Source organism: Dermacentor albipictus, chromosome 1 (genome assembly GCF_038994185.2).
Source record: "Dermacentor albipictus isolate Rhodes 1998 colony chromosome 1, USDA_Dalb.pri_finalv2, whole genome shotgun sequence".
In the NCBI taxonomy this organism is placed as follows: domain Eukaryota; kingdom Metazoa; phylum Arthropoda; class Arachnida; order Ixodida; family Ixodidae; genus Dermacentor; species Dermacentor albipictus.
The window spans coordinates 399,411,770-399,513,277 of record NC_091821.1 but is presented as its reverse complement, the minus strand read 5'-3'; the positions used below and the strand labels follow the sequence as shown (position 1 = coordinate 399,513,277).

The following is a 101,508-nucleotide window of genomic DNA, read 5'->3' as shown; positions in this document are numbered from 1 at the left end:
ATTTCAATATAACGAAACTTTAATATAACGAAGAAAATTGCTGGTTTTACCGACTTCATTGTATCGAGGTTTAACTGTAATATATTGGCCTCGGCAGGTCACTAGAAATGTTGCCCTGAACTTTGTACTTGAATAGAAAAAACATTAATACGTAAACTTGTCATTCTAATTTGACTGCAAAGTTAATTGCACACATCCAGATGTAAAGAGGACTTTATATAACTATATAAAACCAACAGAACCTTTGCCCTACACCTTCTCGCCTTTACTTATAATCAAAGATAATTTTATGGATCAAAATGTAGCTCTTGTAGATATATGCACACGGGTTTGTCGACAGGAATGGCAGGATGTGATGGGTGGGCAAGATTGGAGGTTTGGAAGCAATTGATAATTATGGGTGACAGTGAGAAGGCAGATTGTGTGTGTGTGTGTGTGGTCAGATTCTTCCTCATTTGATGAATAATAAACCTGAAACATTTGCCACAGGGAGCATTGCTGAATTAGCACCATCCACACATAGTAATGGGCTCTGACCACACTGTAAATGACAATGCATTGTGTAGCGTGTATAAATGCCATTCATCAGAGAAAACTTCACTTTGGCAATGGCAATTGCACCTCGTTTGCTCTCAAAATCAGAGTTGCATAGCTTCTCACTAAAGGAGTACTGGCATGAGAGTTCCAACATTTTCTTTTTTGCTGTAAATGAAGCTCCTCAACATTGAAACCCCAGAAAAAAACACTGGCAGGCCTCGCATTGTCCTAAATAATTTACTATAAATAGCTTTTAGTTTCGATTTCATTTCTCAGGAGGAGTATTTGTCATGATGCAGGAGGTGGTCACGTAGGAGTGAAATATTATGACATTTTGGCACTCGCTCCGGCTTGCTTGACCATCTGCAGTGCTGCTGCTCTTTGCACGACCCAATGCAGAGGCATAAGGTCTATTAGATTCAGCCAAGTTTCTCTGCACCTTCTGCACCTATTCTCGGTGCATTGCACCAAGGCCTTCGATTCTCCGAGGTGCAGCGGTGCACCCTGCACTCCTGTGCTCGATTGAGTGGGGTGCAAGGCAAGGCTCCGCCACAGTGCACTGCACCCTTGAACCTTGCAGCGAGTGGGCGCAGCCCGTCACACCATAACTGGCACCCCCTGCACCTTTTTGTTTGCGATGCTATGCGCCTTGTTCTGAATCGAACAAACCTATAGCGAACAGCCAAGCGAGCCGGAGCGAGGTGTATCTCGAGGTGTATCTGTCACGAGTAGAGACCGAATGCTTAGGCACTAAAGCTGTCATTTAAGACATATATAGGTGCCAAATACTGTCCTATAGGTCTGTATAGGCTCAATTGTTTAGAACTGGTGTGCATTTGAAGGTAAATTATGATTTTCTATGTAACACAGCCCACCAAACCCCTGTTTTGTGAAATATATTTTATTTTCCAGTTGAAATGAGGCGAGTTGCGTAGGTTATATGATTTATCTGACACTTAATGCGACTAGATGCCATGAGAAAAGTTGTAAAAAAAAATGACGAACAAGGCCTTTTTTTGTATGCCGAAAAGAAAAGCTCAACATCCGTCGTGGTTAGCGGCATATACATGTACTTTGGAAAGTTCGACGATTAAGTGCACTTTACAATTTCAAGATGTTGACCAGTCAGAAGCTTGACAGTTCTTACAGTACCGAAAGCATGGTAGTTTTGTTGGAGACAACTCTTTCAGAAGCAGGTTCAAAGGGAATGGTGGTGAACCTTTCCTGAATGTCCAAAATAGGCCCCACGTTCCAGGTCAGCACACTTGAGCGTTTAAGTTCCTCAATGATGCCGGCTAAAAACTTGAAGAGAGCACACAAGTATACTAAGTCACCTACAAATGTATTGTATGAGAAGAAAGGAAACCGAGAGCCCGATTTTTATTAGTTGTATGATAAGTGTATTGTTGCATAGATTAGTTTGAGCCTTTCTCATAATGATTCTCTCATCTTCCGCAAAGCTATTAATAATAGCCTTTACACTGCAAAAGTGTTTGTAATATTTGTCTTCAGCGAAGTTCCTCAAAGGGTTATAAGATTTGAAACAAGCTGAGGCTAGGACACAACATAGTAATAGGCATCTTTAGGCTGTGAAAAATTCAACATAAGCATAAACATAGAAATAGGCATTTATAGATACAATAAAGGTGCCAATAAAATGTTTGTAAAAAAGATGCATAGTTTGCGCTTATATTTTATATAGGCCGGATAAGAAATTCAGAAAAAGAATGTGCATTATACCTATAGTAGTTCCGGTCTCTAGTTGTGCGACATACACCTCTTGGAGCACAAAACCAAAACTGGTTCGTAGAAAAGCTATCATAGTCAATTATTTAGGGTACTCTGAGGTTCACTAGTAGTATTTCGGGTTTCAAGCTGAAAATCTTCATTTATCGCAAAAAAAAATGAAGGAAGTAAAATTTTATGTCAGCATTCCTCTAGTGGACCATGTAGCTGTGGGAACAAAATTGTGCAAAACTGAAGCACGCATATAAAACCCATGTGTCCTATTCTAAATTAAATCTGACACATGTCACATTGTTCCATATGGCAACAAACGCTAGTTGTGGTATTGGCATTCTTATGATTGTGTTTGGGAAGTCCCGGAGCGTATTTCACATTGAACCATCATTTCCCACAATGTCACCGGGACATGCATAGCCTTCCCTAACTTTATTCAAAATCCATTATTTTTGGACCTCCTTCTTCTGTTATATATCACACGCTGTAACTGGCATCGCCTGCCACATTGAAGATGTAATGTAGATGTCTCAAGTCTTGTGATGCTAGTCACAGTGGCAAGAAAAGATGATATTGCAAATGGACATCCATCTGCTCATGGACTGTCACGGGGTGCCATTTGCTTGAAAGGTGCACGCAGTGGAGAGCTTGATGAGACGTGCGTGTGCTTGTTAAGGCCACACCACTAAGTGTTTCTCGTAGCAGGTAACGTGCAGCACTTTTCCAGTTCCGCTGCAGCTGCGGCCACGATGTTTTTGGAAAAATGGAACAGTCATGTTCATTTTACAGCTTGTGCCCGCATAGGCATGCTGCAATCATGGGGGTACTGTTGATGCTCAGGATTTGACCTGCGAAGACAGGATACAAGGTCTTTATTCAGCTGGTGGCAACAGACAGTGCAAGACCAGCCGACTTTTACTTAATGTAGTTGATTTTATTACCATGATTAGCCCTCGTTTCTCTTAAATTCTGCACGGGAGCAGTAAACAAATTTGATGCCTTAAAAGTGCCGAAAATATAAAGAATGTGTTGACCAAACATTTTCCTTCCTAACAGCAGTCATTAGGGTCATGAAAGTGCTCTATGAATATGCAGATTCCTTGCAACATCACGCATGCAGTTTTGGCATGCCATAAAGAACAAATGTATAATGTTATAATATATTGTCAAAGCATAGAGATATTGCAGGCTTTCTCAGAGCCTTGGGGGAAAAAAGAATAAAACATAACCTCATGGAAACAACTTTATTCAGTTTTTTTGAACATGTTTTGAAACTTTTAAAATGCAGCTTGTGCCCTAAAACAAATACTTAAAATTTTGAATAACTAAACCTAGCTAATGAGATAACTAACTGTACCTCAAAAAATACCGTCATCTCAATAACCTAAGATAACTACAAAGAGTGTGCTGTTGGTCTCATTCATCTAAGGTGCACCAATCTTGTATAACCCTTGTATAAAAAATATATACTACATGTACATATCAAAGACACAAATACAGGACCCAGAGAGGAGATACAGTCAGGCATCTTTGACCTTGTTTGACCTTCTTTTGAGCAGCAGGGTAAGCTTTCCAGGAGTGGAACTGCGTACCTGCTTTTCTTGTACTGCATTCATTTACACCAGAAGCTCATAAAAAGAGACAGAGAGAGACACTGACCATTATTATTTTTTTCTATTTTGTTAGTGTTCTCGACAGAGGAACACTCAAATAATAAAAAGTGACTACACAGTAGAACTCTGTGGACGTTCTTTGCGCAATGTGGCACACCAAAATGTAAAATAGTCTTATAATTATGAAATAATACTTCTCCTCAGCAAACTCACTTGCGCCTCTGAAGATGCACAGCTTGTCTCAGAATTGACCTAGAATAATGAAATTTGGTACAAGTCATCTTAGAACAGATATATAGGCCCATCTTGGATGTTTCATTGTAATCTAGCAAGTGTTTGAAAAGTTTATTGTATTGGGTAGCATTCCATTAAAAAAAAACAAAGCTTCTGTCCTGAACCACATGACTTGTTTCCATGCCTAAGCCTGTACACCTGCATGCTCCAGAGAGTAAAAAACCTGTCACCACTATAGAAGCACACCCTCACCTGTGGCTGTTTGGCCTCCTGTCTTTGCAATATTTGGTTCTTCTGCTCGTCACTGAACTTGAGCACAGCTGCAATGACTTTGGACAGCGTCTGCAATAAGAACAAGCCATTCATATCCAAACAAAGCACACGAGTGCCAGTGAATCTGGTCAGTTTGGCCACTCCATCCCTGTCAGGTACTTTTTACTATCACAACCGTTCAGTCAAGCAAGTTTGAAAGTAATTCAACTTGCAGCTGCACAGAGCACACAAGTGTTAGCAATGTACCTGCATGCTGCTAATAATCCCAAGCTCTGTCTGCTGTGCAGGGCAACCAGAAAGCAAACTGTTGCGAACTAGGCCACATTTTAGTTTTTGAGCTACTAATCCATTCCTGACCCTGTCATTGTCTGGCTGTTTATCACCAAAGAAAGTGAGTGCTTTAACTGGTGCTTTCGTACAGTCACTTTTTGGTGCAAGACCTCTTGCTCACATTTTTAACTAATATTAAAGATTTTGGTATGTAGTAATTAAGTAGACATCATACTCACTTTTAGATAATTGGAACTGCTAAATCTGAATTCAGTACTAAATAAAATTTCACTATTTGCACACACTTTGTGAGACCAAAATAACTTACCATTGTCTCTTTTCCCATCATGTACTCAAACAGGATGTTCCGCAAGTACTACAAAGAGAAAACAAAGCAAAACAAAGAAGTGCAACTAAGTGAACTGTTCTCCTTGAAAACATAGTTCTGCTAGCCTTTTCCAAGACATACCTCATATTCTGTGGGCTCGGGGAGCTGCACGGGGTTCTTGCCAGTATGGTTTGTTGCATTGTTGTTTTGCTGGGCACGCAAAATGCAGCGCAGGTCGTTGATTTCGTCCCTGTGTGAAAGCAAATGCTCACTTAGTGATAGGCAGCAAGTAATGATACCCCAGTCATATGGGGCAGTGACCACGTTCAATCACGACCAAAAGTGACTATGTGGCATCAGTATTACCATAATTTTTCATTTATTCATTTATTTATTCAAAAATACCCCTAAAGGCCCTCATTACGAGGGTATTAAATGGGGGGGGGGGGGAGGAATCACAGGCACTGGTCATAGATTATACATCATACTAAAAACAAGAGAATATAACAAAAGTAAGAGGCTTTCAAGAGACTTTCTGTGACTATCACTGTACTTTTATTCAAACAGTGCACAGTATGGCTGCAAGCATGTGGGGTTATGCTAAAGGGAGTGGAAAGTGCAAGAGCAGAAACAGTGCTCATGTAAAAGGACACTCTGGCTATGGATGAACTTCGATTTCGTTATTCAACTACATCTAAAATGCAGATATGCCCTCACTAGATAACTGCTTAACTAATTTGAGTAAAGCTTGTATTTGAAAGAGGAAGCAAAGTTGTACTGATTGTAGAAAGCAGAACTTGTATTTATTTCCAAAGACCATTTTAAAACACCGAAGCACGAAGTTTGTAACTCCACATTTTTAGGTCAAAAATAGATACATCAAAATTCTGCAAACTGCATCTTCAGATCGTCTAAAGAAGGACAAATATGGTGTACTAGTTTACAGCCTACATGAAAGTGGTACAACAACAACAAAAAAAAAAGAAAAAAAAAACAGTATGCTGGCTGTGTTCCATGGCAATGAAAGGGGATGAAAAAAACAACTTGCCACAGGTGGCGAACGATTCCCACTTCTGCGTAATGCGAAGACGTGGGATCGTTCCCCACCTGTGGCAAGTTGTTTTTTCACCCACTTACCATTAATTTATCATTTCTTTGATTCACTTAGTAAGTACAGGTAACTTCCCCTATGTTTTCCTTGGTGTCTTTGTTTGTTGGTTTTTCATAATATGAATAAAAATCGGGTGCATTGGTTAACCCCCTTTCTTCTCGTTCCTAAATATTAACAGCAATGTAATCCATTTCCAACCTGTGCAATATGAGAGATATGATCCCACGACACATTTACACCTGACTTCTGCACGTAGTAAGCCTTTGCTATCTCACATGCTTCTCTATCCTTATATTTAGATACAGTAGAACCTTGTTCATATGTTTTCGAAAAAGCTGCGAGAGAAAGCATACTAACCGGAAAAATGTACGATCCAAAGTAATAAAAAAAATTTTACATATTCAACTATTTTTGACATTTAGCTAATTCGAAGCGTTGCGCGCATAGTTGAGGCTTGAGGCGCAAAATCTCGTTTCCCAGGAATGTAGGAATCGTTAAAAAATTAGCGTAACTCTACTAGGTCATTTTTTAGTGTTCTCGATTGCCAACGTTGGTGCTGGGAAAACGTACGTAATGGGAACGTATCAACAAGGTTCTACTGTACTGCCTTGGTGTGCAAAGTTGTTACCTTGTTATCTTGTTTGGGGGGCTTTCATCATCATCATCATCAGCCTGGTTGCGCCCACTGCAGGGCAAAGGCCTCTCCCATGCTTCTCCAACAACCCCGGTCATGTACTAATTGTGGCCATGCTGTGCCTGCAAACTTCTTAATCTCATCCGCCCACCTAACTTTCTGCCGCCCCCTGCTACGCTTCCCTTCCCTTGGGATCCAGTCCGTAACCCTTAATGACCATCAGTTATCTTCCCTCCTCATTACATGTCCTGCCCATGCCCATTTCTTTTTCTTGATTTCAACTAAGATGTCATTAACTCGCATTTGTTCCCTCACCCAATCTGCTCTTTTCTTATCCCTTAACGTTACACCTATCATTCTTCTTTCCATAGCTCGTTGTGTCGTCCTCAATTTGAGTAGAACCCTTTTCGTAAGCCTCCAGGTTTCTGCCCCGTAGGTGAGTACTGGTAAGACACAGCTTTGCAAAAGTCCAATTAACAATTATTGGTATAATTCAGAATGTTGCATAATAGATCAATTTTGCCCGCTTTAGATGTCCCAATAGCAGCAGCTTACACTCCATATGAGACTAGGCACTGCAAAAAATATTGCGCTACTTACCGGTACCGGCCGAGCGTCAATTGGAGAGCTTCTATTCGCTCGTCAGCAGGACACTCACGAGGACCCCACTCTTCCTAGAGGCACCAATCAGGAAATTTGCAATCACCACAATGAATGTCAATGGCAGGGTTTATGAGTCATGCTAATGCATAAATGTGCACTGCGCTACACAAAAATTTTAAACAAAAATAAGAAATTACTGTCGGGTGCAGGCAAGCAGGCAGGCAGGCATGGGTTGGTAACTACAAACAGGCGAGCTCTTAACTTGAAGAACTAATATTTATAAAACAGCTCAGTGGTTGTGATGGTAGCACCACAGGTAGCGGTCGTCAAATCAGTTATCATGCCTAGGATGAACACTAAACTTCAAAGGCTCCAATTTGCTCAAGAATTAAGTTGAGCTAGATATCCTGATAAGCCAAACAGCTAGGGAACTTTTGTATAGTTTCCAAGAAATTTAGTGCATATCTATCAAGCTGAACTTCTTACAAGTAAAGAATGTACTCCATGTCCGCATTTTATGCACAGTCATTGGTTGTGCAGTAACACATGTGCACAGTTAGTTGCCCAGATTGCTAAACTGCTTGAACTGTCATAGTTCCACAAGTACAACCTTCAGATAAGAACAAATGAAAGAGGGGTGATGGTGAGATGAGAATTTTTTTTTTTCATGTGCAGCTTCACAGCACGCTACATCTGAAGGAAAATTTCATGTTGCCTTGAAGCAGCATCATGATTCAATATAGAACAGCAGTGAAAATGGCGATGAGTAAACCAAGCATACAAGATAAGACTGTCTTTTAATTAAGTGTTGTGTTGTGCTGGCAGTTCATGAAACTGGGTTGTTCTTTCATAAAGATTTGTAAGCTGTTTGACGCGGTTATTTCTGCAGGCCATACGAGACGAGAGTAGGGTGGTTTTATGAGCCAGTTGGTGCACGATGACAGTGTGGCGGTTCCAGCAGGTAGAAACACGAGAACATGGAAAAAAGAAACGCACGGGACAATGCTGGACCTACAATTCTGTCACTTGAGATTTCTTTCTTTTTCGCTTTTTCCATTTTTACAGATAGTAGTAATTGGGGCAGGAGCGTTTTAGGTGCATGCAGTGCACATGATACTATGGGAAAACCATCAGCTCACCTCGTCTGGCCATGCATCATCCCATCCACTACCGTGTGTGGCTGCAGGTGTGTCTGCCTCCGCATCAACCTTGTCTGTGTGGCCTGTTCAAAATATTCAGCAGAGTAAAATCCCATTTCTCTTACTTTTAGATGTGGCAATCACATTGTTAAACGGTTGCGTGGAGTGCACCAACACGAAGACTTGACACAGAATTTATAAAAACCAGCTTGAATTTCAATCTGTTGTTACTAAGAAAAACACTAAGAGCATGCAAAATGCTCCCCTTGTTCTACACTGTACAGGCATGCCTAGACCTACATGCTGTCTGTTAGGGCAATTGCATATGGAACAACTAGTATTGCCTAGAAAAGTAAAGCGCAGTTTTTTACACTAGGCCCTTTTTCTTTAGCAGACAGCTCTCAGGAAAGTCGAACTGCGATAAAGCTTTTCACGATATCTTTTAAATATAGTTTAATTGCCAAAAGTTCTTACCTAGTATCTCAGCACTATTATGCAGTTCAGGGAAACATAACCATACAATCTTGACATACTGTGCAACTAACAATTCCATCATTGCAACTTGCAATGACGGAAACAATGCTACTGCTCTGTGTTTTTAGCATTTTGATACGAAAATATTATATGTACAGCATTTTCGTCAAGTATTGGTAGTACAGTAGAACCTCGTTCATATGTTTTGGAAAAAAATTCAAGGAAAAACATAATGACCGGGAAGATATACAATCTGAAGTCACTAAAAAATTTGATTGAGTCAAGTGTTCATATCTACGTAAGGCAAAGTGTTACATGGATCATTTCACAAGGGATGCTGACAGGTTCCGATATTGTGGGGCCCGTGTGGTCTGAGACAAGCACTGCTATTTTTGCCGCTTCGGCAAGCTTTTTGTCTGCTTCGAGCGGGGCATTTCTGCGGGAAGTTTTGACGTGTCCACATGGCGCTACATCGTTGCGGCACAGGATGCCAATGCATGTCAAGCTAGTGGTGCCTGAGAAACTGGAAACACTGTCATTTTCCTATTGCATAGTGATTTAAAACAGCGGTGAGAAATTGATATAAAATTGAGCAGGTGGGTATGACGCTGGAATGCGATGCCTACGATTCCACCACCAGGGCAAAACATTACACAGCGCCACGCCCCATGTGCTGTGAAATAGATAATTGAAGATGCTTATCGCAATAGGGTTGGAAGCGACAGCTGTGAAAGCGATGTGCGACGACCCAGGAGAAAATTTGCTGGTACCATAATAAGAAATTTGTGTGCACCAGCTTGTTCACCTGAGATGGGCGGGTGAGTATTGCCGGGAAGATGATGTGGTGGGCGGCTACTGTTATCAATTGCGTGCGCCTTGCACTTTTTCTTGTTTACATGATGTCTAGCGGCCGGAAAACATATTAGAAATCCGCAGTTTGGCAATTTACTGAATGATGGTGCTGAACGTGTTTTGTGGGTATGTATGAACTGGTAAGACAGAAGTGCAACCGTATTTGGTCATTCTCTGTGTTCTCGATCGCAAATGGTAGCACTGGGAAATCGTACATAACAGGAAATTATCAACGAGATTCTGCTGTATAATCTACTAGGTGCCTGAAATTTGCCAAAGAGAAAGAAAAATTGAAATGTGCTTGATTGAATTTCTAATTGACAGATGTTTTTAAAAGCAACTACTAGAATCGGGATGCAGTCACCTTTACAATGTAAAGTTTAATCCTTAATGCTCATACCTTGCTGGCGAAGCAGCGCACTGACACGGACACGGCGAAGACACACAAGAATACATGACACTCACTGCCTGACACGACACTTGTGTGTCTTTGCCGTGTCCGTGTCAGTGCGCTGCTTCACCAGCAAGATATGATTATTAATCACCAACTAGCCCAACTTTCCACATTACTAATACTTAATGCAAGTGCTATAAATAAAAATATGTGCAGATGAGTAAACAGTGAACTGGGCTAACCTGATCCTTCAGACTTATGTGCTTGGTGCTGATGCCCATCACTCAGCTGACGTGCGGCCACCTGTCACAAATCAAGAAACGGCACATTGAGACAGCATGCCACTTTCAAACTAAAGACATGCTGAATGTATCCACAACCATTACAACTACAGACTAACATCTCCTAGACCGTTGTCAAGAAAGTTGTAAACAAACCATTTTTGTGCCACTGGCAAGTCGCTCTTGGAGAGTCTGCAACTGCTCTTCATAACTCTTGGCACGTGCCTCAGCTTCGTACTGGGATGGCAAAAGACACACCGACATTTATTGTGTGCTCTTGCGTACAGAAGCTGTTTTGTGCTATCTATGCAATAAGTGAGTGTGATGCAAACAGCAATGAGCTTGCTCTGAAAGCTGAACTCACTAGCTGCTTCCCAAGGCCATCTTGGACTTCCCGGAGAGATTCTTCCAATTGCCTGACACGTTCTTCCTGTTTATGTTCAGCTGACGATAGGCGCTGCTTCTGAAATGACAGACACACAAAGGTGATTAGCAGGCATTCCATCAGGAATGGTTTATAATGGATACGAAACAAGGCAGTAGAACAAGATTATTTAAGAATATCACCAAAAATTAAGTAAGCCAAGTGTTACAGTGTACACATCATTTGCTTATGCCTCACAGAAAAAAAAAATGATAGAAAAGCATCTGAATTTTTTATAATACTCGCCGCGAGATTGAGCAATGTGCCGCTTGGCAGGCACTAGCTGGATAGTGTGGATTGTAGTGTGCGTTGTCTGCTATGCCCAAAGTGTTTACATGTGAGCGTACAGCGTACAACATGCAGCTGTAAAGACCATTTCTTCAGTGGTTGTAGCACAGCTGTAAAAGCTGGTCTGCATTTTTTGACGATGTACAGAAGCATTTAGCCTTGCGTTGTCATCTATAACCAATCTTACCAATTTTATTGTTGCTTTGTGTTACAAGTAAACCACAGAGAGCATTTTCCTTCGTTTTAAGATATGTGAATGCCACACTTTAACAACCTGTCGCAATGTGTTGATCACTCTGCAATCTCTGTAACAACAAGCGACATCAAAGAGGTGGCGTGAATATCACTCGGCAGTAGAACGAAGAATTGTTAACAAGCACAAATGAATGTGTCATGCACATTACATTATGATAACTGAATCATTAAAATTGCTAATTTCATAACTCTTGCTTAGTGGTCAAGTGGCAGCCCGAAATGTTCTTTTAATGTGTGGTTATGATGCCACAAGGGCATGTTTTTCTTGCCTGCAGTGAGGATCACTGCAATACAGTGATCCTCACTGTGATCTATGAGTTGTGATATGGCTTATTGTCAAGCTATTATGATGTCTTTTATTTATTTATTTACTTAGTTTTAATTTTGCTTGAGTTGTACTCATTATGTCTATAATTTTGTATAATATGGTTAGTATGTAGTACTAGTATGCCTTACTTCATTGTTTTGTGGCACACATTCGATTATTCACTGTGCTGCCTGAACAGCCAACAAGCACGCTGTGCTTAGGTTGGACAGGAAATGAAAACCTATGTACCAAATGAAGATGAATAAAATTTTGATTTGATTTGATTTTAATTTGACCATGTGTGACAACAACCTCTAAATGCAGGATGTCATAACACTGAGTCGAAAAGCAGTTACTAATATTTCCTTTTGCTGTTCAGTGCAGAGTTCATAGCTGGAAAAAAAATAGCAACCATTATTAGCTGAAATAAAAAGTCCTAATGATTTCGGCCTCTCAAGTAATTACAGTTTGCATGAAACCATGCAAAGGCAGCTTTGTGCATAAATTACGTGTCTTTCGTGCTACTGCAATAAATATATTCTTGTCTGAAGCAACGTGGCGATCCTGTTAGTGTGCTGTCACTCACGGTGGTATAGCTTGTTTAATTGAGCTCATTAACAGCTTTTGTTTTGCTATGGAAAAAACAGAAAACAGAAAGGAAACAAAGATGTATGTCTAAAACTGATGTAACGTGCATATCACTTTGCAACTTTAACTTCGCTGTACAGAGATGCAGAATTTTTTATAAACAGTGCAAGTTTTGCAGACATGCAGTAATAATTAAGTTGCATAATTTTAGCAGAGCAGGTGGAATGTTAGCAAAGCATGCACAAATAGCTCCAAGGAAGTGCCAAAACACACATTGTTTGGCTGAGTGCCAGTCACCCGTTAAATGGCAGTTTGCACTTGTTTTCAAGTAGAAAGGAACTTCCAGCACATTTTATGCAGTAATGTGGCACTTGAGGGCGATGTATAATCAGTTCACTGCAGTCAGCGCATTTCATTACCATAAAATTAGTCTGAATAGTTCACAGCAAGGCGCTGCTGTCTACATTTCAATGCATGCCACTGACCGCCTATCCACGCCAACATGGTGATGTAGCTGCCACCTGTAGCTCAATCTCACAGCAAATAGGCAAAGTACTGCCTGCATAATGCACTACAAAATTTGTTAAATAATGCAGTGCCTGAAAGGTGCCCAAGTAATAGCAGCTTTAATGAAGCTGCAGTTAACAAATCCGATAATAATCAGATTTGTATGATAATTAGTGTGGTACATAGCCTCACTGTCACTAATAATTTACTAGAGAGACTTTTGTGGTTTAGTTTCTGTCCTGTTTTGCCATGTATTGCTGGCTTGTGGAATGCTTGTTGCTCAATGTGGTTGGCAATGACAATTAAAAATATTTAACCATTTTTTTAAGGCCTGCTTGTTATGGTATATGAAATATATTTATGAACAATACCTCTTGAAGAAGTGTAGTAAGCTTCTCTTTCAGCTGTGCAACAAAACTTGAACGCCGTTCTTCGTTGTCATTCTTGGGGCATGCGTGTGCCTGAAGCAATTCCTGCCGTGTGGAGACAACTTCTAACTCTCCCGCGTTTAATGCACCTTTCACGAGGTGCTCTCCTCCCAAGACAAGTTGTAGTCTGTCACCAAAGCCCTCATCTTCACCACAGAGCTCTAACACATCAGAATGTTGTTTTTCAGATGACCTCACTCCTTCGACGTCATTTTCGAGACCCTTAAAGCACTCCAGCAGCACATCCCGCTCTTGTTCAGCTTTCAACTTCAGCGACTCCAGTTCTTGCATCAACTGACACTCTTTCTGTCTGCTTTCTTCCAGCTGCGATATGCTCGCTTGCAGTTCCTCGCGCAGGTTCTCAGATTCGGAAGTCAGTCTTACAACTTCTGACTGCCTGTCTTCCACAAGTAACTTTGCTTCTTCAATATCCTTCTGAAGAACACTGCATCGATGTGAAAGCGCACTTTGCTCTTGTTCTATGTGCAGTTTCAGTTGCTGCACCTCATCGACCAGTTGTGATTCCCTTTGTCGGCTTTCATTGACATGTAACGAACTTGTTTGCAGCTCTCTTCGAAGGTCCTCAGCTTCAGCATTGAGTCTGGAAACTTCGGCCTGCTTCTCTTCAAGCAGAACCTTGACTTCTGTTACCTCATGTTCCAAAGCCTTCCGTGCATCTAGCAGTGCACTTTGGCCTTGTTCCGTTTGCGATTTCAGTGAGTTTAGTTCTTCGGCAAACTGCAACTCTCTTTCCTTGCTTTCCTCCAACTGAGATGAACTTTCTTGTAATTTTCTGCGCAGGTCCTCCAACTCAGAGCTCAGCTTAGCGACCTCTGAATTCCCATCTTCAGAAAGTAGCTTAAATCTTTCAACATCTTTCTCCAGTTCTCGGCACCGCTCTAGAGTAACAAACTGCTCTTGCTCCATTAGTGACTTCAAGCTCTTCACCTCTTGCATTAACTGGGATTCCCTCTTTTTGCTTTCCTCAAGTGTAGTTATGCTAGTTTGGAGATCTCTCTCCAGAACCTTAGCCTCAGTTTTCAGGTTGGTAATTTCGGATTGCCTCTGGTCTGACAATAGTGTGGCTTCTTGAGCATTCTTTTCTAGGTCTTTGCACCTCTCTAGAATGGCACTTTGGTCTTGTTCTGCTTGTGATTTGAGCAACTGCACCTCCTGTGCAAGCTGGGACTCCCTTTGCCTGGCCTCCTCAAGCTCTGATGAGTTGGCCTGCATTTCCTTGCGAAGGTCATCAGCTTCTGAAGCCAGAGTAGCCATTGCAGAGTTCCTATCGTTTGAAAGCTGCCTGGTTTCTTCAAGCTCTTTTTCTAGGTTCTGGCAACGTTCGAGAAGTGCGCTATGCTCTTGTTTCATTTGTGATTTTAGCAGATTCACCTCCTGCATTAACTGGGATTCTGTTTGCTTACTTTCCTCAAGTTGGAATGAGCTTGTCTGCAGTTCTTTGCAAAGGCTACCTACCTCACTAGTCAGTTTGGCCACCTCAGACTGCCTCTCCTCTGCCACTTGCCTGATTTTGTCAATCTCCTCCTCGAGTGCTCTGCACTGCTCAAAGAGCGTACTTTGGTTCAGCTCTGTCTGCGACTTAGACGACTGCAGCTCTTTCACCAGCTGTGCTTCCTTTTGTTTACTTTCCTCTAGCTGGGCTAAGCTCACCTGCAGTTTCTTATGAAGTGCTTCAACCTCTGAAGTCACCTTGGCTGCCTCAGATTGCTTATCTTCAGCCAGTTGCCTGGTTTCATCTATTTCCTTCTCTAGAGAACTGCATCGCTCGACGAGCATGCTTTGGTCTTCTTTTGCTTGTGATCTAAACAGCTCCATTTCTTGCGCTCGCTGCAATTCCCTTTCTCCCATTTTCTTCAGCTGCGCCACGTTCATTTCAAGTTCTTTCTGAAGGCTCTCAACATCAGAGGCCATTTTCACTGCCTCAGATTGCCTGTCCTCCGCAAGTTGCCTAGTTTCGTCAACCTCTTTTTCGAGAGCTCTGCATCGCTCGAGGAGTGTACTATGGTCTTGCTCTGTCTGTGATTTCGACAACTGCAGTTCTTGCATCAGTTGTGATTCCTTCAGTCTGCTTTGGTCTAAATGAACTAAGTGTGTATTCAATTCCTTCTGAAGGCTTTCAACTTCAGAGGTCAGTCTGGCCATCTCCAACTGCCTTTCTTCGGCCAGTTTTCTCGTTGCTTCACTATTCTCCTCGAGGCTCTTAACCTGTTGTTCAAGTATGCTCTGCTTCTGCTCCATCTGTGATTTCAAAGATTTAATCTCCTCTGTCATCTGGTGTTCCCTTTGCTTAGCTTCCTTGAGCTCTAACACATTTGTCTGCAGCTCCTTGCGCAGCTCTTCAGCCTCAGATGTGAGCCTGCCCAACTCAGAAAGCCGCTCTTCTGCAAGTAACCTGTGACTTTCCGCATCCTTCCTTAAGCCTTCACACTGATCCAGGAATGCACTTTGGTCATCAACCTGTGATTTCAAATATTGCACCTCTAGTATCAGCTGACATTCTTTCTGTTTGCTTTCCTCAAGCAGGGATAACTTCGTTCTCAGCTCTTCGCGAATGTCTTCGGCTTCAGAACTTAACCTGGATATCTCAGATTGTCTTTCTTGCTCCAGCCTTTTGCTTTCTTCAATATCGCTCTCCAACGCTTTACATCGTTCCACAAGTGCGACTTGGCCTTGCTCTGTTTGTGATTTCAACAATGTCAGCTCATCTACAAGCTGCAACTCTTTCTTTCTGGTTTCTTCCAGGTGGGCCGAAGTCCCTTGCAGTTCCTTACGAAGGTTTTCGGCCTCGGACCTTAATCTAGCAACTTCAGACTGCTTCTCTTCGGCAATCAACCTGCTCTCCTCAGCGCCTTTCTCTAACAGTTTGCATCGTTCCACGTGCGCACTCAGCTCCTGCTCAGTCTGCGACTTCAATAACTGAACTTCTTGGGTCAGCTGCAATTCTCTTTGCCGGCTTTCCTCAAGCTGCGACAAAGTCGACTGCAGCTCTTTATGAATGTCTTGGGTTTCAGAAGTCAGCCTGATAACTTCAGACTGCCTTTCTTCCGCCAGCTGTCTAATACTTTCAATTTCCTTTTCTAAAGCATCGCATTGCTCTTTGTGTGCTCTTTGGTCTTGCTCTGCTTGCGACTTCAATGACTGCAGTTCTTGCATCAGCTGATGCTCTCTTTGTCTACTTTCTTCAAGCTGGGATAAGTTATTCCTGCCTTCTTCAGTATGACTGTCCATGAGTCTTTTCAGTTCCTCACTGATGACCATTTTATCCTGTAAGAGAACAAACATCAAAGACCTGAATGTCAGTGTTTTTTTTTTATAGAAGTGTATGTGGCACTGCTAACAATACAATACAGGAAAACTTTGGATCAATGCTACATTGCTAATGCTAATGCCTATCTAAGCTGCTATCTTTCAAGAATTTCAATGTGTTTAATGAACTTTCATCTTTTGTTCACGAGAATGCTAAAAGCAGTTTGTGATGCTAAGACGACTATGCTAAGATGGCTATGTCACTATGTTGTTACCAACACACAACACATTTCATGTGCTAGTGTTGCACATAGACCATGCAAACAAGCAAGCATGTGCACAAGAAACATAGGAATACAGCCAATAGGTTGCAGTTTTTATCCAAGCTTGTCGACATTTTCAGCAAAAATGAAAGATTCAGATTTTTTTAATATGGCTCCGTCACACAGTATAGAATCTTGTCAGTTAGACTAACTGCATGCCAGCGAAATCGTTACATTCACTGCACTGCATTGCAACTCCATTGTATCTCGTATTACAGAAAGAAATGTCTCAGCAGCACATTCAGGAGTGCTAAGTGTAAGAACAATAAGTTTTACTGTATTTGATCGCATAATACACCCACACTTTCTTCCTAAATTTTTGCAGGATGTAGGTCTTCCACAAGCGGGGCTTAAAGCTACCTTCTGACACTGCGTGCTGCACTCATGACTGCTACACAGAATAGCCACCCACTGATGAAACATTAGGGAGAGCTTTCTTCAACAATACTGTTCACTGGTTTTGTTGGTCACTGTGGCTGCTTGTGTAGCAACATGTTGATACTTGTGCACACTGGCTTAACTTTTCTCCCAAATTTCCAAACCCCCCAAAAAGGGGTGAGGACATTACACAAAGGCATGCCTTGGACTAGACAAGTAAATGCGGTCTGTTAAGTCTGTCACAAGTTGTGACGAACTGACCAGGGAGCATGCACTGTTCCTGGATACTCACCTGCAGGGCCTGGTCAAGCTGTGCCTGCAGGTCATGGAATGTGCTTGTTTGTCTTTTCAGCTCTGCCTGCAGTCTGACCACTTCTTCATTAAGCTGCAACTGAACCTGCAAAAGTTCAGTTGTGTTTGGTGCTGCCTCCTACTGGCCTTTGCCACATTACGGAAAAACAGAGTTGGCTAGTGATACTTTCAAACTGAGAAGTGAACAAGGAATGTCCTTGTTCAGTCACTGTAGATCACTTAAAGCTCCCGTTTTCCTGTGTGCTTTTATTTTGTTTGGATTTAAAACTCAGACTAATTCATATTCTATGATTCAATTAAAGGAGCCTTGAAATTTCAATTGGTCTTCTATGTTAAGAACTTCAACACTACAGAAATCAAAAGGCAATTTCAGTTCATTCAAACTTTTCTCCTTTTTTTGTGCAAAACAGCAGGAAAACAATGTGGCTTCTCTGGCTAAACGTGGAGCTAGAAAAGACATCGAGAGAGCATGAAGGTATGCAAAATAAGGCTGTCACAGCAAATGTTTGTTAAAAATTTTATGAGTGAAACTGACAGCCAACTGGAGGAAACTGAACTTGAACTACAACTAGCCTTCACCACTGCTGATCAGCAGCTACACAATTTGTCCTTTGTGACCAAATGTATCTGGTGTTTAGTGGAAAGAATCATATTGTATATACTTGTGTAAAGGACGCACTTTTCTTTTTCTGGAATCATAGCTCAGTGTGGCCTTTACACAAATCAGGCCGATGCCAGCCTGCTAAAAAGGTTCGTACTGTTTCCGCAACTGTAGCAGAGGGTAATAGAGTAAATGACCTCAGATGCTGACTTATTGTCCCTTGCCAACACTAACCTAAACAGGGCTCCCTTCCCTTGAGGCTAAATGCCACCAATCTGACTGGAAACACTGCCAACACAATCGAGACGACGCGCCACACAAAGAAATAGCGGTATGGCACCGGTGGCCTGAGCAGCATCGACAGAAAAGCAACTAGCATTAGCTAGTAGCAATGGAACTAACTTCGCTTTCCGGCAGGACGTCTTGAATGTTTCCCAAAAATTTTGCCCTCCAAAGTGGGAGTGCTGCCCTTACAGGAGTATAAACGGTAACTACACATTTCTTTTGTGTACGTGCTTATAGGCTTGATCTGTGGCTTTAGCTATGTTATTGATATTTGGAATTTCCCTATTGACAATTATTATGTCTGCAATGATTAAAACACTGCCATTAACTCAACTGCTATCCAAACATTAATGCAATGTTGGTCAAGAAACACATTTGTGCGTTTTTGCAAATGTGACACACTGTGTGGCGAAATCAAAATGTAAGGGCAAACACAATGTTCCATTCTCATTTGGCTACGCATGAAGACAGGATATACGAAGCTCTATATAAGAACTACTCTCATAGTGTTGTCAGAAGAATGATTGGTAACTGCTTTGTGCCTTTATCACTGCACCATTCATTGCCATGACGAGGCAACATCTGGTTTCACATCAGTTCTTGCATATGAATGGCCAGGTGTATGAAAAACTCGGTGAGAACAAGAAATTTCCAGCATTAAAGAGGTAAAAGCCCCCAGAAGGAAACATGCATTGTTTGTGTCATAAGAAAGGAAAGCAGCTACCTACTGCAGTCGTGACAGGAGCTCACACTAAGCATTCCCATGTCGCTACACTATCAACCTTAAAAGTATATAAGTCCATAATAGGTCTATAAAACTCCTTATCTGTCCAAAGCACCCGAGAAAGCCAAACCTAAAACTGCCACACCACTGCAAGATTTCAAGTCTACTCCAATCATGGTAACAGTTGGCTGCACTTTTACGAAACAAGTGGCACATGAAATTTAGAAAGGGAGCACAGAAAATGTAGTTTCCAACATTTAACACATTTCAAGAGACACTTTTTATGCAGGCTAAAGTGGGAAAAAAATGGAAAAATAAAAGACGAAGGAAAGAAAGAAATGCGTTGATCAAAACCAGAGAAACAGTGGTGCCTGACCTGTGCTGCCCGTTCTTGCTCAGTGGTGAGCTCGGCCTTCAGCTGCTGCACGCTTTGCTCCAGGTTGTGCTTCACCTGAGGAAAGGTTTAGTAGTACTTTTGCTGCCATTTAAGAATGAGAATTACTCTGACAACTATTGGAAACATACTTTCCAATAGTTTAGAAAGAAAGTTTCCAATAGACTTAATGTTAATTTACTTTTCAGTGCCCCACCGAAGCACTCAATCGTTTGAAAACGCTCGAAAACGCTCAAAAGCCCTCCCCTGTCTGCACGACCAATCATAAAACTTGTTCCACTGACCGCGCACGCAAAGTTATATATCAGATACCACTGAGCTGTGGTAAAACATATACTGGACAAAATGACAAAGCTCGTCAGCGCTGCAGTAACGTAAAGAATGGATATGGAAGTAATGTAGTGGGAAATTGTAATAAGTGCGCACACACTCCCAAGTTTGGAAAGACAATGTTAATAGGGAAAGGCAAATAATAGAGGTATATCGTATTCAAAAGGATGGAGATAAATGTGTGAGCGCTCCCTTTATTTTATTAATTAAGCTCACCAGCTGGTAAGATTCGATGTCTCTCAGAAGGCCATCCCCCTGTCCAGTTCCAGCATCCTCTGTGCCCTCCTGTTCTTCTGACTCCTCAGTTATGGACTTTAGCTCCGATAGCTTTTTAGCCACTCGTCGGAGCTCATTCTCCTACACAAAAGGACCAACGGCATGTGGACATATCAAGATACCGCTATCCGCTCACATTCACCGACAAACTAGATTTCTTCAACTGCCGCAACACAATTATGCATACTTATAAGTACTTTCATTTTACTCCTATTAATGGTTTAACATTGCTTTCATTACCTTTAAGATTTTGTTAAATTTGAGAGTCTGCGATTACTTTTGTGATTTGGTACTGTGGCTGAGAACTCATTTTTTCACAGCAACTGCATGTCATACGAAAAGCTGAAAAAATAAAATAAAATAATAATAATATGTGTCCCCCATTATGTGGCGGTCAGCGTAAGCCAAGCCTTCATGTCCATCCCAGTGCCATGGCTTGCCAACATACCTTTGGGTGACACCCAGAGTGGTACGACACCTAGGGCAATGTTCACTGAACCGAATCGCTCTTAACAGCCTGATAAATGCAGCATCCAAACCAGTCAGATGTCTCTAAAAGCTTCACTTTATTTATCGCATGGAAGGAATGTGACCACCTGAATTACGACAATTTTGTTCACGGGTGCTACATTTTCTGTTTGCTACATTGTGAATTAAAAATCGAGCAAGATCTAGTACAACCTTGGAATTTTCTGTCGCCGTTATTCGTTAAGCTGGAGACCTATAATTTGCTTTTATCACAAAAACCAATGTGGTTTTATGGGACAGATAGTGGTGTTGCGGGTAAGTGTGAGCAGCTATGAAAAATCGGTCGGCTGCTTATATCCAAAACTTATTCTAGGAGCAGTGCAATAACTGTAAACACTTATTTGCGGCATGTTAGTTCAATCTTTCAATTGCTTTCAATGGGAATTCATGCCTTTGCGCACGCAAAGGGACAAAGCTCTGTGCATGCAACTGCATGATCAACAAAATCAGCTGGCTATTAATTACCAATGTTGTGCTTTTAGTTCCACGTTGTCAGCACTACAATAAACAACATTTTGCAGGTTTAACGTTGGATGTAACTTGCACAACGAATTTTGCAGCTTGCAAACACAGCCTTTACAACTTAGTGGCTAGACTTGGCTTGTCCTAGGGTTTTTGCGTGGCTGGCAACTACTAGAATGGCTAGGCTTCGCTAGTTTCGGTTTCAAGGAGGTGCTGGTGACATGGCTGGTGACCATACCAGCAATGTATCTAAACGAAATCATTTCTATTTGACTTGGTGGCCAAATTAGCGAATGGCCATGCAGTCGGAGTCTGAAGAATTGCATGATGTCCTGTAAGGTGCCCGAAATTTCAGTCGTCTTTATATGTTAAGTTTATGGGGCCAGCGGCAGTGCCAAGGATCTGTCTGAATAATCAAGCATGAGTGAATCATCGGTGTCCGAATTATCGGTAAGCGACTGTATCAAGGTTTAGCTGTAATTGGGGTATATTTGTATCAGATAGAAAAATGATGGTGCTCTTGCTTAAGTGCGCTAATCTGCACAAAATAAACATTTGCACTAGAATACAGTAACACAGGTGATTAAACTGCAATGACATTATCCATTATTCACTACTCTCACAACCAAGATGATAGGAAAACAAAAGCGATGAGCTAATTTTTGAAAGCAGGCCAGTTGACTGGACACAAGTACAGTAAGAGTGCAAAAACCAAAGACAGGAAAGCACTGCGCATCAGCATCATGTTTATTTAATTGCCTAGCTTTTGTTGTGCAAGGACTACCTGCCATCTAATATCAAGCCCAAGAATGCTCCTTTTCTAAAACGCACCTTTTCAGAAATCCGCATGTGGTATTCCTTCTCAGATGCTTCCAGCTTCTGAACCCAGTTGTGCTCGGCTGCTGCTATCTTCTTGTCACACTCTTGCTGCAGAGTAGAGATCAATCCACATTGGCAGCATCATCAGTTCGTACAACTTGCACACCAACCACTATGATATTTATAAAGAGCCTCCCTGTCGATGAAAATATAGGCTGCAACAGTAAAACTATGAGTGGCGCATAGAAAGTAAGTTCCAATTAATTCTTAAATGAGGCACAAACACCAGAAATAACAATGTTCATATATTGTCAGACAGAGTCATGCAAAGTATGTTTATTCAGATGCAAGCCATCCTTGTCAGCAACTTGTGGTAGCACATCACCAAGTTTTGTAGAATGGTGTCGTGGTAATCTGCTGGCGGTGACTGAAACCAGCTGGTCACTTGATGTTTGTGTCCCAATTTAAAAATAATTTGGAACTTACTTTCTGGATGACCCTCAATAACTAAGAAAGAAACATGCACCACAGAACAAGTGCTGGTTGCCAAATGTATTTTTATGCTATGAAATTCCAGCCTTTTATAATAAAGCATGTGTTTATTAATTTGTCAGTATTATGAACCAAAATGTTCAAACCTCAACACATCAGCCACTTATACTGCTAAATTATCTCTAGAGGAAATAATTCTTTAATGACACTTTTGCTGTTGCATTCAGGTATGTTTCAGTCTGTCTTCTTATCTGACATGGCCAAGTTGGTGCTGTTACAAGCATTTTACAGACAGTTTTGTTACAGACAGATACCTAAATCCCCCCCCCCCCCCCAAAAAAAAAAATTGTGGAATGAAACTGCTATATTATGCACAATCAATGAAAATCTGTAATGCATTTTTGAAATTCTCACAATTAATCCATATTTCACACCTTGCACTGAATTTTCCTGCTGCTCATTCACCTTCTTTCAGTGCATGATGTCCTGTAGACTTGAAGTGCTATCTTGTAACACTTCGAAAACCGAAGCCTTACAAAATCGCCGCTCTGTTGTGCAATATTTTTTCTTTTTTTTCTGGCAGCCGTCTCCTAAGCACACGAAAAAACCAGCTACCTACAATGTCATACTGTACTGGCTGACCTGTGTGGTGTCAGGTTTTGTAGCAGCGAAATTAAGCTTTCTGTAAAGCTTTTGGTAGTCCAACAATGCCTGAAAATCTGCATGTCAGTTTTTTTCAGACATAAAGAATGATGCCCTTTAGACCTCAAAATGTGATGAACCAGATAAACCAGATAAGCCCTTTAACAAACTATCTGATTCTGCATGCATGCAGCTTGCCTGCTTATTTAATGGACGGCTTGATTTCAATGCCAACAAGCCAAATTAGAAGAGCCGTCTAGGATCATCACTGCTTGTTTTGCAACACAGCCTTCCCAAAATCGCACATCAGCACATTTACAGCTTCACCTGCCTACCTTGAGGAGTCGGAAATCAGCCACCTTGGCGCGGGAGCGTTCTTCATCCAACGCTTTTTCCAGCAAAGCCAGCTGCTGTTGGTGCTGAGTTTTGATCTCGGACACTGCATGGCAATCACCAACAGCAGCGGTCACTGGCACTCACTGATAACAGCAACAAGTAATTTAAGCCGAGCCAAGTTACAAGCAGAGACAATTGGTGACAAAGAATGACTGGATAACGCACCATGTGGTTGTGTAGAGAAGTGGTTTAAAAAACTGCACCAAGGATGTGGAAATCCCATGCTATAAAAATTACAACTAATGCTCACTGACAAAACTTGTTGGCTGCTGTAAATGGTAACCTTGAGATCATTTCAGCACTCACACACACCACAGCCAGAAGTGGAACACACACTACTGTCAAATGAGCTTCTCTTGGGCTGAAAGAACACATTTTTATACCCAGATAAGCACAGTTAAAATTGAGGGTAATCAATGTGATTCATGCGACAGTAATGTGTTAGCATTCGTTTGCCCCCATTCTGTCCCTTTTGCATTTTGCCATTTCGTGTGGAATGACAATTAAAAACATCAACGTTCAAACAATGTTGTTCTTGAGACTCCGCAGTAAGCAACCGATGCCTTGCTTTGGCTGCTCTTGCCAAGCACTCTTGCTGCTCCTTCTCCATTTCAACTGCGCTCTGCTGGCAGCTTGTCTTCGCTACCCCTGCCAATGGCATTACCTTTGCTTGTCTATTTCGGCTGCAGGTCTTCATCGCATAGCCTCGGCATTCTTGCGTCAACACTCTTGTACAGAATTGCTTGTACCACTCGTAGAAGGTACCACTCGTACCACTCATAATCCATCGTTGCATTTAACTATACAGTACACAGAACACAAATGAAGCGACTACCAGGAGTGAAGTGGATTTGCCGACGACCTAGTGCCAACTGTGCAAAGCTGCATTTCAGCGCACTACGAGTGGTGCCTCCTCTCCTCTTTGATTACCTCCACGCAAGGTGATGCGGTGCTCGTCTGGGTCTATCGTATGATGCCTGCTTCCTCCTCTCCCCTCCCTGCTGCGCACTTCCTCTCGTGACGTCAGGTGCCTCCTCCTCTACCACCTGCATCGCCCTCCTTTCCGGTCCATTCCTCTCCCCTTTCTTGCTGTGCAAAAGCTGACAGATGGGTTTTCTTTCACATGAGCGCTCATTTGTAACACATTAAAACAAGGAAGAACTAGACCATGTATGAAGTGGTTGAAGTAACCCTAAAATTAGCAATGCTTGTGCACAAGATACATGGCCAAAGGTTTGAAAGTAACAATGTGATTTCATCATCTAAGAAAATGTGAAGTGGAAGCTGAGAAAAATCTCACTTTTCTCATGTGTTTCAACAGAAATTGTCTTTGGAAAGTGCCACCGCACCACGAATCGCAGAGCTATCCATTGATGCACTGCCACCATCTTGATGCAGTCATATAAACAGAAATCAGAGGTTCAGACAGCTGCAGTACCGTAATTTGCTATGCAAAATTAAATGCAAAAGGAGCGAGTGAAAAAAAGGAAGAACTTGCGCTGCGATTGGTTACTGCTGATACTTGTGCACAGGAAGCGCTCCACTGCGCACAGAAAGTGCTCCTACTGGCAGACGCAGATTTGAATGAATCACTGGCATATGTGTATTGTGCACATTTTGACAGCAGTGAGCGGTGAATGATGCAATGGTTGCACAAGAAAAAAAGAAGAAAGGAAAAAGGCCTATTTGCGTGTGTGTCTTGGCCACGCTGTAATGACATTCACAATTACTCACTCTGTTTTTGAAGCTGGTCTCGCTCGGCTGAGGCAGCATCAAGAGACTCGGATAGCTGGCGTGCCTGCTGCTCGAGCTCTTGCTGCTCCATGCGCCACTTGGCCTGCGCCTCTGCTTCATTTTCCTGCAAGGCACACAGTATGGGCGCATCACTTGACCAAGCAGGGTGCTGCGAGTGTCACGAGAACTTGATGAAACTGGAGCCTCAAATTTATTATCTTGCAAATGCTCTCTCTCTATCTCTATCATGGTTGCGTAGTAGGTCTACATGCAGCCTACATGTGACATTTTGAATCTCTCGAATAACTGACAGGTCGAAGAGCACCAGATCACCCGAATAAAAACTGAAGAGAAAATTTTCACAAAGCTGAATAAATATCTCAATACAGCTGACCATTTGAGAACATGCGACAATTACAAGCATGAACACAAACGTGATTTCCAAGGCCTTTGTTAGCTTTGCGCACATGCTTGGCAGAAAGCACAAACGTTCTGCAGTGGCCAGTGTAGACTATCTTCTGCTGCTAGTCAACAAACATTAATTGAAACTCTTTAGGGTAATTAATTTTTGGTTTGAATTGTTGGGAGTTCATATCATTTAAACTTAAAGAGGCCCTGAACCATTTTTTACCGAAGTGGAGAAAGGCATTAGAAGTGAAAAGAGGCAATTTCAGAAATACTTTGCCACAAAAAGTACTTCAATGCGTTCACCAGAAGCAGAGTTATTGGCAATCAAACACGGCCTCCGCTGTGCTCCCATTCTTTCTTCAATGCCTTGCACTGCAAAGGCTACGCCGCAGTGGGGCGTGCTCACAATGCTCCGCCTTCTAAATGTCACCGTGGCGCGCAGTTCAAATTTCATTTTGGTTGTTAACGTAGACACCACAACGTCCACCTCTGGTGCCTGTGACGCACTAAACATAAGCCAAACGCAGTTGTCCTCAGCGAGACGCAGTGCACTTAGCTAGTGGACTCATGGCTGCACCTCGAGGCGGCCGCGGTATCTGCGCCGTGTAGCTGACCACAGCTTGATGTCAGCTATCGGCCAATAGCAGCCATCTAAGGGAATGATGAAATAAAGCATCCAGAATAGAGTGAGGACAGGGCCTTCTGTTGAAAAGAGTGGGTGAGAGAAAGGTGACTTTGCGATCCGCTTGCAAGCTGCACGCACTCCGTACGACAGTAAAACTTGGCTGAGATGTTCACAGCAGGGTAGGCTACCCACGGATTATGTTATTTCGCCAAGCCCGAGAGGTGGCTCAGGGCCACTTTAACGTCCAACACAGAACTACTCAGTTGTTATGCTAAGCAACATATGCACCCAGTCGCATGAAAATTATAACATCCCTAACCTTTTTGTAAAAAATCAGGATCAGCTTCTAGTACTAGACAGGTGACCAAGACATGTATTTAAATATATAAAAAATCAAGTCAGGTTTGCAGCAACTTAATACTTCCATACAGTGATATTATGGCCGCTTAGTCACTGGCATTTCTTAGCGGCACTGACCAAGGCATAAAGCCTCTATAAATTGTAATGTGGTAACATTCTGATGTTTTATACCTGATGTGTATCACCTGATCAGCTATTTTTTCCATCATATTGCTCTGCCTTAACACCAAAAATTTCACTTAAAGAATCCAGTGGTTCCAGAATTAATTAAGATACAGTCGAACCTCAAAATAACAAACCTCAATTTAATGCAATGATCTAAGTAGCACATTTTTTTATTTCCATATCCCTGCGTCATTGAAAACCACATTTTTTTTAGCGAAGTTCTCGTGCATCGAATGCACATACCAGGAGCTTCCTTGATAGGCAGATAAAAATGAAGAGCTTCCTTGATAGGCAGATAAAAATGAAAACTTTAGGCAGGGCAAACAGTGCTTTACATGCACCCTTTAATGGACAAAACCACATCATTCATGAAAAGCAAGCGGCAGGTTTAGCAGATGGAGTTCTTCGCTTCCGCCTGAATTGGACTGAATTGCTCTTTAAGATCAAATAAATATTCCAGCATTCACAAATTCATTATTTCCCCGATTAGTATGTGTTGCCCACAAAGTGCCATCTGCCAGGAGTGTTCTCATTTTTATCTTCACTGCTGAAATATACAAATCTTGGTTGAATAAAACTCGCGATTTAACTAAGTTTGCAGCTACACGTAGGACTTTGCTATACCGAGGTTCGACTGTATCGAATTATCTTAGTTTTAATTATGACGAGTTGCCTAAACTGTGAGCGTGAAGGCAAGAGCCAGACCTACAAGTACACTAATGAATGACCCACACCTGCAGCTGCTGCAGCTGGCGCCCTTTCTCATCGAGTGCTCGGGCCAGAGCTTCCCTCTCCTGCATGAGCTGAGTGGACCGCTCACGGCTGTTCTGGATTGTATCTTTACATTTGGCCATCAGGGCTTCCAGGCGCTGAACCTGCATTGTACAAGCGGTGGACACCCATTGGCTGAACAAGGTCGTCCTGAAGCAGTGCTAAAATGGGCATCTATAAAAACTATGGCTACATGAAAACAGCACTAGGTTCTGGAAAGCCCTCACTATTTAGTAGAGCTTCCTTTTATTGCTGTATAACCAGACTGAATCGAACCACATGGATCCAGTGAGCCTTGTTTGGACATACAACTCATGTATTTTCCATATTAACTGTTTCAGGGTGCATAGACCCAGCGCACCATACAGTAAGAAACAAGAAAAATAAGGAGATGACATTACATCTTCCCACAATGCAAGCATGAATGCTGAGTTGTTGACAAGAACCTTTTCCCACAGATGCGTACAGTGGTATCAAATGGACTCAATATGTGACAATGCCAAATGTGTTTGTACAACAATTCCAGTATTTTCCAAATGGCTATATTTACAATGAGCACTGGCAGTGTAGTCACAATGGACACTTCACAGAATCACCAGGAGTGCTCAGCACATCGGGGGGGTCACTTTTCCATCTTGCAATGCCATGCCAAACTGACTGCAGAAGGCAAAGGCACCACAGCGTACAAAATGTGTCAACATCCCCACCGCTAATACTCCCTTCAAAGATCAAATGCCACTGTAACTTCTGCATTAATGGTTCAAAAATGATGCACATTGGTAGTATGATCCTTAACAACCCAACATTATGTGATCACCTGCATGCAAACGTAAACACGTAAGAAAACGTAGCCACCAGCCCTCTACCTTTTCTTTGTAGTGCGCCAACTCTTCATCCTGCACCGTGGAATCGCAAGGGGCACCGGGGATGGCATTGTTGGCTTTCAGCAGGGCCACCTTGGTCTCGAGCGTCTGGATGATGTGCTCTTTCTCCTCCAGCTGGCAGCGCAGGTTCTCTTCCAGGTGAGCTTTGGCCTGCTGCTCTAGCTGAGCCTGCTCTCGCAACTCCCCCATGCGGCGCAAGGCCTTGTCCTGGCTCTCGCTCAAGATGCGCTGCAATGGGCCCACACGTACTCACCCACACATACAAAATAAAATGCTTCATTTCTCGGGCAGCCTCTCCTGATAAGGCCACTACCTTGGGAGTGGCCACCCTGACAAATCTTGAGGGGCACCAATAAAGACAACTATCATTGAACCTCGATATAATGCACACAGATGCAATGAATTATTGGATATAACAAAGTGCATATATATATATGTATATAACATATGTATAAGTACATATATAACAATGTTTCTTGACAATATTAGTGTTAACGAATAGATGTCTATAATGAACATCAGATATAATGAAGGTATTTTCACATCAGATGAGAGTTCTTTATTACAAGCATCGACCATACTATCAGCATGAAGGGTGCTAGTATCTACTTTGCAGGCAAATAGTGGGCAACTGCAAGACAGCGAGAGGTGTCTGCCTAGACTATGTGTGTTGTCCAATTCTTATGAGCTAAAAGAGCCTCAAGCTCCTATTTCACATGATAATCGAACAGAACATCAGCACAAAGACAGCAAATGTTTCTGTAATTCAGAGAAACTATTAGGATCCTGGTTGTCAGTGTGATTTAAGTGGAGTAATACAGCACACAAGGTAGGCATCCTCTATTAGGCCTTTGCTATCATGACAAAGAATGTTTTATCCCACATGTGCAACGTCTGCAATTCAATAGTGGATGGTGAGTCATAAAATATAAACGAATAGAAAAAGTTTTTCATTGATATTGTACACAACAAAACTAAAACACGGTTTTAAGGCTAGCACACTTTGAAGCACATGTAGACAGTTGATATAAAGTGAACTGTCACCCATAAAAACAGCAGTTAGTCAGGATGGTTCCAAGTTACACTTCAATTTACTTATCACTTAACTTCAGTTGACTTTACATATCCCACTTTTACCACACTATGGCAATCCCTCACTGCTCAAGTTATTGCGCACTAAGGCACTTATAATGCTTGGAACCAAATGAACTGTACTGTAGAGGAATGCCCGTGCGGCAGCCAAGTCGCCAGTCGTCCGAGAGGCACGAGCTCGAGATTGCCTGGGCTGCTCTGGTTGAGACGCTGCCAACGCTGCCTGCTGCTCGCTTGTCCTGTCCTTTGTTTGCATTAGATTTTGGTGGAGGTGCTACAGTTTTCCCCAACCCTGAAATTACGCAACTGAACTCTGCTATCCATGCCTGATGGCGCCGGCCAGACATCCCCACCGGTCTCACAAGCCATCGTACATGCTGGTGCCCAGCGTCAGCGGCGTACCAATACAGAGAACCAATAATCAAACAGGTTCTCTCAGCCTCGCTTTCTGACATTATCCACAGAACTGCACTAAAAATCTGACGAGCAGGGTTTCAAGCACAGCGCTTGCAACTTCATAAACTTTCAGCTGCTGTCTGGAGGACATTTATCAGCAATCCCTTAGCAAGAAATTATGGCACATGGTATGACAGAAAAACCATAATACTCCTCTCAAGGCCGCAGCAGATTTTACAACTGGAGAATGGGCAATGTTTAAGCTTTAGAGATGACTGAGATGACTTGGAACGTACACTAAAGGAATTAATGAGAGTCCGGGGCGGCTGACGTGCCTCCGGGACATGCCGTGAAAGTGCATGGGAAACGCGAATACATGTTCTGTACTCTAAAATTGAGACGCTGGCTATTCACTGCTTGCTCACCCCTCCACATGCGCCTCAAGGGGCGAGCGGAAAACCAATAAATTCAGTTTCCTGGACCGTGCCACTGAAGTGGTCATTCTGAGTGACCTATTGCCCTTCTTGAAATACGCACGTGCTGACTTGATGTCGGTTGTCTGTTAAACATTCAAAAACTGGACCACAAGGAGGCTATTTAACTCGGCTCCCTAAATCTAAGCCCATGGGCGCACTTGCTTTGCGAATCCCACGCATATATTCTTTTTTGGAACTATTTTTTTTTTCCGCACCGTAGCTGGACCACAGAGTTGCCGGAACGGGCCGTGCCTTGTATATGTGTACTGTGACACTGTGTTTCTTTTCACAAGTTGCCGCTCTTCTGTCTTCCTTCTGGGCCCCTTCTCTATTGTGCCCCCCACCACCCGGTTCAACTTGCCCTCTCTCCCGCTACAACGGCAGCCCACGCACTGGTGCTGCGGAGCGACCGTTTTCTCCCTCCTTGCCTCGGGTGCACGGGAACCTAGCTGCCGCTACTTCCCGCCCCCCTCACTCTCCGACTTACGTCTCCCTCCTCTTGTGTGCTTCTTTCTCTTTCTTTCCTTTTTTTTTCTTTTCTTTCTTTTCCCTTTTTTTTTTCCTCACTGACCTCCTTACTCTACATACATGTGACTCCGCCTTCCTCTTGCCCTGCACAGCTGCCAAAGGCCGCTGTAAATCTGCCAAGGCGCCGAAAATCAATCACTGTCACAACTGTTCCTCTCGGTTTGATGTATGTAAGAACGACCGGGCACCCGGTCTGGTGTCTTCACTACCAGGGCCGAACTGCCATTTTTTTGTAAACCCTGATGAAGATCGGTCCACCGATCGAAACTGTCGAAATTAAATACTTGTTCTGTTTACCTTGTAGCACCACTCAAGTTCTATATATATACATACATTCCCACTAATCTATGCACACTTTCATATGTAAAACTAGTTCACAAGAAAGTCTAAGACAATATCCATGAGTGATGGCCACAAGAAGCCATAAAAACCTGCCTATGTAAAATTATATGTAAGAGAGTTCAAATAAGCCTTCATTTCATTCCTAACAAGCAATGGCTTGCTGCTATTTTTATGCAGTGTTGCTGCTTTCCTTACCATAAGCTGCGACAGCTAAAGAGAAAAGAGGCATGCAAGGCATCATTTCACTTTTGCAAAAGTGATCGACAAGCCAGGCTATACTACATATTTTTTTTAATTAAAAAGGTTGTTCAAGCCATTTTAGTAACTGGGTCACTATTCTGCTGCATTACGCAAAGAGTCACTTACCCTAATCTTTTCCTTCTCCGCATCCAAGGAACGGTACGCTTGCACTGCCTGCATGAATAACACCAGGTTTGGAATATTCATCTCGGGAGTCAACCAAAATGACAGAGCCTACCGAAAGCATTTGTATGTCAGTCTGATAGCCTTAAACAGCACACACTAGGTGAGCCATTGAAACACCACCTTTCCATGTGTCAAAAACACAATGGAAAAGAAATTATACTGTTAGTAGAGGTAGTCACTTTGTGCTGCTATAGTTTCCCAATGTGCAAGGATACTGCATTTTTTGTGACTTGCTCGGCCGTAAGAGCATACTAGAAAAAGAACTGAGACTGCATCATGGACCGCACGCTAGATGGGTAATATAATTTAGACATGTAACCTTCAATGTATTGTGATCTGCTATATGGTAGCAAACTTAGTGACTTGTCAAACACCACTGATTGCCTTCTCATACGATGAGGTTATTTGTTTTTGGGGTGATGAATGAAGGTGAACACCAACGTGGAATGGACTTGTCTCATAAGTGTGCTGTGTATTGGTTCCTTAACCATTTTATCACATTCTTTCCACTTGCCACGTACTGCTACGACAATATGTGTGTGCATACATTTATGCCCCATAATTGAGAAAAATAAACAGTTGCTTGTCGTGCCTCATCCCCATTTAAGCATGCTTTTTCTCCTGCATCTTTCTTGTTGTTCCAGTAGTGCAGTTTCGATCAACGAAATTTTTAGTCCTTGCCCAATATTTCAGTCTTTCCTTGAAAGTAATATCTAAAAAACTTAGCATGCTAAATGTTCTATTTAGTTGTAAATGAAGTATCATTCTTTGTTTATTACTAAATAATTGACAAACAAGTCCCAGCCAAATCCCACCAATCCATGGTGCTAAAACAAGGTTGTAGAGTGATCGCAAACTTACTTCAACTACCTTCTACTTCTGCTTTATTTTCTCAAACACCAAGCAAGTCTGCACTCTCATTAGAGTCACGAATTTGGTGTTTCAGAAAAGTGTTTCACAAACCTAACTTGACACTCTCTTTAATGTTGCTTTAAGGTGCCCAAAACTGTGATGCAAATAAAGGCACAGCTTCGTGGAACTTGCCTCCGAGTACTTGTTGCGGTACTTGCGGACGCGTGCACGAGCAGTTTGGAAGGCTGCCCAGAGCTCCTCTTTAGAGATATAATCAAGGCTGAGCTCCTCCGCCTCGCTTTCCGCATCTGAGGGGGCGACCAGGGCTGGACTGTTTTCGGGTGGCCGGTACAGCGGCAGCAGGTCCGTGCTGTTGCTCGCACCATCCTCCTGGGGTAAAGCAATCATGCTGTTTGTTAGCAATGTGCAGTCTTATCTCTGAGAAAGAGTGCTGGGCCTGCCTTTTAGCAAAAAGTGTCATGCTCAACGTAAGTAGATCAGGTGAAAACACACAGACATTCTACTGGCCTTATTTATACAGTGCGTGTAGTTGTGCACTGGAAAGCTCAGTTGGTAAAGCAGGAAAAAAAAATGACCACCATTCCACTCTGTGAAGATGGAATGGTAGCGAAAGCTGACGACAGTCAAAGCTCTCAAACGAAAAGCAAAGTGCTTTCGCTGCCATTCCATCTTCACAGAGTGGAATGGTTCTCATTTTTTGCGTTGCAAGTCTGGCGTTGTTACTCGTTTGGAGGTGCCCGGGCTTGCGATTGTAGTTTTCGTTCAGCATCGCGGGAACGTTCTTCATTGGTGGTTGTTTCGCGCCGGTGCCGTTTACATTCTCGTTGCTGTTCCTTCCGGTGCTCCTTGTATGCATGTTGTTCTTTGGGTGCACAAACTATACGTGTCTGCCCCATCGATAATGCAGCTGTTTTTAGCACCAATATCTCTCCTGCTTATGTACTGTGATAACCCTGATGTCAAGCTATTGTTGATGGTGAGCATGCTAATCTGTTCTGCATTTTGACATTTGCGCAGCTGCACTGCACCCGCACAGGTTTGTTAGAAATCGCTAAATCCGTTTTTGTTGCCGGTCACCAAAACAAAACTACGAAAGGTTTGTCATATACAGCTTTTGCTGTTAAAAAAAAGCATGAAGAAGTGCAAAATATAACGTCAAGTTGCCACAGTTCTGTTTTGGTTTTATAAGCGTCTAAGCATTTTGCTTGTGTAATATTATGTAGCATGCTCCATTTTGCCACTATTCATATGTTGCATGCTTCAGACACAACGTGAATCAAAATCATAGAATTTTGCAGTTCGAACATACATAGCACTCTTATAAAGGAGGAATGCCAAAAAGGCATAGCAGAGGACCAAAAGGGCATGTGAAACACCCCTATTTGCCTTTCTCAATTTTCTCAGTCCTCTATATGCTTCTGCTGACATATGAGCACTCAAAAGCACACAAAAGTGTCAGTGAAAATGGATGCCACTATTGATAGATTCTGTATACAGGAGAGCATGTTCACTGGGACAGCAGCAATAGTTGCATTTTTGTTTTTAAAGGAGCACGAAATGGCTGCACACAAATGGCTGAGTGTCAGTGAACGTTGCACATATAGCATGGAGCACACAGTCCAAAAGCTGGGTATGCTTGTAATAGCAAGAGATGACAGATAAAAACCATGGATGCTCTAGACATTGCACAACCCTGCTACAATGTTGCTAGATGAGTGATATTTATTCAGCATTCATGTGTAAGAATGCAAGTTTTCCCATAGTGGTAATTAGTCAGTCAAGAATCTTACCTCATTTGGTTGCTGGTCATCCTCTGTGATGCTAAAGGATGCCTCGCTGTTGCTGCCACTTTCTCCAGGGCCCACCTGCATGCATGCCCACACAAGATTAAAAACATCACAAACATAGCTGCATGGCAGGAGTGGTTCGTCTGGCAACTACACATCAGACACAAAGTGTCACGGCTCATATGATGCTTCTACTTGCAATTCAGGCAAACACAACAGGTCACTCACTGCTCGCAAATAGGGGCCAAGTAAAATCACTAGGTAGTTTTTCCCATGGCATTTCGATGGGCAGGAGTCAAAATGAAGGAAAGGTATGGCACACAGTACGCACTTCATTATTTCATAGGTTGCTTTCAACCAACCAACATTGCTGCCTGCCTATGGCATGCTAGAAATTGATGATATGCAAACTAGCACTGCCCTGAAATGTAGATCACTTGCTGGCTCACGCTTTATGCTAAAGCAAGTACTGCATGCAATACAATGTAGCAGTCCCTGGCGGATCCAGAGGGGGTGTGGAGCGCATTCATTTTTGTCATAGCATGAAAACACGGGATGTAAAGACAGAAAAGAAAGGACAGTGCTGACTATTGACTGAACTTTTATTGAAGAGAGGAAACTATGTATAGAGTGAAATACAATGGTGGTGATACACATATGCACAAAGTGTTTGTTTATCATCAGCAATTAACCATATATCAACTGACAGTACTAAGTATGCAGTATGTAGGCACAAGGTTGGGCTGCAGTGGTTGGCCTGACATCTTTGGGTTACGTGCTGCCAATGCTGTTGCGGCAGGTGGGGGACACAAGTGTGGCCAAACCTTGTAAGAGAGAGAGAAAGAACTTTATTGAGGAAAAAATTAATAGGGTTATGGGGGCCGGACGGTGAGCCATCAGTCCGGGACTTCAGTGGCCACAGCCACGCACCGGGCCTAGTTGAAGAGACTCAAATGAGTCTCCAGGTCAGTCTGGGCAATGATGGCTGCCCAAGGCTCCCTATTTTGTATAGGTCTGATAGCAGGATGACAAGGGAGATTGTAAAGGCCTATGAAATTGCAAAACTAGAGGAAAGGTGCATAAACAAGCCATCAGTGTCCCTATATGAAAAAGAGATATGATTCCTCGGTTTACCATTACAACTATTGCAGTGCATGTTTTGATCATGCCTTGGACACGTGTACGGTTCATCGACATGCACCACTGAATGTTTTTTATTGTTGTCTCGTTTGTTTCCACTCATTCAGTACATATTTATCGATGCTTGTGAAAATAAAATCTATAGCTGAAAGCTAGTGCTGTCTGTGTATCTGTTTCTACGTCCTTGTTCAGTCATGCTGACACATTCTATTATGGATTCAAACCAACTAGCCCACCAATGTGTTTTAATCCCTGAAAGAATTTTTCACTAATTGGTGTGAATTTTAATTTTGGGGCCATGATTTGCACTCTCATGTCACGTGGGGCAAAGACAGTCTTTCCCGCACCAGGGACATTGGTTGGCACATCTGTTAGCCAGACGGCATGCCACTGCACCAGATGGGGTAGGTGCTTGTATGGATTTTTCTGTATAGCCGAGCCTCCTCCACTGTTAGTTGCGAGTTTGGCGCAGTGAGTTCTTGGCGTAAACAATGTTGACATTCTAAAACATCAAGGTGTGCAGTCAATGGAGATGCACATGAATGTGAAAATATTTCAGGCTGGTAATGGGCACCATACAAATAAATTCTGCTTTCTGAAGTCAACTCGGATAGATATGATTCACCTAATGCAAGAGACTCACAGATGCATGGCAGCTAAGTTAACAAGTACAACTTGTTGGTGTACCATGGTGTGCCACTAGAAAATGGCATATTGAATACAATGAAATAAAAGAGAAAGAAAGAAAAAGAGTGTTTATCATAACTTTTTTTTTCGTGGATATGCTTTTAGAATGGATGTGGCCCAATTATTGCCATGGAAGCAGCACTAGCTTACTACATTGGGTAGGCGGCAGTAATGAATTGCTGATCAAATAACACAGTTGGATTAGCAACAATTACTACGTTTCAGAATTGGTAAATGAGCTCCATTAGCAACTGTTATGATATGAGACAGAGAGTTCCTATATATAACTTAATGACCACAACATTTTCTCTGTGAAAGGTTCTTCTGAAGTGCCCAGTGTCGGTCGATTGTTATACAAACTTGAGCCTTTTATGGGCGCTGATTTCGGGCCAAGCTCCGCAATCTTGGCCATGAACGTGGGGCCAGCGTTGCGCCAAATTTTTGTTTCATTCAGATAACGCCTGTTAATCGTCTTTCACAAGCCCAGTAGCAGCAAACTTTGACATGGTGGAAAATGTCAAGGCGAAAAATTATACAGAGGTGCTTGTAATCATAAACCGACAGGTGCGCAGCGGTAATGGAGCCAACACAACTACACAAACTTTCAACGCAGTGCAATACGCCTAACCGAGCCTACGGCTTTAGTTAAAACAGTTCACGTTAAAATGGACGTACAGGAACTAGTACTGACGCAGCATTCTGGCAATTAAGACAGCGAAGAACGCTCTGGCATGATGTGTGGATCGACGTTATCGGATGAAAGTAGTTGTACAGCAGACAGCAACTACTAGTATGAACCAAAAACTTTGACCTCACTTTTTTTTTACTAATGAGCGGAGCTAATCTCCGACCAAAACCCGCGGCCAACAAGAAAAAGAAGACAACCACGATAAGGATCGTTTCTGCTACCACCACCTCGGCATGATCGGGTGTGCCATGTCGGTGGGAGAGATTCGTGTTCACAGATGTCATCGTTCGCCGCGCTGTCCACGCGGCCGCGTGCGCGCGTGACGCTTTCGCCGCACGCTCAGTTCTTACAGGTGTCACACCAAACTCCTCTAATTTTCGAGAGGGCCATAGGAACGATGCGGCACTTAAGCACCGATAACTCGCGCGTAAACAAACTCACCTGTCCTGCTGGAAACTGCGGGAATCGTATGGGGGACTGCTTCACTTCTTCGACGATTTTTTCCTTCAGACGCTTGAACATTTCTGAGAGGCACCTCTAGGGGAATATAACGCCACGAAACATCGTCCATTTGACCCGAAACCCCCCCGCGACAGCAGTTCCGATTAGCCACACGCACTCACACGGCAACCTCCATACGCCAGCTGCCTTTAGCATGCCTGGCACGAACGCCACAGGAGCACGCCCACGACCTCAGTTTTGAATAATCAATATTACTGCGATTTTCACGCGTCTTATAATCGCACTTAATTAATACAGGTGGATCTCGCTCGATCTGACACTCGATACGAAAATCGCAATGAAATAAGCAATTAACCCATGCACTTCCGGTATATGTTGCTCTCTATTTGGAGACGTCCGGGAAATCATGGCGCTTGCGCGGTTGTGAACCTCGCTAAGATTGTTCAGCAGGGGTTCTTTACCACGTGTGGACATTGAGCTGTTGTGGCTGTGGTCGTGCGAGGACATCGCAATAATCTGTACCGTAGGATGCTGCCGTCCATATCAAGGTTCAAGAGGCATTAGCTGAGACTTCCAGTGAGTGCGCCCCTCTCGATTAAGTTCGCATCTCGATTTCCTTTCGCCCCCGCACTTGAGGCGACCGCAGCACGAGCCAGTGTCCACCACAGAGCGTGTTTCGAAGTGCTGGCTCTACCGGCGGATACGATGAGAATATGTGCCTTATTGCCCTCGTGCTAGTGGCACACCTATGCCGCCAAGTCGGCGAAGGAAAGACACCTGGGCAAGGTGTGGCTGTGTGACAGCAGCGGTGCAGTACTGCTGTGAGTACTATCTACCCACAAAACCTTTTCGACTCCTTCTCTAAACACTGGTCAGCATGCAAAGTACGAGTTCCAGAGATTTCCCATCTCGGCGAAACGCTTGTTTGTGGGTGCATTTGGCTTTAGTTTCGGCCACACGAACGTTTTTCCTCTGGACCCGAGTTCTTTTGGGGCGTGTAGGGTGCTGACAAGAGATAAGCAAATTAACCCATTCTGAGCAACCTGCTCAGACTCCTCGAAAAATTTCGTGGTGTCCCACGTGTATGTTAAAAATATTTCAACAAACGTGCATAGGTAAGCATTCAAACTAAGCACCAATTGCAAGCCTTGGAAGTACTGGCACCATGAATAATTCACGCAGCTCATGATCGCGATCACCTCTGTGATCGATTAGGTCGATGTTTAATGTATCACTAGTTAAAGCTTATTCCTGTGTCATGGTTTACAAAATCCTTATTCTTATAGCAGTTATTCGTAAGCGCTTTGTAGGAAGTGTCTGCTTTAGAAGGGCCTTCGAGAAATCGGATTAACCGAACTACCTTCCAGCCGAATTCATCCCGAAATGCAGGCACTTGGCATTTAATGTATTTGCCTGCCATCACTGGTGATCTTTTTCGTCATATGAGTAAACACCCATGATCCCACAAGGGTTAGGGAATCGCACGGTAAACGGTGGCCTTTGAGGAGAGGTCTCTCTTGTTTTTGGCACATTTACCCGTCGTACATGTTGCTCAGAAAGCTGTCACGAAATCTTTAAGGTACTTTGTAATGTTGTTCACAGCAAACGGTGATGTGGTTGAGCAAAATTCCATCTGCAGTCATTATAATAGTCTTACTGAGATGTTGGAAGTCCCAACATGAAAAAAACAGTTGTTTCCTGTGAAGCTGTGCTGTATATCACAATGTATTGATCAATCAACGGCCTTCCGTCATATATGTGTATTGTCTTTTCTTATGGTAATACTGTCTTTTGTGCAAGCTGCCTCTGTATGTACAAGCACCTCATAAACTTTAAGCTCAGTTTAGCATATCTGTGAGTTTGCGACAAAATACAATTTTAAGGCCAGATGTTCAATTTGATTGTTGGACATGGCTATGATTAATGGCTTCGTTTTTGTACACAGGTGTAGTTTCACTCACTGAAGAATTTTGGGGCTACTCTAACATAAATGGTCCTGAGCACCCTTAATAATTTTGCACGAAAAACTAATCATGCTATTTGAATCTTCAGCAATTCTGAATGTAACTCACTGGTTTCATATGGCTTTTGTTCAAGTTTTATGTCTGGAATTCTCACTAGCTCGTGATTTGGGGTTTTTGTTTTCCTTCTGGTGCTCTTTTTTTTTGTGCTCCACTACATGTGACAAGAAAAGCACTGCTGCCTTTTTTTGCTGAAAGTTTGTGCATCAGAGTACAACAAGGCATCCTTATTTTATTGAAGTGTACATTATAGTTTAATTAACATGCACACTAGGAAACTTTGTTGCACCTAATGTGTTTTTGCTACTCACTATGTGCTGTCAGCATGGTGACTTCTCTGAGTAGTGTTGACAGCTGGGTTGGTTATTAAAACTCTCTTGTGCTGGTGGCTAGCCCAAAAGTTGTACTGTATAAAAAAGACACGGGGGACAGTCTGTCTTGTGCAATTCTCTACTTTTTTTTTTTCCTGGGATTATTTTTTGAGCAACTGCCATAGAAGGATTTTGTTTCTTTTTAAAAAACTGCTGCTAAAGCTCTAATGAATTGTCATAAAAAAAAGAATGGCAGGCTGGGTATTATAAGACCAGAGTTTCATAATATCAACTACTTTTTTACAATGTGGGCTTTCCATTGCTCAAAGCACTAAAAGAGAAAAGAAAGGGTGCCATGATAAATGTTAAACGTTGTCACATATGCCAAACACTTGTAATAATTGTACTGCCAACCTTGAATGATAATTTTCCCATACATTTTCATATTTTTACTTTATAATCTAGAAGATGAAGAAATCCACGCGCTTGTTGTGAAAGCAAAATATTTGCTTCCATGTCTGCAGTGGCCGCAGCCCAAGGGTTTGAAAAAGAAAAATGTTCAGGCAGAGAAAAAAAAATGTGCAGCTTTTTATTCAAGTGTATGTGATATATATTCTTTGCTCTGGTTTCTTATAACAGTAAGTTAACCGAGGCAGACTCGGAGAATCCTGAATCTTTCAGAGAATCTTTCAGCAGCAGCAGAAGAACCCAACCAGTCCTCGCGAAGTGGAGTGTTTGCGGGTCAGCGGTTCTCTGTTTTGCGTCGTAGCCAACATTATGGATGCTTGCCAAGCAGCGCTTTGTCCTCCTGTTGACATAAAACTTGCTGACGGTTAATGACGTTCGCGGTTGAAGAGCTAGAACACTGCTATTTTATCTGTATTGTATGTGTCTACTTATCAATTTTAATTATTATTTTATTAACTGTTGTTTGAAAGAAGGAAAACTACAAGCAAAAAGATTGTGCAAAAAAAAAACAGATTAATGTTGACTACTAGTAGGATTACCATGAGGGTAAGAAGCTCTTCTGACATCACTTTTAAGTATTTTTCTATAAAAGCTTGTTTTTAAATTTCTTTACAGTCATTTTGCTGCATTTTCATGAATATCCTTGTCCAACATTTATGAAGTAAAATTTCAAAGCATCTACTCGGCTAAAAATGTTCATCTTAATCTTAATTTTGTTTTAACTCTTTAAGGCAAAAAGAAATGCCTGTATTTATTGCATAACAGTAATTGTGGTCTAGCAGTAGACGCTTGGAATGACAATATTTGTTTGGAATGTGCGCGCGTAGCCAAACCCATAATGCCACAGTATTTTTACCTTAAGTAAATTTTATTACAGTCAAGTTAAACCAAACCTCCAAAATTTCCATCACTTCTTTGGAGCCATGCTGTAAAAAAAATTCTTCAGACAACCTCACAAAAAGAAAGCGCCTAGAAAAACAGAATACTGTGAAATTCTTTGAGTACACAGACACCTGAACTGATTAAAGAGTGGTCGTTTTCGCTAGTTTGATAATTGCAAGCCTATTTTCGGCCATTGGCATGCATTACTTTGACTAGCTTAAAACAGTATACAAAGCAAGTATCTGCTTTATATCATATACTGACTATGTCTTACAAATACTCCGAGCTTCCGCAATGCTTTTTCAACATCCAAGGTTCTCTTATGTTGTGTGTTTGTATGCTTACACCTGTTAACATGCTAAAGGTGCTAATGGAAATAGAAGAGGTCACGAGAGCCGAAATCCCGAATTTCTAAGCAGATTCCCGTTTTGTTAAAGGGGCCATGACACGGTCGTCCAACAGTTCTCTGTTTATATGTATAACTGAGTAGAGGGTCCAGTATGTTTATACACAGACACAAAAAAAAACTGGGCTCTCAGCACATATTCTAACCCGAAATTTCAATTTGAAATCGCTGCTTTTCAACTTCCACCAACACCAGCTGCTATTTTGGCAAGGGTATGTGACGTCTGGAACTGCAGGGGCCACCTCTGTGTCGTCTGCTTTGAATCAGTTCAAAATAATGTTGGATGTCTTTCGCCACATGCTCTAGCACCTAGCAGCGCAGGAACAGCATCGCTGAATTGTGCACACAATTCCTCCACTTGAGTGATAAAAAGCAGTAGTAAATCGCAGAGATGCACCAATACGCACATGCAAAAACAAAGCGATGCATGGCAGCCTAGTGTATTTCGAGCTCCTGCAATCACTTCTGGTGTGTGTAGTACACAAAAGCATGGCCTTCGAGACGGGCTTCTGTTACCTGAGGGAGCCGTTTTCAGGAGGGCCTATTTATTTCGTCACCACTCAGTGTCACCAGGCTGCTTTATGGTTCAACTATGCTAAAAATTTCAAGTATAAGTTATCTACTGCACCGAAAGCACTCAAGTTTTGCCAGCTTTCTGTGGGATGCGTAAACTTTGACATACATGCATAATTTACGCTCAAAAAGTTGGTGTCATGGCCCCTTTAAGTTTCGCATATATAAAGTGAGCTTTTATATCTAATCTTCTTTGCCATCAAATAAACCAACACGAAATATGGGTTAAACAAAAAAACAAATATATGGGTTAAACAAAAAAAAAACAAATATATTTAGAATCACCGTGACAAAAAGAAAAAAAAAAGAAAGTTCTGGCACAAACCATTTCATGATGACCATTGACTTTAATGTGATTCGCATTCAAGCAATGTACCATATTCATACCATATTGCTGAAGATACATTTATTTGCAATCTCTAGTTGGGGAAGTAGGCTAAGGAGGCTAATCGCATCAACACACCCACATGCCACAGCACCATCACAGGCCACAGTGTCTACACCTTCGGATGTCACAGAGAATGCTTCACTAAATGTGGCCTCCCAACCATAGCCAGTTTTGTCCAGCTGGCACTGTAGAATTGGGGTTCAGGAAACTTCACTTCGAATGAACTACAGTGCGATTGCATCTTTATCAGGTTTAAAACTTAAATTTTCATTGTCAACTAGAAGGGTGCGCATTGTCACTCTTATCAGGCAAGCACATAATTTCGTTTTTTTGTTTGGTGAGCGAGAGTGATGTTTTAGGGGCTGAATAGCAGACAGCAGCAGCACACCAAAGTGGGGGAATCGGGCTACAAATGCTAATTGCATTAGAAAGGATGTGATGGAACTGTTTCCGGTACAACTATAGTCTGGGTAGTCTGAGTTCGAAGGTTTCTTAGTATGGAGATAAGTGCATGAAGAAATAGGATTGTTTCTATGAGCTCGAGGTCAAGAGATAAGCCATAATGGGGCACAAACCCAAGGATGTTGCTTCATTGCTCAGCGGAACGCATGTTGCTTGACTTCCTTCCACAGACATAGTCAAACATTGGCTTCCAATGGGACTGCCACTGGGCCACATGTGCAGTGCGCTGCTGGTGTATTTTCTGAAACTACTGCCACATCAGAAAGCTTAGAAAAGTCAAACAGGACAATGCATCAGTGAATGTACTTCTTGTAAGACAGTAGAAAAATATCTACTACCTGCAGAGCAGCACCTGGGTGGGAGCACGCTTGTACTTATTTTACTGGTGGGTACTCAGCGGCCGCTCTAGCTTGCCTCCCACATGCTTTTCAACAACGCCGTCTGTGGTTGAACAAGGGGCACCCAGAGACCATGCACATAATATCTACAGGGCCCTCTTTCAACATGCAAACACCCACAATCAAATGCAGACATATGTTTACAGAAGGAATGATATATTTTGGTATTGTCACGCACTACGCCTGTACTGGCTAATTTAAAGAAGGCAGCCAACTAGTGGCGTTAGCTTTTTTGTAGCTTGTGGAACAACCTGTGAGCACATTTGGTACAGAACCTATAATTAAATGTATAGTGCGACCATTTTCACCTTTTCTTCCATCGTGTAGCATTAAAAGAATATTTTTTTTTATTATTGGAGCAAAGGCAAAAGAACACTGTGTTGTGATTTTAAACTAATATAGTATTTTCTTTACTTTGTCCGTGGTTGAATGTGTTCAATTACTTGGGCCTTTCCAAAAATAAAAGTGCACTTTTGCTGCTGCCATCAAACTGCCCATTCAATAACCTCATACAAATGTTGGTTGATCGCCATGCCTGTACTTCACAGCAAGCAGTGTACATGCAGTCGTATGAGATTCGAATGCTCAGCTTTTGTCCTCGGTATTCTCTTATACCTTAATTAGCACGTACTGCACCAAGTCGTTACACAACTTTTCCATTGCACTGATCAAGTGTGAATTGATTCAGTGATTGAGGTAAATACATTGAAGTGTTATGCTGAGGTTGAACCTTGTTATAACACACTGATGTACCAACTCATCTGATATATAATAAAAATGTTTAAATTTACTTGGCAAAGGTTAGTTTTAATGGCCATAAAAACTTAAAATGCAGGGCTTCATGCAGTTGTTGCTTTAGCAACACAAATTTTCTTTTGTGTGTATCTCAGAACGTGTAAGCCAGCAATAAAAAGCTGAGGCTTTAGTTTTAAAGGCAAATAAGAAAGACTCTTCTGTTCAATCGGGTCATAGTGCATAGGCACAAGATTTTTGTATTTTTGTGCCACCTATGAACAGCAAACAGAGTTCATATTCTTGATATATTGCTTTTAGGGATATGAATGCTTATTGACTGGCTAAGCCAGAAGAATTGTATGCAAATGACACACGTCCCATCAGCATTATTTCCGTGTAGCACAGAATCACGAAATTCATACAGTTAGGTTATTTGGGACCTATTCTGTATTGTATGACTAGATTGTGCCAACAACTTTATGAAAGGCATGTACCTGCTAACACCTTGAATTGTTTGGTAGTTTCTCCCATATGCAGAAGAGCAGAGGAGTTGGGCTTCTTCCCTCCAAATTAGTATGTGCTATGAAAGTCTCATGTAGACTTTATTTGTATACCATAACGATAATGCACAATATTGCAATGATTAGTGTAACAGTGCACCTTACCAATCCTTTAGTCACATTTCTGACTAGTGTATAATCATGTCATATGCTCTATGCAGTTTTTGATAGAGGTGAGCAAATATCAAATTTTTACAATACAAATCGAATATGAATAGTAATTATCATATATTGAATCACTATTTGATTCAATATTCGATAGCCCTTTCTGGGTGTTGAGGTCCCATAATGGCGCAGCACCTGGGCGGGAGCACACTTGTACTTATTTTACTGGTGGGTACCCGGTGGCCGCTCTAGCCTGCCTCCCACATGCTCCTCAACAAGGCCATCTGTGGTTGAACAAGGGGCACCCAGAGACCACGCACATAATCTCTACAGGACCCTCTTTCGAGATGCAGACACCCACAATCAAATGCAGACATATATTTACGAAAGGAATAATATATTTCGGTAAAATATAATTAGCCAGTACAGGCGCAGCACGCCTGTACTGGCTAACTTAAAGAAGACAGCCAATTATCAGGGACAAAAAATCAGTCTTAAGCACTAGATCACTAATGGTCATTAGAAAAACTGCATGAATGGCCTCTCAACAACTTTAGAGCCTGGTTGCAAGAAAGCTTTCCAAGAAAGAATGCTGCTACATGACTAGCTTTTCGAAAATGCTAAATAAGTGGTAGCCAAAAAAAAAAATCGTACGTTAAAAAAAAAAAAAGCTGCTGTGCAGGACTTGTGTCCCATAGACACATGTAACAGGAGCCTGTTGCAATCTAAATCTAACAGGTTGTACCCCAAAAGTTTAAGCTGTGACATCACCAGATTTCCAGAAATACTAAATGACAGACTAAAAGCAATAATCACAGGTTCATTATTTAAAGACATTTGTGCAAAAACAGACAGGGACAAAGAAGAGGGGTAACACAAGGACGAGTGCATTAAAAAAATCACAGGTTGTCACATAGGTTTCCACCAGTAAACCGAAAAAAAAGCTTGCATTACCCATTTTGTTTTTGTATTGTATTGAAAACATTTGTTGTTGTCTTACTTCTGGTGATTTTTGGTACTTAGTTTAGCAGACAAAGCACAGTAACCAAACATTAAAATTTTGTTGTTGCAAAATATTTGGTCAGTTTTGGATATACCTAATAATACAAATAGTTATGTCTAGTGTTCAGTTTGTGTTTAAATCTTTGCGTATTCGCCCACTCCTACTTGTTTCCAGTTTTGAGCTGGTTATTGTTTAGAATGCCCTTTCTGGTGATTGGGTAAAGCTCGTAAATAAGCTATCATGATCATCACCAGGCTTTGTTTCTTTCTGGTATGAATTGGACATGTGAATGCTTTTTTTTTTTGTGCATCAAAATTGCTTCAGAATTTCAACGGAATGAGAAGTTACTATATTGATGGACTGTTTTGCAGACAAGGTGTCCCGGATGTGAGCACCTGCCAATCCAGATGGCAACAGGTGGTCGACGCAGGGTGGCCACCAAGCTCTACAGCGCAGCCGAGGACCTGGATCAGATCGCCAAGGAGGTACGTGACTGTCTTGCCTAAAACCTGTTTTCTTATGACCACAATCAGTGTGAGGATATCAACAAAGCAGTCAGATCCCCATGTCATTCTGGTGTGGCCAGGGAACAAACATTTGAAGTACAGTGTCTTCTCCAGCGCTATCCATTAATATTAAAAATCCTGCCAAACAAAATACAGAGGCCGTCACCACATTTGCCATGGCAGCCCCACTCACCAGAATTTCTTGCCACCAGATACTTCACATCAGTTCATTTATTTATTTTGTGTGGAAGATTTCAGCTGGGCAAAGGCAAGGACAGGTTTACTAAGGAGTCAGACAGGCTTGTCTCTCACCCCCTGAGACAACTCTCAGCCTGGGCTCGTCCAAGCTAGGCCATAACCAAGCCAGGCTCTATGGCCTGTCTGGTTCACATGTGCAAGTGCTCAGACTAAAGGCTAGGTTACCCATGGTCTAGGCCTAAGAATTTCACATTCAAAATCCATCTGTTATTAAATAGTAGTAAGAAAGTTATTAAAATAGCATATTTTCAATTACACATATGTCTGTTGGCACATCCTGTGAAAATTCACAATGTGCTTGTCACAGCAGCAGACACAAACTGGCAGGCCAATTTGCAATTGAGAACACTGATTTTCTGCACGATGGAGCAGTAAGATAGCAGGAAGAAGTGCATACCAAGGCCACTGCTTCTGCTACAACATGCTTGTGCTAAGCTGCCCACTTACACTTGTAATCATGCGACAACCAGGTTGCATGCTTTCACACATAAGCAAAAAGATGAAGTTAGCAATGACAGATGTCATCGTTACTGTGTGCATTGACAGGCACGCCATCTCATCATTCGAAATCTTATTAAATGTCATTCTTTTCACAGTGGACATTGCAGGACTGGATAATATTTTATCCTCAAGTAGCACTGTAACTAGGCCCAATGTTATCCTGTGTAAAGCCATTGGGACCTTACATACTGATTACATTGGTCATGCATTCTTTACTGCTAAAGATATGGCCCATATTTGGAGGGGATAGTATGAGTAGTATCTTTAAGCCAACATATCAGTGTTTTTATACTTTAGTGAAAAAAAAAAGATTATTTGATATGCTTTTCTAGATATCTATTCAATAAAAACTTGCCTGTAGACTTTCATGTCAAATCTGAGGTGTAATATATGCCAGCATACTGATTATATGTTCCCTGATAACAGTGCAGTCACACAAGAAAGCAAAAAGGCGCAGTTGTTCATCTCCGCATTCTCTGCAACGTGTTAGGTCTGAATGCAGCAACCCAATCACACTCATTCAGTACATACTAGTAGCCTTAGCACTTGCATCACGCATAAAAGAAACTGCAAAATCAGCTGCATCTTTAAAAGTGGCTTGGAGTAAAAAAATATCTACTAGGCACTACATGGTTTAAAGTACCCAGGCAGGCAATACATTTATGTATTTGCTTGCTTGCTTGATTGTTTGTTTTGCAAGCACCATTACTGAAAGTTTTCACAGGGTGCGATCTCATAAAAAGAACAAAAACAAGCTATGGAAAGGGGAAGAAAAACTGGTTACTTCTAGCAAATGATAAACTGGCACTTCATATCAAGGATAAAAAGTTGTTATAAGATTACTTGCAAGGCAAATGAAGTAAATTAGTCTTACAGGTACAGTTTACAAATAGCAGCATATTGTACTGTCACAATATAGCAAAGTAGCACGCATTAAAACAACTTGGAAAGCAAAAGGAGCCAATTAATCAATGTACAAGACAAAGGAAGTCGTGATCTTTCTGAAACTACATTATAAATTAGCCGTTCACCTCCATGACTGTTCCAGAAAAAGGACAAATATTGAGAGAGTTCTTACAGGTGTGAAAGGCATGTTATTGCCATGTCTTTTTCGAGTGGAAAATCCATGTGAAAAAGAAATCTTAGCCATTGTGTGGGCCCTTAGTTGAACAAGAAGCTCAAGCCAGCAGGTGGCGCTGATTTCCGTTTTGCTGCTCATAGACAAGAACGGCGCTGCTGAGTGGCGCTGCCGTGCTGGCATGTGAGTGCCACATGCACGGCAAAATTGAGCTACCAAGTGTACACCTCTCCCATCTCTCGTTCACACTGCCTTCAGTGCCTCTTGCACTACGCGTGTTTTGGCACGTTTCGTGCTGCCCGCGGTTTGTGCCTATGTGTGTGTGCGTGGACGTTTTATTCGAAAAACAATGTACATGCTTCTATTAGCCTTTAAGAATATCGGTACGCTTGACAATTATTTTCATGCCTGCAATGTGGCGAAAGGGCAGCGTCTGCTTAGCCATGTAAGTGACACTGAGCAGGTAATTGGAAACATTGTATGTGCCACCGGAAAAATCATCTGCGCATACGATGCGTGTTAGTTTAAGTCATTTTTGCAGTTTCCCACAAAATGTTTGCTACAAATCCGTGTTGTCTCTGATGGCGACAACAGACTTCCATCGACAATGTGGGGAAAAAAACAAAATATATCGCCGCATAGCACAAGTATGACATGCACATTAACTAGTATGTCCCCTACAATATAGAATAGAGGCAGCAGTGTAAATAGCTGGGCCAATTTTTAACAGTGCTCAAGAGGGGGAAGTTGAAAGTATTAGTAATCATTGCTGCTTCAGCAATGCCGGCGCGACCAAGACGGTGGCGTGTATTGTCCAGTAACTCAATCGATTGGTACAATGATGATGCAGGAATGAACTCCGGTCATGTTCAACGCATCATGCGCATATTCAATTTCTCGGCACGCGTGAACTTCGGCCACTGCTAGTGCATGCAACAAAAGTGGTTTCCATTCTTGGGCAGTGCACACACAAACGAAACACGAGAAAGAAGACAGGACAAGCGCTGGTCGAACAACTGAAAGTTTTTATATGAATAAAAGGATTATATACGCGGTAATCATGAGATTCATGTGGATTACATGTAAAAACCGTCGTACACTCACAAGTGATAGTGATAGCTTCGTTTGCCAGTTGTCTACTTCATTTGGCACACCGCAGTAATGCATGTCTGTCGTCTGCTTTTTTCGTACCATTTTCTTGCTAATCGGCAGAATTTCACTGGTGGCATCAACCTTTTTGTGTTTACATTGCTGTCGTGACAGTTAACAACACAATAATTTCTAGTCATCCGAAGAGGCGCCGTCGCAAGCAAGAGACGTTTCGCGCGCAGCGCGAACTGAACGCGGGTGTGACCTTGAAGGGAAGCAGCAGAACATACATCCGTTGGAAGTGAAATCGTTCCACCAGGGGAGAAACGAGCGCTGGTGTCTAGGATGAAACTTGCCGTGCGGACGTCGATGTTTCTCCCTTTCTATCTCTTTAAGTTTGTTTTCCCCATCTATAAGTTCCATTTCTCCTTTCTCTGGTTCAGGTTAGCAAATAGGACTTTGTGGTTAATATGCCTGCCATTTCTTTGTTTCATTTTCTCTCTCTTTGACCTTGATCTGATGAAGCGAACATTGAATTAATCGGGGCCGCTCTAACAGGCATTTAATGTATAAAACACAATGGAATCCGCCGTTCTCACCCAAACAGCGCTTGCGGGAATGTCTCTTTGCCAGGGATCATGTGGCAGCCAAGTCAGAATACAGTATCATGGCTTTCGCAATCACCGTTTGATCTCAGAAGCGACTGGCGGAGCATGGCCTCCGATATCGGGCGTGCACTGACTTTCCCAGGCCGTCTCACTCGTATGATGAATGCATAGTTGACGCAGCTCCTTCTTCCATGGCAGTGGCGCTGGCCACCGAGGCATACGCTCTGCAGGCATAGCTTAGAGATAGGCAGGAAACTATGGCTTGCAGCGTTCCTTGCACTGTCACAATAAAAATTTGAAGGACGCTTAAGCTTCGCCTTTGAGAGTGGAATGCGATAGCATTCAAAGATCCCCGACTGCTTGTCATGCTTCCCGGCAAATGGAGCATATGTAACTGTAACGTTTACCTAGAAACGCTGGCTGCGAATGCTATGCACGAAGGCGGGCTTTCTAATAGAAACGCTGCCTCTTGCACGGGCCTCAATGCGACAGCGGCGAGTATCAGCTGGAGGTATTGCAAGGAACCAGGCGCGCACGCCAGCACGCGCAAATGGCAGACACCGGGGCTGGTTTGTGAATGGTAGAAATGCTGGGAAGTTTTTTTTTTTTTTCGCATAACAGATTTATGTTTTCTCCTGTAGTCAAATTGCAATACGAGAGCTATCATGTCTGTAGGCTGTAAGTCATAGTTACGATTTTTCCACATATTTAAACTTGAGAAATTAAATGAGTTAAGTAAGTTCCTTGCATCGCATGGAGGGCCTGGGTATGAGTGGTTTGAAAATCTTTTCGCCGAAGCGACACCCGACGCCGACACGAGATCTTCTGTGACATGGGCTCCTCAACGCTGTTGCATTAAGACACACAAGCATATATGTGAGTTTGTATGATATAAATTGTGCTGAAACTTATTATTTCACCATGCAAACATAGTTTAGCATAGACTTAGCAGTAGAACAAAACATTCCAGGCAGAAGAGTTTGGTGCCCCAGTAACGAAAGTGTGTGTCTGTGCTCCCAGTTGTTCCAACAAGTAGATTTGGCCAAAACGGGAAAAAGAGTCTTTACGTGGGCACAGGAGTTGTCCATCTGGTGCATTTAGTTTTCTCCAGAAAACCAGAAGTAGGCTTATGGCTTTTGAAAAAATAGAAAGGGAAAAAAGAAGAAAGAAGAATGATTATAAATTGCAACATGACAGATCATCCGTGCTCACCCGGTGAATTCCAGTTTTCCCTTTCATATAAATTGCAATCCTGACCATGTTCCCTCGCTCCGACTATTATTTTTCTCACAGTTCGTGTTTCATTATTCTTTAGTAATTAATGTACTATCACTCAGGGAAGCTTCATGTAGATATTTTCTATATTTCTTATGGTATATTACATTTGATCTTTCTGTGTTATTTTTTCTATCTCAACTTTCGCAATATATACATTCTTACATACTGCATTCATTTCTCATTTGGAAATTTGTGTGTGTGTGTGTGTGTGTGTGTGTGTGTGTGTGTGTGTGTGCGTGTGTGTGTGTGTGTGCGTGTGTGTGTGCGTGCGTGTACTTGTATGCCGATTTTCGTGCGCTCTTCCTCCATTCCATGTCCACCCTTTTGAGGTGTAGATCTGTGTGCACTTTAGCCAGTCATTTCATTTCATCCATGTTCTTGAGCATTTAAAACTAATTTGCTATGCACTTCTCTAAATTCGAAAGAAGCCCAACCCCATGTCACCCTCAACTTCCTCACTTGTGGTTTTACCGTGGGCTCAACCTTTGGTTAACTTTCAAACCCAACAGGATCTCTGATTTTAAGCACAAAATTGCATTTGCGAACCCTAGGAATGCTTCGGTGGACATTGCACCTAACGGCTCGCGGCGAACTAGAGAATACTACGGTCAAAGCAGCCACCCTACACTTTTAAACAAATGTGCACCCTTTGGGGTGTATATTTGCCACACAACGATAATCATCTGTCTTGCTTGCGTTTCCTTTCTCGAAAACGTTGTGCTCGCTACTTTCCTGTGGCGAATGCTGTCATGCTGATAACGGGCATGCCATTCATGACTTGGAAGTACCGGGCTCGCAGCGTTAAAGAAAGGACATTCGGACAAGACGGATGACGATTATCGTTGTGTGGCAAGATCTCCAAAGGGTGTAATTTTTGCTCAAGAGTGTACTCTTTAGCAAAATTGCGCCCTTTGGGTCGTATCTTGGCACACAACCGTACACTCCAAAAGCATTTGCACCCTTTGGGGTGTATATTTGCCACACAATAATAATCGTCATCTGTCTTGCCTGCGTTTCCTTTCTTAAAAACGCTGCGCTCGTTACTTTCCTGTCGAGAATGCTCTGTCACGCTGATAACCTTTGGGTCGTATCTGCCACACATAAATCATCATCAGTCTTGTCCACATTTCCCTTCCTTTAGCGCTGCGAGTCCGGTACTTCCGAGACACGAACGGCATGCGCGTTATCAGCGTGACAGAGCATTCTCGACAGGAAAGTAACGAGCGCAACGTTTTCAAGAAAGGAAACGCAAGCAAGACAGATGACGATTATCGTTGTGTGTCAAGAAACGATCCGAATGTGTCCGTATTTCCATTCTTTAGATTATCGAGCGCGGTACTTGCAAGTCACGAACGGCATGCGCGCTATCAGTGTGACGTAGCATTCTCGAGAGGAAAGTAGCGAGCGCAGAGTTTTCAAGAAAGTAAACGCAAGCAAGTCAAATGATTATTACTGTGGGACAAGATACGACCCAAAAGGCGCCAACTTTCTTACACTCTTAAAACGGTTGCACCCTTTGGGGTGTATATTTGTCCCACAACGATAATCGTCATCTGCCTTGCTTGCGTTTCCTTTCCTGAAAACTCGGCGCTCGCTACTTTCCTGTCGAGAATGCTGCGTCACACTGATAACGCGCATGCTGTTCGTGACTGGGAAGTACCGGGCTGACGATGACGGATGACGATTATTGTTGTGGGACAAGATACGCCCCAAAGAATGTCAATTTTTCTAAGAGTGTGCACTCTTAGAAAAATTTACACCTTTTTGTGTTCAACCGTTTTAAGAGTGTAGGAGTCCGGGCAGTGCGACGGTCCAAAAAAAAAGACAGTGCGCGCTTTTGCTCTCGGAAGCTACGGTTGGCCGGGGATTTGTTAGGCACCCTCTTCCTAGGTGGCGACACAGGTCCGTGGTGGGCCCGAGCTAGAGTACCGACCCTACGGCGCGTGAACTGCTGTGAGCGGCCCGGTGCCGGCGGTCAGACACCGACTGTTGAATACTTGGCGCGATGCGGGCGCCGAGAATAAATAAATAAATAAACAAACATGTACGTGTGCACTTGTGGTTCATTACGCGGTAAAGTAAGAAAAACGTTACGTTTGGTGGATGTGCCGGGTGGGTAACGGCGTAGATGGCGGCGAGAAGTTCTGAGATCGTGGTCGGTGCAACGGCCTCTGCGTACAGAGCCAGCGTGCTCGGGCGCCTTGTGGTTCTCTGTTTCGCTGTGAAATGAAATGGCGCGCGATATACATTTTCGCCGACGACAGCCCTATTGATGTGTCCGAGCAACGATAACTCGGCGGCGTGTTTGACAGGTTCTCTGCGAATCGTCGACGTGCGATAGCAACGGTATCCAGCCATCTATATATCGACTTTGCCACGTGAAACGCACGTGGTGACAAACGCTGCAAGCCTGTTTGGACGGCGGTTCGATGTGCGGAGAGTTCGTGGTCTCCCATTTCGTAAACTTCCTTCGTCTATATCCGTAAATGATCTCCGATTATAATTAATGCTTGATGCAGTTTTAACCTTCCAATGCCGTGCCTTCGATCGCTATGAGAAGCGTTGCGGTGTGGAAGAACGCGGGCTTAGTTATTGGCCGTCTGCCATTACGTGTAGGCACAATACATATAAGAAGCGAGACGAAGCCAGTCGAGACCGATTGAACATTCTTCCAAGCCTCTGTTCTCATTTGTTTGGCGGAAAACGTTTGTTACCAGCGGTGAAAAAGTAGTTGCCATATTGAATTTCATGTTCTAGCCGCAGTGCCCCTACGTCACTGTGTGTGTGTGTGTGTGTGTGTGTGTGTGTGTGTGTGTGTGTGTGTGTGTGTGTGTGTGTGTGTGTGTGTGTGTGTGTGTGCGCGTGTGCGCGTGCGTGCGTGCGTGCGTGCGTGTTATGTAGCAGAACAATCGCCTGATCGTGAGGCACGACTTAGCAGGGGGTCACTGGGGGTTATTTAATGTGCACGAGCGCTATTGCAAGGTTACTGACCGGTACAAGGTTTCCGTTGTACACAAAAAATAAAGTGTCATAGAAGCATGGCTGTCAGTCCTTAAGCGCCGCAGGCGTTTTTGCAGCGCACCCCTCGAAGTGAACGAAAGGCCCATTTAACAGATGAGCTATGGGCTGTTTACATTTCCTCTAAAGACTGGGTTATGCACGATGAATCAGCCAACTTATATGTAATCCGCGCTGATAGCTTAGCGGCTATGGCGTTGCGCTGCTAAGCACGAGGTCGCGGGATCAAATCACGACCGCGGCGGCCGCATTTCGATTGAGCGAAATGCGAGAAACTCCCGTGTGCCGCCGTGCATAGGGTGCACGTTAAATACCTGCAGGTGGTCTTGGAAACTTCATCTAGCGCTACAAACATGCACGGATGAGCTTTTTTTTAAACGTGTGCCTGTGCATCTCTACAGGAGCCAATGAATAAGCATATGAACCGGAAACTCACATGGGGATTATATGGAAGCTTACATGGGAAAACTTAATATCGAAAGTTTGCACACAGACCTTTCGTCACTGAGACGCTGTTCTAGTATGCAATGGCGCCTCCAAGACTGATCTGCCTTTTCTAAGACGCTTTTGATTTGCCGAGCTTGCCTGCTTTTATATTAAAAACGGGGTGTCTACCAACCGGGAATCCTCAGGGATTTTGAATAGTCTGGAGGTACTCAAGGAAAACTCGGGGAATTTGTGCTTCTGTTAGGGAAAATTAGCCGTCAATTTATTGAAAGGAAACGAAAGTCGTGCTAATGCTGTCTCGAGTAAGAGAGAGGAATCGTAGCGAATCGTCTTTGACGCCGTGTCGTCAACTGGAGGAGCTTGCCAGTGTACAGTCAACGACCGATTTTCCGGACGCACGATTTTTGGGACATGCCCGATCATTCGGACGGCTTCGCGGCACCACCTTAGAGTCGCTGCACAAGAACGTATGAAACTTCGGATGCAAGAGCCCTTCGCCGTCCGATTTTCCGGACTTTTGCGGTATCCGCATGGCCTAAACGGCATTAATCAGAACCACCAACGCCGCCATCTTGATTATCTCGCCGCTTCAAACCGGCGCTCTCGCACGCAGATCCGCTGGCAGCCGTAGCCACCACCGCGGCAACGCTATAGGCCTAGCTACTTCGACGTTCGCTGCGCTTGGTCTGCCTATGACTACGTCAAACGATATGTTGTTACGACTGGGTTTGCATAATACTTTAGATGAAATTGCTGAGGCTCAACTTTCCGCACAGAGGGAGCGGTTGCTAGGTACACCACCGGGTAGGTATATATTAGAGTCAATTGAAGAATCGGTGGCTGTGTCGCACGATAGGGCGCCCCTACACGAGTTGAACGTGAACCTTAGGGCAAATATCATGGTTCGTCCATTTCCGCGGAATGTGCACCCCGTGCACAATGTAGGGAGGCGGGTCGCGAGAGCTAGGGCTTTGTTACGAGAGGCAAAGGATCAGGAGGAGGAGTCTGCGTTTGTTGACGCCGCATGGATTAATGGTAAAAATGCTTATTCGGTGGTGGTAGTAGATGGCAAAGGGAGCGTTAGAAATGCTGCTTCCATTTATACCAAAGATCCGGGGGTTGCTGAACAGGTGGCTATTGCTCTAGCACTAATTGATTCTAGAAGAGTTTTGGTGTTTAGCGACTCGCGATCTGCGATTACAGCCTTCTCGAGAGGACTTGTTGCGGAACCGGCTAACAGACTGCTGCAGGGTAGGGATATCACTTCGCATACCGTTACTTGGTTCCCGGCGCACATGGGGACAGTGGAGGGAGCCCCGCGTAACCTCAACGAGGTGGCGCACAGGGAGGCACGAGGATTAGTGTGCCGTGTACTCCCTGAAGGGGCTGGATCTCCCGCTCCTGAGTACAGGGACCAACTGTTAACCTACAACGAAATCACCAAGCATTATTACTTAGGGCGCAGGGCATTCCCGTTGCCACATCCTAAATTAAATAGGCCGCAGGCGGTTACATTAAGGCTTCTGCAGACACGGACGTACCCTAACCCTGTCATCATGAATAAAATTAATCCGGACTGCGGGGTTTCCGTCTATTGTAGTAAGTGTGGGGGTTTGCTCGATTTACAACACATGCTGTGGCGCTGCTTGGCGTTGGCCGGTGATGGTTCTCGAGGTGAACAGTGGTGGCAGCGAATGCTGCACAGTGAAGTGCTGGCGGACCAGCTCAGGGCTGTCCAGAGGGCCCGTCTGATAGCAGAGGGGCTCGGCCTCTCTGTACCGACGTGGGAGTGGCCCGCATCAGTCCCAGACTGATCCCTCAGGACCTAAATAAAGTTCTTCATACCATACCATACGGAAAGCACGGTGCGTTGCATTATGCCGGTTTCCGAAAGTAAGCTTCGTCTCAATACAGCAATGTTACGCGGTGAAGCTTAGCAAGTGTGGGAAGGGGCAATTGCACGGGACCCAATATGTATTCCTTAATTATACACGCGTGCACTCCCCATCTTCTGTCACAGTACGAGCACCGATATGCCTAATAAGTGTGGTGGCAGGCCTTCAGAGCTTTTTCGGACGTGCCTGTGGCGATTTGAGACTTTGAAGACAGTAAAAGACATGCATTCATTTTTTCTGACTGCCCGATTTTCCGGACGTTTTCGCGGCCCCTAGGGAGTCCGAAAAATCGGACATTGTACAACTGACCAAGAGGATGCTTTAAATAGCCCGTGGGGTGAACGCGCGGCAGAAGGTGGACGAGAACAGAAATGACTGACGCATTTAGGAATGATCGGGAAAGGAAGTGCGCCGCCGCTTCTTCGAAGGAGCTTGAGCTCAAAAACAGTTTCGGATGACGCCGAGATGCAGGTGTCCCTCATCCAAACCAAAACAAACTCTTTAAAACAGTGAAACGCAAGACAGAGGGATTATGCGCAGGCGGAGAATATGTCAGGACAGTTGAGGTTGACTTTCCAGCTGGTGAGAGAGAATCTCACTTGTGGCAAAATTCGGGCCTCATACCATTGAGCTCGCTATCATTTGATAGAAATAGCTCATATTCGAAAATACTTGTTTCTGTATGTATCTCCTTTTTATTCGTATTTGAAAATGTTCGCCTCCATTTGGAACGGGTATTACTATTTTTTCGAAGATATTTTATTCGCTGTGTATTCTACTAGCCCCGCCCTTCTGTTTTCTTTTTCGATAAAGTAAACGCTACTCCCTACTATTAAAACTAAATTAAGTCGTTTTTTTTATTTTTTAATATGCTTACTAGAGAGTGACAGCATCGGGTGACATGGTGCCAGCCCGTCTTGACACAGAGCAGTTCTGTGTCACTCAGGAAATTTTGCAAAGGCACTCAGGGAAAACCTGGAAAACTGGGGGAATTTCGAAATGTCAACTTGGTAGACTCCCTGAATAAAGAAAATACAGTTAAGTCGGAACATATCGCTTAATTTCAAAGTTTGGATAATTCGAAACAGTTTTGCATGTCCCGCAAGAAGGTAAAGCACCAAAGTCAAGTGTGTAGTACACTAAGCGGCAGCCGTGTGCCCCCAGTTAATGTTAGCCAAGCTGTTCAAAGAAAAAAAATAATAAAGAAAACGCGGAGCAAGACGCGATTTTGAGACCTGCGGAGTTCGGTATACTCGGAGGTCAGACGACCGAACATCGTAGGTCTTTGACGTAGTAGTTCTGCGGAAAATAATTGCATATTGCACCGTGTTCCTTAAAATATTTTGTTTTTGTTGAACAGCTTGGCTGCACGATACCTGCAGCGGTGCACACGGCATACAGCGCGTTTTTCGGCCAGCTGCGCATATGGCTGAAATATAGCATGTAGAGAAGTCGACGCTACAAATCGAAGAGGACTGGTTGGACGATGCTGCTAACAACTGTCTCGCCTTCTAACCGTGCTTCACAGACTGGCACGAAAGAATACCCCGTGTAGTTGTAACTATATAGTTTATAGGTTGTAATTCAGGTTTGTAACTCGCACGTGGACGCACGCACCGTTCCAGCCGTTCTAGCCGTTTCGCTTGTAAGTGCTGCGGTCTGTGCGCGCAGAGAACGTTCTGCCGTCGCCGTTCCTGTATCGCAGCGGGATCTATTCTAGCCGTGGCCAGAGAGCACAGCCCGAGACGAGGTGCTCCACCGCAGGCGGCGGCGGCGGCGTGAGGTTAGCGACCACGTGCTGGGGGGCGCGCGGCATTGCGTGCGCTAGCGTTCTTCCTTTTCCGGATTCGTCGTCCCTTCTTCCTCCTGCTCCTCCCCAGCCTGCCAAAGCGTGCGTGGCGCGAGCCGCGGCTCGTTTTCGACACGGGGCCTTGCCTCAGACGGGTTCATCGTGTTGGTGGGAAGGGGGAGGGGGGGGGGGGGCGTCGAAGGGTAAACCGGCGCCCCCTGGCGGCGCGCAGTCTTCGCTCGTCAAGTCTCTGCACGCGGCCGTCTGCTTCGATTCTGCCTGTGCGCGGGCGCGTGCCTCTTCGCGTCGTCCCAAGATAAGCCTGGCAGGCGGCATGGTGCACCAGGCCGGCCTGCTGGCTGCGCTGGCGGAGCCGCCGCGCAAGTTCTACATCCGCAACTACCGCGTGAGTTCCGTCCTCGCTCGCCGCCTCCTCGCGCCAGCGGTGTCTTGCGCGAACGCGAAGCAGCCTGCACGAGCTGCTTCTTCCTCCTTTTTTTCTTTTTTTTGTCCGCGCTTGAGCACGCGTCGAGGGCCACGTCGCAACCGGCCGGCGCACCTCGTGCCCACCTAACACCTCATCGCAGCTAACTGTTGTGCCCAAACAAACGGCCGCCGCACTATTCGCTTTTGGAGATCGTGAGCGAATGGGGGGGGGGGGGGGGGGGGGGCGTTCTGCTTTTTCGCACCACGCCAGTTTAACTTATACGACTGTTCTTTTTTTCTTCGTTCTTTTGAACGGTGGTGATTAACGTTCTCCAACGACATGTGTGGTACCGAGACGTTTCCTTGCTCCAAAATTCCTTCCTTTATTCTGATGCCGTGTCGATGTTTTTTATAGCTCCTCATCGAATGACGCACGTGCGCAGTGACTTATCCGTAGAAAAGTCCGTTATCCGGATTTCTCTTGTAGGCTGCCGGATTGCATGGTCCCAGGGGAAGCTATAGCTCCAAGACCTCGAACGAATGCTATAAGAGCGCATTCCGGATGTTCATAAGAAAGGTGTAAAAAGTGAACTCGCTTAATATGAACATCGTCCTTGCAACTATGCCGCTGCAACTATGCCCCCTGTCCTGTGGTTGTACTTGTCAGCACCGATAATTGAGTAAAGGAACACATCTTTTCGTGTCTAGATTTCTCCAGATACCGTAGAACTGCCACTGCTGTTAAAAGAATCGCCAGGATAGTTCTCTAATGGGGCTCGTTTTCGACACCATACAAAGCCGTTACGACACGCCACCAGCCGCGTATGCACGAATTCGATTTTTAGCGAATCGGCAGCAGCTTCGCCGTTTCGTGTCGAATCGGGCCCTGCTGAATCGGGGGGGGGGGGGGGTGGAGGCTGCGGCGACGCGCTAGCGCGGATGATACAGATATAACTCACGGCGCAGATGACCTAGCTCACTGATTGTGGCATCCCCGCTAGTGTCATGTAGTAGTACCAGTAGGTGAACTTAACGGGACACTAAAGACAAATATTAAGCTGCAATAGTAAAGCTTAAAGAAACAGGCGTTGAGGCCTCTTACCGTGAGAAGGCTTGGCAAGCCAGAAAAAATTCAAGAATGAACCAGCGCGTCATGACGTCATTGGTTTTGTTGGCGTCTGCACGGCTTTTAATTAGTTAATTGTTCATCCGTAAAGAATGACATATGTATCGCATTCTAAAGAGAGCAGAAAAGAGAGCAGAAGGCTGAACCCAGTAAGCTTCCAGAACTTTTCGTGCAACAAAACAGCCCAAATGCGATAAAGTGCTTTGAAATCCGTGACGTCACTCTGACGCACCAGCCCTTTGGTTTCGGGGCGAAATTCATTAAATAATAGTTTGGTCTTCGTTCTTACCGCTAGTACGATAAACCCTTTTTCACCGGATGAACGAAAACGGGAGTTCTTAGGGAATATTTTACCAGTCTAGGTCGTTTCAGTGTTGATGTTTGAGTGCGAGATAGTGGGTTAAACGAGCATGCGCAAGCTTCTCTGCATAGCACTCGTACACTGCGGAGAAGGTCCAAAACGTACCGCCGCTGCAAAGCGGGCAAGTGACACGAGATCGCAAGATCGGGCCGGAACGTGCCGAAGGCTTAGAAATAAGTTGGAGTAGAATATTGATTTAACGAGTACTTTATTCGCCTATCGCCTGCGGGCTTGGGGCCTATTTTGCTAAGAGTACTTGGGCGCCAACTCGTAAATGCTTGTGGGTCTCCGTTTCGCCGCGATGTTAGAATAAACAAAGAAACGTATTCCGATGGTTCTGTTTTCGCATTGGAAAACTTAGCGGATGGTTGTATTAATAGACCATTCTTTGTGAACGAGCGCTTTGAAACGAAATGGTAGCAGGCTTTACAATGTGTTTCATCGTCACGTTGACTCATGCCACGGCAACTGTTGCTGAAGTACTGTTCAGAAGTTTTCTGTAGCTCTATGCGGAACTGCCATCTTTTTCTGCAACTATGTTCGTGTTTATGGCGATGCGATTGATCGATTAACTTTCCTGTAAATCGCTTAATGTTTTATTCGCATTCGATGCAATATATTTTGTGCCAGGTAGCCAGTCATGTGCATCTAAAGTTCTGCATGTTGTTTCGGGCTGACATTTAAAGTAACCAACTGTGCTTTCGTCGAGGGCTTTCCGATTGCTGTCACATCGTTGACCCTTTTAACGCGACAACGTTAAGGGCCCCGTGTCGCAGCAAATCCGGCGTCGGCATCTTCGACCAAGGGATATCATCCCGAATCACGCATCCCCTATATATCTTCCATGCAGGCCCTCCGCGTGGCGCAGAGTCGTAACTGAACTAAGTGAATTTCTCGAAGTAAAATGCGTCAGAAAATTCGAAAAGTACGACTTACGCACAACCTACAGACGTGATAGCGTCGGATTGTAATTTGAATGTGGGAGAAAACATATTTCTCTTACGCGTAAACTCAAGCACAAACACCTTTTAACGCGATGGCGTATTCCACCTGCCGTTTCAGGTCTGTCTTAGTAGGAGCGGCGCGGCCCGCTCAGTTCCTTGCAACACCATAAAAAAAAAAATCGCCTTCGTGTTTATAGCGTTCGCCGCCAGGGTTTCCAGGAAAACATTACGGTTACATAAGCTGCAGTGACTGGGAAGCGTGAGAAGCAGTCAGAGATCTTTGAATGCTGTCGCGTTCTACTGTTATTTGTTTGCCTTTCTTTTTTTTTTTCTCGTCTGCGTAGCACTTCAATAGTATTGCTACGTTATAGTCTGGAAACTGGTTGTTGTTGTTGTTGTTGTTGTTGTTGTTGTTGTTGTTGTTGTTGTTGTTGTTGTTGTTGTTGTTCTACTTCTTCTTCTTCTTCTACTTCTTCTTCTTCTACGGATATACAGCTGACATAAATGTATAAAGTTACGCTACTCCGCAAGAAGGCGTAGTTCCTTTGTAGAAAGCAGTACCGATTGCACGATCTATACGTTAAACACATGCGCATAATGACGCTGGATTTTTCAGCTTTTGCTTTTAGATGATGCACATGTAAATCAGCACTACCGTTTAAGAAGAATAATTTGCTCGGCCCCAACTCCGATGCCGCCTATTCTAATACGCCTAAAAGACACATGCTTTTCTGGTATAAACCCTGGACCGACTTTAATGAAATTTGTTTCGCATTTTAGAGAGAAGGTTAAATTCTAGTGACTGTTAGAAGCGGAATTTCGATTTTGGGCCTGAAAACGTTCACGAAAATTGCCGAAAATTGATGTCTGAAATAAAAAAAAAAATTGAATCGCGAAGTTTACAGATCCAAAAATTTGTATCGCAGTTGTGTAAACTGCGTCCGTTAGAACATCCAAAGTGAATAAATTTAATAACAATTTTTATCTCACGTGAATTAATCATGATGTTTACGAAGGTCCTGCAAAAGTTTTCACATATTAAAACTGTATTTGAGAGCCATGTGTAATACTTCAATTTTGTCTGCTTTAGATGCACTCTTTGATTCAATTCACAGAATTCTGATATCATTTTCGTTGCTGAGTTACGGAGTCGTAGACTTGGCAGTTTCGTTTTCTGAATATTAGCGACTTTTAACAATGTCTATTAAAAACGTCGGCTAAATAAAAAATCCACTTCCTCACAGTCACTATATTTTAACCTTTTATTCTTAATGCGATAAACTCTATGAAATTCGGCACAGTAGTTGCCGCGAAACTGTTCCTTCCCACGTATTTATACAGGAACCCCCGAGCTAAAGTTTCCTCTTAAGAGGAAGCTTTAGCTCGGGTGCTCCTATTGAATACATGTAAAAGGAGAATTTGTTTTTCTCACCAACCACTGTACCAAATTTGACGGGGTTTGTCGCATTTAAAAGAAAAACGTAAAATCTAGTGACTGTTGGTTTCGAATTTTCGATTTAAATTGCCAATTCTTTAGTAAAAATTGTCAAAAATCGAAAATTTTCAGAAAACGAAACTATGAAGTTTACAACACTCCAACTTAACTCAACAAGAAAAAATGATATCACAATTCTGTGACTTGTTTCTGATAGTACGTCTAAAGCGGACGAAATTGATATGTTACACATGAATCTAAAAAAAAAATCTAGTAATATGGAAATTTTGCAGAACCCTCCTACACAACGTAACAAATTCACGTAAGATATAAATTGACATATTGAATTTGTCCGCTCTGAATGACCTAATGGATGCCATTTACAGGACCGCCATATATATTTTTGATGTAGAGATATCATTTAATAATAACGCAGTTTGAATGCTTTGCTCAACCGCAAAGCACTCAAACTGCGTGTGGCGTGCGCATGTGTGTTCCGTGAGTGTTCTTGTCGAATAAAAAAATAAAGCGTCTCTATACAGGGTGTTTCGGGTAACTGAGCCAAACTTTAAAAATATACAAATGCCACGTGTAGCTGCACAGAACCAATATAATGTCATTTGCCGTTGCTTGGAAAATATTTTTTGCATTCCCTTAATTAGATAATTAGACTTAATTAATTAATTTATTTATCAAATATTATATTTAGATAAAAATGGTCAATGAAGAAAATGTAGAGCAACATGAAAAAAACTCCCGATACAGCTTTCTGTTGCTCAGTACGTGCTATATGTTTTTCCGAACGTGAAATCTAAGTATATTATTTGAGAAGTTGATTAATTAATTAATGCTAATTATCTAAGTAGGCGTAATGCGAAAGTCATCTCAGTATCTGCAAGCGACGGCAAACAACATTACCTTATTGGTTCTGTGCAGCCACGTGGCATTCGCATATTTTTAATGTTTGGCCCAAGTTGCCTGAAACATCCTGTATGCATTATTGATTATGCTGCTGCTGGTGACCTTGCGCCGGCAGCAAAGCGGAAAATAGTCCGTCACGGCAGAATCACTGTTGGTCGTGTTCCGTGGTACAACTTAGCGCCGCGAGATGGTGCTACCAGTTCTCGCTCGTGATTTTCGGACCTGTATTTCCGCGGGGCTTTGATTGACGCTTCTGCGCGTGGGCGCTTATTTCAGTTTTTCTTTACTTCCGAGCTGCGTCTCGCATGACGGGGGTTCGTCGCTTTCACTGGAAATATTTACAACGCCTCCGCGTCGGCTCCATTTACATCCATACGTGGAGATTTATGCTCGTCGGTGGGCGCGGTTCGTCTGGCTCGGGATGCTGAGGCAGTATGGCGCCGTTGCGGAACCGTCTGCTCGTGCACGTAAAGAAGAATGGCCGAGAGAGAGAGAGAGAGAGAGAGAGAGCAGGCTTATTTGTAAACTTCAGCTCCTTCTTAAACCTTCTGATCTATTGCCCCGTTGATTCATTTTGTGAGCTTGCCTTGGCAAACCCCGATGCAGAAAGAAAAGTAAAATGGGAGCCCCGTCCGCAAGAGTTGCTTGGCTGGCTCTTTCGGTCGACGGTGTTTCGACTTGTTCGATGTTTCGCAGCGTTGAGTCAACCGGGGCCCGCGTTTTGAAACCGCGTGTTTTCGCTTTTTTCTTCGTGAGATGCTTACGTGTATGCGTTGTATGTGCGTGTGTGTGTTGAGCTTCTTTTCGCTAAGCACCCGTTTGAACTGCGCCGAGGCGAAAGAAAAGCAGGCGCGCGCGCGCTGTCTCAAGACAGAGTTCCAAAATACCCCGGCGGGAACGAGAGGGCTCGGCGCTCGCGTGCGTGTCTCGGCCGCCTTTCCTAGTCATCCGCGGTTGCTGCAGCTTCTCCGTTTCATTTGTTACGTGCAGCGTGCCAGAGGGAAGTGATAGTGGCTCCGAAGAATGGAACCTCCACCCTCGCACTTGAGTGATGGAGTCTTTCAAGCGTATACGCGCCTGCCAGCCTCTGAAAAAAAAAAAAAAATAATAATCCTGTGCTTCCAAAAACAAGCGTGTCTTTCAGGCGCTTCATCGAAACAGGATCGCTAGATTACAAGGTAGCGATATTAGGCATCGGAAGGTTGCGATAGCGCTATGATATTTCGGCCCCCTGCTGGAGCTCCAACATTGGCAAGGGTGCACGTAATTATGGCTCTCTGGCGGACCCTGAGCCGGAAGGGAAGACGTACGGCATGCGTAGCCGTGGGCCGCCGCCTGTCCTGAGCGCAGCGCGTCGGTGCTGCGAATACTTGTCTTCCGGTTTTAACCGGCGGCGTTTGCCTTTTCGAGCTCGTCCAGCGATAGACTGTGGCAAGGCCTCCCGTTCGCCTCTAAAAGTTTTAAAGCCGCGTAAAGAAGACATGTTGGACGTGCGCGCGTAGGAGTCGGTTATTTTTAACGTCGCTTGAATTTCCCGCTTCACCTTGTCGCCACGTCATAGGTTTCGGCAGCATTTGGCCGAGCCAGTGGTTAATTGTTTAATAATTTTTAAAAAATAAAGGAAGACTTTTACTGCACTCGAAAATAGGCCAGAACTGGAAACGCCAGGGACGAACACCAAAATCGCGAAAATACACCATGAACCAGTTTACACCGATAAGGGTGTTTCTGTGTCTCACCCACTCTTTACACCCATTTCAAAATCGGTGTTTTGTGTATATAAACTCTCTTGTCGAGGGTGTACTTAACAAAACTACACCCTTAGCGACGTCAGATTTCCAAATCGTGTACCGCAAGATTACGCCCTCCTGGTAACAATAAACAACAATCTTAAGAAGATAATTAGCTGTCATCATCATCCGTGAATAAACTACCTTTTGATTGAATGTTTATTAAATAAACAAGTTTAAAATCACTATGCGGCCAAATTTGCACGTTGGCATAAGTGTGTACCTAAAGAGCCGCGAATTTATAATGGCCGTAACGAAAGTGATAGCACATAGCAAAACAGCGCACGCATGACAAGTATAGCAGCCCACTTCGAGCACGAGACCAGCAAACAGCAAGCAGATGAGTAGCATTAGTTGCAGCCCACTTTGCGAGACGTAGTAAGAGCTATCCAATCTATTTATGCCAAGAAGAAAGGGCACTGCATTGGGCGTCTCGTGCTACAAAAAGTGTCAAAATGAGCATTAAACATTCAGTTGCTAGTCCCGCGATGTGACGTCTTCCTTTCTGTCCTCGTCACACTGTTTTCTGCTCGAAATCCTTCTTGCTATAATGTGCAACGAACGAGCTTTGGCAAACACGCTTCTCAGATATTTATGCCTTTACGTTCAGGGCACCGATCGGAGCTGTGAGCGCCTGTCTATATGTGTTTTGCACGAGTAAACGGTCATCGGAGGACATTTGCGAAACTATATCCTGCATGGTTTTGTGTGTTAGTGAGCAACACACAATTGTTAATTGAGCAGTTTCTCAAGACAGAGATTTACAGAAATAAAACACCCTTAGGTCCTTGAGAGGTGTAACCTGCGGCGTATTCCCATCGTATACTCTTGAATGCTTAAGGGTGCAGTATGAGTGTTTCTGCCGAAGTTATTACGAACTGTTTTCTTAACGCTGCAGAAAATAAGGGTGTGCCAAGGGCATCTTGTGCGGCATTCTGCCTTGGAGGATGTGTCAAGGGTTTTACATTTTTGTTGTAGGACTGATGATTACTGGATGTCACCACTTACATCCAAGTTGATGATTTACTGCGCGGGAGAAGCTTGGCGTGCAGCGCGCAGGCACTGAATCACGGCCTGTGAAAGAGGGCGCGACCCGCAGTCGCATCACGTTTCTTTCGGGGGTGCCACCTAGCCGCGTAGCGCCAGGACGGCGGCGGTCTGAGTAAGCAATTGTGTCTGTTCCGTGAATCGACAAGATTATAGGCCTTACCTACGCGACATTGTATGCATTTCGTTCATTCGTATGTGCCTATAGAGTTTTCAGGTATTGCATGGATTCGCACTCTATCATTGCGATTCGTACTCTGTCTCTTAGGACAGGAAATGCGAATTCCCGCGCTCCGCACAAGCGTTTGGCACGGGGCACGCGAAGGAATGATGGCGCTGGAGTGTCACGCTGCATTCCTACCTCGCAACAGCGCGCCGCCGCCAAAACGCACCTCGCCGCGCATACAGACGCCTACCGTGTTGAGTCACCGTCAACCATGACGGACGGGCGGGGGCCGCACGCGCGCGCGATAGGTGCACTGGTGCCAAGATCAAAGTCGCGACGACACTAAGCGGCGGGAGGGAGTTTGCTCCCGCTGCCCCGGGGCAGCTTGGAGTCGATCCAGGGTCGAAGTGTCGCAAGCGCTCCGAGGTCGGGCGCACCGTCGGAGCCCCGGGTTCCAAGCCCTCGCCAGCCGCAGGCGGGTGGCGAGGGCAAACTTCGCCGCGCGTATGTAGTACAGTGGGCATGCGGGACCTGCTGCTGCATGCGTATATAGCGGCGCGGGGAGCGCAAACCGGCGCCTCCTCCTCCACTTTCGTCGTCGCCCATCAGTTGAGAGACGACGACGTGCAGCTGTCGCTGCAGCGGGCGCGAAAACATGCGACAGCGTGCTTTCTCTTTCTCTCACTGTGCGCGCGGGCTTGTCGACAAGACCGCGACATTGTCCAATGCCTCATGCTTGACTGCAGCTGTGTAGCTTTGCAGTGCGCCGATATGTGGTGGCGATTGCGTGCCAGTGCGGCAGGGGAAGGGGGGGCTACAGCTGTGCGCGTGCACCTTGCATTTGCACCGCATGCAACAGGCGATTCTTTTGGCAACATTATTAGAGAGTTTTAGAATAGGCGGCCCAATATTTTGGGGCCCCAAAGAGCTTTGCGGGTGTTAGCATTGGAGCACGCAGGAGTGAAGAGTTTTAGAATAGGGCTTTGCGTTTGCTGATAGCGTCTTGCGCTGACAGCGCCACCACGGCGTCTAAGAAAAGCTATTAGAAATAATTAAATAAAATATACCATTTTATGATAGGAATAGTAATTTTGACTTGCGTGTATTCGCGTTTAATTACAATTTAGAGGTTATTCTTCAAGCAGCAAACAATTAGTTGCGCTTAGTTTTGAGCAACAAACCCACCTTTACGTGCCTTCACCCAACGTTACTAGACTAGGTTCAGTTTTCAAACTCTCCGTAGGCGCCATACATCGCGGGTGGCCCCTTGTCTTGGTTTGCCGCCAGAGGGCGGGAGCACCGCAAGTAGCTCTACGCGGGCGCAGCTCTGCGTTGGCGAAGGGGCTTGAGTCCTCAGACTTCGCAACCTACGTACTCAGCAAGTGTTTTCACCGATGTGTCTTTAAATGTTTGTATAGTCTCGCGTTTAGGAGATTGATTAAACAACTTTACGTAGCTGTGAAAATGCTGCTGCGCTGCCCCAGAGTGCGCTGTGGAGTCCTTAGTCCAGAGCCGCAGCAGCCCCGGCCGTCCACTGCGCTCTATATTAATCAGCTGTTGCTGATGAGTAGCTGTAAGTAGCTGATTAGTAGTTGTAATCAGCTGTTGCTGCTTAGTACTAATTAAATAATAATGCGAACGCATGAGGCGATGTTAGCGCGACCACACGATGGTCCAAGAAAGTCACGGGAGCCCAAGCGAACCAATCGAGGCAGTTCACGAGGCCAGTCAAGGCTCAGTGAATTAGGCGAAGTTAATTAAGGCACAGCTAATTAAAATAGAGTTAAGGCACTCGAACCCACGGTCGTTGAAACCTGGACCTTTGGTGGTAGCAACGAATTACATAAATAGATGAACTAATTTATTCATTAGTGAATTAAGAAGTACACTAACAATTATTGGATAACTTTTAATTAATAACGAATTAACTACGCATTACCTAACTGGGCGGATTTATAATTTGAACATCTCAAAGCTACGGCAAACATTACCTTGGTTGTGCCCAGCTACGCAGCATTCGCATATTTTAAAACTCTGGCTGAAGTTAGCTGGGAAACACGGTATATACACACTCTCAGCGCTTCATTTCGGGATAAAAAAAATGAAGCTAGCACTATTTCTTTCATCAGAGCACCGCATTCACAAGTGCAATGTTGAAACCTACGTGAGGTTTGCTCCCTTGCGAGCAGACTTGCACATTCAAAGTAAGTTATCGCTGCAGGAACGGTGCATAAATATGCATTCGCGTCAGTAAATAAAATTGGATGATACGGCCCGTAAACTCTTCAAAACCCACAGGGCATTTAAAACGCATAAGAGTGTCGCAAAAATGCACCGAGACTGCAGCAAAACACGCATATATACAACGCGCCAAAACGCATAAACAACGGACAGTGCTTCGTCGCCCTGTCCGCGCCGCGCTGACCGAGCAAAGTGCGACAGCAGCGCCACGAGATGGGTGGTGGGTCCACGCAGTCACGGGAGTTTGAAAACTGAACCTATTAGTCTAGTAACGTTGCCTTCACCAGCCAAGGTTAGCCGTGTTAGGCCTACGAGCCATAAAATCCGCACTCGAATTCGGAATCAGCGGCGTCTAATGGATCAATCTTCATAACACACGCTAGTTGAAAGAAAGCGATAACCGCAGTCACTTCTCCTAGGTTGCGAACTTCACGCGTTACCGCGAATCAAACCCAGTTTGGTGCTAGGTTAGAGCCGTCGCTTCGATGGGTGCCGCCATGTTTGTTGACGCAAAACTTTTGGGACCGCTATTTGGGGTCCCGCTAAATCGGTGAAATAGCGTTCCCAAAGCAAAACCCAAAGGCAGTTTGCGTCTCGCGCATGCGCAGTGGCTTCGACGCTATTTCTTTGGAGCCCCTATTCTAAAACTCCCTATTCTAGCGCACGTATTCACTTTTGTGGATCGAACGTTGCCTTCTGGGGCATAAGTCGGCATCGGTATGTTATTCTTTTGTTTCTTATGTATATGAGGGGGACAAAAAGATGTCGCATCTTGCAGATGCGGTCTTCCAAGCTGTTAGTACTCGGGAAGCTGCCGCTGCGTCGTCCCAGACCACCAGCCTCGAACTATAGGCTCTTGAACACTGACCGTCCGCACCACGTAGCTTACCCGTTGTCTACAAAACTTGCATATTCCGAGAAAGTATCGCAAGGAAACCGCGTACGTCGACCAGTATCTCGCAGAAAGCAAGAGAGAGAGAGAGAGATGAGAGAGTTGAATGACTTAGCCTTCAGACTTAGACTTAGCCATAGACTTAGCCTTTAATGTTAGCCTGGCGGCAGGCTTGGCGTTCTACTTAAAGGGAGCCTGAAACGATTTCGGCGATTTTCTACAAACGTACTGAGTCGTTAGAGTAGGTTCTTCTGATCATTAATTGATGCATCTAAGTGCTCTGCGTAAAGCGTGTAATTTATTATAAGGTTTTAAAAATACACATCGCTGCCGATCGCAGCGCACTGCTCGGGGGAATTTTAAGCCGCCCCTACCCATATGATGCAAATAACCCATATTACGTCACATGGGCGAGCTATCTGATTGGCTGACCAGGGCGCGTGGTCGATAATTTTTCCAACTTTATGGTGAACAACTGATGCTCGTAATAGTTGGAATGTTAGTTACTTTGTTTTTGTAAGAAGAAAATAACTTGAAGAGAATACACAAGAATAGTTTTTTAGTACACTTCAGCACTTCCGGCACACAGCAAGTGTCGTCTGCTTGTGTTACAACGTACTCCATTTTGACGAGAGCTCCGCGGTCAGAGTCGGTCTCAGTCTTTTCGCGAGCACTATGATTCGACTTTGTTGCCTTGTGGACTGCAAACCTAGCGACCTGCAAACCGCGAGTCCAGTATTAGGGCAAACGCAAGCGCAAGGGGACAAGGTCTGGCCGCTTGACTGTGCCGGGATGAGCCACGAGATGAGCAGAAGGGCAAATGTGAACGGTCTGCACGGTGCAGCCACTTGGTGGCACAGAGCTCAACCATACACAGTAGCAGCAACGAAGTGTATTCTTTGCTGCTGGTGTGTATTTTTCGCAGGAGTGTAATCATCAACACGTTGATTTATAAATGTTTAAAATGCTTTACACTTGGTTAGAGCAATATTAGCGCTTTGTTTGACTGGTTAAGTGCTGTGCCAGCAAGTGTCTGGACCGTGCAGACCGATCAGCTGCTCACGTACGTCTACGCTAAAGTTCCTTCATCAGCTTGAGTTTATGCCTCCAGTCATTTGCCGAAATGACCAGCTTGCATGTTTTTAGCGGAGTTCCGGTCAACGACACGTTCGGCGCTACGACAGAATGCTCGCAACGCACGCTGCTTCGATAGCTCTCGGTCGACGGCCAAGCGGCTAGCGGAGAGGTCTCGCGCGGGAGGGGGCGGGCTCCTAAACAACCGGAAGTGAGCGATGTGACGTCGCATCGTGACGCTGAACCAGTGAAGGCGGAGCTTAGCGCCGCTCGCTCGGCGAGCGAGTTGAGGAGGAAAAGCATAGCTAGGGAGGAGGGTAACTTCTAATCGCTTGCAGCTCCATTAATACGTAACGCTTCACTTAAATTGTGGTGCGAATGTTCTACTTAAGCTGTACCCTACGCGCCTACAAAATTTGTCCGAACCGTTTCAGGGGCCCTTTAAGGTGTGCTGATGATACAGTACACATGCACACAAGTACGCACGCGTAACGCACTAGCACCGAAACACGAGTATGTAGGCAACAGTGGGCACCTTGAGATGAACCACTTGAATCAAAAAACCGGTGGCGGCGCTATGGTCACCGGTCCTTCTGGCACCCTGAGCGCTCATGTCGCCTTATCTTTTCACGTAAAACCCCATCAATTATTGCTTTTATTGCCGCCTTGGTTTGGGACCTCTTGCCGAACGTTTATTTCGATGCACCTCTGCCTTACTGGTGGCACGGAAAGTCCCGAGTACTTCGACCGGAGTTAATCGTCAAACGTTGCCCGAATCAACGGTGTAGAATCTGCACTATATGTTTCGAAGTCGTTGAGGATGACTCAGTGTGGCATCCTGTCCGGCTCGCTGGGAACGAGACAGACAGACAGACAGACAGACAGACAGGCATGGATGGATGGATGGAATGGAATGGGATGGAATGGATGGGATGGAATGGAATGGAATGGAATGGAATGGGATGGGATGGGATGGGATGGATGGATGGATGGATGGATGGATGGATGGATGGATGGATGGATGGGTGGGTGGGTGGGTGGGTGGGTGGGTGGGTGGGATCCGTCGTACCGTTTAAGCTTTTGACACGCGTCTTTCAGCTTCAACAGGATGAACTAGAAGGAAGTTGGCCATCTTGGTTATGGCAAGTTAGATGGGCGCGAGAAAGCCTGCTTGCCGAATTTCGCATATGGCCTAATTAGTGAATGACTGAGTACTTAGAAGGCTTGCTATACAGAAGAGGCACGCTGTGTTATCACTGTGACCTTGTCTGAATAACAGTGAAAACCTGGAAAAGAATGGGGGCGGGAGGGGGTATGAAAACACTACAGTGGTATAGAGCCACTGCTCTGCGGGTGCGTGGCCAGTTCGCGAGGCATCTGCTGCTGCAGGCAGGCGTTCTTTGCACCTGCCGTCTGTAACGGGCGCATTTCCCGTTGTTTCTCGCCTTTACGCGCAACGAATGCCGACGTGCACTGAATGTGCCTAACATGGAAACTCGAGCGAATTGCGCGGTGACGCAGAGACAGCGCGGGCGCCGTTTTTTTTTTTTTGCCGGCATATATATATATATATATATATATCTGCGTCGTCGCAATGCAGTCGCACGGAAACAAGCTGCGAAAGCCCAGGGTCGCCGCGTTGCTATGGGGCTCTTGCATTGCCCAGGGGGCGCTGCGAAAAAGGTGCTAAAAAGCGCCCTCTGTGCAAAAATGGGTCGTACCAAGCTCGGTCGTCTGCTTCGGAAAGCACGTTTACAATATGGACCCGCCGCTTTCGGTTGTGTTGTTTCACGGCCTGCAGCGAATATCGGGCGCCGAAGATTTTTTCAGGGGTGGCACGCTGCGTAAAGGCAAGAAATTATGCAGTGCCGAATACGTGTACGCCGTTCAAGAATTAGGCGGCGAAGTTTTAGCACCGTGTCAATCGCAAGTGAAGCGAGTCGCGTACGAAGTGGAACTTCAGGTAAGGTTTGCACGCCAGCTGCTAGATTCAGGCGCTCAAACGCGAGGAAATGCTTGTTATAAATGAATCCACAGCAGCGATAAGCAGGCATCATGTGTACAGAACTGCTCGAGCACACGACGGTACGTGCCGCGATGTACGAACTGCTCGAGCGCACGATCGTACGCGCCGCGACGGCAGTGGTCTTTCGACATGCCGCGAAACGGTGGGCCTCCTGCATTCTTTGTTGACTGCATGCCGCTAAACAAGTAGTTATGCCTGCGTTGTAGTAGCGGCCATCTGTTCCTTTTAGTAACTGGTAATAACTGATGCAATGCATATGAGCTCGCACGTAGTACGTACGTGCGAATCGCGCTGCAGCGCGAGCTCGTACGCCGCTCGCTTGATGTAGGTTTTAATGACAGCGCTCGAACATCGATGTGCTGCAATCAATACTGCCTTGCTGCGTTGCCTCAACGTGCTGGCTTGAGATCAAGGATGAGCGCATTTAACTCTCTTAACCTGTGCTGCTCGTAGTGGAGTAGTGAATTGTCATCGAATGAGCCCGACCATTTGTGCTCATTTGCACACACCTGGTCACTTCACCACTTCGCATCGGTCGAATTGTTAATTGTCGCTGTGGCCGGGTCTCGAATCGTGAATTACCAGCCATGCCTGCTGCTATGTCGGTCTGCTGTCGGGACTGTAGGTGCAAAATACCGAACATTAGAACGCAGATAATCAAGCAAGCTTCAAGACAGGCGAAGCAGTCAGCATGGCGCGAAGTTTCGCTTACTCAGCGCGACGAACTGCAGCTATGCAGCGCGCCCGACGCTCCACTTCGTGAGGCCTTGAAGGAAAACGGCAGAATATGATGTTGGGATTCAGGCCTTCTTGTTCATGGCATCCCACGACGCAGAAGTAATGACGGTGACGCCTTCTCGAGGCTGGGCTAGGTCTCCGGATCGGCGCTACCGATTCCGTCTGCTCCCAGCATTGCGTCCCACGGCACACAGAGAGCCCGTTTTCGTTAAACTATAGGCTGCGGCGAGCTCGCAGCGTGGTTGACATGGTCTGCGAGAAGTGACGAGCCTTTTCGCACTCGCAACAGGGCAGAAATAAGTGCGAATCGACGCAAAACTCGGCCTAGAAACGTCCTTCGCCACAGCCAGGGCTCAATACAACCCAAGCTGGTACGACCCAGTAGCGCCGCCACCAGGCGCCGCTACTATACCTCAAACTCCAGCGCAAGACGCCCATAGGATGCCTTTTCGCTCCGTGCTCGGTGCTTGACGGTGCGCCGCCCTTCGCAACACGCGCGGCCGTGGAAGCGTTCCACCGCGTCCCCGTCCAGCCGCTCCGCAGCTAATGCAGCAGCGCGCCTGTCGCGTTGCTGACACCGCGTGACGGAAGCATGTACACAGCCGAACATCTCGCGCTGCACGTGTGCGTGGAACATCGAACAATCGCAGGCGAGGCTTCCTGCCCAGGGCGCGGGTAGCGGGCGGCTTTCCGGGGGGAGCGCTTCCGCCCCTTGTCCCGGGAACGACGCAAAGACCTGCGGTGAACCGACGAGCCAGCGCAGTCGACTTAGCGCGCTCGCCGAGCCTATAGTTTCGGGTCAAGGTCACGCTGCGAGCACTTCTGCTGTGCTCGTCTGCTCCCGATACGAGCGGAGCGACGACGTTCGTCTAGTTGGTGCGTGCATTGCGGACACTGCGAGCCAAGGAACGTTGAGCATGGGTATGAGGCGCATTTTGCTTTGTTCGAACTGCGGCTAAAGCAAGTAGCCATGTATAGTTCGCGTTTTGGCTTGTCATCGAACGCTTGTGTGCCGCCTCTGTAGGCTCCCCTCGTGCTATCCACATTTGGTATTCTGAGGAAGTGTAGAAGTGCGGTCGTCTTTTCTAGCTTTATAACATGGACGTTTTCTTTTTAAAAAAATGTGCTGTATTGAGGTTTAAGAGAAGACCAAGTCCTTTGCAAACTTTGATACCCCTGCTCAGCTACCTGTGCTCATGAAGCAGGCTGAACCGATCTGAATGAAGGAAGCTTTAGCTCGGGTGTTCCTATCTAAATACATGTAAAAGGAGAATTCGTTTTTCTCGGCAACCACTGCACCAAATTTAACGGGGTTTGTTGCATTTAAAAGAAAAACTTAAAATCTAGTGACTGTTGGTTTCGAATTTTCGATTTAGTTCGTCAATTTCTTATTAAAAATTGGCAAAAATCGCAAATTTTCAGAAAACGAAACTATCAAGTTTACAACTCTGTAACTCAGCAAGGAAAAATGATATCGCAATTCTGTGAGTTGTACCTAATAGCACATCTAAAGCGGACAAATTTGACATCTTACACATGAATCTCAAAAAATTTATTAATATGTAGTTACAACTTTTGCAGAACTCTCGTAAACAACGTAACAAATTCACGTAAGATGTAAAATAACATATGAAATTTGTCCGCTTTGAATGATCTAATGGATGCCGTTTATAGAACCGCGATATCTGTTTTTGATGCAGAGTTATTAGTTTGGAAACTTCGTGCTTCTATTTTTTTCAAACTTCTGAATTTTTGAAAATCCTTTTAACAAATATCAAGCCCTAAATCAAAATTCCGCTTCCAACAGTCACTAGAATTTAACTTTATCTTTCAAATGCAACAAATTTCATTAAAATCGGTCCAGGGGTTATCCCAGAAAAACGTTTTTGCGTTTTTACATGTATTTGAATAGGCCGCGTCGGAGTTGGGCCCGAGCTAAAGCTTCCTCTTAAGAGAGAGAGAGGGAGACAAAAAACTGCAGACCGTTGGAAGGGCGGAAAAATACTTTTGAACACTATCGAAAATTTATTAATAATAAAAAAAGCATATTGCAACGCTACTTAAATTCTATAAATGGATATCACAATCTTTTAACCTGGGCCTGTTATCTCATCAAAAGCAGGCAAATATAATGTATCAGTTTATGGTGGACATTAAATTTTTGCGTTGTTTATGTGATTTCTGCAAAAGTCCCATTCACCAATTGTTGGTGTAGTTCAGAAGGTTATATAATTCATACTGTCTGCTTTGGATGGTCCAGTATATGCAGGTTGCATAATTGTGAACAGAATTGTACAGATGTTGCTTTTTATTGCTGAGTTGGCATTCTAAACTTAATTGTTCATTTGCTTTTCTTGTTTATTCATGCTTTTCAGAAATTCTTGTGAGAGAAAACTGATAACCTGAATGTATCTGCATAGGCACTACAGAGACAAAAAGTGTAAAAATTGTCGCACAAATGCATTTGTCATTTCATGAGCACGTTAACTTTAACTTCACTGCATACATAAGCGAAAAAATGCTCCTATTATAGCTGAAGCGGATAGTGCATATGGACTGAAACTGCAGGGAACTAGCCAAACCTAACATTGCCACACCTAGGGCACTGAGCCAGCACTATTCGCAACTGTGTATTCTTAAGGGAGTATGGTAGGGCAAATGGGTCATCTTGGTTTCAGCTTTGTATCTCAACAACTGTTCCATACTTAATTTTGAAATCTTGCAGGTTGAATAAGAATGACTTTTGCCTTCACTTGGTGTAATTTTTTTCACTGTATCCTTTTTCGTTTTTTTTTATTTGAGAACCAAATTTTAGGCTGGGGTGTAAAATTAAATGTACCTTTTCTCAGAAACAAAAAGTAGTATGACTGTGAAATCTTGCACAATAATTCCAGATAGCGGCGTTAATCCGCACCAAAAAAAAAAGAAAAAAATTTGGGTTCCTACAGTCATCTCACAAGAAAAAAAAATATATTGCCCTCACTGGTCACGTATTGTGAGAGAGAATTTTCAGTTTTTTTTTTTTTCAGAATTACAACTCAAACAATTTTTCAAAGTTCTAGGTTCGGACTATTTATTTATTTGTTTACAAATACTGCTATCTCATTTAGAGACATAGCAGAGGTGTGTTACATAACTTATGAACAGAAAAATGTCATCTTTCTGAAATTGATTAGTCGGTAATAAACGCAGAGAACCAGCTAAGTTATTCCATAATTAAACCGTGTGTGGAAAAAAAGAAAACTTAAAACAGTCTATTCCTGGAACGAAGGGATCTATGTTTAATGGGTGAGTACGTCGGGTTACCCGCACAGTAGGTGTGATTAGCGAGATAGGCGCTTCTGTGTTAGTCGATCCATGTACAATTCTGTGCAGCAGGATTAGACAGTCACACGTGCGACGAAATGACAATGGGTCCAGTGATAAAGCGTGTGCGTGGGATGATGATGAAAACATACGGTCGTAACGGCCATAGATAAATCTAACAGCTTTTTTCTGAATGGATTCTAATTTGGAAATATCCTTTATGCCATGAGGCAACCACGCTACAGAAGCATACTCTAAAACAGGTCTAATTAGTGATTCATAGGCCGTAAGCTTGCACTCTTTAGTGCCGTGTTTTAAAGTTCGTTGTAGGCACCCTAATTTTCGCAGCGCTTTAGAGCAGACTATATTGATATGATAATGGCAACTAAGGTTAGTTGTGAAAGTAAGTCCAAGGTATTTGAACTCGTTAACTTCGGTAATACTGTACCCTTGAGTGCTGTACATGAATTTTAGGGGCTGTTTCTTGTTGGTAAAAGTCATTGCCACAGTTCTGCTGAAGTTAATGCTCATCTGCCATGTGTTACTCCAGTCTGAAAATGATGAAAATACGTTGTTAAGCACTTCTTGATCACGAAGAGTACGAATGTTGAATAGATTATGCAATCATCTGCGTAGAGACGCAATTTCAATTGTGTGTGTCTGGCTACTTCAATAATGTCATTAACATATGGTGAATAAGAGTGGCCCCAGAACTGAGCCCTGCGGCAGCCCTGACATGACCTGAGCTATAGAAGAGGTTTTGCAATTAAGGATTGCAAGGGATTTCAGTATAATCTGAGAAAATTTCAGCGTAATGGGTTGGATAACTTTCCAGAAAAGGTACACCAAAGTTCGAAAAATTTTTAAGTGATTTTCAGAAAAATGTCATTTTATGTTTATTTTTAAATACCAGGAGGCACGGTTCTTGCTGCCATTTATAAATTGCTTCGAGCCTTCCTGTGCTTGCCACTGCGCAGTTTTACTCCGCAGTGTGTATTATTTTTCAGTAACGAAATCAAAAAATGAATTTTTAGGTCTATTTACCCTATCATCCCCCCTTAAAAGCAGAAGCGTGAGCGTGTGCCCTTTCTTTCCAAATAGATGTGAAATGCATAAATGCTCCAATTTTGCAGCTGCTTCATCAAATAAAATGCAATTTGTTGCACTCTTAAGGGAATATTGAGCTCTAGGGACAACTGAAAGTGTACCCTTGATTTAGGCCCCGAAAGCTTTTGCAAAAATTTGTGTAAATAAAAAAAATTAGGCATTAGATCTACAACATTAAAAGCACAGATATAAATTATAAGCTCTGCCCACAGAACTGCACTTTCCTTCTGTGCCTCTGCTTTCTGAAACATAGTTCCTGAGAGACATTGATATTGAAATTAGTTTTGTAAGTAAAAAGCAGGTAAGCAGATTGTTACCCATAACCCAGGTAACAATCTTACTTTATCTCTAATTTGACGTGCAAATTCTGTTCTTTCAATCCACTCTAACAACTACACTTTATAGCTTTCTTTTCTGGAAAATGACCCGCCGTGGTTGCTCAGTGGCTATAGTGTTAGGCTGCTGAGCACGAGGTCGCGGGATCGAATCCCGGCCACGACGCCCGCATTTCTATGGGGGCGAAATGCGAAAACACCCGTGTACTTACATTTAGGTGCACGCTAAAGAACCCCGGGTGGTCGAAATTTCCGGAGTCCTCCACTATGGCGTGCCTCATAATCAGAAAGTGGTTTTGGCACGTAAAACCCCATAATTTTTTTTTCTGGAAAGTGGAGGGTATTCTTCTTAATTAAATGTTATTTCCATTGGTGCAAGGTTTACTTTAAAGATGCATTTCTATGTTTCACATGTATTTGCATAATTTGTGCATGAGCTTTCTCTCTAATGGAAGGTTCACTGCGATCCATAACCTGTCCAGGTGTTTCTAATGTTTGCCAAAGATGTATTGGTAACTGTCTCATTGGTGGTGATCAAGGAGGTTTGAAAAAATGGCTGGAGTGGCAGCCGCCTCAGTTTCTTACCAGCACAGGTGAAGCCAGAGTTTGCCTATATGTACTGCTACTCTGAAAGGGGGCCATGACAGATGAAATCTGCTCACAACTCACTTCGTTTCGGTCAGTTATTTTAAATGCTAGACTTATTGGTAAATACAAGCTTGTGGTTTGTGGCTAAAATGTTACGTTTAACTGTGTAGTGGTATCATGATGTGCCATAATATTTGACAAGACGTTAAGGCTTCCTTCTAGAACCAGTGACAGAAAGAAAGTCGAATGATATCTGTACGGCAAAATGAGTCATTGTAAATGGCAAGGACTAGGAAAAAAGTGCTTCGTATATTGCCCGCTATTCGCTAACCTTTTTTTTTTTTTTGTGCCTATGGTAAGATGGCGGCAGTCCGGCTTCCCTCTTGAGACGTCAGCTCTGCTTCAGCAAGTTTTTTAAACCTCCTTAGTGTTCACTAGAGATCTATCTTTTCTACGTAGTAGTTACCAAGTCAGTGTATCCGAAAGAAAAAAATATACCTTTATTTTTAATTTGAAGAGCTCTTGCGAATGGAACTGACAGTGTAAATATAGTATTTTATGCATTATGGTATAACACACACTACCCTTTGTAAATAGTAATGGCACTGTCTATCGAAATGTAATAGCTGTTTTGGAGATGTCTTTTGTTGTTAGGTTTAGGTTTGGATAACACTGAAGATTTATGACAGTACTTGTCTAAGGAAATTGTGATTTAGATGGATATAGTCCATTGTTATGGTTTAACTAGAAAACCTTTTCAAGTTTTTGTTCTGCGTGTTTCATTATTCACCATTCAATTCATATATAATCTCTTAAGAGCTGTATTTCTTATCAGGTGGCTGTCATATTCGCCATGCAGCTAAGATCGTCATATTTCCTTCATATAAGACTGTTTCTTTATCTTTCTTTATAGCGGGCCATTGCTAGAGTGTTACCGGATCCATTTTTTGATCATGCCTGGTACTATCACTCACAAAGTCTCTAGGTGTGGAGTCTCAAATTTAGCAGGGTACTAATGTTATCACATAGGTACTGCAGATTGATTCTTAGCTCCAGGCTTGTTGTACTAGTACTTTTTTATTCTCTCTCATTTTACAGATCTCAGTGATACATAGTTTGGATTTCCTGTGTCCTATAGAATACTTATTTATGTATGGGTTTATTAACTTCACCATTTATTTATCCCGTTTCATTCGCAGAGCAGTAATAAAAAATTGCACAGAACAATGTGCGTAGAGTAGCTCCCTATCCCTGTTCACCTCCCCTGATCTCCAGGCATTGTCTCCTGCATGTGTTTTGACGCCCTTGCCAGAAGAAGTGGCACTATCACTCTTTGTATTCTGAAGCTATTTACTCTTATGGCCATAGGCTGTTGACATTGTTGTTTAATTTATCCTATAATTCTAGATGACATCTGAAATGCTGACATCTGAGATTCTTCATAACAAAGTCCACTGGCATGATGCGAATTTTCTGGGACATACTTAGTGTTAACAGTTGGTGGCTTAGCTAGTCTCAATCTAAACTTTTTTGCCATCAGCGATGCAATGTGCTGTAGACTAGTAAAGTGTTTGCTAAATTGAACAGCAGATGTTATTTCAGTTCATTTTAGAGACATAATTCAAGCGCTCACATGCCTGTATTTCTCATTATTGCAAAAACATCAGTCTCCTAAATGTAGCCACCAACTTGCTGCATAAGCTAAGACCACCGAGATGCTGTCATGACCTTTTTCAGGAACCTATGCTCGGAGTGTTGTGATCTTTAGCCACTTGTTTTAGAAATTCCTCCAGAGGCACAACGTCACATTCAGGGTGAAAACATTCTCAGATTAGGAGCTGGCGCTTTACAACCATTATTTCATGTTTTTGTCAGGCCATTTAATGTAGGTACCAGAAAGGAACAGGCAGTGTTCACCTTGAAAGGAGCAAAGCTACACATTTGGAACATTTGTGATAGCTGGGGAGCTTGTGTCGCAACATGAAACATCCTGTGTCCTGCTGTGCTTTGTATTGACCTTGTTTTGATTGTGTGCTGCAGGCGGAGGCCCGACTAGCACAGCGCAGGCAGGCCCGAGCCGAGGCCAGGGCAATACGGCTCCGCGAGCTCGAGAAGCAGGCCCGTGAGGTATGCGCTGCTACCTGTGTACGCTTGTTTGTCCCTTATCACTGATTCTTTCTGGCACTCAACATACCACCTCCTCCCATTTCTTTGCGGTTTCAGAATGACGAGCACTGTGAGAGTGGCCCAGAGCCTGTGCGACCCATGCGCATTTCAAGAGAGGTAAGCTGTGGCAGCCATGGCAGTGGTTGTGTATCTGTGATTGATTGATTTATTGATTGAGTGATTGACCATCTTACTAGATATAATGGTGGTACTGTGGCCCCAGTTTGACAGAGTGATTGGGTAATAGAAAACGTGCACACACACACTTCACAACTAGTGGTCTCCTGCAGCTGAATGTGTAAACTCCCACCAGGAGAAGAGTATCAATCTCTTATGCATGTGGACTATTCCCAGGGCAGATCTAGTCTTCTAAAGAAGCGATACGAGGGTCCAGGTATCTTTTGACTTGCAGGCCAGTGCAGTCTCATACAAGATGCTGTATGGTCGGGCTGATGCCAGCAGTGCATGTTGCGCAAAACATTAGCAGTGTTGTTGATATTTCGTTGCCATCAGCCATTTACAAATTGGGCCTCTTCTTGACCTGTAGGTAAGACTCGGAACAGTTCATTAAATAGAACTCTGCATCAGAAGGTTTTGTTGTCTGGCATTTTCTCAAAACTTGTGCAGTAGTTTCTCATCAACTGAGATGTGTACATTTCTGATCTGTGTATAGTTTCATTTAAACTTGGAGGATTGGACTTTTCACAGAGCTTCAGCTAGTATAGATTGCTTATTTTCTGCAACAAGACGCAAGCCTGACTTTGTTTTGTTTACCTCTGTGCCACTATTTTCCATATTGAGACACTAATAAGTATTATCTTAACAAGGGCCATTGCTTGCCTTATTCACCTGAATTTTCTGTGTTTGTGACTATAGTTTGTGTATGCAGCTTGAAAGGAAGCACATTCCAGCCTAGCCTCATCTGGAATGGCCTTTGTATCCAGTGCTCTACATGCGACAGATATGGGTTTTTTTTTGTTGGGTTATCAGCGTTATCAGGGATCCGTGACCTGCGCAAGACGCTCTCGCTGCATCAGGTTGTCCTTGAGTCGTAATCGGTGCAGCCCTTTGCAAGATGGGACCATCATGTGTGCGTTTACCTCAATGCTTGCGCTAGTCTGTTTCTGAATTGGCACTGTCTGTACCAATCAATTCTGTGATGTTCAGTGACGCAGTATAAATGAGATAGTTTTATGTGATGCCATTCAATTCAGTGGCTGTAAATTGCACCCTAGACATTATCGTTGCCAAGAAGTTGTTCACCCATTCAGCCGGCACTAGCTCACGCGGTACACAGACAGTTTTCTTCTAAATTTCTATGTACCTCGTCTGCCTCCTAATGCACCTGTCATGATCATTTATCAATATTGTTGCAGTGACACATTTATTCTGTGCAGGGCCGCCCGTTCACCTCGGGCTCCTCTTACTCCGGGTCTCGGAGAAGCAGCGAGGACTCGACCGACGGTCTCGACGGCCGCGACATCAGGGTATACGTGCAGCCAATCGTGGCAGTCTCTCTTTCTTTTGCACGCAACATTGGAAGTGTGCAGTGTTACCTTAGCTGAGTAGCATTGATATCCCTTTCATGTATCTTTCTCTCTAAATATATGCTCATGTTTTTGCACTGTGTTGATGAACTATGTTTCACACTGGTAATTATTTTGGATAAGTGACAGTGCCACATATACTCATAATAGCTACACTTTTCCTGCCTCCCAATAATTTGCACAAAAATAAAAATAAAGCTTACAATGAACTTTGCTTTTACCTTTATTGCAGTAAGAATGCTATATTAGAACGAACTAGTCATCTTCACAAAAAGAAACTGCCTACAAGTGCTGACCAGCATGGATCATTAGCTGAAAGTTTCGTAAGCACAGTGAGAAGGCTGTTGTAGATAACGCCGGCAGGTACACATATTAATATAACACTGTGGCTTATGAAGGACATTGCTAACCGGGGTTCGTTGTTTTCCTCGTCAGAAGTTAATGCACTTCTCCTTCTTAAGATATAAGTGTTACACATGTGCGCAAAGTGTTAGAATAGTTTTCTTCTTTCTTTAAAAAATGTTGGAGCAGTTGTTGCTTCAGTGTGGCTTTTACACAAGTGCATTAAGAATTTGTCATAATTCAGGGACAAATTTTCTTAAGTAATGCTATTTATTATTGTAATAGAATGGAAATGAATCACTATAGGCCTACGGATGCAAAACTTGACTGCAACAACTGTATTGCAGTAACAACAGCATTTGATTGCAGTGTCCTTTCTTCTGACTGGTTAGCTTTGTTTCAGCCAATAGCAAAAAGATGCTGTTTCCATGTGCAGCATCAGCTGCAGGATGTCGAGGAGAACTTCCGCAAGGCCATGATCAGCAATGCTCAGCTGGACAACGAGCGCACCGCGCTGGCCTACCATGTGGACACACTCAAGGATGACATGGAGGAGCTTACCGAAAAGTTCCTGCATGTGCAGAAGGACCACAGGGACAAGTCGCGGGTAAGAGCTGTGAGGTTTCTCTCTGTAGCTTCAACTAGAGTGCTGTTGTGTGTAGCTGAAGTTCTATGCTTCCTGTAGCATAGAAACTGAACATAGTTTTTTTAAAGCCAAAACTTGGAAAGCCGAACGACCTGTGGGCAACTTTCTGTGACAGTGAACGGAGAGCAATGGAGGTGTAGCTACTGTGCATTTGTTCTTGGAGCAGATAATGAATCAGCATTGCTGGCTACTTGTGATGGTTTCCAATTTGCAAAGAGAAACAATAAAATTCGAATTGAACACTAAGTAGTGTATTTTATGTCTTATTTTATACAAATGCTGTTGCGTGTTTGTTTTCTGTTCCCTGGCCTAAACAAATGTGAATGAGACTGGAATTTTTTTAAAGAATTGTTTTCACATCTATACTTTGCCTTTCTAGCTTTCCCTTCATTGCCCGGAAAAGTTGTCTGCGAGCATAATTGGGCTCGCAGTGCTATTGTGCTCCAAACGCACATGCCTCCAAAGCAGTCACTGCACTAAAATATATGCTGTAAATAACTTTTATACTGATGCCCAGTGGTGGGGCATTAGCTTTTGAAGGTGTCTCAAATACACTTGGCCTTCACTAGCTGCTTTTTACAGTAATAAAGTTGGTGCCTAAACAGTGAAATTTTACAAGTGCTGAGAATAATTGTACCTGATGTATTAGAAAACCACTTATCCAGTTTTCTTTGAAGTAATCCTCCTTGCTGAAGCAAGCATTGGAGTAGTTCTTCCAGAAGTGAAACATCTAAACGAATGTGCGATTTTGTTTCAATTGGTTTGCTATGACAGTTATTCATTGTGTCGTGAGAAAGTGCTGCATGAATTTTTAAGACACTGTATTTAGCATACAACATATGCAGTACAAACAAAATGCTGTGCTGCCTCTCCTGCATAGACATTAAATTCACTGGCTCTTGTCACACTGACTACCTTGCAACATCAACAGCAAGTTGTCCTTTCCTTGTACTTCCATTTCCCTTTTCATTGTCGTTTATATATAAGTTCAATTTCAAAAAAAGAAAAGAAACACAGCTACTTCCCCTTTGTTTTCCTTAAATTCATTGTATGCTGACTTCACTTGGTTGCTGAAACTCGGAACATATGTTGAAAAACACAGACATCTGTCTGTGTTTTTTACATATTGACAGCTGAAACTGAACACCACAGAGCTCCATGCCTTCTTTCTTTTTTTTTTTTTTCTGCTCTTATAGTTCCACACAGCAATGCCAAGGCTGCGAGGATTGCAAATGTGCTTGCACGGTCAAGAACTGACACCTTTATATGGCACAGAGTGTGAACCGATACCTTTATATGTGCTTGCCCTCCTGATTGGTCAAGGCACCCATAGCTTCCACAGTGCTGCATGGAACTAAGAGACAGAGACAGAGTACTAATATGATCAAGCATCCATTCTTGTATGTCATTTGATTTGGTTGTTACTATTGGTAAATTGAGCTTGTCAGTTCCCCTGATTCTTGCTTGTTTAATGAACAAGAGAATGTCATGTGCATTTGTTCATTGCAACAGGCACTGGACCAGCTACAAAGGGATCTGCGGAAGCTGCAGGAAGAGAACACTTTGCTGCAAGAGGGCATTCGGCAACGAGATGAGCTCATTGAGGTGCGTGTGTTCGCCAAGCCATTTCAGTTAACAAGAAATCAAAGACACTAGGAACTATGATTGTTGACTTATGACGTTAACTTATACTGGTGCAGGCAAACGGCCTAGTGCTGGTGCAAAATGGAGATGGTCCAGACCTGGTCACACAGGAGGCAGCCGAGCTTCTTGACCAGGCAGGACATGGCTCCTTAGGTGAGGAACAGAAAGTTAGTTGCCTTGTAATCAACAAAGGTTCATTTCCTGATCAATTCTTTCATTCCCAAGTTTCCACATGAGCAGACTGCTGGAAGGTTCTGCTCTCAAGGGGAAGTTGAAAAGGCTCCCAAAGTCAAAGACCTTTTTTTTTTTTCAATATTTAATGTGAATATGGTTATATGAAACTGAGTCGGGTATCACAGTACAGCCACATACTTGTACTATGTCATTCTTTGAAAAATCTACAAATGCGTTGGCTCGCTCAAGCAAATCGCATGAAGGAACAATCAGGCTGGTTTCCTAATATCATTGCAGGGGGAACCTGTCACCTCAGATTGACCTGCAGGCTTCAATAAGGGCTACATTGCAGTAATGACGTGATTGCAGCAGAGTGGCCCCAGAAAAATAAATTTTAGATGCATACAAACTACAAGCTCCTAAATGTGTAAGCATTCTATGCCTACCCAACGAGGAAACCTGTCCATCCATCACGTAAGACGATCGTTTTCAAGATAAGGCCCACAGCAGCAAGCGAATCTACCTTCGTGTTGCCTCGCTTCAGCGTGAACTAAGCGGCGAGAACACAGCACACATGAAGATATCAGCACTCAGCGCACTCTGTCCCCATCACAGATCACTTTCAAAATAGGGCCCGCACAACCACACCATATGAAGCCATAGCTGGAGTACGGTTGATCACGGTTGATACTGGTTCAACGCAGATGGATTAAGGCTCTAAAGAACAATAATGGCTTATAATGATCAGGAGGTCATCAGCACACCTGGTGCTGCCACCTGCAGTAGTTTGCTTGTGTCATCAATTCAATTTGAGACACTGTCCACAGCAGTTCATGTCACTGCAGCGCTGTTGTTTTACTGGTCTGATCAAGTTTCATAACATTGATTATGACACCAGGTTGCATGGAATTGATCAAGTGGCACAATGCTTACGCATATATAGACAACACCCAGAGGAGTTTCTGTGTGTATTTTTTAGAGTGCCAACATGTTTTGCTGGTCTTAGCACGAGACAAATGAGGTGAGGGAGGACTATAAAAGGTTTCACAAGCTATGCTAAGCGCTTGTGCACTTTTTTTTCTTTCCCTTAATCCTTCTTGCCACACAAGATTGTCTCTTTGGTCTGCAACTAGCTCTGTAATTTCACATTCTCTACATTTTTCTGGAATCTTCACCCATGTCTCATTTTCCTACTGTGTCCTACCCTCATTCCTCATTGCATGTCAGTATCGCTGGCACTCTACATCAGCAAAAGGTAATCCTGTTATTTAACATTTATTAATAAAATAATTTGTATTTGTTTGGGAAGGGAGATGACTTGAACTGGCTTTTCAAGATTGAAGCCACAGCTGCTGCTTTAAGAAGCTCTGAAAATGTTGGGACATTGGCATGAAACTATACACTTTTTTTTTTCTTTGCATTTACAGATGTCCGGTTGAAGCGGTTCGCAGAAGAGAAGCAGCAGCTTCAAGATGAGGTGCGCATTGTGAAGGCCAGACTGCATGCTGCTTTTAACTAAATACATGGTCAAGTTTTGGTGCTTTGATGAAGAAAACTTAATCTGTAGTGTCCCATTACTCTATCTTTCTTGTCCTCTTGCTTGGCAAAATTACAAACTGGAAGTAGATTCGTTCAATTTGACTCGCTTCTATCAATGCTCCCGCACTTTGCAGATCAATCGGCTGCAGTTGGACTTGGCTGAGGAGCGGCAGAAGGTGACTCGACTAGAGCAGATCTCAGTTGTGCATGGCCCACAGACCAATGGACCTGAAATGAGGCTCATTGAAGTGCAAAGTGAGTCATTAGCTGCATCAAGACTATGTCACCCTTTTGCACATCCTATTGATAGGTACCTGTGGTACCTACCACATAGGAAGACCAGAGTTAAACCCGCTCCCAAGTTTGGTCCCAGTTTGTGTAACTGTAGGTTATAAGAAAAATAGCATGAACTACAAGAAAGTAACCACCGTAACGATCGTAGAGTGTAATGAAGCTGTGGCACACAATACTTACAGCTTAAGTTAACAGGAATAAACACTGATGAAAATGAGCTTGAAAGAATTCATCACTGCCAGTGTTGCCCAGTAATCGTTGTGCTTCTGCTGCACTATTTGTTCATAGACCATGCGAGTGCCACTCTGTTGACTGCCCACGAAATGATGTCCCAGCTATGTTTAGCTAGTGAAATTTGAGGTGAACCAGCCACCAGACATCATGCCTAAGCATTCCTAATTCATTCATAATCTGTCCCCACAACTTGGTGATCCTGCATTTTGCCGAACCCAGGTCCCAGGCGACACTGCAGTGTGCAAACCTCATTTTCGCTGGACAGTGTGGGAATTACCAAATCTCTCATACACATATATGTGGAAATGGCACTCGTACAATTATCTGAAAATTATATGTCAGCTTTTAACATCAACGAAAATAACTGACAAAAGAGCTGCCATAGTGTTTAGCTGCTCAAGAAATTGTATTGGTCCGTAGGTATGCACTATCAATGCATGATGAGAAGTACTAATGCATCAAACAGTAATCAAAGTGCATTGTAAGCATGCTTTGCATAATTGAAGAGATTAGTTTCACCCGTGTGCACAGCCCAGGTTCCACAGGCATATCTGAACACATTGTGTTCATCAATTCCCGCAGGGTTGTGAAACTGCATATCTGTGCCAGAACTGTTGTTCATTTTACTTGCAAAGCTCCAAGTACGTAGTGCAGAAATGAGAACACTGCGACATGCACTACATCAGCTGTGTTACGTGATGCTGAAGATTGTTCTGGTAAGCTTACCCAATAAAATAGTCACCATGGCTCATGATAGCACTAGCGGTTACTTGTAAACTTGCTGTTCCAACTTAAAATGTCGGGGTCACTCATTTTGGGGTCACTAAACATTCCAGAAAAGATAGACTTTGCCATAGGAAGGTCCATCCTGTGCTAATGCGTGCATTCTCTCTGAGCCACTGTGATGCCTTTCTCTCGCACAGGGGAAGCCAACAAGCAGGTCGATGACTACAAGTACAGGCTGCGCAAGGCAGAGCAGGAGAACATAGCACTCCAGAGCAGTGTGAGTAGTGAGGACTGATGTTCATATATTCACAATTGCACCTGTCAACTCCAACCTCTTTTTCAACTCCACTGGAGAGGCTCAGTGCTGTCCCTTAAACTTCAGTGGTCAATATGCTCTTGCAATACTTTTGTGCGAATAGTGCAATAAGCATTTGGTTGTCAAGCACCCTTCCACTACATTGCCTGTGAGTAGACGCTAGGATTGGCCAATAGTGAAAGGTTAGCTCAGCAGTTAACGAGCAGCATTATCAAAGTGCAGTAACTCCTTCACTCAAAAGATAGAGTCTACATGAATGTGTCACATTCAGGAGTCGATATGAAAGTGTCACACAAAGGGTTGCCTAAAAATTCATGGATGAGACTTTCCTTTCGTGGAATACTGTGCTTGGGACCCACACGCCCACTGCAGCACAGGGCGAAAGAAAACATAGCAATACAACCAAAATTTTGGAAACTGCTGAATTTAAATCAAAAGCATGAAATATCTGAGTCTGTATTATTGTGTACACACTGTATCAAGCCTGACATTTACTCATGTGAGATGTGTAAATTCTATTCGAGTAAAATATAATTCTCAGCATACAAGCACCATTAGACCTCATGTGAAATTCCACATGCTAGCTTTCCCACGCATCCAAATTGCCACGAGTAAGATTTCCAAGCTCATGCCCAAAGCACTCTTGAAGCTGACAGTCGTGCTTATAACAAGCCACAAAATGGATATGCCTTTACTTTTACAAGCACAGCATTGAATTAGGGGGGGGGGGGGGGCGGTAGCCTGTTTGCAGAATTCTGTGCTAGCTCTGTCATAAATAATGTGAGAATGCAATCTCACTTTCTGCTGTGGACACTTTTGCAGCTAAAGTGGCATTACTATAATTAGGAGATTCTGCCTCGTCCTGCTGTTGTGGCCGTTTTTCATGCTTGGTGTGGTTTGCCTAATACTCTGCATGTGAATGTAATGACCAGTTTTGTTTGAGCCTTTATATTGCAGTGGCAATTGCATGCACCTTAAAGTCATTGATGTAGCCTTTGCTTTGTTGTTAACGCAGCAAACGCAGCATATGCTTAGAAAATCTATAGAAGTTACCCTCACTACTTTTGTGTTACTCCCAACTTTTGTGAAGGATATCATAATTATTTCTAAAGCCAACTCCCATATTTCCTTTGCCACCTAAAGGAAAACTAAAGGGAACTCCTAAGTATGGCTATATTGTCAGCCTACCCTTCCCTGGAAGGTTAGTCTATACCATGAGCAGATAATTGGTGGGGACACCACCTTGCATTTGCAGCACCAGCTCCGGGTAATTCCATACATTTTGACATGGTCCACTTGATGCTAGTAGAGTGTTTGTCGATAAAGAAAGCTTACGCTTTGTGTGAGAGCTGTTGCAAGTGCAATCAGCCAGCTATCAGAAATTTTTCCTGCACAGGAACTGCCAAAACATGTGAAAATCCTAATGCACTGCCATCATTCATGGCTCGATCGGGCCACAGAATTAAAAATGTAAAGTTCATCCTTGATATTCACCAGTAATGATCAATATTTTATGCCAAAGTAATACAAATTGAGTTTTGAAAGGGTGCTTTATCACTCTAAACCAACTTCGTGTTTCAACAACTCAAATGAGGTGCAGCGACTGTTGCAAGGGGCAAGATATGTGGACAGCTAAAGCTGCCTACAGTGTGGCTTGATGAAGAGTAGTCGAACAAGGAATGTCATTTTACCAACGTTTTGACAAGTGGACTACGGCAAGGGGATGAATACAAGTCCCCTTGGCTTTAGGCAACATTCCTTGTTTGACTCCTCTTCATCGTTTCAAGTTTCGAACTCCTGTCTTACAACGTGGTTTTTTGTTTCCACAGGTGTCACGGCTTGAGACACAGGTCTTGCGCTTCAAGGCGACGCTCGAGGAATCCGAGAAGCTTGAAGACGACCTGAAGGCTGAGAAGCGCAAACTCCAGAGAGAGGTGAATACGTCATTGGCAGTGCAGACGTCTGATTGTGTGTTTGCAAGTAACACAGCAGTGATAAAAGGACGAACTGAATCGTACAGATTAATGGGAACTACGTAGGTCAGAATGCATCAGAAGTGCATGTAAAAATATGATGATGCAGCTGTGACTGTTGATCCTGTTTTTCTATTTCCTCTGTCTGTCCTGACTAGCCAAAAAAGGAAATAAGCATAAGTGTAAACTTATGTGCACTATCAGCATTTGTAACCTTCTTCAGGCTCTTTCATAGCAAGCACGTGCTCAGTGTTGAATACGACAGGATGAAAGACTCTGTTACAGTAAAACCTCGTTAAACCATAGTTGGCCAGAGCTCGGAAAAAGTACATACCAAGTGGTAGTACTGTTTAACCGAAATAGCATGAGATCGTGCCCACTTACCTGTCAGAAACGGAACTTGGAGACGGTGCGACGAAAGGGGAAAAAAACATGCAGTATTTATTTACTACGCGCGACAAAAGTGTTATTTTCGTTTGATGCTGCCGCGGCCTATCAGCAGCGACAGCGGCCTTAAACTTACCGAAGCTGCGTGCCAGCTTTTCAGCCAGCCCCCTCTTCTTGGCAAACACTCGCACGGCAGATTCCTCGTTGGCATTACGTATTTTCCGTGCACGTGCGCAGTAGCGCTGCAGAAGTTGCTGGGTGCCTTTTTCATTGCGGGGTGCTGTTCTTGTCGCAACGATTGCATTCATGAGGCTGATGTAATGTGCAGCTTCTGCCACTGTCGAGCCTGAATCGCCCATGCTGTCGCTTTCCGTGTCGTTCTTATCACTGTAGCTAGTCGACACTTTGGCAACGATGGCGAAAAGTCGAACCTCGTAGCCAACATCTCTTTGCGGTCGCAGCAGCGCTGCTGAGCAACTTCTTCGCGTTCCAAATGCCCCACACCGTAGTCAACAGCAGATCCCTGTCGCGTGCCAGCGCCGACTTCTTCGTGTCACGTTTGATAGCACGAATGATGTCTAATTTTTTTTCTATGCTGAGCACCCGGCGTCTTTTTTATCCGAGCTTCGGCATGACGCGAGTCCCCGCTTGCACGATGCCACAATGCTCTCTGGCATGGCGCCGAAATGATGTTGATGTGGCTTCACGCGCAAATGCACAGGGCACTTGGAGGCCGTTGTTCCGATCTCTGAGGCTTGTTCTGCCGGGCCATCCGATGGAGATGATGCACCGCCATGTTTGCGGGATGAAAAGTGGAAACACTACGTGTTAACCGACGCGTACGCAAAAAGCTGGTACGGTTTATGCGGATACAAAACACATTATGTTCAACCGCCGCTGAGTTGGGGATTTGACTTCACTACTTTTAAAACAAAACTACTTTTTAAGCGGGTACGGTTTAACGAGGTATTACTGTACTCATTTTCGGACACTTCAATGTTACAATCTTCCATTTTTGATTAAGAGTACATTATAACTGCATTTTATCAGTTTGGTAATTGCCAGGCTTAGGCTCGAGTTCTTGTGCTGAAGCTGCAAGTTGAGTCTTGTTACAATGGCCCCACATAAAGCGAATTCTAGATTAGTGCAGGCAGCCTTTCCTCACCTAAAAACTTTTGTAAAAAGCTTATAGGAGGCTGTTAGATGCCAGCTTTTAAGAAAGTAGGCAATTCATGGCTAAAAAGGAAACGGCCACATGGCATTTTTAAGCATCATTCATCCTATACTGTGCTTACTCCTTCATTGTTTGTTCTGAAGACAGTCTTTTTTTTATGCACGTTTTGCCATACAGTATGTCATAGTTAAGTAAATATGTCCAGGCCTTCTTCATGAAGAAGCTGCATAATTTGCGTGTGGGATTTACTGTTCATAATTAACCATTCGTAGCCTGTGAGTTGATTCCTATGCCATGAAGCATTTTGTTATAAGCACGTGGGAATGTACTAATGTTGTCATAGCCATAGGTGCTCAAGAAGGCTCTTAAAGCAGGCCAACGCAGCTAACTGAAAGCCTCTTCAAGGAATTGTGAAATGGCTCTGCACCCTTATAATATTGCAAGTTTTGCATCGTGTATCTCTAGCCTATTTGACACACGTGCGAGCATGGCTTCGGCTGCTCACATTGTCAGTCAGGCGCAACTAAGCAGGCCTATTTTGCCTTTGTCCCCCTTACCCTCTCCTAGTGTCGAGAGGCTCAGGCCAGGATCGAAGAGCTGGAGACAGCCAACAAGCACCTTCAGAAGCGTATCGACAAACTCAAGTCAGCACGGAACAGCCTCAAGTGACTCCAGAGCGCAACGTCTCCAGTGCTGGCCAGAGCTTGCGTACAGGGGCTGTAGAGGTTTAACTTATTATTACCACACGGTCTCTGCCTTCCTTCTCCCTCTGCACCCCTGTGCTCTCCACTTTTTGCATAACGCAAGGCTTGCGAACGAGGCGCATTCCACTTGCGGTGGGCTCTGCCAGCGCCTTCGGGCATTAATAACGAGCCATCAACCATGCTGCGTGCGGGTTCGGAGTGGAGAAAGAGCCTGTGAAATATAGTTTGTTCCTGCAGTTTGTCTAGAAACCTGTACATATCCAGAGGCAGGGAGTCGCACAGAAACCGCCATATCTTGTTTCCCGAGTGGTGTGCTCCCATCCTCGTGGCAATGAACAGTGTCGTGAAAGTTGCGACATGCACAGCGTTGTACGTCGGAGACAATGGCCGCATGCGAACACTCTCGAAGGCCAGTGACCACGACGGTAGGCAAATGGCTGGCCTATATCCGTCCCGTAGATGTGACCATGGGCTAGTGTACCATTCGGAACTTTTCCAGCAGCTGGATTTTATACAAACACTGACGATAAACTATTAGTGGTAATATAATTCTGCGTAAATGTTTCCGAGACTTGAGGGAATTAATGTGGTTGTGGTGGTTTGTGTGTAACAACACGCAAAAGTTGCTTGCACTGCATTCGCGTGGTTCACAGATGCAATTTTTTTTGTGTTGTAACTGGTGGGTTGCATGGGTCCCTTTTGCCCATGGTGTGCTGGCCCTCTCCCATTTACGCACCTGTGTCCAGCGAAACAGAAGCTCAAGCTTAAATGAAGTGTATGCGATTCTCACCATCTGATGACAGGCCTGCAGAGACAGTGAACTGCACACACGCATGCAATAAAGATGTCTACTTCTGCTGCTTTCACCTTTTTTTTTTTTTCCAAGAAAAGCCAAAGAGAATGTTTCTGCCAGCGTCACAACATGGCCAGCAGTACATATGTTGCTCGGTTTTTCTGACATTTCAATCGAGCATGTTTACATTGTCTGGACACATCCCAAGTTTCCTTGCTGGTGTGCAGTTTCATTTGTTGTTCTGCAGTGCATGAACCTTTCTGTTGTGCTTCCAGAAGTCCTTACTAGAGTGGGTGTGGACGCACATGCCCTTGGGCATCGGTTGAAGGTTTTTATTGAAGTGAATATCTATGGCCACTGGGCCAAGTGCATGAACATGTTAAGGCTGCCTTATTTTTTTATTTCCAGCAGGGCACGAGACGAGACAGTGGATTTAAATGTTTGCAGTGCTGTGATGCTCCCACGAGTGCCAATTACTTGCCGATTTTTTCTTTTGTGCTTGTCACCCACTTGGCTTTGCTGATGTTCAAACTCTGATCAGTTTCCCTCCACCTCTTACTGAACTGCCTTTGAGCTTTCCTTGCCCTAAAATCCGGAGAGAGAGTGTCCTTATAAAGGGCTTGGTTATGCAGTGGGCCCTCTAATAATAACCTTTCGGGGCTCTTTGTGCAAACAAGTCTTTGTCTTTTATTTTTTGAGGCTGAATTTGTGTTCACGTTAGCTTGGTGCATTACTAGGTCTGTGCTCCTCATATGCAGCTTACAAGTCATTTGATAAGTTTACTAAATTTTTATTAGGTGGCACCACGCTTCATTCCACAACACCATGGCTTGGAGATATCTCACTTAGGACAAACTAAAATCGTAGCAAGAAATGACACATCGTTGTGTTCAGCAAGTGTTTGCAAGGAACATCCCTTCACTTGTGAACAAGAGACTTTCCTGGTAATGAACAAACATCACAATGACCCATTTCTGTTAACCCTTTATTCATCCACTTTCTCTGCTTAACTGTATGTGCTACCTTTCATTATTCGTCTCACAAACTCTAGCCCATTGTGACGGAATTTTGGCAAGATGAGAGGTGCTGGTAATGTTTTGCAGCTCTTTATTTTCAGGGGCTGTGAAGTAGCCCCTAGCACTGATGGCAAAGGCAAGCACTACCTTTTCGATCAAATTGAAAATTTTAAAGCTAATTCGATGTAGCTGTCAATGGTGACTGTGTTGCAGTATAAAGCCTCTCCTCCTCAAAAATGAAAAAGTGCTTATATTGCTGTTTGCCATACTTGTCAAATGACTTGGGTATTACCACATTGCAGTACAAGGCCAAGGCAAACTACAGTTTGCTGTAAGAAAGTATCCTTGAAGCTGCATCTATTTTTTGGAACTTATCCTACTGCTGCGATGCCAGTAAAGGAATTCACCTCTTACATCACCTGCCTGTCCTTTCAACAGCGCAAAGCAGTACAATGTAGCTTCCTTTCTACCATAAGAAAAAAAAAATGAGCAAAGTTTCCTAAAAGCAATGTAAAATGATGGGTGTACGAAATACATTGTGTGCACATATTTTTTTGGCGTGCTAGCAGTGAGGCTTTCTCTTTTTATCCTGAAAGCATGGTCCCCCCTGCTCTCAACTGCTGGATACTCTGCAGGGTGAACTTTGACCGAATGTATAGGTTAACAATCAGTGGCCATTGTGCCAAGGTGATAGCTTCCGCCACTCTGACACAGTTCATCTTGCTGAAATAACTGAGAAATGGCTCAAACAACGCAACTTAGGTGAAGCGTGTGAACACTTGAGCAAATAAAAAAAAAAAAGCTGCACACTGTGTTCTTGTCTGCTGAGTGTTTCTTTGGCTGTTGCGAAGCTCCTACTGGATGGCAGCGCAAGAAATTGCATCAGAGAGCACAGCCAAACTTCAACCTAAAATGGAACATTAGGATTAGCACACAAAGATTTATTATGAAGAAACACCTTAGAAGTTCACATGAATCTAAGTTCTGGTGAGCTGTCTGGCACTGGGAAAAAAGGAATGGAGAAGTGGAGTTTAACAATGATGAATAATGGTGATTGTAATGACTGCAATGACAACGGTAGCACAAACGCACATGTAGCACGATACAGAGTGCAGTACTGTACTAACAAAGTTGTGTGACAGCTTTCCTGAGCTGCATAATGTCACAGGCAAAGTGGCACCTTGGAATTTTTATTGGCAACCATCATGGGGCCAAATTATTGATGGATTTTAAATTTATGCGGTTAGGTTGACCTTGTGGGTGGGAGCAACAGGTGTTCTCTGCCGAGGACTGCATGGCCATCAATGTCCAGTCCACCAGTTGTGGAGGATGCTCGCCATTCTTCAGGACATCCTACATTAAATGTTTTACAGCTTAACTTCTGTGAGATGGCTAGCGGGGCACCATCTTATGCTTAGCATTATGCTGTGCAAGAAGCTCTGCAGTATTCATTGTATCATAACAGCAAAAGAGGATTCATAGTCGCATATATTGAGGTCAAATTTGATGGCTCCAATGTTAGACGTACATTATTCTTTCTGTCACTATGGAATCCAAGAGAAGCTGCAACAATGCATACACAGTCAGGGTCAAAATATTGCATGCCGGGCAAGCTGCAAGAAAAAAAATTTATTGACCTGTGAATATTATGTTTTCAAGTTTATGTCACTTAAAAATGAATCTCAAATTTCAAATGCACACTTCGGATATTCTTCCTTTCTTTTTTTCTTTTTTGAGTGATCACAATATTTTGTCCCTCTACTGAACACCATCTACATGATATATTAGACGTTTGTGTCAGTAAAAGTTAAATAAAACATTCATAAATAACACTAATCATTTTCTCTATACATAAAAAGGAGCCATTGGTAGTTGTAAAAAAGTCGCAGTTTCGCCTGAAAGGCGAAGCATAGATTGCAATAGCAAATTAGTTTTATCGGCTGTATAACCTTGGAAACATTCACTTATTAACTAAATTAACAAGCATGGTGTCAGCTCTTACAGGTAAATATAAACACACTCGATGACCACGGACACTCGCTGTCAAAATGCTGGCTTGAGGAAGTGCGGCATCAGCAGCGAGCGAACTGACATTCGTGCTGTCTATCGCTTCAACGCAAGCTGAGCGGCAAGAGCACGGCATGCACAAAGGTATGGGCCATCTGCACATCGCTTTCAAGGTGAAGCACGTGCAGCCGCGTAAAGTACTCTGCCTTTTTCATGGTGCGACGGCGTATGCGCCCTGCCCTAGCATACCAGGTCGACAATGACGCAACCGACGAGCTTGACTTGTACTGAGACAGGCTTTCTTGTCGACGGCACCGGCAAAATCAGTGTGCCAACCATTGTTTGACTTAACCCCTTGCGATCGGCTGTCGCACTGACAACACGATAGCGACAGCATCTTCACTTGTATATATAATTCATCGTGCTCAAACTGAGTCGAACAACCTACCAAGTTGAAGTGCACAAGCTTCAACCCTCTGAAGCCGTGCCCATGAAGTTTGAGCCAATGTCGATCCTCTTCAGCGAAGGTTAAGCCTGGCGCCGTTGAACTTGTGCATCCGCTACTAGCATACCTGAACTAAAATGTAAGCAGTTAGGTTGAACGAAACTGATATTATAGTTCAGTTGCGGCCTTGGCGATTTCAAATCAACTGCACTTCGCACAGCGCGTACACAATAAGTGGCATGCGGCAACACAGCGCTGTGCCAACATATGTATGTCACCGTACCTGTAGGCTGTCGGTCGCATTCGCTACGTACATGGGTGGGTCTTATGTGTTGCTTTGCCGACACATTTCTCAATTTCAGAGATGCACTTTTGCCTCTGCATCAAACGGCAAACAAGAGACGGTGCATTTGGTACACAGCAGCATAAACAACGGCCTCGCTCAGTTGTATACCAATGCCGCGTGAACGATGACATCCACGTGTTTTCGCGAGAGAAAAACACAGCCTATAAATGAGCACGTATGAGAGCACAGTTTTCTCTAATAATGCTCCATGGCACGCGCAAACTGTAAGTATGATGGAGTTAAAGAAAAGCGAGAATCGGTAATAATTTAACAGCCCATAATATAACACGCCGTTGTTTAAGTGGTTTCGTCGCTCATATTGACTCGTCTCGGGGTGGAACAGCACGGCACACATGCGCTGATATGTATGTTTTGCTATGTTTTGACATTATTTTGTATCAGCGATGCACCTTTTCCACAATATTTGACGATAACAACAATCTGCGGCTGTAGATGATGTAAACAAATGCACCGCTTTGATAAATCCGACGCTGAAGGCTGCCCTCGAACACTTCTTGAATGTGCGAAATGTCTAAATAATGTGTAAAAAGAATACAAAAGACGAGTTCAATATGCACAAATCAGCGAAAAATTTTAAAGCAGCCGTGTCGGCAAACGGAAATCGCTGTGCCTTTATCGGCCACACTGTTTGTAGAACAGCGCGCTCAGGCCTGCTCACCCAGTAGTCAGCGAGTGCTACATGACTTCCAGGAATGACATGCTATCCCGAAGAAGCCATTTATAATGATTCGTGGGCACAGGTGAGCACAGGTACACAAATCAATTGTGAAAGCCCCGGAGTCCTTCCAAAACGTTTTCAGCGGCGTGCGGCAGAGGGCAGCACAGGAAAAGGAAAAAGGCGGAGTGCTGCTGGAATAGAACGCCACCCCTCCCCACCCTCTCCTCCCACGCTGCCTCCCCGCTTTCCTTCTTTGAGCACACGAGATTGAGCCGTGATCAACTGTTCCCCTTGCATGCGGTCGCGAAATATGCAGTTGCTGCTAAAGAGCAACGCCACCCTCCCTCCCATCAACCCACGGCCATTTGCGCAACGGAAGACTGCGCGTTTCCTGTTTTCCTTCCTTCTGCACGCCAGATTGAGCCGCGATCGTCGGCTTCCCTCGCGCATTTTCACTCGCACATACAGCATACGGCACGCGGCGACGGCGTAATCACCCTTGGACTTTATACGGAACATCACGGTGACGGCAAAAATGCGCCTGGAGTGTCCATATAACTGCCACCTCAATGAAACATTCAAAAGAGGTGACGCTGAAAAGCATAAAGAGTATGCTTCCTCACAGCCTACACTTTGTAGTTATTACTTTACATCTGCATCTCTCTTGAAGACATCCTGAAAAGAGGAAATAATCAATCGTTCATATTTAGTGACTCCTTGAGCTCTCTTCAAGCTCTCGCATCTAGAGTACCATCTAGAAATAATCTACTGAAGAAAATACAAAATCAATACACCAAATGTCATAAAAAAGCTTTAAATGTCACTCTGCTGGATTCCTAGTCATGTAGAAATCCCCTGGAATGAAAGAGCATATTATATGGCAGCCGGTACCAAAGATGTGGAGCTACATGATGTTGGCCTACCTTGGCAAGATTATAAAGCCACATTAAACATAGCAGTTGAAAAACACGAGCATAAAATATGGGATCAGCAAGAACATAACAAGCTTCATTGCATAAAACCTATTTTACGACAATGGCAGAGTTGTCGCCACAAAGATTTTACGAAGTAATCTTATGTTGCTTAAGAATTGGTCACACAAGGCTGACCCATAGTTACCTAATAAGTAACAAACTACAACCAACATGCCAACACTGTGGTGAATTTTTAAACATGCTACACATTTTAATAAACATGTCCCGGATTAGAAAAATGGAGACAAAGATATTTCAAAATTTTTTACGAAAAAAGAATCCCTTTCCATACCATGTTCTCATTGAGCGATGAACCACTCGTGCCATATGAAGATACTTAACTTTTTAAAAGCCACGGGAACCCTACAAGAACTGTAGCACATTTCATGTTTTATATCTTTACATGGCCATTTACACCATCTTACCGCATTTGAACAAACAAGCTCATTCGAAAAAACATGCATTTAGTGCATTATAGCCTGCATGGCTGCTACGCCATAAAAATTCCAAATCATCATCATCATCTGCATCTCGTATAGCAGCATCACTACTTGTTAGGCTGCCATGCGTCTACAAGCTACATTGGGCTTTGATGTAAACCACATGACCTGGTGGCTCATTTTCTTGCCATCACCATCACACACACACAAAAAAAAAAATGAGATAAAGCAGCTGCTTATGTGCCAAGCAATAGGGTAAACTACAAACATACTTTGAATACTACTACCAAAGGAGGCTGCTGTTTTATAGCTCACTTCTGTTTTCTATGCTAAGCCTTTTTACCCTAGTTGTACGTACATGTTTCCCAGAATTGCAGGGCTGAGAAAAAGCTTCATGTTATATTCAAAATGACCAATTTCGCACTTCAAAACACGGCAAGCTCAGCTACTGGGTAAATAGGCTATCTAGCAAAGCTAGCAATAGGAGAATGGTCTGACTATGACTTCTTCTCTAAGCCGAGAAACATTATCCTCCACAGAGATGCATGTCCACGCATGCTACTGCACTAACACAACTGGCTTGGCAAATTCATGGTTGCACACTGGCGCTAGTAGAGACCATTCTAGCAGAGCCCACCGCACTTCTTAAAGGCACTCTTCGAGCCCATAATCCAGCATAGTAATGCATGACTATTTCACTTTATAATCACAGTATTACTTCATTTATTTTCTGAGTCGTCAAAAGTGTCCCATGCATGATATTCATGCAAATGCAGTAATGATGACGGCATAATCCCACAATAAAAAAATGACTTATGAGCTGCACAGTTCAGGAGCACTTATTCAGTTTCCAGTAGGTTCGATACACTTTTGTAGCTCTTTGACTGCCAGGTTCTAGATCCTTTTTGCAAATGCTCCTCATCCACATGCTAGTTCTTTTTTTTTTCTTTTCCCCCCCGTATCGGTTCAGTAGACGTATGAGGCCACATAGAAGCTAGTTCTTTGCACTCGCTTTCTCCTACTTTAGAACTAGTAAACAGTTACCAATTTCCTTCATATGTCAGCTTGAGGATGGACCTGCTATGCTGCAGTGCCAGGCTCAGAAGAAGAAATATAGTTAACTGAAAGTCACAAGAAATAGTTTAGATGGAAGAACATTTTGGTGCAGGTGAACTTGAGCCCAGTAAACTGACCGCGTGACAAGTTCAGTAATTGTAGGGCAATAAAAAAGAATGACTAGAGAATGGCAGCTTGTTAATGCTCAAATGCTGGTGGTCATGCATTGTAATTTGTTTTCTTTTCAACATGGGCCAATGCAGACAAAAAACTAGCACTTTATAAAAGCAATGAAATGTATGGGTCCCTGATTTTTTTTTTTTTTTTGACACATCTTTGTATGCTAGAAACTGTACTCGGCACAAAATATTCACACGTGGCATCACAAATTCAAGCCGCACAGAAGAATATTGCTTCCAATATTTCATGTTTCCTGATATAGTGGTAGATTCGGATCAGGTTTCCACAGCAGGAAAATAAAGTCATGCATACAGTATTGAACGACCGCAGTTTGTTCCCTGCTTGAACTGTGATTGAGCAGGTACGTATTCTACAAGAAATAGCTCATTGAAGCAGTGTAGCAAGAGTCTACATTTTCCTGGCCTCAGTCCAGTCTTTAAGCAGTTCTTGCTGCATACCTTCCTTTGTTACTTTAGTTTCCATAAACCTTATATACAAATGAATGAGCGGATCCTGTAGAACCTAGATACAATCTTGTTTGTTATGTTTTCGCAGCTCTTATGTCCTGAAGCACCGGTCCTGTTTAATTTCCATAGGGCCGCAATTATTAGCTTCCCGTTTGTTACATTTCTCTTCCTGGTTATTACGTCCAAAAACTGCTAATGCACACCACTGTTGCAGTTTTGTCCGTGAATGGCACTTGCATCCGCCACCACGTGTTACTGCTGAAAACGGTCACTTCACAGAATCTGCCATTGCGGTGAAGAAGGATTGTCATCGCCATGCTCAGATAATCGCCAGTTGTATATGCCGACGAGTCCCACATTGTCAAAAGCCAAGAGGAGGTAGAAAAAGACATAAGGAGTTGCCGAAGGTGCCTCATGACCTATGATAACTTGCGTGGTTACTTTGACTTGCAAGGCTGTGTGGCTACTGTAACAGTGCTGTGAGTGCTCGAAAAGAGACCGTTATCGAAGATTCTACTCAAGCATGACATAGAAATTACAAGCTTTTAGTGTGACACACGGGTATGACCACTCCAAAAAGGACA

General features: G+C 43.8%; 2 protein-coding genes across 6 annotated transcripts; one reads left to right on the top strand and one right to left on the bottom strand.

The window, feature by feature from the left end:
• Positions 1–2,694: 2,694 nt before the first annotated feature.
• LOC135918779 (golgin subfamily A member 4-like) lies at positions 2,695–37,555 on the bottom strand. Of its 2 annotated transcripts, XM_065452476.2 has the most exons (23): positions 37,333–37,555; positions 34,380–34,454; positions 32,757–32,958; positions 31,657–31,700; positions 28,439–28,684; positions 27,536–27,676; positions 25,244–25,367; positions 23,449–23,552; positions 21,992–22,087; positions 20,111–20,251; positions 19,547–19,621; positions 17,541–17,645; positions 13,224–16,565; positions 10,848–10,946; positions 10,640–10,720; positions 10,445–10,505; positions 8,483–8,565; positions 7,341–7,414; positions 5,137–5,245; positions 4,996–5,043; positions 4,377–4,466; positions 4,104–4,142; positions 2,695–3,125 (listed from the first exon to the last, which is right to left on the bottom strand). In XM_065452476.2, the coding sequence occupies exons 1-23, from the start codon at positions 37,411–37,413 to the stop codon at positions 3,114–3,116; spliced, it is 5,472 nt and encodes a 1,823-aa protein (XP_065308548.1). In that variant the 5' UTR covers positions 37,414–37,555; the 3' UTR covers positions 2,695–3,113. The 2 variants fall into 2 exon arrangements, with proteins under 2 accessions (XP_065308548.1, XP_065308549.1); XM_065452477.2 differs by lacking the exon at positions 4,104–4,142.
• A 201-nt stretch (positions 37,556–37,756) lies between these two features.
• Positions 37,757–95,137, top strand: LOC135918780 (leucine-rich repeat flightless-interacting protein 2). Of its 4 annotated transcripts, none has more exons than XM_065452480.2 (13): positions 37,757–37,929; positions 46,037–46,150; positions 80,696–80,782; positions 80,879–80,938; positions 82,219–82,308; positions 83,147–83,317; positions 84,869–84,961; positions 85,057–85,153; positions 86,602–86,651; positions 86,848–86,968; positions 88,165–88,244; positions 90,113–90,217; positions 92,385–95,137. In XM_065452480.2, exons 2-13 carry the CDS (start codon positions 46,073–46,075, stop codon positions 92,484–92,486), a joined length of 1,134 nt encoding a protein of 377 aa, XP_065308552.1. In that variant the 5' UTR covers positions 37,757–37,929; positions 46,037–46,072; the 3' UTR covers positions 92,487–95,137. The 4 variants fall into 4 exon arrangements, with proteins under 4 accessions (XP_065308552.1, XP_065308551.1, XP_065308553.1 ...); XM_065452479.2 differs by having other exon boundaries at positions 37,758–38,174; XM_065452481.1 differs by lacking the exons at positions 37,757–37,929; positions 46,037–46,150 and adding an exon at positions 58,382–58,538.
• Positions 95,138–101,508: the final 6,371 nt, after the last annotated feature.

Coding starts and splice junctions, on each gene's coding strand:
- LOC135918779 (XM_065452476.2), bottom strand. CDS start 37,413: ATGTTCAAGCGTCTGAAGGAAAAAATCGTCGAAGAAGTGAAGCAGTCC. Junction 10,506..10,639: donor TTGCCAGTGGCACAAAAATG/GTTTGTTTACAA, acceptor GATTTGTGACAG/GTGGCCGCACGTCAGCTGAG. Junction 5,044..5,136: donor CCGAGCCCACAGAATATGAG/GTATGTCTTGGA, acceptor TTCTCTTTGTAG/TACTTGCGGAACATCCTGTT.
- LOC135918780 (XM_065452480.2), top strand. CDS start 46,073: ATGGCAACAGGTGGTCGACGCAGGGTGGCCACCAAGCTCTACAGCGCA. Junction 80,939..82,218: donor CCATGCGCATTTCAAGAGAG/GTAAGCTGTGGC, acceptor TATTCTGTGCAG/GGCCGCCCGTTCACCTCGGG. Junction 83,318..84,868: donor ACCACAGGGACAAGTCGCGG/GTAAGAGCTGTG, acceptor TCATTGCAACAG/GCACTGGACCAGCTACAAAG.